Raw genomic sequence first — 140,000 nt, 5'->3', positions numbered from 1 at the left:
ACGTAAACGTATGTTTTCTCATGCCAATGAAGCTCCTTTGAATTGAATTGATATATTTTCAGTTAAATGGAAGTGCAACCTAAATACTGAATAACATACTGCACTTAGCAGTGTGTGCGTGAGGTTTTCAGTAGTGTGCGTGCAACACATTTGTTCAAGAATTATGAGAAAATCTACCTGAATGTCATGTGGCCACTAGCCAGGAACAATGAGATCAAAACAAAGGGGAACGCTTACAGAACACTTTCTTTTTTAAATCTAAATAAGAAGTACAAAACTACTTTTCTTGTGGCTTGAAAACACTTATTGTTTAAATGAATTGTAATATGTCCTAATGTCCTGCTCTCGTTGATAGGCCGCGGCCCGGTCAGAGGTTAGGAAACACCAAGAATGGAATCAAGGATGTTCGACACCACAGGTAATGCTTATGATGTCACTCTGTGTGTCTGTGTTCTCTCAATTGACAGTCGCTGGAAGAAAAGACCCAATGGACGACTACCGGCTCCGCCCCCTCCAAAAGCTGCCTCCGCCACTATCACAGCGCGCCGCTATTGGCTTCATTCACTTCAATGGGAAATACGGCGGATTGTACACACATTTTACACATTAAATATTAATTCCGTTTTGGACCCAGAGCTTCGAAATCTCTTCCAATCCATCAACAAGGCCTGGATCTGCATTGGAAAAAATATTTAGACCTTTACACTTTTAAAACAATACGACATAGGAATATATAAGGTCGCAGCAGAGGAATAAGGAACATGTCCAATGGTTGCTGGACCACAGAAAGCCGTTTCAAACCAATTTAAATATGAATGGACTGTATTGGCCTAAACGACAATAACCCATGACTACAAACACCTTATTTGTTATGTTAAATAGCAACTGATATGTAATGTACGTCTGTGAATGTCTGAATGAACAGGGGTAGCGACGCGAAGTGTTGTATTTCAACTCTGCTTTCGACTGCAGGCTGTGGGTAGGGGCGTCACAAGGGGGGGAAAAGTGGGACTGACTTACCAGGGCCCACGGTGGAAGGGCCTTAATTATTTTAGACTTTATCGATTGAAAAATAGCAGATATACAAGCTCATAGCGTGGCACTGAGTGCCACGCTGCGAGCTTGTAGATTTGCTATTTTTGAAATCCCACGATGAAGAACATTCATGTGGGCCCACAGCGAATCCTTGTACCCAGGGCCCAGAATTTGATGCGACACCCTCTCCCTCTGCGGCTCGGCAGCTAAACTTGTCAGGAATCGCGAACATTTCACGTCAGAGATATCAAATGTTATAGATAAGATTTATAAGCAATCGGCATGATAAGAAACATGTAGCCTACATTTGAAGCAGTTTATTCTGGTTGGTTGTTTGTGGAATGGAGAGTAATAGCCTCTAAACTAATCAGTGAAAAGTGAAAACGGCTCTGTATAGGTCCAGCAGACAGGCGATTTCCTCATTCTGCTGTTGCGTCCTTATATATTCCTTTGTCGTATTGTTTTAAAAGTTTAAAGGTCTATATATTTTTCCAGTGCATATCCAGGCCTTTGTTGACGGATTGGACGAGATTTCGAAGCTCTGGGTCCAAAACGGAATTAATATTTAATGTGTAAAATCCGCTGTATATCCATTCAAGTGAATGGTGCGGCTGTGATTCTCGTCGGAGGTCTCGGCGGAGAGGTGGGGGCGGAGCTCCCGGTAGTCATGAATTTAAGTGCCTTAACTTTGCCAAGTTTTACTGATTCAATTTTTTTATTTTAACTGTCAGCTTTCAACGAATGCCACTCACTTTAATGAATGGAACTGTTAATATGCCATTATCTACCCATTAAGCTATTCATAAGTACGTTTGGGCGCCCGCTGGTCTTCTGGCGCCTTGACCAATAGGCCAGCGGCCGGTGCCCAATAGCTTAATGGGTAGATAATGGCATGAATCAGTAAAACTTGGCAAAGTTAAGGCACTTTTCTTCCAACAATATTAATGTTGTTTCCATTTCAGTTTAAGTCCAGTTTCCTCACCTCATATCTGGATACTTTCCACTTGAGAAGATTTATGTTGTCACTTTATATAAGGAGCAGTTTAAGGCCATACTGTTACAGAGGCCCACAATTTCCCCCATGAGTGAGTGCTTGGCAAAGGCAGCAAGGAAGAAATAAGGGGAAGACATCTATAGCAGGACCTGGATCTAGGTGGACGGCCACCTACCTTGACCACTTAGGATAGAGAGAGACCTGTAGACAGACAGGCGGAGCGAGAGAGAGGGTCGCACAAAGATACACCGCAACAACAATAATAGGCTATTATCTGTCTTACTCTATCTACTATAAGATGAAGCAGGGGTCATCGCCATGGTGGCTTGTGGTGGACATTTTTGTAAGATTCTACTTTTGCCATGAACATGCAAATGAGCGGACGGACAATAATATTATCAGAAACACATAAGAGACTAGAGAACTAGCCCTGATTGACCATTACAGGTGGGTAACTCTGAGAGTGTACAAATGGAACCCATTTGGTTCCAGTTACACTCTCCGAGTTATGGTGGTCCTTGAAAATGAAAAGATAATGTGCCATAGTGTCATATTGTAAATCGGTGTCATATCTTATTCTAAACAGGGGTCAGATGCCATGGGCTCGTACGCGCGCCTCATATGCACACACTAACAATAAAAACAGTGTGCGCGCATGACGTCATGAATTTAGAGGACCCACACTTCTAAAATCAATATCACACCACTGATTCTAAAGAAAACCTGAAGACTGACATTCAGTAATTGGGTCTTATGATCAAAATAAGAACATTATAATGATCTGTAAAATAAAATCTAGAATTTGCCACAGGCACATTTGTCCGTGTCCGGACATATTGATGACCCCGATGAAGGCCGACTGAGCTGGAATGTCATGGTTTTTGTAATAAAGAGAAAATCATTTCATAGAATTGAGTGTCACACTCACACCTCCTATTTGCCTTTTTCTATCTGTGTCGCTAAACCCATTTGTCTCTCCTCTGCAGGTGGTTCGGCAATATGAACTGGGGCAAGCTGCGCGTGGGGCAAGTGGACGCTCCAACTATCCGTCTCATACGCAAGGTCAGTCCAAACGCTATGACTCAGCATCTCAGCCTCAGCCATGTCTATGACAGGGGTTCTCTCAAACTTTAGTTTTTCATGTCAAGGACCACCCGGATGAATATGTCGAAATATTTCACATTCTTTCAAGATCTTTCAAAAATAGCAGATCTACAAGCGGTGTGAGCTTGTAGATCAGCTATTCTTGAATAGCCAAAGTATAGAATACTGTGGTTGAATTAGTTGTGACGCTATATCAACTCATTTAGCTGGGTACCGCGGACCCCACTTTGAGAACCACTGGTCTATGGGCTATAGAATCCAAATACCAATCTTTATTGATAAGTTGTATAGTCAATACCATTGGTTCTCAACCTTTTCAGGCCGCGACCCCCAAAATAATCATATTTTAACTGGAGACCCACCCCACCCTGACGACCACCAAGAGTTGATGCATTACATTTTGTGTAAGACGGTTCTATTGTGAAAATAGCAAATCTACATGCCCACAACGCCTCGCAACACCAATGTTTAATTTGCCATTTTAGAAGTATTAAAAAGTCCTTAAATTGTCACTTTAGAAATGTGTAAATACCCTCTATGTGCACTTAAACTTTATGTTGGTTTGTTTACTGTTGAGTGAGAAAACAATGCTGCACATTAAGTTAATCATCTGGGGACCCCCAAAATAATTTGGGGACCTCCCCTGGGGGTCCTGACCCACAGGTTGAGAACCACTGTTCTATACAAATGTGTAAAATCTTTACATATTTAAATATTATACAATACACAAATCTTACGTATTAGATTTTTGTATAACCGTTAGTCCAAAGGCTTTTGCACACCTGGCCACAGATGCGTTGGTGGAGTATACAGTAAATGTACACTTGAATAAATGTAAATGTACACTTAAATGTACACACTAAAGAAACAGCTTTATCAGTAAACATCAATTCAGCCAAAGACCTTCTTCAGGCAGAAGGTTATACTGTATACGGTACGAGAAAACATCTTGTAATTCAGAACATCACACTGAGAAATAATTCGTCAGTAAGGACCTTGGGGGTTAAAGTTTGCAAAGCAAAAATTCGAAAGGATTCTCTTCTCAAAAGTAATAACTTGCTTTAGTGGTACTGTAGATGGCCTTTTCTTTATCAAGTAATATTGATGTTGTAGATCTGGGGGTTTTGATCGGTAATAGAACCCAACCATGTAGGCAGTGAAAAAAGACAAGCTGTTTTTAAATAAAGCTTGAGTGATTCATTCCATTTTTGGGTCCTGAGGAGGGTCTCTTATGCTGAAAACGTTGGGAACCCCTGCTCCAAAGAAATGGACTCACATTCAGGTGGACAGATAGTTACTCTTGCGCCAGCCCAGGGGCCAATAACCTATTATTTAAACCGAAATCAACAAAAAGGTTCACACTTGATTGTTCTGAATGGGAATCGATACGATTTCATTGATAACCAATGCCATTAATGATTCTGCTTATCCGTCTGATTCTTTATTGATTCTTTATACATTTTCAGAGTGGAAAAAGAGAAGGCCTATAGTACCTACACACATTTAAAATTGTTTTATTATGAATAAAGCCACATTATGTACGTGTCTACTGTTGAAATAAATTACAATGCAAGTTTTCTTTTCCTTTTCAGCAGCGTAGACACATGACATTATTATTTTAACTGTAGCAAACACGTTACGCAGTAACATTCTGAATTCGAGGCTATTGCAGTACCTGGACATGGCAGATGTACTTGTGGATGTGAAGAATTCATTCTGAGAAATCACAGGGCTATTATAGATCATACTGTATATACAGTGAGTAGAGCTGGGATCTATGAAAACTGTTTTCAGAAAACGCACCCCGGGCTTGTATGTACTAGTACGTACTCTTAAGAGTGGATACGGTAATTAGAGCTAGAATCTATGAGGAATGGATTCAGAAAACACAGGGCTTATAATAGTGTATTCACATATTGTATTTTTTGTGGGCTTTTATGCCTTTATGGATAGGACAGTAGACTGACAGGAAATGGGGGGAGAGATGGGGAGCGACGCGCGGCAAAGGTCGGACGGATTGGGAATCGAACCAGTGACGCCGCCCGGCATCCATGCCTGTGTGGCAATGCCTAAGTGGTATGCGCATGGACCAGTCAGCCAGCGGGCCCGATTCACATATTGTATTATGTGAATACAGTAATTAGAGCTGCAATCTATGAAGCTACCTTTGCATGCTTTATCGACTTCCAGAAAGCTCTTGATTAGTGGAATAGGGAGCTCATGGCGTCCAAACTTTTTTTTTCTTTTTCTGCTGCCGTGGATGGAATATTCTAGGAAGCAATAATTGCTGCCGTGGATGGAATATTCTAGGAAGCAATTAAATCCTTATAGAGTACAAAGCTTCAGCTGCCTGTGCGCAGCACAGCAACACAAACACTACAGTATAGGTGGATTCCTACTCCATTTATGGAGTGAAACAAAGCCATGGGTTGTGAGCTTGTAGATCGGCTATTTTCACTATTTCCGACATAAAGTGATTAATTCATAAAAAGATTACGATGACATCAAAGATTACCTACCCTTTCTTGCCAAATAAATACATTTCTGGTTATAAATAAAATCCACAGAGTGATCATCACAGTTTGCAAATAAGTCATAAAGGCTTATTAGGAGCTGCAGAACATATTGAACACTTTTAACCACGTTCCTAATTTCAAAATATTCTTTTTTTTTTCTAAACTTTTCCAAATTTGCCAACATTTTCAAAAATAATGAAAATAGCCAATTGATGAAAGTGTCTGCCCAATTTATTTTTAAGCAGTTTATGTTTGGTGGAAGCTATTACAGAATTCTACAAGAATAAAGCATTTCAAAATCTGGCAATTCATTGCTTTATGGGATTGGATGAATCTGCACCTGTTTTGGCCGTCCATGGAGACATGGGTTGAGAGCCATGATAATTATGCACAAATGCTCCAGACTTTGGACTTGCCTAACCAATATGCCAGAGGGTAGAGTCACGAAAAAAGATTTCAACTGGATAAAAGTCTCCATGGAGTAATGACAGGGTATTTTAAGTGAAACATATGAGGAATGTATTTTTAGGAATAGCCCAGGATTAGAGTTAACTAATTCTTGACTAGAGTACTCAATAGAGTGCATGCCTCTGCCAACAACTTATGCAAAACCATGACTATTTAGGCAAATCTTCCCCTTACTCTAGACTGTGACCATGTCCCCAAAAGTTAATCTCTCTGAGGCAGGCCTAAATTCCCACCACGTTTCTTCGAAATCTTCCCATCTGTTCACGAAATAACACACAGACAGACAGAATTTGTATTGTATTAGGTTAGCGCAGATTGATGTCTCAGACGGCAAAAGGATTAGATCACTTGATCTAATTTTGCACAAGGAATCCAATGCATCAAACCTTGTCTTTCCAAGTCTTTGTCCTGAGATAAGGCAGATTACTGTATGTTAGTTTGAACATGATCTTGTTCAAATATAATTGCCAATTTATAAGCTCACAGCTTGTAGATCTGATATTTTAGTAAACTTTCACAATTTTCTCAGCAAGACCCCTAGGGGGTCCACAGACCCTCAGGTTTCCTTGAGGGGGTTCCAAATGGAGCACTACAGGTCTGCTCTGCAACTCTGAGAGTGTACAAATGGAACCAAACAGATCCATAAGGGTCCATTTGGTTTCATGTGTACACTCCCAGAGGTATGAGCTATAATGTGCACTCTTGCTTGCTTGAAATTAAAAGGTTTGAGAGCCACTGGGTCATGGTTAGAGCGAGGTTGTGTATTTGAGTGCCGTGCAAAGATATTATTTAGTCTCACTGATGCTTCACTCTTCTTTCCCCCCTCCTCCAGGGTCCCTGCTATATCAACTTTGACCGTTTCCCGTATGACCCGCCTAAGGCTGAGGAGGAGTTCTCCGACTGGGACCGCGACTTCTAACTAATGCCAAGACAACTCACAACCCAAGGTTCTGAGGTCAAAAGCAACCTTCATTCGAGCCAAAACGGGGCTTAGACTTCATGATGAAGTAAAACAAACAAACAAAAAAAGGCTCATTATGGATCAAATTTTAATACCAGTTGTTGTATTAAAAAAATACATTTGTCATATGACAAAATAGTGATAATAGCCAATAGATAAAACCTCCCAACGTATCGTGATGAGACACATTGTGAGCTTAGGCCTGCTATTTAAAAAGAAAGGTTGAATGTGGTTAATAGAAATTCTACTTTTGCAGTTCAGCATTAAAAGGCTATGGGTAGTGGACAATCAACAGGCCATGATGATGTGTTGTACTTGCAACTGGATGTACTGTAGGGACAGTTTGTTCCATTTACAATGCACAGGTAAATGTTGTGGAACTCCAAGTATGCATGGAGGAATGTATAATTCTAGTATGTGGATGATTTTAACCACATACTGTACACTCTATTTTTCAATAATGTTTTGTGAAGCTTTGTGAGCTTGTAGATTTGCTATTTCTGAGAAGAATGTGCCTACTGTATAATGACATGACCCATAGTGAGGCCAGGGTTAAAGTTGTAATGAGCTGCCACAACAGCCTCCAGTGTAGCAATCTTTATTTGCTTCCCCTCCATTTTTTTATACTCTTTTTATTGGAGTTTTGGGCATACCACGGTAAAATTTCACAATTATAAGATACAAATATAAGAAAGGCAGCAATGTAGTACAATGAATAATACATACAAGTACAAATATAACAGAATCCCTCCAATTATTTTTGATTATTATTGTTTGTTTGTTTTTTACCATTGCCATGGGAAATTAATTTTTGATCACCACAGAACATCCTGATGAAGAATTCGTCTGTGACTTGAGCTCAATAAATACAAATGTTCTCACCTGCCTATCAGTGTCTCATGAGTAAAACTCTTAATTGCAAACAAGGATTACACAATACTTCACAATTAAAGGAACACAACAGAAAAGTAAAACACTTACTTAAACAAGGAACACAGCAGCAATACAGAACAAGACACAGATCGTGACAGCTATTTTGTGATTTCTACTAAACAATTACAGTATCCATGTAGGTAGTGTACTGTATAAAGGAAAGCATCATCCTCTGATAAATAATGTCGTGGAGGCTGTTATTCTGTGAGGAGCTGACAGATTCAATGCAGTCTAGTTGAGCTTGACCACAGACCAATGCTGGCCTCTGAGGGGTGAAACCGTCTTTCATGGTGCTATAGGTTATCTGGCAGAAGGAAAGAAACAATATCCTTCCTTCCCGTGAAGTGATGTGAATCCATACCCAATGTGCTCACAGTCCAGTATGGGGGGGGGGGGGGGGGATAACATGAAAGCAGTCATAGCTTCCATGAAGGAGGATGAAAGTGTGCTCCCTATCTGAAAAACCGCTGGAGGCCTACGGATTTCAACACAGTGCAGTCTGCTTCAAAAGACCAACCGTGACAGCTAAAGCCCAGGCTACTTTAACCCCTGACTCTGGAGGACACGCATCATTTGCTCGATGACTTTCTGTCCTCAGTATTGAGTCAAAACTTGACCACGAGCCACCAGCAACGGAAGTTTATCTGGATGAATATTTCCACGTGTCACACAAGATTTATATCACTGAAAGTCTAAAGAAAAGCAAACCTATTTTGTACGTCCTGTGACATATTATGGGTACAGCCCTTAGAGCAGTGTTTCTCTAAGTTTTTATTTCAATGGCCCCCAGTTTGGCATATAGTACAAGGCCACGGACCCCAATAACTGTGACTGACAGTGTACAAAAATCTGTATTGAGTAATTGTAACGTTCAGGCGGATTAGTATAACTAAGACCTTAATCTGACAGGTTGGAGACAAGACCTGCATCTAGAACACCAGTTCAATAAAACAGGTGTCTGAGTTAATTAAGCACAAGTGTCTTTGATGAAAATACTGCAGATTCCACTTGGCTGGGTTGGTGGATGTCAGAAGGGGACTGCAAGGTTCTGAATTTCAATTACCATTCCCTTTTCTTTGATGGGGCTATGCTTAATAATGGTTCAGTAGAAAGAACTGTGAAATGTGAAATATATAGGAATATATTATATAGGCTATTTTGTAAATATGTTATTTTGCTATTCTTCACCTATTGTACTTTTGCAGTTATAATGTATATTGATTGCAATACAATCTCCATATCCAACCCCCATTCTACCTGTAGTTTCATGATGGAGTACTGTAGAATGTTCTTTGTAAAGATATGCATGAGTGACTCAAAATGTCTTTGAAAATAAACAGGGCACCCTAAGTACGTGTGATTGGGTGGCTTAGTTGGAAGGGCTCTTGACTCATCACCAATAGGCCGTGAGATCAAATCTCAACACTGGCACCACTGCGTCTAAGCATTTGAAACTGACAATATTGATTTTTTCCCCCCTTTAAATGTCCATTGTCATTGACAATGCATTGGCCGCTTAAAGTTAAATATTCATAAATATTCATCAAAAACGACACATTATTTCAAAGTAAAAATCTCAAGCATGTATGTCCACAGTAAGGTGGAATTTTTGAATTGTGAATCAAGTGGTTCGGTTAAAGTCTATAGGAACAGCGAGGTGCCAAAGTTTTCAGATTTAAGATTTAAAAGTTAAATATCTCCAAAACTATAAAACATTTCAAAGTAAAACGTTCAAGTATGTGTGTCCACAGTTAGGTGAATTATAAAAAAGTATAAATGGAGTTTCTAGGTGAACGTGTTTTTTTTAGGCGCACAAATCTGCCATTGAGCCCCATGTTAATTTTCCGAATTTTGTAAAGACTATATCTCTAAAACCATAAAACATTTCAAATATTCATTTTCAGGCAAACGTTTCCACAGTAAGCTCAACACGATAAAGTGTGAAAGATGTTTTTAGGTGTACGTTTGTAGCTCTAGTAGCTTGCCAAAGTTTGTACTTTTTCCATTGACAATGCATTGGGTGCTTAAAGTTAAATATTTCAAAAACTACATATTATTTCAAAGTAAAAGTATCAAGGCATGCAAGTCCACAGTAAGGTTCAATTTTAATGTGTGATTTTACTTTGAAATGTTTTGTAGTTTTGGAGATATTTAACTTTTAAATTTTAAATCTGAAAACTTTGGCACCTCGCTGTTCCTACATACTTTAACCGAACAACTTGATTCACAATTCAAAAAATCCACCTTACTGTGGACATGTATTCTTGAGATCTTTACTTTGAAATAAAATAATTTGTAGTTTTTGAAATATTTAACTTTAAGCGCCCAATGCATTGTCAATGACAATGGACATTTAAAGGAGGGAAAAATCAATCCATCGGTGTCAAACACTCAGAAGCAATAGTGCCAGTGTTGGGATTTGATCCCACGGTCTATTGATAATGAGTCATAAGCTCTTCCAACTAAGCCACCCAATTATACATACTTTGGGTGCCCAGTTACAGTATTTTTCAAAGACATTTTGAGTCACTCAAGCATATCTTAACATTCCAAAGTACTCCATCATCAAACTACAGGTAGACTGGGGTTTGAATATGGAACTCTCTGCTAAAAGTCAGATCATTAGACCACTTATACCTGTCAGACACTCAGGGCACAGCTCTCTTAGTGTTTTGAAGTGTTTTTTCTCCTTTTCTATTATTCTAGCCTTGAAAAGAAGAAGAAAAGTAAGTAAATGTTAAATAAGAGACATGTGCCAAGAGAGCCTGAGAGGTGGAGTAGTGATCTACTGTAATGATTGGTCTAATGATAGGTTCTTTGCCTCAGAGGTGCCATGTTCAAACCCCAGTCTTCCCATATCTAAATGATGCACTACTTTAGAATTTTCTATGCAAACATATACATGGGTAACTCAAAATGTCTTTATGAATGCATTTGGCACTCATGTATAGAGTTCTGGTAGCTCTGTTGGAAAATATCTTGACTCATCATCCAAATGTCAGAGGATCAAATCCCATCACTGGCACCTCTGCATCTGAGCAATGACACTCATCATGTGATTTCTTAAAAAGTCCATTGTCATTGACAATGCATTGGGCGCTTAAAGTTAAATATTTCAAAAACTGCAAATAGTTTCAAAGTAAAAATCTCAAGCATGCATGTCCACAGTAAGGTGGAATTTTTGAATTGTGAATCAAGTTGCTCAGTTAAAGTACTGTACATACAGCAGGCCTACATAACTCTGTCTTCTGTCCACCAGATGTCGACCGTCGCCCTCCAAAACCTCATGCAAATGAGGTCCAAGTCAGACTTCTAGAGGTCTGACTTGACAAAATCAAGGCGAAACACCTGGAAAAAAGTGAGTCTCATCAAGGCGAAACACCCGGAGAAAAAAGAACAAATGCAAATGAGGTCCAAGTCAGACTTCTAGGTCTGACTTGGACCTCATTTGCATTCGTTCTTTATCCTCCGGGTGTTTCGCCTTGATGGGACTCACTTTTTTCCAGGTGTTTCGCCTTGATTTTGGGAATCACTTTTTTACGATTTTTGGGGATACATAACACATTGTACCAGTTGATGTGGTGCAGTGGAAGGTTACAGGTCTCATAACCAAGAGATTACAAGTTCAAACCATGCTGGCTGCCACAATATTTACTTTCGCCGGCCGTTAACGGCTAAATTTAGCCGTACAAATGACGTTGAAACAATGTCTAGTCTATATCTAGACGTTGAAAAAATTTGCATTTTTAGATCTCTCAGAGACCATTTTTAGCTAGATGTCAGCTGACGGCTAAGGCGTGATTTAAACGTTTTTTATCCCTCAAATTGCTCAGTGGGAATATGCTTCTAAATCACACTTTTAGTCAAAACCTGTATAATGTCTTACCGAATATGGCTTAAAAGATTCAGAATCTTTTCCTTTGCAATCAACACTTCAATTTCAATCCAAATGTTGCACAAAGACGTTGTTAATATGACGTCTTTTCCCAGACATAATTACAGTATGTAGGAACAGCTAGGTTCCAAATTTAAGTTTTTAAAGTTAAATATCTCCAAAACTACAAAACATTTCAAAGTAAAACGTTCAAGCATGTGTGTCCACAGTTAGGTGAATTATAAAAAGTATGAATGGAGTTTCTAGGTGAATGTGTTTTTTTGAGGCGCACAAATCTGCCATTGAGCCCCATGTTAATTTTCTGAATTTTGTAAAGACTATATCTCTAAAACAATGAAACATTTCAAATATTCCTTTTCAGGCAAACATTTCCACAGTAAGCTGAACATGATAAAGTTTGAACGGTGTTTCTAGGTGTAAGTTTGTAGCTCTAGTAGCTTGCCAAAGCGTGTACCTCGCTGTTCCTACATACTTTAACTGAGCAACTTGATTCGCAATTCAAAAATTGACATGCATGCTTGAGATTTTTACTTTGAAATAATTAATAGTTTTTGAAATATTTAACTTTAAGCGCCCAATGCATTGTCAATGACAATGGCCTTTTAAAGGAGAGAAAAATCAAGACATCAATGGCACTGGGATTTGATCCCATGACCTTCTGATGATGAGTAAAGAGCTTTTCCAACAGAGCTACCATAACTCAGAATAGGTGGGTGCCATTCATAAACACATTTGAGTCATCCATGTATATGTTTGCATAGAAAACATACACGGGTGCATTGAAATAATTTGTAGTTTTTGAAATATTTAACTTTCAGCACCCAATGCATTGTCAATGACAATGGCATTTTAAAGGAGAGATAAATCTAGACACCAGTGTCAGATGCTCAGATTTGATCCCATGACCTTTCCAACAGAGCTACCATAACTCCGAATATGTGGGAGCCCAAAGCATTCATAAAGACATTTTGAGTCACCCATGTATATGTTTGCATAGAAAATTATAAAGTAGTGCATCATTGAACTATTGAACATGGCACCTCTAAGCCAAAGAACTACCCATTAGACCTCTCAGGCTCTCTTGGCACATGTCACTTCAAAACACTAGGAGAGCTGTGCCCTGAGTTTCTGACAGGTAGTAAAGTGGTCTCAGGCTGGATTAACCATTGTGCCGGTGGGGCTGTTGCCAGGGGCCCTTGGCTCTCAGGAGCCCTTGGGGGAACTTGGCCTCGTGGTCATTGACAATTTACTATTAAATGTATACGCAAATTAAAAATCAAAAATGTGTGGGCCCCTCCTCTGTTGTCTACAGGTGCTTTCTTGGCCCACAGATGATCATATTGGCTTAAAATCCGAGCTGGGTAGTGTGCGTCGGGAGGGAGGGGGGGTTATGGTGGAGGGTGGGGGGGCCCTAACCATGGAACCATGGAAATACAGTGAGTTGAATGTAATCTGCTCACCCACTGAGCCCTGCTACGAATCTTCTGCTACTTTGCTGCAGCAGTGATGCAAATAGCGCGCGAGTGCGTGCGCGCTTGTGTGTGTGTGTGTGTGGGGGGGGGGGGGGGGGGGGGGGGGGGAGTTGTACTTCTTTGAATAAATTCATAATGCATGTGTGGCTGTGTGTATTGGGAACAAGTGCTAAATTGAAATGCAACTGAGCTGAACAAAAGAATAGTTCATATTTTTCTGCTTATGTTTTTTGCAAGACGTTTTGCATTCAACAGGAAGATGTACCAGTTGATGTGGTGCAGTGGAAGGTTACAGGTCAATCTTCTATATTGATTGACGTGTTGATAGGAAAAATAAGCAGTTATATTATTGGCGATTTCCTTTGAGAATCCCATTATGATGCATACCCTACTTTCAAAGACTGAGCTGTCTTTGAAAATGTGACTCTCCATAGCTTTTAACACTGGTTACACAATCCCCTAGAAGCAAAGCAAAGCAAAGCAAAGCAAATGGTGAAGCTCTTTGTTTTGTTCTCTACATTGACCAAAGCACTATACAGTCCCAACAGCTTGTGTTAAATGCACATTTCTGCTTCAGTCAACTGTTTATGGTGGCATTTGAGAGAAAGCGAGAGAGAGAGAGAGAGAGAGAGAGAGAGAGAGAGAGAGAGAGAGAGAGAGAGAGAGAGAGAGAGATGCAGACTTGTGAACATGACCAGAGTTCATCCTTTGAACTCTGTGTCTGCCGTGCCAGAGGAGAGAACATGCATTTAGTAAAGGCCAGACCGCACCAATGCAACTGTTGGCAACTCTTTGCAACTTTAAAGGCCAGTGTGGACTGCCCTCTTAAAGACTAAACTAGAAAGGTGCAATTCTGGTTGCAAGTGTGGTTGCCGTTTTAGCATTTTCCCATTCAAGTCAATGGGGTTACTTTATAGAGTAACTTCTAGCCAATGAGGAAGCAGCGAAAGTGTCATGTGAAGCTTGACCAATCCCCTGGAGTTTATAGAGTAACATTTAGCCAATGAGGCAGCAGAAAAAACTGTGATGTGACGAATGATGGTTCTTCATTGGCTATATGTTACTCTATAAACTCGGACGATAACAATAGTTGCAGGCAACCACACTAATTATTAGCTGATGAGTACAAGATATTCTGAAAACTTGATACAAAGAGAGTAATAATACTGACTATGCTGGGTTTAAATACTGTAATCTTCAGGGGTATGTATTCCAGCAAGCTGGCTAAAAATATCTTAACTCTGATGTGATCAAATCGGATACAGCATTTCCACAACAGCTGATAAATATGAGGGATCCTGATCAATAAAGCTGGGTTAGTTTAAGGCCAAACCATGTGCATTCACTGTGAACTTCAAGTCATCTTCAATCGAACACAGGAAAAACAATTCATAATGTACATTATGGATTCCATTCCAAGTGCACTTCATTTTTCACAACCATTGAACAAGAAACAATCTTAATAAAATGTCTTCTTTCATTATTCAATAAAAAAGCAATAGCTCAGTTGCAGCTGGAGAAATGGAAATGAAATGGAAACAAATTGCCATTTGAATTCATGTCTACAGTAGGTTTTTCTTGTTATGTCCATTCTATATCAAAATTGACTATGGGAGGGCAGGCCGCCCGGTGAACCACGTCACTGACTCAGACATACCCATAATGTTACCCCGATATGCACATATATAGGCTAGTCACTAAGACTTAGACATAACCATAAACAAACCTGATTTGCCCATATATAGGTAAGTCACCATGACATAACCATAAACAAACCCGGCACACAATATGTATGATGATTACTACACAACATACATGTATGATTCACATCCATGAAAGTCACTGACCATGTTTCATTGCCAACCAACCAGTCATTGGGTCTTAAAATTACAGCAATAAATAGTACAACAGCTTGAATCACACAACAAACACAAGCAGCAGCAGCAGCAGCAGCAGCAACAGCAGCAAAAAAAAAGGTCCTACCTTGAGCAGTCTTCTATTTGACAGGGAATATTATCAGAATAATGTCAAATCTGGGAATAAATTCCTTACCAAGACATTTCTTCACCAATGTGTTTGTAAAGGTTGTCTAGTAACACATCTAACAAAGTTTGAAATTCAAAATCCCAAGGGAATTTTTGACAGCTCTTGAAAGTTGGGGTCCCATTCACATCACCATATTCCTGGCCCCACCCCCGGCTTCCTGTTCATATCCTGAAAGAGGCGGAGGCTGAAAAAAGCTGGCCTGAAAAACATCATTTGGTTTCCTGTTGTCCTTGCATTAAAGTGTCAGTAGTTGGCGTTCTGGGCTCTGAATGTACCTGGGTTGCCATGTCTGCTTATAATAAGCAATTTGTGTCTTTTAAAAAAATAGTATAGTTGCTTATTGAGCTTACTTTCTAATATGTTTTAAACCAGTGGTTCCCAAATCTTTTCATATCAAGGACCCCAGATTAACATATTTGTCCACAGTCGCAGACCCCCATCTGAAAATATGTGGTGCCAGGGACCTCCACAGAGATTTATGTTGTTGAAATGTTTCAAGAATATAAAAAAATATATATGTTTTCCCCTCAATATTCTTTAAATAGCAAATATACAAGCTCACAATGTGTCACAATGTGACACATTATGAGCTTGCTGATCTGCTATTTTCAAATGTAAATGTAAAGTAGTATAGACTATAGTTGCCTCTGTTGGGCTTATTTCTTCGGCAAAATCTGGCAACAGACAATTCCATGTCACTTTCTTACTTGGGAGGAAGTGAAAAGATGTTTTTTGAAGCAGCACACAGAGAAAAACTCTCTAGCGCCCTGAAAAGAAAATGGCAGCCTCCATAGAGAGGGCCATGAATATGGTGAATACTATACAGAACAAAATCTGCTTTAAGTAGCATGTGAGGGGTCAAAATATTTCAGGATTCTGATTTTTGAATCCATTGCAAGCATTGTTTTTCTTCTTTTTTTCACAAAAAAACATTCCTTGGGATAAAAATGGCCCCGCAAAACTATGGTTCATTAGTGATCATCACTTTTCACAATTTTGTGGGGGGGCATTTTTAGCAAAACAAAACAAATGCTTACATTTTTTGGGAGGTCCTTTTTCCCCCTGTAGTATTATGTATAGTATTATATAGCAAGATGCTGGGACCCAAACTTTCAGCAGCTGTCAAAAATTGCTCTAGGGATTTTGTTAGATGTGTTACTTGACACCTTTACAAACACATGAAGACATTTCTTGGTAAGGAATGTATTCCCAGATTGTATTAATATTGTCTGACTATGATTTGTGCTGCAGATAAAACTTTTTCATAGATTTCATAGATAGCTTCATAGACTTGTTTGACAGCACTATCAATAATTGAATGGTATATAATTATGTTTATTCAATTGTATCAACCAAACAAAGAGATACAGTCAAGCTGAAATAAGACAAAATTAATCACAATGTCAGATAGCAGTAACTTTGTTTCAACAGGGATCATTCCTATTTAGCTTGCATTGTATATCCAGTTAACAAAAACACACCATCTTACCTGATAAAAATAACTATAGCTTGTGCTTACCTTTGAATGAAATTGGGAATGAATTATGTTAGTTCTACTCGATCTCTTCTCCACTAGTCCTCCCTAACAGTCTCACTCACGGTTTTAGACCCATATTTGAAGACTCATAATCTGTGTTTAACTCCTTATTATTTATTTATTTGCATGACCACCTGTTGCTGCTTTGGGTCACATAATGATGAGCTTTGATAGGGTAGTATGCAGAAACAGAATTTGATCTTTACAATTAAATATGCATATTATTTGTATTATCCTTTTTGTTGTCACTTGCTTTTTATATGGCTCTTTGACAGCAAGGGGACGTGTCACAGCAGGAGCCCAAGCAGTGCTCTTGGGAACGACGATGTGGCCCTACATGAGTCACCATAACACTGCCTCTCACTACTGGAAGTATGGAGTGGCTCACATGCAACACCAAACACGGTTTAAATCAAATGGAATATCGTTTTAACCCTGTGAACAGGGACGTGCTGGCCATTGGGAAAACCGGGACAACTCCCGAACGTCCGGTTCATTCCCGGCCGGTCCAGGCCAGCCATTAGGAAAAAAAATCTAATAAAATGTCGGCTTTTGTTCCATTTTGGGGGCTGGGCGGCCAACAAAGTAAATCGTCACTGTCGGGCAGAAACCTCGTATCTCCAAGTTTCAAATTTGTACATTTTTTCGCAAAGCAAAGCCCTGTTTCATCATACAAGGCCGTCGCACAAAAGTAGTGAAAACAGCAGATCTACAAGCACACAACGCCTCGCACCATCGGCTGTTTTCGCTAGTTTAAATCATTTTTAAAATGATAACTACAAAACAAACGGTTTTGGACATACAAGGTTTCCACCCGACGACGACGAAATATAACTCATGTAATTGGCCCACTGGCTTGTCACTTTGTCACAAATCTTTGAGTAGCAGCAGCGCTATAGAGAGAGATCTCTCTCTATAGCACGCAATGAGGGCCTCTCCAACTCTTTTTCCCGGGCTGAATCAGGGGCCCAGCATACCCTGCCTGTGAAGCTGCTCTTTGGCAAGGCAACTTGACTTATTTGACCGTATTCCCTGTGGATGTGATGTTATGCAATCAGTTATAATTTAATGTTTCACCTAATTGGTTTAATGACAGAAATTAATAGTGTTAACACAATGGTGCCATCCATGCAATCTAGCAATAGTAAATGTCCACCACGGTTTAATAGCCCATTCAGTGACATGCTCATAATACAGTACATTAACATTTTACAAGTAGTGTACACCTTGGTAACAATTAAAAAGGTCAGACTCAAGTTACTTTCTCATCAAAGAACCCACAGCAAGGAACTACCTTTCTGAATGTACTGACGCAGAATTACAATTCCTGTATTTGTGGGTCTTTTGTTGTTTTTGTCGTCAAATACAGCCATGAGGTGATTAAAAAAATAAGCACTGTGAACAAATGTGGTAAAGAATACAAAGACATGTTTTGTTATATTGCACTTCCTTCACAGTGTTCCAGTCAATGCCTAGAATAGAAAAAAAACAGGCTGTTATTGATGCAAATACATCCATAAATAAATCCATGTACTGTATCTTCTTCATACAATCTTGCACAATACATTTTCTCTGTGCTACAGCTACTGGTGTTGGAAAATGATGTGGCTACGACTTGCAGGGATTTTGGTGGTTAATTTGATTAACTGCAACTGTGTAGCTTGTAGCCTGCCATGATTTTACACCACTGTGGTTTTTAACCTGAACTTTAAAAGAGCTACAAAATCAGCCAATAGGTTTCACACTTTGTGATTGCCTGCACTGCGAGTTTGGCCTTTCTTCCTGCTCCTGCAGAAACCGTGGACGAGTACATCAGACAGATGAAACATGGCTTCTTGACCATCATCACAGTTGGATGCCAATTTTCTTCCCCATAAGTCATCTCCTGAACCCTGCTTGGGCTAGTTCCATCTGTTTCATGCCAGGAAGGTGTAGGAGCATGCAGACTTCATTGGAAATTAATAGCTGAGCTGCCATCACCAGAAATGACTGAGCACTACAGGAGTCAGACATCACAGGAAGAAAGAAAGGCCAAGCTTTCTCAAGAAGTGTGATCTTCTGAGGTGCCAATGTTCAAAGGTTTCTCAATTAGTCAATTTCTGAGACTGCGACAGGCTCTCTCCGGCCCCCGGCCCACTAGTGGTTGTGGCCGTAAGAAACCGCAGCGGGCACTGTCAGTACACTCACCAATGGTCAGAGTAGTAAAGGTCAGAACGCTCTCCTCTCTGTATGAAGTGATATCTGGTGTGCGACAACACCATGACACAGGACAATAATGTCAGATGTGAGGAAAGGTCAACATTTAAATTGCCCCCGTCTGTGCATGAACCAATTGGCTGGTTACCCTTGAGCCTTTGTTTTGTCATTGTTTGATTTAAAACACTGATCACCAACGCAAATAATAATTGGTTGCAGTGCCCTTTAAATCAATTATTTGAAAATTCTAAAAAATGAACCAGGTTATCCCTCACCATTACAGCCTATAGTATACAGAAGATAAGCTGGGACAATTTTATAGAGAAGAGAGGATAAAGAAGAGAGAAGAAAATGTTCTCCCTTTATGGTTTATTATGAGAAATCATAGAATAATCCTTTTTGGCTGAGGCTATTGATAAACACCTCCCACACACACTTTTGCCTCATAGCAGTTAGAATGTGAGAAGATTGGACCAGAGTTTCCTTTCAGTTGTTGCTCCAGTAAATGTCATCATGTCATGGACCATTAGTCTGGCATTAGCCAGACTGATAACGTGGATTCACAGCTCACACGTTACCCTAAAAACAATGTCCCACCCTTTCCCTCATACTGGCATTGGTTCTGCAAGTGGGCCCCATTTCTGATGATTCAAAAATCTGGTGGGATGAGATAGGATTAATGATGAGTTTTACAGTTTTTTGAGGAAAAACTGTGATGGACTCTAGTATCTGAACATTTAGTTACAAGTTGCAAAGTGGTACCACATACAACTGATTTGTAATAAAAATGTATTTATTTAAACTTTAGTTGGTTACTGTAGCGCCACAATCAGGACTATATATTCACGGCCCGCCCACGCATGCGCACTCAGCGAATTTCTCAGCAACTTCCTGGTGCTGACGTCAGCTTTGGAGGGTAAAATAGCATAGAAATTGCTGGACTTAAAGCCAACAAATCATTATTTCGAACGGTAAAGTAAATTTTAATGCTTTGTGCCTTTTACTATCTTGTTTTCTTGATCATGCTAGCCGTATTTTATACATTACTATTCAGAAATTGCATTAAATTTGCGATTTCTGTGTTAACTCCATGGGATATTAGTAGTTTTTCCCCTTCAACCGTGACGTCAGCACCAGGAAGTTGTGTAACGTGAATTCGGTCAATTGGCCCACAATGCATGGGAAGGCAGATTTCCTGATTAGAAGAAGAAAGAAAGAAAGAAAGAAAGAAAGAAAGAAAGAAAGAAAGAAAGAAAGAAAGATGGTATCTACAGTATACTGTAGACAGATATCGAAAGAAATACACAAGGGATTGGTAGGCATGTTCTTCCAGCATGGCCTTTAATTAACAGCTTGCAAAGGGCCCTTCAAGTCAAGTCTTTCACATACACACACACGCACGCACGCACGCACGCACGCACACACACACGCACACACACACACACACACACACACACAGTTCAGCTCACTCTTGATTTGTTAGCCACCTATCGAGCCTAATGCTTAATGTATGCGCAATTGTGTAACAACAGTGTTACATACAGAATAGATCTACAAGCTCACAAGGCAATGCAAGTTTCTAGATCGACTATGCTGCTATAAATCAGGCTTACAGTTGGTGACTGTTTGTGAGTCACATGGTGTCCTCTGCTCTGATATCGCAGCCTGCTGAACTGAACTGTAATCAAGCAACCAATCTCCCCCCAGACTGTCTATATTCCTCCGTCTGTCTGCAGGCTACACAATGTTCACTATTTTATGCATATTTTCAAGCAGCACTATGACCATGTGTTCCATACACCTTTAAATGCTTGTATCTATTGTGCACCTTGAGACAAATGTCTGCATGGTAATTTGTTCCACATGATTAAACTAAAAAAGAAATGTAAATGTATCATCTACTCAGGCTTTTGTGAGCACCCGGGACAGTTTTTAAGTTGCTCTATTCAGTATTTATGTAGATATTCGACATTCATTTTATCAGACACACCCCCTTCCTATACAATTGTAACTTCAAACTCTTTTAACCATGATAGATTGATCGAAAACACACAAACTTGGTTCTGGTGACACATACTGCCCTCCTAATACGTGAGAAGGCTGTGTTTTTTTGATAACTTTTATCATTTATTTATTGTATTAGTAATTAGTAAGTAATTAAAACACATCCTTCTCACGTATTAGGAGGGCAGTATGAGTCAACCGAACCAAGGACGGGTGTTTTCAATAAATCTATCATCGTTAAAATGGAGTTTGAAGCTACAATGGGTCTGTATAGGAAGGGGCATGTCTGATAAACTAATATCAAATATCTAAATACTGAATCGATCAAATGAAACTGTCCGGGCGGGGTGTTCCAAAAAGCCTGATTAGACAATAAAATTACCCAAGTTATTTTTTAAGCCTTTGTAAACCTATAGGTTTGAAATCAACTCTCATTTTTGGCAGGTAAGGTAGGCCTACTGTATACATGTTCATTCAGAGTTAACACAGCATTTGTGAATCTGATGGCTGTCTCGGTAGCCAGATAAGTCGCCCTCTTTCAAAGTCGCCCCCAAACTCGTTTCCCAACGGGTCTGTGGCCTTAAGCTAGATGCAGAATAGACTAAAATCAAATATTTGCTTCTGGGGGTCCCTGGAACAAAACATTTTGTGATGCGGGTCCGTAGCCAAATACATATCATTCTGGGGGTCCTTCACATGACAAAGTTTGAGAAACACTGATGGCAACATAGGTTTTTTTCAGAAAATTGTTATGATTTAGAGACATTTGTAGAATGTGCCTATCAGCGGTTAAGGACCCCCAAAATGTGTTTTTGGCCGTGGACCCCATCTCAACATATTTTGTTCCACGGATGGACCCCTATTGCAAACCTTTTTGTTCCAGGGACCCCCAAAAGCACCGATTTGATTTTAGTCTAATCTGCATCTAGCTTAAGGCCACAGACCCGTTGGGAAACGAGTCTGGGGCGACTTTGAAAGAGGGCGACTTTTCTGGCATTCGCTGTCTCCATGTTGCTGGGGACCGGGGTTGGGAGAGGGGCTGTGCAGTGTTGCACTCTATCCTTGGAATAATTAATGAATCTGTCAGATTGCATTTAGCAAATCCAAAACAGAAAAACTGTCACCCTGCCAGACTCTAGGGATCTGGGGTTTGGTCCTTTGTGTCATATGTAATTACGCATTTTGTGGGGATGTTATTGCGTTGCTGTGTTTTGATGTAAATAACTCACATGGAACCTGTAAGGTTTACACTTTGACTTTGTAGCACTCTGCTACTCTGCTTTTCATGCTGTGCTTGTAAAGCCACGAAGAACATTATGAGCTGTGATTCAGATACAGTAAGTGTCAGGAAGCCCGTTTACTGACTGACTTGCCAGTCTAATCTTGCTTCAGTCTTACCCCTGCCTGTTCCTCTATTCTCCCTGTCTGAGGAAATAAACTTGGCCTACCGCCTGAATTCCTTCCTAATCTTTCCTGGACTTGAGACCTGCTGTCATGCCTTATATACTATACCGTGACAGACATTTTGTATTATTTTGTATTTTATATTTTTGGGGTGTAACAGAAATTGGCTTCCATCCCAAGGTCCAAGATTCTCTTTCCCTGTCTGCGATGGTGACGTGATGTGACCACAAGGAAGCACTGAATCACAAACACCAAGTTCTATGACCGTGTATTCAGTTCAGACATCATGGCTACATAGAGGGAGATAGAAAAAACACAGGATTACAATAAATAAATAAAATGCATATAAAAACATAAATAAATACAACGCACTCATATCTTTTTTCAAACAAAGTCAAAGAACATGCTATTTATAAATGAGAGCCAAGAGCCGTAAAGCTGCACTATGTAACTTTCCTACTTCTACCCCGGATTTGAACCCTGTTTCCTGCGCAAGTCAAATGCTGCTATTTTTACCATTAAGCCCGCCTGCTTGCTCAGGGGATCAATTGAATCTTGACCATCAGGTCACATTTTTTGTCAGATCCTTCCTGAAGTTCCTGTGTCCACTGAAGGCGAGACTTGACATTTGACACGATCTATATGTGTCAATAGAAGAGCAGGGAGAGAAAATACCACCACCCCGATTGTTTAATTTATATTGTATAAACATACTATACCATACAGATTGGTCAAAATGACATTAAAAAGGTCACATAGGCCTAGTGCTGCTTTAAAAAGCTAGTTATTGTTCACGACATAATCACTGAGATCATTGAAATGCCTTTGCATACATTATTCACAATGGTAGATTATGTGCATGCTTACATTCATAATGAGTCTCAATACTGTTATCGACTTGAAAGACATGGGAGATTCATTCATAATGCTTAAGCCGGTGTTTTAATGCAAACCGCACGCTTCATTAAGCTGTCCCCCTGAAAATAGAATGATGACACGAGGGTCATTTGTGGGTGGATATGAAATTAGCATTGGGAGAGCATCCTATTTGTTTGCTAAAGAAACACACATGCATCTCCGTACACACACACACACACACACACACACACACACACACACACACACACACACACACACACACACACACACACACACACACACACACACACACACACACACACAAGCTAGCTAACATCCACGCATGCACACACACATACTAGTCCTCGCACAGGCATTCACAGCCCACATTCATGTCGGCTGCATATTCTGCTTATATATTATAGAGGGCAACACTCATTGACTTCCTTCAGTGTTGACAGGGGAAATCTCAATGGATTTCAATCACACAGCACACCATGAAGAAGTGGTACATATAGTAGAACTAGTTCACATGGGTCTCTGCTCCGAACACGTTTTTCCAGTAGCTGAGTTTCTTTGAAGCATCTGTGCATTCTGGGGTTTATTTATTCTATTATAATGTATAATTTTCTATTTCTTTCTTGTAAAATAGAGCAATGACGTAGCCTATTATTAACTCACAAGGGGGAAAAAAATGTTTTATTTAGAATAAAAAGATCACACCTTCTGGTTTAGATTGTAGACTTAAAAATATGGATGCATAATTTTGGCCTATCTGAGTCTTCATCTTTCATTTCTACTGGAATTGGTTGATGCTTCATTTCACAGGTTTCTCCTAGTGAGTTCTTGTAATCCTGAACCACCGTGGAAGGTTAGCAGCTTAAACATAGCGTAGCTGTTTAAAGTCACTTCACTCATCATCAGGTCAACTCAGTCAAGGAATTTTTTAGAAGGAAGAGACACCAACGTCATTTTCGCTATCTCGCAATTCCAAACAACAGATTCGTCGCACCATGGGAGCCAAACTGCAGCCGGAAGTTCGGTAGAATGCACTGGAGTCAGTGGAGGCCTGTGGAGCAGCTCATGAATAAATACTATTTCTGAACAATTGAGACTTCACCCAGCAAGCACGTCAGGACCTGGACCAATCAGTGACGTCTCGATTGGGGCCAGATCACAGCCCATATGGGGATGATCTTGACATCATTACCAGGTCGTCATATGGGCTTTTTTGTTTGATAGGATTATTGTTATTGTTTGTAATGTTAGTTGAAATATGAGCATATAAGGTTATATTCTGGGAATATATCTAACTAGTTATGATATTTATCTGGCCTAGAATATCACCTGATGTCAACCAACATAAATCCTGTCAAACAAAAAAGTCCATATGACCTCCTGGTAATGACGTCAAGATCATCCCCATATGGGCTGTGATCTGGCCCCAAACGAGACTTCACTGATTGGTCCAGGTCCTGACCGTGCTTGCTGGGTTACTAACATACTCAGCTCAGGAAAATAAAAGAACACATTATTTTTCTGCTGTGTTGATTTTAGATACATGCACTGTGTAATTTTATAGTGGTATCTAAAGAGCACAAAGTTTCTAAACGTACCAAGTATCGCGAGGCTATCCACCGTTTCCTGTCTGGGAACCAAATCTCGCGATACTTCCGAAACAGAAACGATTATTATTTACTGTTATTATTATTTTTTCATTATGTGCACATCGAAAAGCAAGTGATTGTAAAAACACCTGCGATATGTTTTCTTTTATATTCCTGAACAGATTATATGAAAAACGTCTCAGTCGTTTATAAATAGTGTTTGTTCATGAGCTGGTCTACTGTAGCTCAGCTCCATTCACTGTCATGTATTTCATCGCTCTTCCGGTGCGAGTTTTGGCACCCATGGTGAGTGGCATGGCGCATGCCCGGTGGTCATGTGTTTCCCATCCTCCTATACTTGAACTCAGTGAGGTAACTCACTTCACTTCAAGGGAAAGGCATGCTCAACTCAAAGGGCAGTCTTGAGGTTAAAGATTATTGACAATATACACAATGAAAGAAACATCCACACTCTCTGAAGAAGTTTAGTCCTCCGTTTTTGTAAACTGCTGCTGCGGATCATTAAAGACTCCTTCACTCATCACGTCTGTGAAGCCAGATATGCTACTGCAGGTTCCTGAGCTGAAGTTCCAAAGCAAAACCTTTCATTTGGGATTGACAAAGCACAAGGCTAGAAAGGGCCATCTCCTGTTCCAGCTGTTTACTGTTTATAGTTGTGGGCCTCAATAGTGATTGAAACCTTGATTTGGTCTACTTGTTGCCCATGGTCTCACGTTGCCCAATATTGTGTGTAGTCAACAAAGCAATTAAGGGTCACTGATACGTTCCTGCAAAACATACTTACTTACTCCTGGGAAACGTGCCTGAAACAATCTACTGTGGCCAGTCAAAATAAGGCTATCCAGTGACCACTAATTGCCTGCCTGAAGCAGCTGGTTATGTTGGATATTGGGTCTCTTGACCCAATTAAAAATATGCAGCCCAGTCCCCCATGTCCAATGCAGAAAACACATCCAACACCTCTACTCAATGTGGATAATTTTGCCAATAATCACTTGTTGCAGAATGCAACTTCATTGATGTCTTGCCTCATCTGAACATGCCAAAACCAAAATGACAGAGGGTGTTTTTTTAAATGTTATTCAAACTGGTGACCGTGTGTCAGGAATTTGTGCTCGTTTAGAATTTTTAACAATTCTTCTCATGTGCCGGGTTAGAGATCATGAAACCTTAATAGACCGTTTGTCCTGCCTTCTGATTGGTCCCTGAGACTCCCTGACTGGCCAACCAGAAAAAAACATTCACTTTTTGCTATCGGGGGTGGAGTTGTGCAGTGAGAGAATGTTGCTTCAGGCTTTCAACAACGGTCCGCTCTGCGGAGCACGGCGTTCGTGCAGTACGGCCGCGTGAGGTGATAGCAATTTCGCTCATTATAATGAATAAGCTTCAACAAACTAGTTCACATGGACCTTATCAATGTAACTAAGAGTTTTGATTGGGTACATATATTTTAAATGGGCAGAATTACGAAAGCCAGCCTATTATGTGAGGAGAACTATAGGCTGGCTTTCATTTTCCTACCCAAAATGCACTGCGCTTTCTCTTTCTATTTATGTCCTCTATCTGATCCAGAGGATTAAACTAATTAAAACATATATTTTCGGGGGAAAACTACTGTTTTGCTATGTAATTAATGTACTTTTTTCTTCCCTTTTTATTAATATCACGTAGATGTGTTTTTTTGGTACTTTATATAGCTGTAATGAGGCTATGAAAAAAAAAGAATCTGCAATGGTGATTCTGTCCCACTGGGATTAAACAAATTAAAACATATATTTTCGGGAGAAACCCCCTGTTTTGCAATGTAACTACTGTACCTTTGTCTTCCCTTTTTATTAATATCACCTAGATGTTTTTCCTTTGGTACTTTAAATTGCAATAATGAGGCAATGAAAATACCCTCTCCCCCAATTCACTGCCACTATAAAAACAATCTGCCCAGTAATCAGCACTGGCTAAGCCAGTACTGATGATTATGAGTGGCAACCGTTCAACTTCAACCACCCACAACCATATGTCTGAATATAGTGTGATTTTTTATAATTTGTTGAATTTGTTGTATCTATCAAGAAAGGTGTTTATTGAAAGACATTATTTACACTACAGAAAATGTGTTATTTGTTGTGCAATTGTATAGAGGCTCTTATTTTCAATCGATACTGTACTGTAGGAAGTAGCTCACCCAGAATCCTGTGTGTCTTACTTGCTAGTTTTGACAAGAGGAACAATGGCGGATACACAAGCCAATTTATCCATGTTATATTTTGTATATTTACCATGCAAAAGTCACTTTGTTCAGAATTGTCATCATCCATTCTTTGGGTCATTATTTAGAACTTCTACCTCAATGTCAGTCTAATATGACTGATGCGTCCAAAAAAGACTCATGTCCTTCACGATCGTTCCCATCCCAACAGGCATCAAAGTTCAACAAGAATTTGGCTTCTTCCTATCTTCATGTTTCTGTTCCATCTGAAGCATTTTCTGAACATAATCACTTAATAATATCAAATCCAAGACTAGAACAAATGATAGACAACCAAGGCCTTGTTCAGTCTAATACATGCATGGCACACAAATGTTCAATGTGATTTCTCAGTAAGGCACAAGTGGAATATTCCTTAGGTGAAAAGCTGAATGTCCTTTATGACGGAAAATAAATAATTTTCAAACATTCAGATTCAACCGGTGAGGGCAAGGCATGAAAACAATTCTGTGAAAGAAATTGTAAACTAAGCTACATTTAAATAAAAACAAAACGAAAAACACATTCATTGAAAAAATAAAATAGTGGTTAGTTTTGCATTCAAATATAACCACTTCTGGCTGGGTAAAAGGAGTCCATCGTTGATCATACAATGTTTTCAGAGAAGAACCTTGTCATCTGATGCAGATTTCAGGGCCTCTGGTAAAAGCATGGATACATTTCTCCTGCATTTACATTTTGATGTGTGTATGCAGGCATGTACTGTATAGGGAAGTGAAGCTGTGATTCTCCCTCAGCCAGCTCAACAGAGTTGGAGGAGCCACTTCACCTCTTTAGTACAGAACAACAGCTTATTCAAATCCAGTGCACGGTTCTGATTTAACTCAATCAGTAGCACTTTTCTGATGATGATAAGCATACAGTAGGCGTCATTAGACATGTGCCTCATCATGACAGGACGCTGTGAATCTTGTTATGAGTGAAAGCTCTGGCACTTTTGAGAGGATCATCCTAAGAGTCTGTGTGTACTGTATGTGTGTGTTTCAGCGAGGAACACACGCACGCTTGGAGTATAAGGATTGATCATGCGCTCGAGTGTGTCAAGGTTTTCAAATCAAGGAGCGCAGCAGTATGCTTATCCCACTAAATTAATCTTTTCCCTTGTCGCAGATGCTTGCTTAATCAATAAGCAAAAGAGTATGCGTGCGTGCTGTTCATGATGAGTCGTGCTTCATTTATACTCCAACAGCTTTGTGTGGCAAAAATAGCTAATCTAGAAGTGTCGCGATGCAACGCTTTTGTGAGCTTATGGAAACGGCGATTTTCGGCATGGGACACCCCGTCACACGCCAAAATATAAAATCAGCCTTCAGTCTCACAAAATCTCCATTGACCACTGCACCGTGTATCCCTTCATCGTCCCCCAAATCCTCCTCCTCTACTGGAGATCTTCGATGATGGCTATCTCCCTCCGATTGGCAAAGTCCGGGCTGAGGCCGGAGGAGTTCAGGTAGAGGCTGCCGTTCCGGGAGAGAGAGCCGTGGATGGGGCTGACGGAGAGGGCCAGGCTGGGGTACGAGGGGTCCCTCTCCTCCCCGAAGTTGACTGACAGCGTCCTCCTGCCCGGGGTTATGGAGTCCTGGCTCATGGACGCGTTGATGCCGAGCTCGGACGACAGCTTGCGCTTGATGGAGGCGGCGCGCTGGAACTTGTCGTAGATGTCCACGCTGAGCCTCCGCCGCGTCTCCTTGAACTCGGCCGAAACGTTGGCCGACCACTCTGCCGCGTGGATCCGGAACTCCCCCACCTGGAGGAGGAGAGAGTGATGTCTGATGATGCATAGTCAAATCCATAGTGTCAATTGAACGCTAAATGCACACAATTGAACGCTAAATGCACTGAGTGTCAGTGGTGTAAAGCAATGTCAATGTTTTCAGGCCAAGGACCCCTTAGTTGAGAGAGAGATGAAGCAAGGACCCCCACAACCTTTTCATAGATTTCATAGTTTCATTGTTTGGCAGCACGAATCTGCACGATCATCAGTGTATTTTGGATTCATATCAATTTGTGTTTTCAGATATTTAACCACGTGAACCGTCAATACTTAATAAACTTGACCGATTAACCCCAGCGAGGGCCCCTGGACGATATTTTTTTTTTTAATGAATTTGAAAACTGGAAATGGGACATTCTGCATAAAGAGTATTTCTACTTTTTGTATTTCACGTACATTTTGATGCCAATACTTTTATACATTTTGAATTCCGGACTTTTACTTGTAACGGACTATGTATTTATATATCGCAGTATTGATACTTTTACTAAAGTAAAACATCTGAGTACTTTTTCCACCGCTGCTGAGTGTGTCCCTGCGTGTGCACGCGCGCGTGAGTGTGTGAGAGAGAGAGACTCTGCATAATGGATGAACTGTCATAAGTGCATGCTTTCTGGGCTTCTGCCCCCTCCTCCAGCCCACACGACTCTCTCCATCTCTCTGTGTTCCAACTCTCAGTAGAGCTCTCTGTCATGGCTGCCCCCCTAATGAGTCTGAGTCAAAGGGGTTGCACACTGCAGTCTGCCACCGTTATGTCACTGTTAACGGAATAATAATGAGGAATAATTAGGAATATGGGGCTGGTTTATGTGCGAGAGTGTCTTTCCTGCTTATTCCACCACATGCACATGTGTGTCTTTATGTGTGTGAGTATGGTGTGTGTGTGTGTGTGTGTGTGTGTGTGTGTGTGTGTGTGTGTGTGTGTGTGTGTGTAATACTGTATATCTGCCTGTGCATGTTTGCACACACGTGTGCACAGGGTATCTGTTTAGCACTCCACATCCACTCAAGTGCAATTAATGAACGTGACAACTCAGAAACGTGTCATATTACTCACCAGATGCCCCTGTTAACACCCCCCCCCCCCCTCCACCCACACGCCCTCCCCCCAAACATCTCTCAACCAGCGAGGTATTATTTACTCTACATGACATAGCAATGAGAGGCAGGTTCATTCATTTCTTTGATTTAAGGCCTGTGTAAGCTGGTTGGCGGTGTGTGGGGTATCACGCTCCCATCGCCAGGGGGCCGGCTGGTGTAATGACAGCTATAAACATTATGTACCGTGAATACCTGCAGCATGTTTACAGGTGGCATGAAGACATTTTCGCTCTGCTTGCATCTTTCACTGATCAGGAGTTTATGGTATATTAAGTCATTTAAAGGGGAAAAATACGTTTGTAGTAACTTCTAAAGGCTGACAACACGTACTGTGCTGCAGTCATGGCTGAGACACTCGTAGCGTAACCATTTTCGTTCTCCTATACATAATGCAAAGGGTCTGTTGGCCTGCTGTGTTGCTTTCTCATGTGTGCATTGTAGTTCTTAAAGAGGTGCATGAAGGCTATAGAGGGTATGCGTGTGACATCACTGTTGCTGGAAGTTATGTGGGAACGCCTACTGAGTGGCAAAAAAATTATCTCTGCCATTGACAACCCATGCATCCAAACAGAAAAGTCCTATCTGATTGTATTAAACAAAGTTAAACTCAGCAACATTGCAGCTGTACTGAAAGCTTGAATTATCCTCTTTCTATCTGCAAAGTTTTTGTTTCATAAACATCATATACATGTTAAGAACTACTTTCTGTCAAGAAATTCTGTGCAGGTGATTATTTTTCCAAGTGTCAGAGTGTGGAAGCACTCGTTTTCAACAACACAACATCCTGCTGCCTCCTGCATTATGTGCAGTTTAGAACAGGTGGTACGCAGGACCGTTGAGTGATTTGCAACTAGCACTTCCAAACTCCAATGCTCCATGCTGCGCAATGTTTTGCCACTCAGTCTAAATTAGGGGGGCGGGTTTCAGTGGACATGCATACCCTCTATTCTCATACTAAATTGTCATGATTTGTGTCATGTTCTGCCTCCCTGTGTTGTGTTTCTTGTTGTGTTCCCTGCTCTTTCTAGTTGTAGTTAGAATTTTACTTTACCTACTAGTTTTATTTCTATATTACCCTAGATACGGTTCTGTGAAAATCCCAGCAGATCAACAGTTTCAATAATACTCAGACTAGCCTGTTTGGCATCACCAACCATGCCATGTTCAAAGATTACAGCATCTTGGTCAAGAATGATTGCTTTAAATGTGCTTCATAAATAAAGTTTGATTTGATGAGTCTAAATGCACTGATACCCTCAGTTCTCTGTGTTCCCTGCCTTTGTTACTTTGTGTTCGGTTTGTCTCCTAGTTCCTATTGTTATATGTTATATATGTGTGTATAGTCCCTAGTACTCTCAGTGTATTATGTACTATTGTGTATTATTTATTTCATGTTCCCTGTTTTTTGTCCTATTCAAAGCTCTTGCATTTGGACTTTGTCCTGTACACGTGGGTCCTATACACTCTTTCCCAACTCACATTGTGACATAAATAGCCTATAGCTTCATCCTTTTACTGTTATAACAACAACAACATGCCTGAGAAAGGTTGAGTGTGACCAAAACGTTGCTCTGATTAATAAATAATCCTATGTGTACCTGGCAAGTGGCAGTGTGTGGGATAGCTTTTTGTCGATGTTCACTGTTGTATTTGCCAGTAACTATTGAATTTAACGGTAAAGGCCAACGTATGTTTTGTTTTTCAACATACAGTAAAAATCCAAAACCAAAAAAAGCATTTATCCTACTTAAGAGTTTGGTCCATCTTGTCAAAACAGAAGTTAAACCAATTACCAGATCCGTATTGATCAGCATAATTCATCTATGTAATGTACAATTTGAAGTGACAGACTTTCTGTGTCTCCCTTTCAGAATGCAAACAAGGTAATGCACATGGTCAAGGTCAGGGAAAGCATTTGCCTTCGATCTCATGAAGTTATGTTCTCTGTAGAGCTCTCTGTCATGGCTGCCCCCCTAATGAGTCTGAGTCAAAGGGGTTGCACACTGCAGTCTGCCACCGTTATGTCACTGTTAACGGAATAATAATGAGGAATAATTAGGAATATGGGGCTGGTTTATGTGCGAGAGTGTCTTTCCTGCTTATTCCACCACATGCACATGTGTGTCTTTATGTGTGTGTGTGTGTGTGTGTGTGTGTGTGTGTGTGTGTGTGTGTGTGTGTGTGTGTGTGTGTGTGTGTGTGTGTGTGTGTGTTTGTGTAATAATGTATATCTACAGTCAAATCACGCACAGATCAAACTCTAATTTGACTTGACAGTGTGATGGCTTTGAGCTGCATTTCAGCGTACCCTTATACAATGTGCTTTACAGTAAAGTAAAGCACATTTTAGTTTCTTTGAGAATGATCTAGACCTAGCTTGGTTCCAATGGACGATCAAACTCTGGATTTAGTATGAAAAGCAGCACCATAGACAGATGGCCAGGCGCATGAATCATTCCGTTCAAAGGGTGTGTGATTATTAATAATATAATGTAACTGAAAATGAATACAAGCAAACACAAGGAAAAATCAGGATGTTAATTTGGCTTTCACTGTTACTTTTATCACTCTGGATTTTCACGAGTGAGTACAGAGCTGAATCATGCAACCTTGACTACTTGTTTCACCACAGGCAAGATCCGTTTAGTTTAGTACAACATACCTCCTCCTTGGTTTTCTTGGAGATGGCCCGGAACCAGTCTCCGATCATACTGAGAACAGCAGCAAAGTAAGCCAGACCCACCAGGATCCAGAACCACACCACAGGCTTGTAGTAATCCAGATAATCAGGCGTCTCTGAACCACCTGCCCAAACCAACCAGAAGGGATTACACAACTGCATTACACAAACTCTGCCTGCATCGCGCATGATGTACAACAGCTAGCTTATCACTATGCGGCATGCATGCACATTGTGAGTGTAAACAAGAAAACAAGGAGAAAAACAATACATGAGTATGAGAGCGGAATTAAAGTACAAAATTAAAGAGAGGCTGAGTGAGAGACAGAATAGAATACAAATTAGGCTTAGTTATTGGGGTTTTTCACTGCCCAGCAGGCTCTCAGTGTGTTCACGTCAACAAGATCAAATGCAGCTGTGAGTCATGGTGTGTCTAAAACATCAGAAGGAAAGGCAAGCCCCCCTAAAGATGCAAGAACATGGCCTAACCTTTTTCTCCCGCCACAAAATCTCCAAAGCCTATAGTGGTGAGGGTGATGACCACAAAGTAGACGGACTCCAGTGTGCTCCAGCCTTCGATGTGCTTGAAGATGACGGCTGGCAGGGCGACAAAGGTGAGGCACCCAAACAGCAGGAAGAGCATTGTGGAGATGACGCGTATCTTCGTTTGGCTGACCTTCCACTTCTGTCGAGAATAGGAAGAGTGATTCATTGAACAAACAGGCGGCGATGCAAGAGGCGATTGAATGGTGAAGTCGGTGCATTCGGTTGGTTGAATTGGGGGTGGATTGATGATAGGGATTTGACAGAAACTGCACTCATCTGAGATCCCAATACTAATAGAAATGTAAAATGATGTTTGTTACGACTTTGGTAGAACCATGGGTTATCAAGGTTCAAGGTTTCTTATACTGTATTCATGGGTTGCATTTGTAGTCCTACAGCGGCTATGTTGAGGACCAACACAGGTGTTCTGATTGGCGTAGAACATTAGTTCTATGCCAATTAGACAATTGAAAAACCTGTGTTGGTAGGACTACAAATGCAACCCATGAATTGTGTATGGGCACGCTGAGGAAGTCTGTCACAGTTGAAACATTGGTTGCTTCTATTAAATAAATGATTTGCATCATGGCTGAGAGCTGAGCGGCCTCATTCTTGTCAAACATGGGTACATTAGAGCAACATTAATAATAACCAGTAAGACGCCTATGGGCGAAAAGGGACCTCGCCCCAAAAGGGCGAGGTCGCGCAGGACAGAATTCGCACAGGACGGAATTCATCTTCTCCTTATTTGCAAGTGTGATTCGAGTTGCGGTTGGTTTAAGTTGGACAACATATTTTTTACAAATATGGATATGACTGATGTCTGACATCATAGATGTCTTATGTTATAGACCAACAACTTATGTTATAGACCACCTGAGACTTACACAATATGTCCATATATGGGCTTAATATTGATGACATCAGGGGTCTCCATATATGGGCATACAAGGGACAAGGACGGAATGTGATGTCACAATGTGATGTCACAACAATGTGATGTCATAGGTACAGTAGCTATAGACATACAGTATATGGAGATCAGGGATCTCCATATATGGGCATACAAGGGACAAGGACAAGAACAATGTGATGTCACAACAGGTCAGCAGACATTGAGGCTTTACTCACTCACTCACGGACGTACGGACAAGATGTGGCGGTTTTCATAGTTAACTGCGACCTACGGTCGCAATACGGTCGCAATAATACTAAAATAACAATAACAACAATAAATAAATAAAAGTATTATGACAATGAAATGGATATATTTATTTTATTTTTTATTGTATTCCCTATTTTAAACTCTATGCCACAGAAATCGATACTCGATAGGTTACCATTGTTGGTGAAAACAAACAACATACAGCCGGTAGGTGAAATAGGGAAATAGCCTTTCTTCTTTCATTTGTTTTATTTAATAATCAATTCACAATTCTGTGATGAGTCACTTCCTCTGACCTGCAATTATGTCACATGAGGCAGGCAACCAAACCGAAGTGACATCATGTCATTAGTCAAGCAAGGAAAGCATTAAGCCCAACCTTGGGGGGCATAATAATATGGTATGTTTTATGGAAGATTATATAATTTGAATGACACAGTAATACTGTGTGTCAAAATGATTTTCATGCATCCACTGCTGAAAGATAAGACCCCAGTCAAATTGAATGTGATAGGAGGGCTACTGGCAGTTCTGTATGTGCCATGGTGGCGCTTGATACAGCATATTTTATACTCGATCTTGGCCTCTAAATAATTGAATAAGATATAGCATCTATGTCCCATTTGAGGGCTAAAGGTGAACATTTCACACACATCCATTATGTCACACTGGGAGCTCTCACCATATGGGCTCTGCATTAACCCAATTCAACTTAGTGCTCCTTGTTCATTTCATTTCATTTCATTTCATTTATTTTTGTTTCGCACATGTAGTGTACATTACAGTTATATTATACTTATACTCAGAATCTCAATATTTTACAGTACATGTGGGGCAGCGAATCAGCTGGGTTAGGCTGAAAATACTGAATTACCCTCACGGTAGCCTGTAGCCTCGCGTAGCCAGGCTTACTCATCTGCAAAGAGAAAAGCCTGGTCAAGACTATAGGCTGAAACGGCATGAAACGGTGCTACATCCGCCGGGAGAATTTCACCGGATGTTATTGTTTTTTCATATTCCCCGCTGGCGAAAAAAACGGTTCTACTTCTCCCGACCCATCGGTTGCGCGCGTAATAAACAATATCCAAACAAAAACATGGATTCTAACCAAAGAGTTAATTAAGAGTGAGTTAAGAGCAATCTTTATGTAAACGGACTGCAACACATGACGTAACTTCCGTTAACCGCAGCACTTCCGCCATTTCCGCCACTTCCGGTGTCTGTAGGTTCATGCCGTTTTCATCGGCTATTCTGACCAGGGTGCCCTCACGGGAGGAAATAGGTATCTATGATATGAACTTAGCTGCCCTCAACACTGTCTGCAGTGGTTCTCAAAGTGGATTCCAGGGACGTCACTCTGTGGGTTCCTTTAGGGGGGTTTACATTGACCCATACAAGTATTTAACTCTGACAGTGTACAAATGGAACCAAATGAACCGTAACATGTTCATTTGGTTCCATTTGTACAATGTCAGAGTTAAGGGGAGACCTTGAAATTTTTAAGTTTGAGAAACACTAGCCTAAAGCTACCAGACCTACAATCCCTTACAAACTACACTGGCCTTTTCCTGCTGTGCATTCCTCAGGTGACTGGCTTTTTCTGGAGCCCTACACATTTTGCGTTTTAAATAAGCTCAAGCTCAGTGCCTGAAGCCTGAAGGAAGCATGAAAGAGAGGAAAATCTCAGCTCACTGCTTCCCCCTTCCTATACAAACCCATTGTAACTTCAAACTCCATTTGAACCATGATAGATTCATGGAAAACACCCTTCCTTGGTGCTGGTGACTCATACTGCCCTCCTAATATGTGAGCTGGCTGTGTTTTTTCAATAGCTTTTTTAACATTTTTTTAATTATTCTTTAGGAAAATTAAAAACCAACTCACGTATTAGGAGGACAGTATGAGTCCCCAGAACCAAGGACGGGTGTTTTCGATGAATCTATCATGGTTAAAATGGAGTTTGAAGTTATAATGGGTTTATATAGGAAGGGGGCGTGTCTGATCAAATGGATCTCAAATATCTGAACTGAATCAAACAACGTAAACTGTCCCGGGTGCTCCCTAAAGCCTGATTAGAAGATAAAATGACCAAGCTTTTTTTTTTTTTTTATGAATTATCCCTTTAAAACGACGGCGGACCAAACGTTTGGATAAAAGACATAGTCAGTCCAGGCACCACTTCTGAGCCTCACAAAACTGCTGGAGACTAATTATTTCACAGCACTGTTATTACTATCACTAGCGTCCAACAGCTTCCAGTCTTAAGTTGGAGCCACATGTAACCATCAAGCCTCCCTAGGGAACATTGCAAAAAATAATGAATTCAGCTTTAGCCAGATAGATCCTTCAATTAGGCGGTGGAGTCCATTCAATGAATAATAGGGGCGGCACAACTAAGATAGCTCAGGCACTGTACGGAGATAAAAACACAACCTATACGTGTTCATTTTCACATCACGGAGGTGGACAGGAAAGGGCTGTTTCTGACAGACAGGGAGGATATCTTTTATTGACTTGAGTGTTGGGCAGCCGGTTCATTGCTCTGGTTCTCCAAGGCCCTGGACGTTCAGAAAAAGACTAATGACTAAATGTCACAGACAATCCTGCACATTTATAAGGCATATGTCAAGTTTGAGTTGTATGGTGCTTTCTAAGGCGTGTGTGGTGAGTTAGTACTCCCTGTGTGCCTGCCTATGTGTGAGCTGAAGTGTGTTTAATAAGCGCAGCAATACCATCCACACGAGGACCTCAAAAAGAAAAGCTGTCAGGCTCTAATAGTATGAGCTCAAATGGAAGTCATGTACAGTAGAACCAAAACCAAAGTACAGCCTCCCAAAGGCTGAAACAAGTGGTCTATTAAAGTCTGTTGACAAGGCAACTTGATATTCCCTTAATGCCTTTATATCTTCCCTTTATTGCTTGCCTTGCGTGAGTGTCACGCACCAAAAATGGCCGATCTACAGTACAACACGTCACAACAAGTATAAGAGCCAGTCTCCGCTGGGTTTTTGCTACTTTTGCTGAAAACGGCAAGGTTAACTCTGGCACCGTCTTGGAAACTTATATTATCACTGTTGTCGGGTGGAAGCCTTGTATGTCCAAAACCGTTTTTATTCACCATAAAAAAAAAGAAGATTTAAAATAGTGAAAATAGCCGATCTACAAGCACACAACGCCTCGCGGTGCGATCTTCTTATATTTTCACTCGTTTAGTGCGACGGTCTTGTATGATGAAGCAGGGCTTTACTTTTTACGAAAAAACAAATTTGAAAGTTGGAGATGACGTTATGCTGCCTCGGGTTCCAGTTACAACTTTCATGTTTGGATGGTCCAATCTGCTACTGTAATGTAATCTGTAATGTAATCATTTCGTCATTTACTGTAACCATTAGCTGAGCCAATTCTCAGGCAACGTTTTAACTTAAATGTGACTTTGTTATGGCGCCGCTGTGGACACACACAAACACAAAGACACACAGACACACTGTACAAACAAACAAACATGTAGATGTAGACAGACAGACAGACAGACAGACAGACAGTAGGGCTGGGCGAGATGACTTCATTTCAATTGCACGCACGCACACAAGCACGCACACATGTCGCACGCACACACACACACACACACACACACACACACACACACACACACACACACACACACACACACACACACACACACACACACACACACACACACACACACACACACACACACACACACACAAAGGGTCTCACCACGATCATCTTCTCTACTCTGGCAATCCCCTTCCCGAAGATGGTCCCCAGCTGGTCCCCGACGCCGGCCAGTAGGAATCCAAAGAGTGGGATTCCCAGGAGAGCGTAGATGATACAGAAGATCCTTCCACCCTCGGTGTGAGGAGAGATGTTCCCAAAGCCTGACAGAGAGACAATCACCCATTAACCACCTCACTAACAGAAACAACAGTCCAACGTCAGTTTCTCTGCTCACTGCGGCAGTGACAACATATGACTGACTAGTGGTAGAAAGTAACTAAGTACATTTACTCAAGTACTGTCAATAATTTGGGGAGACTCTTTGTGTCTCCTTAGGGCAGTGGTTCTCAACCTTTTCAGGCCGCAACCCCCAAAATAACAACCCCCACCCTGCACAAGCACTTGGAATTGTAGGAGTGGCATTACATTTGATTTGATCTAATCTATTCCATTGTGAAAATAGCCAATGTTCATTTTGAAGTTCATTTTGTATTTTTATTTCATTTAAATAAAACTTTTTGTCAATACTAGTTGTATTTAACTAAAACAACCTTTGCACAGAGCATCAACTACATATACAGTATAAGTAGACTGTAATATCACAGCAGCAGAGCGAGGGCCACAGACAGCCATGCAGCTGTGAACGTCTGCAGTTAGATGAAAAGATGGAAACTAGAGTCACGTACGGTGCAGACAGCGCTGCATTTATTATTCACACCTTTACTCCTGGATCTCATTCAGCCAGAGGCCCACATTGGCAAGACCTGAGACCCGGGGACGGCCGAAAATCTAAATATTAGGGAAATAAACTCAGGATCTCTGACAGAACTATTTGTGAGAGCATCTGTGTTCCATTATTTAACATCTTCATAATGGCACGTCCGCATAATGACCTCCGCCAACTTCCTTTATTACAAGCAGTCATTGTTGAAGGGTCCGGACTGGCAGGGAAATGTCTAATGGCTTCCTGGTCTCACAGACTAGTCAGGTGCCTTAAATGTCACAGCTACTGTTACCAATCAAGCCTCACTAATGACCTTATTAGAACAATGGTCAACTCTGGATGTGGAATTATAGTTCAGAGACCTCCGAGGAACCCTGAGAGCACAGGATAAGAAAGCACCGACTCTCTCTCTCTCTCCAGCGGTGGAAAGTAACTAAGTACATTTACTTAAAGGCCCGCTGACACGCCCTGAAATTATAATAGTATGATACAGTAGGTCACGTGGTCTCTCTGAAAACGGTCTGAAACAGTCTGAAACTCATGTCACAGTGTAATCTGCCACTCGCCCCCCAACAACAGCTGACCAGTACAGTTAGTAGTCTAAGTACAGTCAATTAATTTGATTGGCTTATAACTGTGCATTGACATCATAAAAATATTAACTCATATTTTAAGATTACTTTTTAAAGTGACAGTACCCCTTTAGGTGACAGTACCCCTTTAAGTACTGTACTTCAGTACAATTTTGAGATATTTGTACTTTACTTGAGCATTTCCAATTTCCAATACTTTTACTTCTACTCCACTACATCTCGGATCCAAATGTTGTACTTTGACTCCACTACAATTATTTGAATACTTTAGTTACTAGTTACTTTGCAGATACAAATTATAATATTATAAAACATACATTAACCACTTTAGCCCTATTCTATTCACGTTATTTTGGCTTACTTTCTAATATTTTTGAAACCAGTGGTTCCCAAATCTTTTCATATCAAGGACCCCAGATAACATATTTGTCCACAGTCGCAGACCCCCATCTGAAAATATGTAGTGCCAGGGACCTCCACACAGATTTATGTTGTTAAAATGTTTCAAAAATATTCAAAAAATGTTTTCCCTCAATATCTTTTAAATAGCAAATATACAAGCTCACAATGTGTCGCAATGTGACACATTGTGAGCTTGCTGATCTGCTATTTTCAAATGTGAATGTAAAGTAGTATAGCCTACAGTAGTTGCTTCTGTTGGGCTTATTTCTTTGGCAAAATCTGGCAACAAACTATTCCATGTCACTTCCTTACTTGGGAGGAAGTGAAAATATGTTTATGAAGCAGCACACAAATAAAAATGCTCCAGCGCCCTCTGTAAAAGGAAAATGGCAGCCTCCATAGAATGGCCAGGAATATGGTGAATACCACGGCTATTTTCAATTGCCAATACTTTTGTACTTTTACTCAAGTAGTAGGCTACTTTTTCCACCACTGTCTGATACTTAAATCAATATTTAAATAACCAGCACCCAGCCTAGAAGGTCTGGGATGTGCATGGCTTCTGCCCTTTTCGATTCAACTTCAAGTCATACGTTACAACGCACAGAAAACTGAATTAATTAAACACAGAATCTCATTCATAGCATAACATCACTTGGACATGTATAATTTATGATATATACGAGGTCATGCAGTGAATCACATGTACTGTAGCAATCCATCATGACTATATTCTCTCTATCTCTCCGAGGTTTAAATGTAACTGTTGAAGACAATAAAAGCTTAATGGCTGTCCCTTCTAAGCAATTACGAAATGCTGTGATCAAGGAATGGCTATACGTGCTATTTAAGCACGCCACTTCATTAGCCTCTGCTATACGGACCTGTGCTCTGTTGGTTTTAATTAGATCTTTTTTTCCTGCCTTGGGGCGAAAGCAATATGTCGCTGTCGGGTGGTAACCTTGTATGTTCAAAACCATTCCTTTTTTAATGTTACATAAAAACACTTTGAAGCTGTGAAAATAGCCACCCGTTTCGACCGTTATCATACCATTTCTTGGGCGATTATCACTTCTTATCAGCCGATTGTAATGGGCCAGGAGGGCCATGCTCTGCTGACTGAGTCGGTCAGAGTGTTAGTGTGCATGCACCGACACATTTTGACTTGAATAGTTAGCTCCCCTCAGTGGGAGGCGAACCCGGTCCATAGTGATAGTAGCCACCTTGCTTTACTCAGTGAGCTAGAGCTACCTAGCGACTGGCCAAACCTCCTTTTTTAATGTTATCTTCGACAATGTGTATACTGGGGGACGAAGATTATACTATTCTGTCCATAACGGCACATAACTTGGTAACGGCTCATGCAACGTTCGCTCGGCAGGGGCCTCGCGTGGCTCATCGTTGCCTGAGATGGCACGCCTCCGTCGTGGATCATGTGGCGTGAGCAGTAGCGTCGGGTGGCTGGGAAACACAAGGTTCCAACTCAATTCCCTTTTTTTTCTTTGACCACTAGAAGGTGCAATTACAGCCTACTGAGTCGGCAGATCATGTCGATACTAATGGGCTGATGACAGCCTACTGAGTCGGCAGTCGGCAGAGCATGGCCCTTCTGGCCCATTACAATGGGCTGATAATACGTGATAATCTGCCATTATATGGCATTATACATCCGACACGGGTGCACCAGCAGATCTACAAGCTCACCATGCTTCACAATGCAACGTGTAGTGAGCTTGTTGATCTGCTATTTTCCACCAAATTTGAGTGACACTCCTGTATGATGAAGTAGGGGAGTGGTTTTCAACCAGTGACCCGGGGACCACCAGTGGTCCTTGAGGGGGTTCCAGGTGGTCCCCAGCTAAATGATGGAGAGTTGGTAACCAAATGGACCCATATAGATCATTAACTATTGAGAGCGTAAAATGAAACCAAATGGACCCGTAAGAGCTAAATTATTGTTAAACATCTGCATTACTTAATTTGAAATAAGTCTACACAATTAGAGAACACAGAAGAATTGTTATTTTGATCAACATTTGCCTGTTGTCTCTCCTATCTCTAACATATCAATACAGCAGGGAATTGTGGACACAATCTTCTAAGTTTCGGATCTGAGAGGCTAAATCTCGTCAAATGGTGGTCCTTGACTCAAATGCCGAATAAATAATGGCTCTTGATGTGAAATGGATTGAAAACCACTGAAGTAGGCTGTTCGTTTAAAAAGCTGAAATGCGGTATGGATGGACATACGAGGTTTCTGCACGACAGCGACAACATTTCCTAGGTAATACTAGGAATGAAATCCCCACAGCTCAGTACTGTACTGTACATGAATAACAAACCCTACTATACATCAACAGATTCCTGTACTTTAATGGACAGACTCCATACAGGTCTGTTTCGATCTCCAGTGTATAAGAGACACACAGGCTTCAGAGGAAGCGCGGACTGAAAGAGACTTAATTAAGGTTCCCGAGGGGCAACACAGTACAATCAATTGCTACAGGTACAGATAGCTGGAAGCCACAAACACAATCGATAGCTGTTCCACTTCACTTCCTGGATAAACTGTACTGTATTCATGGCATTGATGCATCGAATTATGCTGTGGGTCTCCACATAGAGTAGCCATATATACGCCACCCCAGACATTGCAATTATGCCAGCATTAATATTTGAACATTCTGGCATCTGGCTCAGCCACTGGTGGAAGTGAATAACACCTAAAACAACCTGAAGAATAGAGAGAGAGACATGGGCACGAATGAGCTCCACCACTGATTTTGCTCATATTAACCCTAGGAAGTATTATGTAGTTTTTTAGTGCATTCAATACATTCCATAGGGCTGGACCACACATGGACAAATCACATCATCAACTTGTGATGGGCGTTGTCCCCATTGAGTAAAATAGTTTCTAAAATACATTTATTTGTTCAGGTGTTTGAATGTTTAAAGCCATATAAGGCTTATCAGCCAGGGATCCTTTAAAAAAAATGATTGTCAAAAGATTTTCAAAACAACTTTAGGATTTCTATAAAAAACAGATGATAAACAAGCTCACATCACATCGCATGCCGTTGTACGCTTGTACATCTGCTATTTTTGAAAATATCCACTTATACTGTAGGCCAATGACATGATCAAACCAGGGTTAAACATAACTACGAACCCTATGGTGCCGATATTCTGGGGGCGAACATTTGGAGAAAATAGCAGATCTGCAATTCACAACGTGTCATGTTGTGACGTAAGCTGGTAGATCAGATGTTTTCTGCAAAGAGATTTGGTGTAGAGGGGAAAAAAGGAGGGGATCACGTAGCCATGGTCAACAAAGTATGCAGGGTTTGATTGACTGATTGAATAATAGAAATTTGCATAGGAAAAGGTACAGTACAGTTAAAGTAAGTGGTTAAAGTTATATTATGTTGCTGAATACAGAAATAAATGCTTTCACACAATGAAGATGAATTCAGTTGAATAGTGAGGTGAACAATAATGAACCCACCGGTTGGTCTCTTTCATCTAATAACTAATAAAGAATAGATGACTGTTTGTCTGTAAGAACATCAGAACCACTAACAGGAGAAGATCCTTCACCAAATAGACAAAATTACAATCTTTTCAAAACACTAGCATCGTGATTACTCATTGTGTGCATTAGCCAGCAGAATTAAAAGAAAAACTACTGAGGGCAACGCTCCCCCCCCCCCTTTTTTTTTTTTGCATAAAACAAAGTAGGCAAAACTCCAGGAGAGTTCATTACAGTATGTCTGCTTCATCATAGTAGCAAGAGTTTAGTCAAACCTCCATGGCTTGATGTATTAGAAAAGTGCCAATATCTCCAGATAACGTCTCTGTAAAAGTACTACCATATGTCACTCCACTTTACAATTAATGATTAACAACTCTGTTAAATGCCTTTGAATAATAATGTTTTAACTAGAACGATGCATTTGGAAATTGCAAATGTATACGGTGATCCCTGATGTCATTATTGGAAAGCCCATACTGTATATGGACATACTGTGTCAGTTTCATGTGGTTTATGATGTCAGATATCTATGATGCCAGCCATCTCCATATTTGGGAAAAGTTTAATTTTTAATTAAAGTCAATGGAAACTAATTCATGAATACATTTATATAAATTAAACTATATAACGTATCTCTTAGCAAAATGGACGCATGCGTGTCCCGATGAAGCCGGTGGATTTGACACATGGCCTAAGTGCGTGCCACCAGAAATGTGGGAGGAGTAGCGTGGCAAAATAAAGTTTACTTACGAGACGATGGAAGATGGAATAAAGTCAAACAAGTATAGTCTGGTTGCCTACAGATGCAACCACACTAATAACATTTCTGTTGACAATTAACCAAAAACAGATGTCTAAAAACACCCCAAAAGGGCAGAATAGACAGTTTATTGCACTTAATAAACAAAGACCTGTGTGCTGCTCTATGGTACTATGACTGCAGCACGCCACACCAGTACCAATACCCCAAGGTATAGCACTCCCTCTCATGTATTACTGATCAAATATCAGTACATACGAAGGAAAGAACCATAAATAACTAATGTAATACCAGGGAACACTGACCTGGTGGCCAACAGCAGCTCAAACAAAGAAAAAGATTTCTAGCTTTCCTACAGAAAACCACCGCAGTACCAGAGCATAATAAGAACACACTGGAACCCATGTACGCAAGGTACAAGAGATATGGACAACTAATTACCCACATTTTATACACAAGCCAACAAAAATCTCACCAACAAGAGCAGAACACTCATTTGCCAACGAGGAAGCAAAAACACAGAGATTGTGAAAATGAGCTTTCACAGGAATCCTGGGGAGCAAAGTCTAATGGCCCGATGAGAAGAAACACTCTGCCTGCTGACAAGGATCAGATGAGCTATCAGAGTAACTGTGGCCGTGTGTGTGCGGGCGTGTGTGTGTGTGAATCCATTCCACTTTTCCTTTGCAACTACACTCTTTCAGCTGGAGCTGGCACAGAGTGAGAGTGGAGATGGAGATGGAGGGGAAAGGGAGAATGGAGTGAATTAATGTAATGCGGCCTGCAGCCTCACATCCTCTACTGAGGCGGATGACAAGCTCTTTATCATTCTGCATCTAAGTGGCCAGACAAGAACGCATGCTAAGAACGAAAGTTATTTGGAAGAAACTCATCCACCAAACAAATTAAATGGCTGACGAGTTTGTCTGGGTGCAAAGAAACCAAAACAGAGCGTAAAATCAGCGACAGTTCAAAGAATTGTTACATAATTGTTGTGTTCATATAGTATGCATATGCACTACTGACTGGGTTATGACTGAGCCGCTAGGGGGGTGTAGAGTGGTGTAGAGGAAAGGAAGTAAGGAGAGAGGCGGGAGGAAGTATGCATGGCTGTTGTATACATATGAGTGAGAAGTAAATAAGGATATGGGTGTGATGATTATTGCCGGGCAATCGTCGTTGCCTGATGTTGAATATTGAAGGCAATGTCTTGCATACTTACATAATAATCTCTCTTTATATGCTGTATATACTATACCAGTGGAGATACCAGTAGACGGGACCCAAACTAGTGAAAATAGCAGATCTACAAGCACAAAACGGGTTGCTTTTCACTACTTCTTAATTATATATTTTTTTTATATTAATGGAATTTGTTTGTTTTTTGTTTTTAGAATGTATAATGTTATAGCTATATTTATTTTTTGCAGGTTCTTGACAGTGTGCAGGCCTCTTCTTTGATTTTATTATCAGAGATACCCTATAAATAGATTTATATATATATATATATATATATATATATACATATATATATATATATATATATATATATATATACCAGTAAGACTCCCTAATCGGGAGATAAGCGACCGTTGGTCGCTTATCTCCACAAATAGGCCAAAAGTTTGTTTTACCAATTATTACACTCTATGTGAACATTTACATCAACAAATCCCAAGTACTATGCAGAACGACCCATTTCAAGTTTTTAATGTACAACAATATTTAGAAAATAGGTCTACAAGCTGACAGTCCTCGTCCCTTATATTCCCATAGGTTATATGGAGATCTCAGTGTTTGTCAGTCCTTGTTCATTTATGCCCATATATGGACATCTCTATATCTACTGTAACAGTCCTTGTCCCTTTATGCCCATATATGGAGATCTCTTAACTGTAAGTCCTTGTCCCTTTTATGCCCATATATGGATATTCCTGATGTCATCAGTATATGAACATATATGGGCTTTCTGATATGCCCATATATGGAGATCTCTTAACTGTAAGCCCTTGTCCCTTTTATGCCCATATATGGATATCCCTGATGTCATCCGTATATGCCCATATATGGGCTTTCTAATATGCCCATATATGGAGATCTCTGTATCTCCATATATGGGTATAAAAGGATACTTCAGGTCTGACATCAGGTTTGTTTATATTGGGTTGCTAGGTTTGACATCACAAACTCTATGGGCCATCTGACCTAGAAATCTATATTTGGGCATAGATGACTCATCGTGACCTCATCACACGTCGACCGCACGTGTGACCGACGGACGGCCGGTGGAGGTTTTCATACTAAACTGCGACCTTACGGTCGCAATAAAATCCCGACCCAGTGTACAATACTGTAAATATACATTGCTAGCATATAGAGAGGATATTACTCTTACCGATGGTGGTGATGACGGTGCCGGCGAAGAAAAAGGAGGAGCTGAGGTCCCATAGACTGGTGCTATTGGATACATTTCCTGTTGGGTTTACACCTGCGCGGACCGCTGAAACCACTTGCTGGAAAGGACAGGGAAAGGATTTAACATTTAAACACAGATATTAACACGCACGCACGCACGCACGCACGCACGCACGCACGCACGCACGCACGCACACACACACACACACACACACACACACACACACACACACACACACACACACACACACACACACACACACACACACACACACACACACGTACACAGTGAGAAAGCATAACAACGCATTGCATACATTTGAAATGGTGAAGTCTTATAATGTCATGTAAAGGTGGCTCTCCGCCAAACAGACTGCTTCAGACTAATACGGACTGGCAGGCGAGTCCAACTTTGGATGATGTCGGATTTTCAGGTGTCCAAAAGTTAAGTTCTAGAAAAAGTGCTCATCGGAGCACAGGATTCCTCCAGGTCAGGTAGGTTATTGTGGGCCAGCAATGTTTGGAATTCAGTCATTATAGAGGTGAGTGATATCTATAGAAGTTGAGGGATTCATGTTGATGAAGTTATTACCAATAAGGATGAACTAGAAGTGTGGTTGCCCTGACGCGAGTCACAAGGAATCCGCTGGGAAATGTATTTGTCTGTCCCTTTCATGCCCATATATGGATATCTCTGTATCTGTCAGTCCGTGTCCCTATTTAATCAGTGCTAACCATTCCATCCATGTCCCTTTTATGCCCTGATGTCATCAATATTATGCCCATATCTTGGAATGCCCATATATGGACATACTGATACCCGATTTGGGTGATGATACCGAATAATAATAGTAATAAAGAATCGGCCTCCTGGTGACGCTATAATAAGCCAATGTGAAAAGGATGGCATTTCTTCCTTGGCCCAGGGGGAATGTGCATGCGAATCGGACGCTGCATTCATGATTAGAGGCATTTTGTTCAAAACGTGCCACACCTGAAAACTTTAGATGTCAATCTTAGGCAATCAGGATGGAATATGAAAAATCTAACTATTGAGATAATGTGCACCGATTCGAAAAAGAGGTTTTCAAAAAATATGACTCCTGGTGGTGCATTATAAGGCTGATGTGAATATGTCATATTATGATACTGTACATCACATGGTCTCTATAAACAGTCTGAAAACAGAGGGCGGGATGTATCACAGATTGAGATTGATTGGCATTTTCTCTGAATTCGCCTCTCGCACTGGCATCAAACAGAGCAGGAAAATAAGAACGTAACCTCAACATAATTTGTCTTTTATTTGTAAATCTGTGTATATAAAATATATATTGCCCTTCTAATACCTTAGTTACCACAACATTGTTCATGTGAACTAGTTTTTTTATGCTTATTCATTGTAATTATAAAAATCACTTTGTTCATTTCGCGCACTGGGTCTCCGATCCGGCGATGTCCCCATGAAACGATTTCCCCCACAAGTCTCCTCTTCTCAGCAAGCCTGCTCTGCCCATGCTGAGAGAGGCTGCTACAGCCGGCCAGGACATCCAGGGCACTAAATCACCATAATGATTCTCATCATTTCAACAAATAAGCATAAACAAACTGCTTCATATTCAACGATATTGATGTAACTAAGAGATTTGAGCATATTTATATGCACAGATTTACAAATGAAATACATTTTCATGTAAACCCATTTCCTGGTTCAGTAGTGCGAGCGAGGCGAGCAGGGAGAGACGAAACGCTTCGCTTCTCTCTGTGGTGGGAGGAGCCGTAGGGACAATACAGTACAGTAGATAAGAGTTACATTATGAATGCAGGGGGGTACTTACATTATGATATAAAATATACCCCCTGGCCAAGAAAAATCCTATTTCCTATATTCGATTTCGGAACAAATCCTATCAGATAAATCCTATAAGAACAATCCAATAGAATTTTTTGACTATGGCCCCAGGCGCTGCATGTCATCATCATCATATCAGCTAATCAGATTGACTGATTACCCACATGCTTTGAATGTCACAATCACTTTAAGGCTACCGAATGTCCTGAGGTGGGTTCATGAATATTAGTGGAAATCACTGAATAATCAATTGTGCCAAATGTCAGCTCTCTTGAGAGAAAAGAAGACAGCAGAGCCAGAACAAATTAACAAAACAAAAGAAAAAGGAAACACCTTTACAAATACTGGGGCTGGAAGGCTGACTAATCAATCTTTTCCGGACTAAAAGAAGAATAAAAGTCACACTTATGCATGGGTAACTGGTATGTAATTACAGCAAAACATGGCAGGTGGTTACACTGTACTGATTAGTCTGGCCTGAGCAAATGGTTGGCAGTGTGTGTGTGTGTGTGTGTGTGTGTGTGTGTGTGTGTGTGTGTGTGTGTGTGTGTGTGTGTGTGTGTAGGGCTGTCACGATATGACATTTTACAGGACGATTAATTGTCACTCAAATAATTGGCGATTAACGATTTAATTGTGTTTTTGTCGTTGATAATTACATTTCTGTTTGGCTTTTAGGCTTTGAAATTGCACATGGCAGATACGACACATAACCTAAACACACAAATACATTACTGACATATTTGACAACTTACTACTTAAAAAATAACATTGATAGTGGAAATAGCCGATCTACAAGCTCACAACGCGTCGCGATGCGACGCGTTGTGAGCTTGTAGATCGGCTATTTCCACTATTTCTGACATTTTTCAACAATTATGACGATTATGACAAAATAATTGCGATAATGTCAAATAATCACGATTAGACGATTATGTAATAATTGTGACAGCCCTATGTGTGTGTGTGTGTGTGTGTGTGTGTGTGTGTGTGTGTGTGTGTGTGTGTGTGTGTGTGTGTGTGTGTGTGTGTGTGTGTGTGTGTGCGTGCGTACGTGCGCGTGTTTGTGTCTCCTGGCGAACAGGCCCAGTGGAGCGTGACTACCTAAATACCAGACAGGCAGCATGGGGCAGCAGCAGGGCAGTGTGTGCACACACTCAGACCTCTACTCTTTATCACAGGAGTGTCTCCTGAGTGAAGCCGTCAGCAGGAGGCAGAACACACACGCACGCACTCACAAACACAAACACACGTGCAAGCACACACACACACACACACACACACACACACACACACACACATACACGTTGTATGCCCATTGTGTCCTAACTAAGGCAGTGGTTTTCTCAACCTTTTCAAACCGCGACTCCCAAAATAATCATATTTTAACTGGGGACTTCCCATCCTGATGAGCACTAAGAGTGGAGGCATTACATTTTGTATAACGCGGTTCTATTGTGAAAATAGCCGATCTATATGCTCACAACGCCTCGCAACTATTTTCACAATTTCTGCCTCTAATATTTGACAATTTGGCCAATGTTTAATTTGTCACTTTAGAGGTACTAAAAAGTCCTTAAATTGTCACTTTAGAAGTGTGCAGATACCCTCTATACACTTAAACCTTATGTTGGTTTGTTTACTGTTGAGTGAGAAAACAATGTTGCACATTAAGTTAATCATCTGGGGAGCCCCCAAAATAATTTGGGGACCCCCCTGGGGGTCCCGACCCACAGGCTGAGAACCACTGTCCTAAGGAAAGGTGCAGGGAATAAAGCTGCCATGGGTATGTACAGACACATACTGTACATACACTCACAATACATCCACAATACACACACACAACCCAGAGGCTTGTTCAGTCAGTGTGTGACCAAACAAAACAAGCATTTCCTCTGAAGGCTCAAACAGTGACCTTACAGTATGCTGCACTCACACTAGCAGCAACAAAGCAACAGACTACAAGCTATTCAGTGGAAGCCAGCGGCTGCAAACCGATGGCATTGGAGTCGCCCACTGGCGAGTGTTGAATTAACCCGTACTTAAGAATACTTATTCTTGTTCCGTCCTAAATCGACGGTTATTTCCTTTTATAACAAAGGATTATTACTGCTTGTTCAGGCCTCCGCCGAAGCAAGCGTGGCATAGCATTAGCCGTTAGCTTGTTAGCTCGTCTGCTATTGTTAACGTTAGCTACACTGCTCACCGCTTGTTCAGGCCCTGCCCGAATCAAGCGTGGCCTAGCATTAGCCGTTAGCTTGTTAGCTCGTCTGCTTCTGGTTAACTCTATCTACAGTGCTTCGCCATGGATCCTCTGGCCTTCCTGCCGAGGCAATGTCCAGGCTGTCCAGGACTCATCGACGGACAGGATCTTCACCTTCTCTGTGTCGGCTGCATGGGCGTTGCACACGCCTTCTCTGCACTGAGTCCTCAGGGGAGAGCAGGACCTTTCTGTGACTGCTGCGTGGCCTACGACCACGATGTACTGATACACCGGTTCTACCTAGCCAGGGCAGGCCTCGGGGCCTGCGCTCCACCAGGTGGGTCCACTGCTCTCAACCCTACAGCCCAGTCTTTCCTTCCCCAGGCGGCCCGCACCGTTGGTCAAGGTGCGGCGCTGCCTTCCGGAGATCCGCTTGGCAATCAGCGCGCCATTCCAAGTCAAGATGGCGCCGTGCTACATGAGACACCGCCTGCCGCGCAACCGACCGCAGCTAGCTCCACTGTCACTGGAGCTGGCGGGTCTGGTGAAGTCGCCGCTAAGAAGGCGACCAAGAAGGCTAACATCCAGAAATCTCCGGTAGCCTTTTCCCCTTCGGGCGCGGTGCCCAAAAAGAAACGCTTGGATGTGACCGTCGGGGACGTCCCCCTCGACGTGAGCATCACCAAAACAGTCCAGACCTTCAGGCGAGAGTCGGACCTGAGCTCCTGTCAGAGCGAGGGTTCTGGTTCTGAATACTCTGGATACACGGCCGAGGAGGAGGAGGACTCCGTCGAGGACGAGGGTTCTCGACTCACGGTCACTGTGAAAGGTAATGCCCCTGCGGCTCCAGCACGTCAACTGGACGCCGCAGGGAGCTCCCAGGCCTCCTCAGGCACCACTGCCCCTCCACCCGCCAGTCAAGCGAGTGAAGCGGGAGCAGAGGACGTCGATTCTGCAGCAGAAATGCTGGATCATCTCACGGTCTACATGAGAGCTCTGGCCAGAGTTGGAGAGGAGTTGCCACCTCCTCTCCCCTCTGAAGAGGCCGAGGATGATGACGAAATGCCCGGGCAGGAGCCTTCGGTTCCCGCCCCGTATGTCCTCTCCAGGCTGCCGCTGGTGAAAGGTTTCACCAAGGCCCTCCATTCCTCATGGAAGACACATAAAGACCCCAGGAAGCTGCCTTTTTCTGTGTTGGATTTGGTGGGCGGTGCGGAGGCAGGCATGTCCACCTGCCCTAACCTGGACCACCTGTTGGCACAATCTTTTCTGAGTTCCGTCAGACCCCAGTACAAAGATGTAGGCACAGCTAAAAACGGGCCGTTTGTTGGCCCCGTCGGCACCAACCCGCCGGGGTTCACTGTCCTGGAGGACAAGCTGCAGTCGGACAGGGCTCGTAACGCCTACCGGTCCGCTGCTCTGGCCGCTAAGGACCTGAATCTGATCCAGCTCTTGCTCGCTTCCACCAAGGACCTGGTCAAAGGTCTGCCCACGGGGGAGCACACAGCTGAACTGAACACTCTATTTGACATCATGCTGAAGGTCAATTGGCATGCGGTTAAGTGGATGGGCAGGTCCATGGACTACAACCTCCAGTCTGAGAGAGCCCGCTGGCTCGACTATGTCGACCTCGAGCCTAAGAGGGACGTGGGCGAGAAGCCTCTAGGTCCTCGCGGGGAGATGTACAAGTCTCTCATAAACATGGAGAACAGTCCCACCACCCTCATGGGTGGGGGCTTGGAGCTGCTGCAGGGTAGAGTTACCTTCTTCAAGGCGGCTAAGGACATCGTCGAGTCCACCACAGTGCCACAGGATGAACCGCAGCAAGCTAGGAGGACGTCCCGCTCCTCCCGCGCCAAGGAAAGGGGCCGCTCTGCTTCTTTTAAGAAGCACTCGTCTTCCTCCAGGGGAGCCTCTGCAGCCAGGGCGCCTGACAGGCCCCGCAGCAAGGCTGTGGTTCCCGAGCGCGCTCAGCCGCGCCGCCCGTCCAAGGATGGCAGGCAGCAGTCTTCATACCGCGGTGGCCGCGGTAGGGGACAGCGCAAATGACACTTTGAAGAGGGGAATTGTGCTGGGGCGGGGGTCCGAGGTGTCTCTCGGTCCCCCTCCCCCCAAACGAGGGCGTTTTTCGGTACCCCGTGTCGGGGAAATGAAAATGTTGATTTTGATGCCTCCTGTGTCGACAATAAACATGTTGAAAGAGCAAAGTCTGTCTCTGTCCAACTCTCTCGCACTAGCACAGACGACCCCATCGTGCATGCCTCCTGTAGTAATGATGAAGTCCTGTCAGGACTCGATAATCAATCACAGGTTTTATCAGAATCCAGTAATGTTAATGTCAAACAATTATGTGGTTCCTCAAGCGCGCGAGTGAGATATCCCTCGCGTCGACAATATGAATCCTTTATGCATGCCTCCCGTAAGAATGATGGAGTCCCGTCAGGACTCTTTAATCAGTCAGAGGTTTTATCAGCAACCAGTAATGTTAACGTCAAACAATTATATGGTTCCTCATGCGCGCGAGTGGATTTTCCCTCGCGTGAGCGATGCTATGAATTTAACCTTGAGTCAGAAATTCTGTCGGCCTACTATGAGCCCGGGTCAAGGGACGAGCATAAAGGCCTTAGAGCAGGTATTAAACGTAAAAGTTCCTCTCCTGTCAGGGGAGAATGCTTTAGTTGTGGGCGAGTCTGTTTATCAGTCGAATCGCTTTGCTCTTCCTGTCGCTCTATCGAGCGAAAACCGAACGCTTCCGGTTTCACCGGATACGGATTCGCTAGCTCCCCGCTTCCGGTCCGGCCGCAAAAGAGCTCCGCTAGTCAAGCGGTACAATCAGAAGGTGTTCCCACCTTGCGGCCTATTGAACCCCCGCGCTCCGCATCCGGGTGTTCCGGATACGGATACGCAGGTTCCCCACTTCCGGTCCCGCCGCAAAATAGCTCCGCTAGTCAAGCGGTACAACCAGAAGGTGTTTCCGCCATGCGGCCTATTGAACCCTTGCGCTCCGCATCCGGTCGTTCCGGATACGGATACGCAGGTTCCCCACTTCCGGTCCGGCCGCCAAAAAGCTCCGCCGTCACGGAAGCACAGTGGTGGGGTTTCTCTCGCTCAAAACACGCTAGCACGCTGTGCGCGCCAGTGGAAGTTATGCAACCCGAGCCATTGGGTATTTCGAACGATAGCCAGGGGTTACAGGTTACAGTTCGCAGATATACCCCCGCTTTCGAGCAGGGTTATTCATACCAGAGCACGTGGTTTAAAAGCAAGTCTTTTGAGAGAAGAGATCAGCTCATTGCTAAGCAAGGGTGCTATAGTGGAGCTGGACAGGACCCAATCCCGCATGGGATTTTGGAGCCGTTATTTCCTGGTGCCCAAAAAGGGGGGGGGGCTACGTCCCATCCTGGACCTAAAGGCACTAAACGTGTACCTGAAGAAGTACGTTTTCAGGATGCTAACAGTACCCACCATGTTACGGTCGGTCAGGCAAGGGGATTTCCACTGTTCAGTGGATCTGAAGGATGCTTATCAGCACGTCCAGATTTATCCCCCACACAGGAAATTCCTTCGGTTCGCCTTCGAGGGTCGCCTGTACGAGTATACAGTACTCCCTTTCGGTCTGTCACTGAGCCCGAGGGTTTTCGTGAAAGTGACCGAAGCAGCCATCGCCCCGCTGAGACAGCAGGGCGTCAGGTTGGCGACGTACATCGACGATTGGATGATTTCAGCGAGCTCCGCCCACGAAGTGGCGCGTCACACACAAGTGGTTTTGGCTCACCTGAAGGCCTTAGGTTTCATAGTCAACCACGGCAAGAGCATGCTGACTCCAGCAAGTCGTCTTACATTCATTGGGGTCCTTCTGGACTCATCCGACATGTCGGCCCGTCTCTCAGAGGAGAGGGTGGACAGGTTTCGGGAATGTCTCGACTCCTTTCAAGTGGGCCAGGAGGTCACTTACAGGAGTTGCATGGTACTGACGGGAATGATGGCTTCCGCAGTACATCTGTTGCATTTGGGCAGGTTTCATATGAGACCTTTTCAAAGATGGATGTTATCCCTCGGGATCCCGCCCTCCTTGAAGTACAAGAAGGTTACGGTTTCCCCTTCCTGCGCGATCGCCCTGTCTCCGTGGCTGGTGGAGGGGTTCCTCACCAGCGGAGTCTCGATTGGCGAGGTGGTTTCCCACAAGTCGATCACGACAGACGCCAGTCTCAGTGGATGGGGAGCCACTTTCGAGGGGCGCACAGCGCAGGGGCTTTGGCCTCTGGAGATGAGGGGTCGTCACATCAACTATTTGGAGTTGATGGCTATACTCCTGGCGCTCAAGCATTTCGAGCCTTGGATTTTGCATTGTCACGTCCTGGTCAGGACAGACAATACGACGGCCATGTTTTATGTCAACAAACAGGGGGGCCTGTCGTCGTTGCCACTGGACCGTCTGGCTCGAGAATTGACGGTTTGGTGCTTGTCGCGCCTCGAGTCGATCAGGGCCTCACACGTCCCAGGTCTCCTCAACAGCGGAGCAGATCTCCTGTCCAGGGGAGGTCCTCGCTACGAGGATTGGTCTCTCCACCCCAGGGTGGTGAGCCAGATTTTTCGCAAGTTTGGTCAGCCAGTGGCGGACCTGTTTGCGTCAGCGGAGAATACGAAGTGTCCGTTGTTCTTCGCGGTGAAGGGCAGTCCTCCCTTGGGGTTGGACGCCTTAGCGCACACGTGGCCGAGAGGTCTACTGTACGCGTTTCCCCCCTTCGACTTAATCCGACCCACTCTGGAGAGAGTCAGGAGGTTCGGTCTGGAGATGCTCCTGGTGGCTCCCTACAAGGGCACGTGGAGATCGGCGATCGCCCCTCTCCTTTGCGAACCGGGTTGGCAGCTGCCTCAGTGCAGGGACCTGTTGAGTCAGGCCAGGGGGGAGATCTTCCACCAAGACCTGCAGGTCCTAGACCTGTGGGTTTGGCACGTGAAAGGTTAAACCTGCTGGCAGCCGGTTTTTCTTCTGAAGTGGTTGATACCATTCAGAGTGCTAAGGCGCCCTCTACGAGGGCGTCTTATGATGGAAGGTGGAATGCCTTTGAGGACTGGTGTGAGTCGCGTGTTCCACCTGTGGTGGCTCATGTGGCGTCAGCCCAGGAAATTCTGGAATTTATGCAGAACCGCTTGAGAAGTGGTCTAGCATTTTCTACCCTTAGGGGGTATTTGGCGGCTATTAATGCCTGTCACCTGGGGGTGGCGGGCAAGGCACCTTCTAAAGTCCCGGAGGTCATCAAGTTCATGCAAGGAGTTGAACGTTTGAGGCCGGTGACTAGGTCTTTGTTCCCAGTTTGGGATCTGCAGGTGGTTCTAGGGGGCCTATGTCGGGCTCCCTTTGAGCCGCTTGTAGGGATGCCTTTGAAACTTTTGAGTTTCAAGACGGCTCTTTTGCTGGCTTTGGCCACGGCTAAAAGAGTTGGTGACCTGCAAGCTCTCTCGGTGTCTGCGGAGTGCATGCAGTTTATGAACAATGATCTCAAGGTGTTGCTCAAGCCTCATCTTAAGTTTGTTCCTAAGAACATGGTGGTTCCTAAGGAGCCTGTTGTTCTTCTGGCTTTTCATCCTCCTCCGTTTGTCTCGGTGGAGGATGAACGGCTGAATTGCGTTTGTCCTGTCAGGGCATTGAAGGCCTACTGTGACAGGACTGCTGGTTCTAGAGCTTCTTCTCAGCTCTTTGTAGAAATGGGCAATGTTCTTGTCAGAAAGCCGGTGTCTAGACCCACTCTTTCGAGGTGGATTGTGGATGCTATTAGGCTGGCTTACTCTAGTGCGGGTGTGGAAGTGCCGGCGGCACTTAAAGCCCATAGCACTAGAGGTGTGGCTACTTCGTGGGCACTGGCAAAGGGAGTCTCCGTTCAGGAGATTTGTGTTTCGGCGAATTGGTCTTCGCCTTCTACCTTTGCAGCCTACTATCACCTGGATATCGAATCCTCTTCGCTAGCGCATTCGGTTCTGGGTGCAGTTGCCTCCTCTACGTCATAGAGGAGTCGGATCTTCCCCTCCCACAGGTGGGCATGTAGCCACCTGGGGTACTTTGGGGGGACCCTGTGTTTTCCTTATATAGTGTGTCTTACTTATAAGGCGGACTTGTCCTTTTCATTTAGTTGAATGAGGCGGACTTCGGTCTGTCAGGGTCTCTCTTTATTTTCTCATGCCTTCACACCCAGGTCCGGTGGGCCTGGGACCTTCTGGGTGATGGGTCACGCCCGTTGGGGCTGTGCTCACCCGTATGAGGGGTGTGTGGGGATATGAGAGTAGGTTGTGGCTTAGAGGGGAGTTTAAGAATCCCAAGTGGGAGGTCATCCTGGAATATTGACAGTAAACGGTAGGTTCCGTACGGAACCATTGTTTACTTAGATATGGAAGGATGACCTCCCACGTAATGCCCCTCTGTTTCACTGAATGTGGCAGAGAGTGGTATTAAGAGGATGTTACTTCCGCCTCCGGGGGTTTATATAGCCTGGAGGCGGGTCACTCCGGTTTGAGTGACAGGCCCTTCCTACCTACGTTAGTACGGGAGCTGAAGTAGTTTCTCTGAATGATCGCCAGGGGGCGTCATTACCCAAGTGGGAGGTCATCCTTCCATATCTAAGTAAACAATGGTTCCGTACGGAACCTACCGTTTTTGTTTCACCATTTTCACTCCCCTTCTCTGTCCTCACAATTCCTGCTCTGTTCAGTAAATGGAGTATCTAGTAAGTCAGTCAGTTGGTTCCCCGTTCTATTTCACTCTATACTTTTATTTTCGCTGTGTGGCTTGAAGAACACTTCAACAGCGACTCGGCTACAATGTAGCTGGTGTGAACCAAACCACTGTAAACGCAGCATTACTCTTCATTGGCAAACCCAGCGGCTTTCTCCCGAGAACAGGGGGAGAACGTGTCTTGCAAGTTGCAACCCTTGCAAATGTAATTCCTCTTTTCTTACTGCACCAGCATGTGTATTGTAGGTCCACACTATAGTCAGCAATTAACTGTTGGGTGGGTGGAAGACTGAGGGGATGATGATCGATAGTCTACTGCAAAATCCTGAGTGATCATTTATCTTTTATAATTTAACGTAACCACTTGAGCCCTATTTCATATTTCGTTGCACAAGGGAAATACATTTTGACATAATAGGAGAACAGGCTTCTGCTACACAGGAGACAGGTATAAATTGAGAAACAATTTTTATTTGTTTGCCCGCTTTAATTTTCTAATTTATTAAAACTAGCTGGACGCAAATATAATTACGTTTTTCTCTTTCAAGCGACTCAAGAGTATTAGCATTGCAACCTCATTTGAGAAAAGAATATGGTTGTAGGTGCTCAGGTGGCACAGAGGTATGGTATGGTATCTGTCCACTACCTGTCAACAGTAATTGACTTTCTGTGACTCAGCAGCGATATTATGGCGGCGTGTGGCTATAGTAACACCCACCCTGCTGGCTTCTGTAACATTAGCCGTGGTCTGGGCAGAATGTCATAACTGTGCTTAGAGCTTACTTTCTTTCTTGTTCTGCATTAGGCAGGATGATGGTATGGGTTGCATACATTTTATTGTATAGGGCAGTGGTTCTCAACCTTTTCAGGCCGTGAACCCAAAATAATCATATTTGAGCTGGGGACCCCCCACCCTGACAAGCAGTTAGAATGTAGGGAATTGAGGCATTAAAAGGTATTAAAAAGGCCCTAAAATTGTCCCTGGGTAGGAATTAACTGGCATAGCCTACATTGGTGGTAAAATAATTGGCTACACAATGTTAGTAAAAAGGAAAATAAAAGAATTCTATCTAATAGTGCACTTGAATAAATGTTTGACAATTTGTAGTGGCCATGGAGGACTCTGGCTCCTATTAATCAGATCTATTATTTTTCTTATGAATCCTCAACATGGTAAGAATATAAAATGAAAAGCACACACCGCTGTCCATGGTCCTGAACCAGCATACGCACACAGACACACAGACACACACGCACGCACGCACGCACACAGACACGCACGCACGCACGCACGCACGCACGCACGCACGCACGCACGCACACACACACACACGCACACACACACACACACACACACACACACACACACGCGCACACACGCACACACACACACACACACACAATTAACAGTAGGACAGGGGAGCATAATTTAGCGTCACACCACCCACACTGCAGGAACGCACGGAGCAACTTGGGGTCGTTACAAAGTCAGGGAGCTGTCTGTTTCGATTCATCAAGCCCAGCAAACGGGGACAGAGTGCTCTCCATTAACCTGTGTGCAACCCTGAGACTGTTGGATGTGATTAGGCTACAAGGGGTAGCGCGCGTGAGAGCCAAAATTGCCGAATAATGGATGGAAAACAGTGGAGTGCAGGCGATAATGTAGTGTCACCCAGCAGACCTGTGACATGAGAGGCTGCTGACTGGAGAGATACGGCTTAATGAGATATGATGAGTATAAACAACAGTAAACTGCATAAACAGTGCATGATGCTAATGGAAGTCATCCACTCAGTGTGACAACACAACACAGCACTAGTCATTAAAAAGCAAACACATGCAAATGCACGCACACACACAGTGGTGTAAAGTAACCAAGTAGTGTAAAGTAATTTCAACCTATGTTCATATAATTGGTCCGCACTTTTATTTTTCTTTATTTTTCCTCAGAGGAGGGCTGTGGGCAGGTCAGAAACCCATCGTCTTGTGACATCATCGATTGCCAATCCAGCTTATAGAAACTGCAGGCTTTCTATTCCTGAAAAGTTGCAATTTTAAAGTGGAAGCCATTGTTCTCGCGATAATAAAAATCTAAATATTTTTTTCAAAAATATTGATTAATTTTCTTTTTTGGAAAATGATGATGTCACAAGACGATGGATTCTGAACTTCCCACAGCTCTCCTAGGAGACTTGGACTGAGTAGAAAAAAATTGTGATATTTTATCATGAACATTAGTGAGGACCTATTATATGAAGACAGGTTGAAAAGTGGTGAACTACTCCTTTAAGTGCAATTTTGAGGTATTGGTACTTTACTTGAGTATTCCAATACTTTTACTTCTACTCCAACACATCTCCAAATATTGTACTTTTATTCCACTACATTTATTTGAAAACTTTAGTTACTAATTACTTTGCAGGTATACATTATAATAATATAAAACATACATTAACTACTTTAGTCCTATTTTATACCTAGACGATGCGACGCGTTGTGAGCTTGTAGATCGTCTATTTTCAAACATTTTGTACTTTTACTTTTAGTACTTTAAGTACATTTTGATGCCAATACTTTTGTAGTTTTACTCAAGTACATTTTGAATTCCGGACATTTACTTGGAACAGAGTATTCCACCAATGCAAACACACACATGCACATACATTTGTATTACAATACTTCTGAGAACAACAACAGCGATGTCATGCTATATTTGCAGAATATAGCCACGCTATAAGCTCACAGTGCGCCATGCTTCAAACGCATTGTGAGCTTGTAGAACAGCTATTCTCGGTGCACGACACTGATGTGCAACTAAGTATAAATTAGGTATAACTCCAACCCTGACCTGACTACATGCTAATAGTTTCTCCCGCTCCCAAAATGTTCCTAAATGAACTTTATGAGATCTCAAACTTTGGATCTATTAATATGCCACTATGCCACGCCTGATGAATACGGCCTCATTAATATGCCAATATATGACATGCCCCTACTCAATATGCCGAAATCTCCACACTGCTGTGAGCCCCCCCAGACACACGTGTGTTGCACGCACCTAAAACACACACACACACACACACACACACACACACACACACACACAAACACACACACACACACACACACACACACACACACGAGCATGAGCGAGCGAGCAAGCTGGCGCTATATTCTTAAACTAGAGGGCTTGGCAGAATCTACTGATGATATGCAGCGATCTGCCAACTACATTCTTTCATGTGCTTTTGTTTACTTCCTACTAGTAGCTTTGCTTCCTGTCATGTGGGTGGATCTGTTGTCCAATCAGTGGCTGAATAGCCAGATACGTTATGCAACGCATGAAGAGGAAGTGATTGGCGTGTCCCTGGCTATCCCTGATGATGTGAAATGATACCTGAGTCATGTGTCAGGTGACGTGACCACACCTGCTTTCACTTGAGGGCGGTGTTAAGGCCAGTTGTGAAGGTAAACATCCATATTATGGCTTTAGAGTAAAGCAGAGAGCTAAAAACCACCAGGATATTCATAGATAAGCTTCAAAAACATTAAAAAGAAAACCTAAAAAACAAGACTTTGTGTGGAGTGGGCCTTTAAATAGCTTTTGACATCCTGAAATAAGCTCATTCAGAAAACGCATGGCTCTGTCTGCTTCTTTGTTTCCCAGCCTAAGCAGGCACACTAATGCAGAATCCTGGACTTCAACTCGATGCGACCGTGAAAAATGATAAAATGGAATAATCTGAAGCCTGTCTCTTGGCCGGGATAAACGATTAGACGCGTGGAGAGACCGAATTCCCACATCTGAGCGTTCCACACCACACACACTCTTTTAATTGCTCCCTTTGAGGCAACGTCCCTTCTCAGTCCTCGGCTCAGTTCGAAGCATTGGCTTTTGATCATTGGGAGTGTGCCAAAGGTGTGCATGTACATACATACAGTACACACACATGTGCATGTGTGCTATAGTGAAAGTGGGTGGGGGCACCAGCACCACCTGTGTTGGGGCTGTGTGTGCATCAATAAATTATCAGGAAAAGACATGATGCACTTTAGGACTCATGGATTTTACATATTGTTGCTGTGGGGCAAAAAGAGAACCTGTATTCCACTGGTTCCAATGTAACAATCTATTTTTCAATCTATTTTTTAAGATTTGTTTGTGGGCTTTCATGCCTTGGGAAATGGGGGGGGGGGGGGGGAAATGGGGAGTGACATGCGGCAAAGGTCATCCAGATCGGGAATCGAACCGGCGATGCCGCAAGGCATCCATGCCTATGTGGCAATGCCTAAGCTGTATGCGCCTGGACCAGTAGGCCAGCAGGCGCCTCTTCTCAATAGACTTAACCACTGTCATTCCTATTTTGGGCATTCATATTCATGAAATTCTTATGATTTATTTTCCCAATGAGTTATTTTCAATACCTTTGTCTGAAACTGTCATAGGATGCAGTATAAAATATATCAAAAACCAGTAAGACTCCCTAATCAGGAGATAAGCGACCGTCAGCATAATTAACTTTACCCAGCAGTGGTATAGTTTAGTCCCAGCCATTCAAGTCTGCTGTTACTGTAAGTTAAAAGTTAACAGGTGTTATAATATGGCCATAGATGGATAATACATTACCAGATCACTTTGGACAAAAAGCATGGACCAATTATTTGATTGTTCAATTGCCACTAACGTTAACACAGACCGAGGAGATGATTGTGGACTTCTGCAGAGGCAGTAGGCTAGTACATTAATATTAAAATGTTGAATATTCCTCAAATATGTGGAATACATTTATATTTGAATATAATTAATATTATTTTTTAAATTTGTGCAAATTTCTAAGACCAATATTCAAATTTAATTTCTGAGGAATGTTAACAGCCCTAAGAGGTAGAGGTCTTACAGGTCTTACGGCAGTGCCTCGGGTGCACATCACTGAGGACCTGGCTTGGAGAATGCACTGTGGCAAAGAAGGCGAGACAACGCCTGCACCACCTCAGGCAGCCCAGGAAGGTCAAGGTCTCAGAGAAGGTCTTGAAATCTTTCTACTCTGCTACAACCTAGAGCATCATGACAGGGGCCATCTCTACTGTATGTATGGCATGGGAATAGCTCTTCCCAGAGTGTGCGAGTGCTGTGGAAGGTGGTGAGATCAGCCGAGCGAAACACAGGGAAGATCGCTCCCATTCCTGCAGGATGCATACGATTATTATGAAGGACAAACACCTTCCCAGTAGCGGACTGTTTGTGAAGATGCAGAATGGAAAGCACTTGACTGGAGGTATCTCACAACTCCAGGTGCAGAAATTATGTTTGCCTGCGGCTATCAGAGCCCTTAATGAGGACAATGTCAAAAAAACAAAAACAAAAACGAAATAAATAAATAAAATAACAACTGCATTCAAACTAAGAACCCTGAGCAGCCGCGAGGAAGGTTACTTGTACAATAAATAGGTAGATAGATACTGTAGGGTAAGTCCATAGCGTTAGAAGGAATTCTTCTAACGCTATGGACCAGAGTTACCCATGGGGGAAGTACTGTTGCCAGAGGCAGCATAGCAGTTAGAGTCAGGTCAGATACAGAGGAAAAAGTAGATACAGCTATGAGCAGAGTTATTCGATATAAATATATAACAGCATACATACTGTACTCTACTATCTATATTTATATAATACCTATGCTCTCCAGATACAGTATGCAGAAACAGAAGGTAAAAACTAAACTATATACTCTACAGTCACAGCATCATTACACTATAAACAATACTGTATACATCCTGTGTTAAGATGTTTAGAGTGTACAAATGTAACCGAATGGACTCATTTGTACACTCTCAGAGTTAACACATTCATTCACGGCCAAGGACGGACAATGCGTCATATGGTCTTTTCAGTGGTTTATCAGTGGACTGCACTCTCCCGCACCCGTGAGTGATCCCAGGAATACAAATCCCAGAATACAACCGGAAATTACGCCATCCCCAAATGTTCCGCTCCGTCTGGCTCAATGTTATGAGATTCAGAAGAATCGATGTATCTCAGATTCTTTTCCCAGATTGTATTTTTGGTCAAAACAAGTATTTTTTATATCCACGAGTTTCCTACGCCCCATAGTGCATTGCGCAAACGTCTGCATCGATCTTCCGCCGCCGATTTACAAGCTCACAACGGGTTGCATCTGCGACGCGATGTGAGCTTGTATGTCTGCTGTTAAACCCGGAAGTTTGGTCCTGATAGTCTCCAGTAAACTCCCGCGGAAACTTGTGGATAGACCATAACTAAAGAACGGATGATCGCGTCTATAATTTCCCTTTTCCGGGTGAAAGAAGAAAAGATCATCAGACCTTACACACAGTCTTTGTTTATATCCTGCTTACATGCCATGGTGCGTTCCGTGTGTCGGCGAAATAAATTAAAAACACTGAAAAAAACGTGGCAGAGGCGGATGAATTAATTAATTAATATCTGGCCGTGAATGTGTTAACACTCACTTAGAGGAGAGAGGGTTGTGATTCCATAATGTATGTTTTAGTAGGGGGTGAATGTAAATGTGATTCCAAAGGAAAGCTCTTACATGACTCCGTTGCAGGCAACGGTATAATTTCAAAGCAAACCATGGCAGCCAGACTAATCCTTTCTCCAAAAACAAGATGAGAGTGCTGAACAGTTGCTGCAAATTAGCTCACATTAGACACTGAAGGTTTGACAGTTCTGGTAAATCTTTACACGGTCTAGTGCCAATGGCTCCATGTAAATGTCACCGCCGGAGCAATAATGTTACTGACTGCACGAGCAGCTGTGCCTTCCTTCCCAACATACAGCTGTTGTCTGTACAGGTGCATGCCTCTTCTATCTCCACTCTTCGTTACTGTTGTTTACATTCAACCCAATTAGTTGACTTGATTGATGACATGAGTTACTGCATGTAGCCGATGCGTCACTTTCCGCCTTTCCGTCTATATTTTGAACATGTCATTCTTGGTGAAAATCTTTCAAATTGTATTTTTAAATTATCATTAAATCCTGGCAGCTCTCACCCCAAGGCTGAGGCCATTTTTAATGTGCCACAGAAATTGCAATCCATCTCTCCTGATATGTTCAAATATTATATTAAGAGATATTAATCATTGATTCTAAAATAAAATAAAATCTTTGATCATTTTTAATCAACATGTCATTTTCCAAGCATGTCGCAACAAACCTAGATCTAGGTTCCATAAGGGGGTTTATTGTCACACTCACCACCTCTGCCTACACCCCCCCCCCCCCCCCCCCCCCTGCTCCATATCATGGATCAGCCTGCCATAAAGGCACCAGTTCAGTTTCCGTCAGATCATAGACTGTTGCTTCAGTCACACTACAATTCATGTTACAGCACTGTCACTTTCCCTGTGCGAACAGCTGACATGAAGATGAAGTCTGAAGAGCAGTGTGCTCCAAACATTACTCACTCAGGTGGTGCAAAAAATAAAGTAATTGAAGGGAGCTAATAGTGTGCAAAATTCAGTTTTTACCGACAGCTGCACAGCCTGACACAAGACTCTGTTTCTGGTTCTCCTGCCTTGCCTTTTCTTTATTATGTCTTCTCAGCGATCATCCTCGCTAACCATTGCCATAAACCTAGACACCTCATTTGCCGCTGCAGTTCAAGGGAGCGATGCAGCATCGCGCCTGCCATATTTTGTAGGGAAAGCCATGCTTGCTAACTAATGTATGGCCCACTATGCCAGCAGAAGCAGGTCTCTCAACAATTAAAATATTCATATTCTCAACCGATTTTCACATGGTTTGGTTTGTTAACAATGTCAGACATGCAATTACTGTAGGCCTAGTATAAAAGAACTGTCATACCAAAACACATCTTTCACATACAGTATAGTATAAGAGTAATGGTTACAAAACAGAATAAGGCTCAGGTAATTCTATAAAACTCAAGTATATTTCTGGCAGTGGAGTTATGGCAAGCTTCCCTGCATAATATGGGAGTGGTGTTGACATGGGGCCACACTGGCCAATGAAGCATTCTACCTATTTATGTCTATGCTCATTACCCCCTCGCCTAGGTCTCCTCCATCCCTGGCTTTCCGCACCACTGGATTCCTCTCAGCTTTGGCTGGCCATACCTGCTTTCTGACCAACTACCTGCCTCTGCCTCTGTGTCCTGCACTTGGATTAAATGTTCCAGCCTTTAAGTCCGAAGGCCTTTGCACACAGGGTCAGATTTTCTGTGTGGAAAATATATGACAACATTGTCTGAATGTGGACAAATTCTGACCCACTGTGCATGAGGTCATAGAGACAGCATGTGTTCATTTATTGTCTGTTTTTCCGTGCAGAAAATCGGAAACTGTTTGCAAAGGCCTTATGGCGGGACCTGCCATGGGTTCCTCCGATCAGAACTTTGTGCTAGCCTCTCGTAGCCAGACTATATCACTGTGTGGATATGAGTCTGGTACTTTACAGATCAAGGACAAGGGCACGTTTATTTTGCACCGGCGGATTCGTCTGATTCCAGGCTAACTTTGTGCATCTGTGTTGAGGAGGGAGAACTCATTTAAAAGACAGGTGAAGGACGGTCTGTCTGAGAACAGCTCTGTTTCCCTCCAGGGGTGTTTCAATTGCACAGACTGGTGTTTGGTGTTTCAGGAGAACTCCTCTGTGACAGTCATGAACTCACAGATGTGTACATCTCCTTTTGTAAAGACTCCATCCATCATTCCAAACACCAAACCATGGATTTACATAAACACTAAATGCTCGGTATGATATGTAAAAGGAAAAATGCTTTTAATGACATTACAGAGAGTGAATTAAGAAGGTTAGGGCTGAACAAAAAGGCTAAACTGAGGTACAAGACTGAAGCAGAGTTCAGCAATAACAACTTAAAGAGAGCCTCGAATGAATTCAATATGAGGATTACAAGATAAGAGCAGCAGAGGCTTTGCTCTGGGTTGTTTTGACATTTGATGATAATGATTTTACTGCACTGATGCATAAGACACGAGAAAATAGCACAGCCTCTCCAGCATTTAAGATTGATGTGAAGAGAGTGTGAAACTTCTTCAGGTGAGAGCTCACGTCCTGATAACATTGTGGCCAGGTAAAGAAAACTTGTGCTGTGCAGACCAGCTCTGCAGCATCTTTATTTAGAACATGTTTATACGATCTCTTAATCAGCAGAAGGTTCCCAAGCTTTGGAGGCATTCCAGTATTGTCCCGGTAGCCAGCCAATACAACCATTACAATAAAGCATTTAACAGACGCACGTATCCAGAGAGACTTACAAAGTGCAAGGTCAGAAGCTGTTAAACACTTTAAAATAGAACTGCAGATGTCGAAAATGCTTAAGTGGCATGAGCACTAGTCAATAAATGACAGGGTTAATGGTGAAGTAAATAGAGTGAAAAGAAAACAATGAATTAGGTAAAGATCAAACCCAGCTGTCCAAACCTTTTCAGCTGAGAGATAAATACATAATGAATTGATAACTTAAGCCCTATTTAAAAAATAGCAGATCTACAAGATCATAACACGTCACAGAAGCGCGAATTGTGAACTGGTACATCGTTATTTTGACTATTTACCTTTTTATGTATTTCCATAAAATTTTTATTTTTATTTGAAAAAGAAATGTCATATAGGGAATACAAAATGGGATATTTACTCACGACTGGTTTATGACCCAAAATGGACAGGCTTTAGTTATTGATTTCTCTTCAGCGTTCAATACCGTCCAGAGAGTATAACCTGTCATTTTAAACTCAATCCTAAACTGATTGCATGGATAATGGACTTTAGGTCAGTGTGTGAGAGTAACTGTGCTCTCTCAATCTGGCACTACTCATCTACACGTTGACCTTAAAGATTGCTGTCTCTCCTCTTACTAAAGTATTTCCAATTTTAAATATTCACTTCTACCGCATTAACACTCTTGATATAAACTGCTCATTGAATTGCATGTTAACACTACGTCTAGAAAGGTTCAGCAAAGAACGTTTCTGAGATTGCCATGGTATATTGATATTTAGCAAACAGACATTTTCCTCTAGGCCTCTCATCCACATGTAAACAGCGTTTTCAGACACTTAAGGTGGTTGCACACTGCTGCGTTTTTCGTTGCGAAATGCGTTTTTCAGGGCAAGGAGAGAGAGATTGATAGAGAGAGCAAGGGACCGAGTTGTGTGCGAAACGGGCGGCAGTGTGCAAACGTGATTGACATAACGTGAGGTTGATTTTTTTATTTGCGTGCTCCGAAATTCACTCCGATATTCGGCCCGAAAAACGCAGCAGTGTGCAACCAGAGATTAACCAGAGATTAAACAGAGATTTTTGAAATATTAGGTTAAGATTTCCAAAGATATCTGTTTCTGTGGAACTGTGTAGCCATATAAAACTGAGCCTTTTCAGAAATCAAAACTCTATCCGCAATGCCTGATGGAAATAGAAGTAATATTCCATATGGATAAACAGTTTTCCCCAACCATAATAAAATACTCCACACAAGAAATGATGAATGATGAATGTCCACACCAGCGTAATTCTGTTTTTCTATTAGATGTATTGAAGTATAGTCAGAGTTCAAATTGTACTGTACAAGTACAGTAGAGCATTTTCACCCATAGTTTCTCTCAGTACAAAGCATAATGATTTCACAAATATATGGAGTTACAGAATACATTAGTCACATTCTGATTGGACAATTAAGCATAACAATGGACATCAGATGTTTTCGTGTTGTTGGCCCCAGTAGCAAGGCCAGATATCATGGCTTGGTGATATCATTTTGTTATCCTGTATCATGGGCATTGTGACCTGCAGCGGACAGATCTCATTGCGAGGATTACTCATTTGTCCTGACACAGTATGGCATTGACGTTTAACACTGAAAATGATATCTATACCGTGTTAATCATAACAACAGGAACATTTTAATCAATTATCTTAACAATGCCCATTATTGTTGCTTTTTGTAATAAGCATGTGCCTGGAAACAACAATAATAATGGCGGATATACTGTATATCAGGTCGTTTATGTTTGGTTGGTACTGTTAGAACAAATCACAAGTTCACAACTTAGCATTGTTGCATCAACTGCAACACTTCACCTGTGAGAAAAGGCGTACTGCTGCACCCATTACTTAGTTCACATCTTTGGCGGCTTAATGTCTGCCAGATATGACACGTTTTGGATTATAGCCCTGTGAAATCCCCCTTCGCTGTAGCTCCGGGCGGCTCCGGGACTCTTGTCACATATCATTGCCATCCACAATTGGGGGGCCAGGTGAACCGAGGGTTGCAGACAGCTTGTGCCAGATTTAACACATGCAAAAGAGCGTTACAGATCTTCTGCAGATTGGAAATGCACTCCTGGGTTCAATGTGTTTCTGCCTTTATGTGTGTATCGAGATTACATTTCTTTAAAGAGATCGAAAATATCTCCATATTACTGTCTGTGCGTGTCGAAAAGTTTGATTTAGAAAAATATCCATGTATGTTTTTTAGCTTCACTGGGGAGATACATAAAGTGTGGTTCCTGTTTGAATAATCGGTAAGGCTTTCTAGGATCTCCTTTTAGTTGACCTTGTACCAGTGATTTGTGCTGTCATGATGAAACTGTACTTTTTTCTATTGCAAACTGCTAATGAATTCTTCAATCAATCAAACCAAGGTTCTATACTATCCTCTAGCTCTAGCATTTCCCTCTACAAGAAGGGCCCTATTTTTGTCCATGAATATATAGCTCCAAAGTTTCAATCTGTCCAATTTGGGGTAGTCGTGCCAAACGTTTGTACATTTATAACAGGCAGTTCCTTAGAAGGACTAATGCTACAGTACTATCTATTGAAATGCCAGGACCATCCACACCATTGGGAGTTTGAGCTATAGCCCCCAGGTTGACGTTTCAGAACTTGCCTCTTCTTCATGCCATAATGCTTAATGGTATATACCGTAGCACTCATTCCTCGCACTACCACCTTGTATACTAACACATTTGCAAACTTGCACATTTGGTAATTGCTATAGGTTCTATTTCCCTGTACTACCTTTGCGATTTATTGTGTTGTCGTGGATGTTGTCTTTTTTATCCTGTTTTTATGTGATTGCTGGCTGCAAAACAATTCTCCCCCAGTGAGAAAATAAAGATACCGTAAGCTAGAACATTGGTTGGTCGTAAATTCACAATAACAAAATCCTGGCGATATGGAGGTTCAGTTAAAAGAACATGCTGTACATTAAAACAATGTGCACTCTCACACTTGAGTTGATTTGCCAGCTCATCTACAAAAGTACAGCTGACAAAAAATCAAGCTCTTCATCGTCTAATGAAGTGCCGTGAGGCTCGAAACGTCTACTCTAGTCCAAGGTCTAAACTTAGGAACCAAAAATAGATTTGAAAACCTTACTTTTCTTCCAAATCAAAACGCAGCATGCATTATTAACAGATATAATTCATGTATAGTATATTCATGCCCCTTCCTTGGTTTGTTTGTTTTACAAATAAGCAAATGGGTTTGTGATTATGTGGGAGTGCAAAATTACACACATAATTAACAGGCCCCTGTTGATTAATTAAACATAAATCGCACCTGTGATACCTCAGTAAAACTATGCCTAACCCTAACCCCTTGAGTGTCTGCCCTGAGACTGGGAGATCGGGGTTCAAACCCCGGTCGGGTCATACCAAAGACTCTAAAAAATGGGACCCAGTGCCTCCCTGCTTGGCACTCAGCATCAAGGGTTGGATTGGGGGTAAGTCCCTGCGACATACTAGCGTCATGACACAAGACTCTGTTTCACGCTACAGAAACAGGAGATAGGCTCCTGCCCTATGAGCCTCATGGCTCGGCCGAGTCATATGGGCCTCATGGCTCGGCAAGGCTTACTTACTTACTTTAACCCTAACCCTAACCCTAACCGTGGTCGGACCAACGGGAGGTTGAACCAATGGGCAGTCCCTGTGGTTGCGACCGTAAGGGAGCAGTTTACTATGAAAACCTCCACCGGCCGTCCGTCCGTCACACGTCACACGTCACACCTTTGCCCTGCTCATATCTCCGCATCAGTATGACATCACACCACATGTGTACACAAACCTTTGTGTACGTTGCTGTGGCAACAGTCTGTTGTTGCTGGTTTGTTAGTGTACGTTAGCAACCACCTTAGCAACCATGGTTTTACCCTAGCAACCAACTGTTTACCCTAGCAACCAACTGTTTACCATAGCAACCATGTTTTTTTACCCTAGCAACCAACTGTTTACCATAGCAACCAGATACGCAGAGCAGGGATCTCCATATATGGGCATAAACAGGTGACATCACACTGATGTCAGATACTCAGAGCAGGGATTTCTCCATAATATATGGGCATAAAAGGGATTCTGTTAGGGATCTCCATATATGGGCATAAAAGGGATTCTGTTAGGGATCTCCATATATGGGCATAAAAGGGATTCTGTTAGGGATCTCCATATATGGGCATAAAAGGGATTCTGTTAGGGATCTCCATATATGGGCATAAAAGGGATTCTGTTAGGGATCTCCATATATGGGCATAAAAGGGATTCTGTTAGCTGTTAGTGATCTCCATATATGGGCATAAAAGGGATGCTGTTAGGGATCTCCATATATGGGCATAAAAGGGATTCTGTTAGGGATCTCCATATATGGGCATGAAAGGGATTCTTAGGGATCTCCATATATGGGCATAAAAGGGATTGTATCCCAGATGATGCCCTGTTAGGAGATCCACACTAACAGAATCCATATATGGTCCTACCGACAGCTGCTATAAGCCAACCCTGGCGATAAGGTCTGAGTCGAAGAAATGCTTCTTTCCTGGCAAGAATTGCCCCTTTATACTGTAGGGCTCGTTTGTGTATTGTATGACATCACGCCACATCATCGGCTGAGGACTGTGTGATGTCATCATATCTCCATATATGGAGACATAAGTTGCTCATGCCCAAATATGGGCTGGTGAGGTCAGACTTAGTGTGATGCGTAGGTTATCTCCATATATGGAGATTCAACTTCAATGAGTAACCATGGCAAACTGTCAACTGCCCGTATGTCTTGATAATTGGTAAAACAAACTTTTGGCCTATTTGTGGAGATAAGCGACCAACGGTCGCTTATCTCCCGATTAGGGAGTCTTACTGGTGATGTCAGTCTCTGCGTACTTTCTATGTAGTTAGTCTTGTGTGACGTTAGTCTCGTACTACGGACATAGGGACACACAAGGCCAGACGTAGGTAAGAGTCCTTAGCACCGCTTATCTCCCTAAATCGGGAGATAAGCGACCGTCAGGTCGCATACACAAACTTTAGAAGGCAATGGTAGCCAATCAGGAGGGAATATTGGAAATGGGACCGATGCATTTTGATAACATGACTGTAGAGATACCGTGTACCGCTTTACGTGATTTTAGGGCAGAATCTGTAGGAGCAGTGTCCAAAAATGTGTCTTGCAAGAATCTGCCTCATGGTGGCGCTAAAAGAGGGCCATGTGAGAAATGGGGGGTGGAAGTAGTGGTTTGGCAGCCAAGGAATGTGTGTGCAAATTTTGGCATGGATTGGGGCAACGGTGGCAGAGATGAGAAGGGCAAAAGTGTGACGTGTGACAGACAGACAGACAGACAGACAGACAGACAGACTGACTGACAGCCGGTGGAGGTTTTGATAATAACTGCGACCTGGCGGTCGCAATTACTAGTAAGACGCCTCAGGGCGACATGCGACCTCACCCTTGGCCATCTGGTCAGTGATGTATGTCGGACCAGTTACCCATATACTGTATGGAGACCCCAGGTACCCATATATGGAGATCCATGTATTGTAAATGGAGATATGCTGTGAGAGCCCAACCATGCTTACTCAGTTATTGTCTCCACCAGCCGAAGGCATGGGGGAGAGTATGTTTTCCCCTTCGTCCGTCCGTCTGTCCGTCCGTCCGTCCGTCCGCGTGTCCGTGTGTCCGTGCGTGCGTCCTCGCAGTTTGTGTGCAGCTAATCTCAGTCGCCGTTGGCCCGGTTGCTGCCAAAGTGAGCACACACATTCCCTGGATGCCAATCTAGAACCTCTGCCCTAAATTTTTCAAATGGGCCTTTTCTAGCGCCACCTAGTGGCCGATGTTCGCAAAACACATTTCTGTGCACTACTCTTACAGATTTTGTCCAAAAATCCTACAAATTGGTAGGCAGTATCTCGACAGTCATGTGATCGACACGGATTTGTCCGATTTTGCATATTCCATCCTGATTGGCTAAGATTGGCTTCCAAAGTTTGTATGATTGAGCCGTTTTGAACAAAATGCCTCAAATCCCAAACGCAAAGTGCAATTATCATGAAATCGCACACACGTTCCCACTAGGTCAAGGAAGAAATGCCACTTATTTTTTTTTAAATCAGCCTCATGGTGGCGCTATAACAGGCCGATTTGTGGTTTTACCTATAACTCTACGGATCAGTTTCAAACTTTGTAAGCGCACTCCCTAGAGGCCAAGGAAAAACCCTTTCCCTGCATTTTTCACATCAGCCTTTATAGCGCCACCAGGAGGCCGACTTATGTAAAACACATTTTTTCCTATTATTCCTTGAGATTTTATCCAAAAATCATGCAAATTGGTACACAGTATCTCTATAGTCATGTGATCAAGTCCGATCCGTCTGATATTTCATATTCCATCCTAATTGGCTAATATTGGCTTCCAAAGCTTGCAGGATTGCTCCGTTTTTGAACAAAATGCCTCAAATCATCAACGCAGCTTGCGATTAGTGTGAAATTTGCCACACATATTCCCACTAGGTCAAGGAACAAATGCTACCTTTTTCACATTGGGCTGTTATAGCGCCACCAGCAGGTAGACTTTAGCAAAACACATTTTTGGAACACAATGCTTCAAATCATGCATGCAGCGTCCGATTGCCATGAAAGGTCTAAGGTGAAGAACATATGCCACCCTTTTTACATTGGCCTATTAGTGGCACCACCAGGACGCCTGGCCTGGTGGAGACCTGTGCTCGGAAGAGCACTGCTTCTAGTTCGTTATGTGAAAGTCCTATGATGTATATGACATCTGACATCATAACATTTTATGCCCATACATGGAGATCCCTGTCTGTAGAACCAGCCACACAGATATGGGCTGTCCTGGCCATCTGTCTTGGCCATATATGGATTCTGTTAGTGTGGTATGTGGCCGATGTGGCCTCCATACATGGGCAAGTCATGTGAAGTCCTGTTAGATATGGGCTTAATATTGATGACATCAGGGAACTCCATATATGGGCATAAAAGTGATTCTGTTAGTGTGACATCACAGTGAAGCCACACAAACATCACAGTGACATCAGAGCATGATGTCAGAGCGACAAACCCATAGAACCACAGTGTCAGGCGTGACAGACAGAGATACACACATACGTACAAGCTGTGACCGTTTACATACTAATCTGCGACCTACGGTCACAACAAGCTTGTAAATTATAAATTATAAATTTCACTTAATTGTGAATTCCAACTTTCCCAATATCTTGCAGATTCTAACAGCCTCAAAATCCAGAAAAGGGGGGTGGGCTACTATCACTCTGTGGGCCCTATTATGATCCAGGTCTTATGCCTTATGCCTTAACTTCTTTACCTTTTTTTCACTATTTTGAAAAACATTTTTAAATACTTCAAATGCTGATCTACATCTGCATGTTGTGAACTTGCAGATCAGCTATTTGAAATGTTTAAAAAACAAAAACAAAAAGGCAAAGAAGTTAAGGCATAAGGCATAAGGCCTGGATCATAATAAGGCCCAAAATATGTATTCTTTACAATACTGTATACTGCTGCTAAGAGTGTGCTGGGGTGGAATCCAATCTGGCTGCAGATTGATCAGTGATATAACCTATTATTATACTCTCCTTTCAGTTGAGGAGGGGAGAACACATTAGAGATGTAATCATTACACGCAATCCATTTGGAAGGCTGCTTTAATCAAACCGTCCAATATGCTACTTGAAATCCCCAAGAGGGGAAGCGTTTCATCATCACAACATTTTCCCTTCAAATCTATAAACCCTCCCAAGCAAGAAAATGAAGTTGATGGATCAGTGTGCTTGAGATTAGACTGTGGGGATCAACAAGTTATGGCCTGATCACCCTTGATGATATGATTAATCTTTGGATATGGTTCAGATTACAGCATCTACATACCAAAGGGCAAAGGCCATAATTGTTGCGACCAAAGGTCCCAGTTTAGTATGTGAAACGGCACATGCTGACTCCGTCTGTCTGGCGTGTACACTTTTTTACGGTCTATGGGTTTGCTGCTCTGACATCATGCTCTGACATCACTGTGATGTCAGGGGAACCACTCTAACAGAATGGGTTTACCGCTCTGACATCACACGCTGACTTCACTGTGATGTCAGGGGAACCACACTAACAGAATCCCTTTTATGCCCATATATGGAGTTCCCTGATGTCATCAATATTAAGCCCATATCTAACAGGACTTCATATGGGAATGCCCATATAAGGAGGCCACATCGGCCACATACCACACTAACAAAATCCATATATGGCCAAGGCAGCCCATATCCGTGTGGTTCTACAGACAGGGATCTCCATGTATGGGCATAAAAGGGATTGTATGTATGATGATGTCAGATGTCATAGACGTCATAGGACTTTCACATAACGAATAACTGAGTAAGCATGTTTGGGCTCTCACAGCATATCTCCATACAGTACACGGATCTCCATATATGGGTACCAGGGGTCTCCATATATGGGTAACTGGTCTAATATACATCACTGGCCAGATGGCCAAGACATGGCTCTTTAGGGCGAGGTCGCTTGTCGCCCTGAGGCGTCTTACTAGTATATATCCACCTGTTTCCGCGGGAGTTTACTGGAGATTATTTGTACCTGTTTGCAACACACTTCCGGTTTAACAGCAGACATACAAGCTCACGTCGCGTCGCAGATGCAGCCCGTTGTGAGCTTGTAAATCACACTCGGCTGCAGCGCCGGAAGCTCGGTACAGCGTCTGCGCAATGCACTATGGGGCGTTGGAAACTTGTGGATACCTAATGTCTGTCTGTCTTTCTGTCTGTCTGTCTATCTATCTATCTATCTGTGTAGATTAGTTTACGATAATGATACGTAGCCTGCGAGGATAGTTAAGGCAGATACACTCGAGAGGTGAACACGCATGTGCAGCTCAGTGTGGGAGTCACTGGGAGATGTACTGTAGGTGACGTGTCAATCAATTGGCGGTCTACTTAAAGCTCATCTGATTCATTGTACTTCCTCCTGTTGTATTTCCAGAGTTGCCACTGATGTTGTATGTGCTTTGTTTGCTCCCACCACCACCACCCCAGCAGCACCAGTAGGCTCTGCTTTCCCTTCTGTTCTGTTCCCCTGCGGGTGTTTGTAATAGATCTCCCTGCTCTTAAATGGTTGTATTCTTATTATGTGCTTAGCCTTAGCAGGGAGTAATGTAGTATAAGCCGAGCCTGAACGCCAAGATCAAATAAAATATTCACACTTGTATTTACATTAATAAAGAATGTTCTCAAGCTATTATTGGTCTCAATCTATTTGTGAGTTATCTGACTGAACTACAGAACATTGCTAATTCTAAAATATATTTTGCAGAGCAAAGCAACTCCGGCCAGGCTCCAGTATATAAGACCAGTATATAACTCATGGTTATTCAGTGTGGTGTTGATGCTTGGACCAACCTTGACCAGATCCTCCAGTTCCGAGGAGTTGACGCAGGCGTGCACGACCAAAAAGTCCAGTTTTTCTGCTAGGATGGCCAGTTTCTGGGAGCTCTCGTGCGGCTGTTCCATTGCTCGGAACACCATGGCCCCGATGATGAGGTAGACCACTACCAGGCAGAAGATGGCCGACACGGTCTTCCACCCCACCGTCATCCTGCTCTCATACTCGTCCTCGGGGAAGTTCAGCACCAGCGGCTTGGCCGAGAAGGAGAGGCGCGGCTTGGAGTTGTGGGCGGCAGACTTTGGATCAAGAAGATCAGGTGCGGCCACTGTAAGGACAGAAACAGTTGGTTTTCAGACAGCTCTGTCATATTTAGGCAAACAACATTGTCTGAGGTTTATAGCGGTCTGGTCTCATAAACATGTTTACCACATACGGTAAGCACTGACAAAAACATAGTACAGATATGTCAGTAAAAGAATATTCTTGAAACATAATAAAAATAATATCTCAAATGCATATACAGCTGTAGTTGTCTACCCGATATAGTGAAGTACCCGCGGCGAAGATGCTTTACAAGGGGGAGGCGAAAACAACTTTATTAGGGAGAAAAAAACACTAAGAAAGATTAAGACTAAAAATCTATAAAAACAGTGGAATGTTGAGAGGGGGGGGGGGGTGGAGTTAGCTGGGGAAAGCCATATTGAATAATTGGGTTTTGAAGGTTTGGAGGGTGGGGGCCGATGATGATGATTTCCGAGTGATTTCAGTTGAGTTTGAGAAGATTATTTTGCTTGTACCAGTATAAACATACTTAACACCATGCAGTCAATGAACTATAATAACTCTTCAATCTGTGGGATTGCTAGCTCCACTGTCCAACAGATTTTTTTCCCCCTAAATACCAGCAGTCGTCTACAGATATTTCAATGATAAATTGATTCATTTGTCCACAGCCACAACAGAATGGCAGATAATGAATGTACCGGTAGCAACAGATCCTTCTCCATGAAGTTGTATTTCATCAAATCAGAGGATAATTAAGATTGGATATTCACAGCTGCTCCAGAGTAGATACAGAATTTAACACCTGTTGAGTTATAATCATCTACTTAATTGATCTATCCATGCATCTCCTATGGGTCTCTGAAACGTTGGGTTTAATAGACTATGCAAGTCATAATTCAGAAAATTAGGAAACGCATTCATAATTTCAGCAAGTACCATATCTCTCTGAACAGACTGTCATTTCTGTATGCTCTATTGTGTCAGGGAGAAGGTACAGTAGTCAATGTTTAGCATACTCCCAGGGTTATTAAATATTCATGATACATACATTATATAGCCCACATTTCCATTTTTCGGAAAGCAATTAGCCTATTCATTCCATTTTCCAATATGTTACACGTGATAATTTGGTGCTAAAAATCGTAATTAAAAATTGCTGTAAAAAATAAGTATAGCTATTGGTTCCCAGTTATTGGTCATTACTGCTTGCCATTTATCTCTAATCCACATATAATAGTTTTTTCAGTTGATTTTTTTTTCCCCCAGTGGAATTTGTGTTAGTGTCCTTGGCACAGTGATCTCATTATTCCCCATGCATTTTAATTGTTGATGAGTTGGACACTACTTCCTATAGCCTAATTATAATACCTCCATGTGGTTTATGTGTGTGTTATATAGGCTATATCCTCCATTATCAATGTTTACTGCTGAATAAGGAAACATTAGGCTATGGTTCAGCAATAACTGAATCATAAGTGGCTTTGCATTAAAAATTAAACATCTTTTACCACAGCCTCCTTTTCTAAGGAGGTTGATAGACGGCGTTACACAACCGCTCCAGGGAGCCTTAATAAACTGGATACATGTAACTGGTGTTTATAAATACACATCTTAAAGATATCATCGGCCATTTTCGATGGTTGACCACGGTTTAGGGGCAGCACTCACATTAATTGACAATTTCCTAAAAAAAAAATAACCAAATTGTATAGGCTAAACAACACAAGTGTTTGATGTCTATGTGTGCACGTGCCTGGTCGTGAGGAGGCTATGTTTGTTTATCAGATTAACCATCTCTCACCCAATAAGAGGGTTAACCACTTTTTTGGGGGGAAAGAACAATAATCAATAACACTCATCATCAATCAACAGCATCTTTAGCTGACTACTGAACAAGCGCAGCGGACAGCTGGCTTGAGTGGGTAGGCTATAGGCTACTGGCTTGGCTATCTGTCACTTACATCTGTCACTCTAGTAAAAGTATCAATACTGCAATGTAAATAATCTGTTACAAGTAAAAGTCCGTGATGAAAAATGTAGGCCTACTTGAATAAAAGTACAAAAGTATTGGCATCAAAATGTAGGCCTACTTAAATTACCAAAAGTACCTACTCATTACCTATGCAGAATGTCCCTTTTGAATAGGCCTACCCATTTCAGGTAGGCCTATTCAAAAATATTTTTGAAAATACCAGATCTACAAGCTCACAGTGCATAGCATCTTGACGCATTGTGAGCTTGTAGATCGGCTATTTTCAAATGGCCAAAATGTATGTAGGGCTGAAGTGGTTACTGTATTTTGTAATAATTATCAAATTATTACAATTGTCTAATAATCTACAAAATAACTAGTAATTCAAGTTTTCAAAGAAATGTAGTGGAATAAAAGTATTTATCCAAGATGTAAGTGGAGTAGGAGTAAAAGTAGACCTATTGAAAATTAGAAATACAGTAATGTAAAAGTAGTAGGCTACCTCAAAATTGTAAGTACAGTACTTGAGTAAATGTTCTTAGTTACTTTCCACCCCTGCATGATGCATCTGTCACTCTAGATACAGTCTGCCTTCCATGCATGTGCGTTTGGATATATTCCAAAACAGAGTGATGAAAGCACTCACTTCTTCTCTACCATATGCACTTTCCTTGCTGTTCCTCATCGGCAGATCTTTCCCAAAAGCCTCCGTCTGCTGCTTCGACTGATGCCTGGCTTTACTGTAGCGCTCCGACGCTCCCATCAGTCGACTTTACTCTCTTCCACATGGCATTAAACAGAGAGCCGCGCTTTCCCCTTCCCTCAAAAAAGAAAAAGAAACAAACAAAACTAAAAAAGTATTTTCAGTCCTTCCCAGTTGATCAAATCCAGCTGAAATATCCTCAGAAGTCAGGATGGACACCGTGTTCCTTGCACAAGAGCGCGCGGAGATGCGGGGCGTAAAGCGCATAGAAGTAGAGCCAGTCAGAGAGCCACTGAATGCGTCCAGTCCTTCCCAGACGCTGACTGTACACACTACCCAGACATAAAGGAAGAACAACAATGGGCTTCTCTCCGGATGGAGCGTGTACTGTAGCCAGGTGGTTGCCTCGTTCAACACTGGTTACGCAGGGAGGCAGGGGGGCGTGCGTGCGAGACAGACAGACAGACAGACAGAGAGAGAGAGAGAGAGAGAGAGAGAGAGAGAGAGAGAGAGAGAGAGAGAGAGAGAGGGGGGGGAGAGAGAGAGGGGGGGGGGCATCTATACAGTAGGCTATTATTATCTATCTTTGGTCTGAGACTAAGGCATAGGCTACTGTATGTAGACCTACATGACAACCAGTCATGTCTATACTCCCCCCCTGTATTTTGTATTGTATTTTTATTACATTTGTGCTTATTTCGTTTTTACATAATAGGCAAATTGATTTTCATATCAAGGGCCACCACATTTACTGTAGCCTATATTTATTTGGTTGGGAATACCCATCCAAAAATAATCTGTGCCATTGCAGGGAACCACCATAAGAAAATTAAACCAAAATGTTGTCCGGAGTTTGAAAAGAAACGTTTCAAAAATAAATAGGCGTCTACAAGCTCACAACAAGGTTGTAGATGGGCTATTTTTGAACAGCCAAAGTGCACTGTTCATCATTTTGCCATGGGGACCCCCTGCAACCCCCTCAAAGAGACCTGGGGGTCCCTCCCTGGACCACACTTTGAGAAGCACTGCTTTTAGTAGCCTAGTAAACTGACTCCTCCTGCCTTCTGATTGGAACTGCTTTAGAGGAAAGCCCACAATTAGTTGCAGGGGAGGGGAGGCTTACACAACCTGTCACACACACAATAGCACCTGCTGACCATTTACCAGCACAGTCTTTTATAGTGCTGCTCAGAACAGCAGTACAGGCTGCACTTAATTTGTCTCATTGTTGTCTCTGCCAGGCCATGAGGTCGATATTTGCAAAACACATTTTTAGTAGCCTACTCCATACAGATTTTGTCCAAAACTCACACTTGGTAGTTGTTGGTACACAGTATCTCTATGTGGCGGAGAGTCGCAGCCCCAGCCTGAAGCCTCAAAAGTCTAGTATCTGCTCTCGTTCCATAGGGATATCCCTTTGGAGTAATGATTAAGATATTGGACTTTCAATGTAACGGAGGTGATCCAAACCTCCCCACCCGGCTTCAAACCCGGGTCTCCCGCATGAAAATCCAATATCTTAACCATTACTCCAAAGGGATATCCTTATGGAACGAGAGCAGATACTAGACTTTTGAGGCTTCAGGCTGGGGCTGCAACTCTCTAGCCTGATAAATCAGTCCGCACATCACCACCCCCTGTTGGTGGGTGGTGTGTAGTGTGGACTGAACCCAGAGATATTTTATTTTATTTCAAGCTCGCCCGAGGAGCGGGCGAATTGAATGGGCCAATCAGGGCTGTAGACTTGAGGCACGTGGTAGGCTGGTCCGGTCCCAGCCCCCCCCCCCCCCAGCCCCCTCCCTTCGGAGCTGTTCTGCCCACGTGAGAGTCCCTAGTGGACTCTGATTGGTGCTCTTCTGCCCACGTGAGCCGCTAGTGGACTCTGATTGGTCCGTGAAAACTGTCATGGCGGAGTCAGACTCGAGTCGAATTATTTTAATAAACTATACAATAGTGCCTTTTCATTACGTTTTAATACCATTTTGCACTAACGTAAACATGCAGTCATATAATATGTTATGAGAAATAACGTATTTTTGCAATGTCACGCCACGTCGCCGTCCGGGGCTCTAAGCGTGTGTGTGTGTGTGTGTGTGTGTGTATGTGTGTGTGTGTGTCTGTGTGTGTGTGTGTGTGTGTGTGTGTGTGTGTGTGTGTGTGTGACGTCAATAGGCTTTAGCCCACCCACGCTGAAGTAGAATCTCCGTCCGCAGGATCAGACTCTCTTCCCAAAACGAAATGTGTGATAGAGTCTGACGCTTGCAGTCAGGCTAGCAACTCTCTCCGCCACACTCACCCCCCTTTGACCTCCTCCTACGGGGAAGCCGGGTCCGGATCACAGCACCAATGTAACAGAGGTGATCCGAACCTCCCCACCCGGGTTCGAAGCCGGGTGGGGAGGTTCGGATCACCTCCGTTACATCTATACCTATTCGTCATCAACATGGATCTGCCCTATTTTCCATATCCATCCTGATTGGCTAAGATTGGCTTCCAAGGATTGCAGGATTGGTCAGTTTTGAGCAAAATGCCTCAAATCATGAACACAGCGTGCAATTTTGGTGAAATTTGCACACACATTGACATTCCCACTAGGCCGAGGAAGAAATGCCACTTCAACATTTTAAAATCAGCCTCATGGTGGCGCTATAACAGGCAGGTTCATGCTTTTACCTATGACTCCACCGATCAGTGTAAAACTTTGTATTCGCACTTTCTAAGGCATTTTTCACATCTGCCTTTAGCGCCACCAGAGGCCGACTTATGTAAAACACATGTTTTTCTGTCATTTACTCGAAATGCACTCCTCTTGGGTTATCGCGCCTCCTAGCGTGCGATACAGAGCTACACATATGCTCCCGAATGACACAGTCGGAGGGTATGCCAGTCAAACGCCCCGCCCCACCCGTGGGCATAAGGCGCGAGACTGGCATGTGTACTTCCTCTTCCGTTCCTCTGCACGCATGAGATACGGACGTCTACACATGTTACTCTACGACAATTAATTAATTCTTCAAGTTACTCAGTATAAGACCAGTTCGAATTCAACTTTAGCCTTAGCGGTGAGTAGGACCATCACCCACGGGTTTCGTTCAACTTGGTCTGTTCTTCTCTGTTTTGTTCTTCGCTGTTTGCTGCTAACGATAACAAGCGGCTAGCCTAGGTTAGCTTAGCTTACCTTCGTCATGTCTAGCGAGGGTCTGTTTTCACCACCCCTCCCTCGACGCTGCGGGGATCCGGAGTGCAGCCGCTTTATCGCCGCTGAGGACCCGCATTCCATCTGCCTGGGCTGTCTGGAGCTACAACACGCTTGGCAAGGTTTCTACTTCCCAAACAGCTGCGTGTTCTGCGCGACGATGGACGCGGCCGTTCTTCACCAGCGTCTGCTGGTGGTCATGAACATGGACGCTGCAAGGCCCAAACAAAGCCACGTCGCTCGGGGAGCTCAGATGGAACACGGCGCTCAGATCCCCGCCACGCCAGGACAAAGAAGCGGGCCTGTTTCCAGCACCGCAGCAAGGTTTGTCCAGGCGGCTCCTAGTGTTTGCGAACCTATCCGCAGTAGCTTCTCTCCGATGTACACTATTTCTACCACAGCGCACAGTGGTGGAACCGGCATGTTCGGCTCTACCCCGCGCTTCTCCTTCACGCCCGGTCCTGGTTTGACCAGCACCGGGCCTCTCCAGGCCTCCGCCGCCCTGCAGGCTAGCCTCCAGGGACCACTCCAGGCGGGGCCATTGTCTCCGGTCGCCGCCGAGGCGGCCACCAGTGGGACTCCTCACCCCACCAACCCGTTCCTGATGACTCCAGCGGTCACCGCCCCCCCCTCTTTCCCCCCTCTCTTAACGTCCCAACAGAACGTGCCACGTAAAGTGCCTCGTGGCTCGGACGAGTTTGGCACCTCCGAGGAGGAGGAAGATGCCATGGAAGGAGAAGAGGAGGAAGATGAAGAGGAGGAGGAGGAGGACGGTTTGGTTCAAGAGGAGACAAGTGAGGACATTGTGATGCTAAGCCCCCGTCATGGCGGCACCCCTCGCACCTCACCCCAAGCCCCCCCCATCGCCCCTGCCAAGAAGGCAGCGGTGGATAAGGAGAAGGTGGGCGCCACAGCAGAATCCACCCCACAAGAACTGGACCTGCTGGCAGTGGTTGAGCTGGCGGTGGCCAAGATGGGCCTCACTATGCCAGTGGAGCCTCGCCCTGCGAGCTCAACGGAGATCAAGTTTGCGGGCAAGAGAGAGGTACAGACACCAGTCCCTCGCTCTCAGAAGCTACCCGCTACCCCGGGGCTCAAAGAAGCTCTCCATTCCACATGGAAAGAACACAGAGAGCCCGGGAAGATGGCTCTGTCAACCTCACTGGCGGATGAGGACAAGTTTGGCGTGGGCGGCCTTCCCCCTGTGGATGTCGCCACTAATCAGTTCTTCTGTGCCCAGTTTAAACCCACGGAATGCCCCTTCACTCAGGAGCCTGTGCCCAAGTTCAAGAACAAGGACGAGAACAAGGTCTCCAACATGGTAAAAAATGTTTATAAAGCTGCAGGGCTCTCTGTGAAAAGTTTAAACGTGGTGGGGCTGATGAATGGAGCCATGGCAGAGATGCTGCTCCAAAACAAGGACCGCCTCCCTCCTGAAGCCTATGCTGAATGGGATGCCATGCTACAGCTGGCAATAGTGAGCAACGTCCATGCCATCCAATGGGCTGGCAGAGGGATGGACGTCGCTGTCAGCATGGAGAGGTTCAGGTGGCTGCAGAAAGTCCCCTTCCAAGGCGACGAACCAAAGGCCAGCGAGAGGCGAGAGGAGCTGAGGGGCCTGGACACAGCCCCCAACAGTCTCTTCGAGGGAGCGTTACCCTTCCTCCGTGTCATCACCGACACCAATAAAGCCCAAAAAGAAGTGGTGGATGCTGTTTTGGGTAAACCTGATAAAGGGAAAGAACAGTCAGGTTACTCAGGACGCTCTTCCCGTAATAGGGAGAGATATCAGGGACCCCCCCGACAGGGCGGGAAACCCCATCGTTCTCCTAGAGCTCCGTCTTCCTCCTCGGGCACGAGCAGAAACAGAAGTCAGAGCAACCAGGGCTCCCAGCACCAGGAGATGCGCCCACCAGCTCGCCCTTCATACAGTGCAGCAGTGAGGGGGCGTGGGAGAGGGTCGAGAAAATGACACTTTGAGAAAGAGGGCCTTCTCACCCTCGGCGCACGGAGACAGGGTCATGGACGGCTCTCCAGCGCGCAAGCACAGTGCACTTTTGATCCTGCCACCCAGGGTGGAGGAATCCAATGTAAATGTGAATTTTGTTACTGTGCCAAATGTTTTCTCCCCAGTAAAGAATGTGTCTGCGAAACAAGGTCTCTTCTTTCACAATGCACACACAATGGAGAATCCCCAGTGGGGACATCCATATATAAAATATGCATGCCCAGTACCACAATCACAAACACAAACAGCCTTCAAGGAAACCCCCTTAAGGGGCATTTCCAATATAAAAGGTTTAATTGTTCCACAGCCTCAATCCTCCCTTCCGACACGAGAGGGCGCCAAAGCGCCAGTCAAGGTAAGAAGGTGGCAGAGAGGTCTTTCTTGTTTAGCTGTCCCAGCCAGAGCTGCGACAGCAGTATTAAACAGGGTTTTAGACAGGACGTGTTTACAAGAATGCGTTCCTTTTTACACTCCTCCTCTGCCTCCTGTCCCACCGTGCAACAAAGTGTTGTCGCCGGTGATAAAGGCATTAAACGTAAGGCCCTCGCGTCACAGCAAGACGGTGTCACGCTCAGTAGTAAGTCACGTGACTCAGTCTCGAGTCCCTTTGACTTCCGCGTTACCGGTGACGTCAGAGTCGTGTCCGGGGATGCACATACCGTGCATTCCTATCAATCACATTCCGTTAGGTCTGACGTCAGCTCCCATTCAGAATCCTTTGTCAAGGCATTTAACTCAATGGAAAGCATGCAAGCCGTGTCCCTGGGTGCTTCGCACCGTGAGGCAGGGATACAGGCTACAATTCTCAACCCAGCCTCCCTTGTCAGACAGAGTGATATTCACGCATGCAAAGGGGCAGGCCGCTTTGATTCTGAGGGAGGAGATTCACTCTTTATTGGGGAAAGGAGCGATCAGGGAAATTTCCACAGATCAGCTCGGTCTGGGGTTTTATTCTCATTATTTCGTTGTGCCAAAGAAAGGGGGGGGGCTGAGGCCCATTCTGGACCTAAAAGCCCTCAACAATTTTCTGGTAAAGTACAGTTTCAAAATGTTGACGAACGTAGCGCTATTGCGCTCGATCAGAATCAACGATTATTGGACGTCCCTCGATTTGAAGGACGCGTACCAGCATGTGGGAATTTACCCCCCACACAGAAAATTCCTGAGGTTCGGTTTCGAGGGGAAAGTGTACGAATACACTGTTCTCCCGTTCGGCCTCTCTCTGTCTCCCCGCGTGTTTGTCAAAGTGACACAAGCGGCTATAGCTCCCCTGCGGCAGCAGGGAATCCGACTTGCGACGTACCTGGACGATTGGTTAATAAGCGCAAGTTCAAGAGAGGAGGTGACACGTCTCACCAATGTGGTGATGTCGCAGTTAACCTCTCTGGGGTTCAACATAAACTTCAAAAAGAGTATGTTAACACCAGCTCAGCAGACCACCTTTTTGGGGATCTCGCTGGACTCAATAAATATGACGGCTCGACTCTCACAGGAGCGATTAGTCAAGATCGTGGCCTGCGCGAAATCTTTTCGCGTGGGCAGAGTGGTCACGTACAAGCGCTGCATGATTATGTCAGGGCTGATGGCCTCAACTATCCATCTACTCAGGCTGGGCAGGCTGTATATGAGGCCTTTTCAAAAGTGGATGTTGGCACTCAAAATCCACTCGACACAAGGTCGCCGCAAGGTCAAGGTGTCCCCAGGGTGTGTGTACACACTGAGACCGTGGGTGGACGTGACTCTTCTGTCCCAGGGGGTCAGTATGGGCGTGGTGGTGTCACGGAAAGTGATCACAACGGACGCCAGCCTCAGTGGCTGGGGCGCAACGCACGAGGGCCGTTCGGTGAGGGGAGTTTGGGACTCCGCTCTACAGAAGCGGCACATCAATTTCCTGGAATTAAAGGCAGTGTTTCTGGCGTTGAAACATTTTTTGCCTTTTGTGGAAGGGTGTCACGTGTTGATCAGGACGGACAACACGACGACCATGTGCTATATCAACAAGCAGGGGGGCCTCTCCTCCCCGGCTCTCAATCAGCTGGCGCGGGATCTGACGCTGTGGTGGGAACCACGTTTGGCGTCGATCAAGGCGTCGCACATTCCGGGGCTTCTGAACAGCGGAGCAGATCTGCTGTCCAGGGGGGAGCCCCTTTATGCAAATTGGTCCCTCCACCCGGGAGTGGTGAGACAGATTTGGAGCAGGTTCGGTCAGCCTCAAGTCGACTTGTTCGCGTCAGCAGAGAACGCGAAGTGTACACTTTTCTTCTCTGCGACGGGGCCAGCCCCACTGGGGCTGGATGCTCTGGCTCACGACTGGCCGAGGGAACTGCTGTACGCGTTTCCTCCGTTGGAACTGATCCCCCAGACTTTGGAGAGGGTCAGGCGGTTCGGCCTCAAACTATTGTTGGTGGCTCCGGGGTGGGGCGTGTGGAGGTCGGAGATATCTCCCCTCCTTTACGGCAACCCGTGGCCTCTGCCGCCAATCAGAGATCTGCTACGGCAGGCAGGGCAGGAGATCTTCCATCCCGACCCGGCGAAGCTAGACCTTCAGGTTTGGCCCGTGAAGGGGAGTCTTTGAGCGCTTTGGGTCTGACACCAGGGGCGGTTCAGACTATTCAAAGTGCTAGGGCTTCGTCCACGCGGTCGGCTTATGATAAGAGGTGGAGGATCTTTGAAGACTGGTGTGCGGAGCGTACGTCACCGGTGGTGGCGTTTGAGGCTCCGGTCCAGCTTGTTGTGAATTTCCTTCAGGAAAAGTTAGAAAGTGGTCTTGCCTTTTCTACCATTAAAGGTTACTTGGCGGCGCTGTCAGCGTGCCATGTGGGCTTTGAGGGTAAGACGGTGGGTAGGCACCGTCTGGTGGCTCGGTTTTTAGCGGGTGTGCACCAGCTTAAACCGGTTACTAGGTCCCTTTTCCCATCGTGGGATTTGGGTGTGGTGTTGGACGGGCTGTGCCGTCCACCGTTTGAGCCTCTGGAGGCGGCGAGCTTAAAGCTTTTGAGTTTTAAGACTAGTCTTTTGTTGGCTTTGTCTACAGCCAAAAGAGTCAGTGATCTACATGCGTTATCGGTGGACCCGGTGTGCATGAGATTCTGTGAGGATGGCAAGAAGGTTCTGCTAAAACCCCATTTGGCGTTTGTCCCAAAGAACCGTGTGATTATACATGAGCCAACCGAGTTGGTGGCTTTTCATCCTCCTCCGTTTTCTTCGGAGGAGGATAGGCGTCTACATTGTCTTTGTCCGGTAAGATCCTTGAGGATTTACTGTGAGAAGACGAGGGCTATTAGAGCGTCAAACCAACTGTTTGTCACTTTTAAAAGTGGTCCTAGACGGAAAGCGGTGGCTAAAGCTTCACTTTCAAGGTGGATTGTGCAGGCCATAAAGATGGCCTACACTTGTGCTAAAGTCCCGGTTCCTGAGGGCCTAAGGGCTCATGACACTAGGGGAATGTCGACCTCCTGGGCTCTAGCCAGGGGTGTCTCGATCCAAGAGATCTGTTCGGCGGCTAACTGGTCGACTCCGTCGACTTTTGTGGTTTTTTACCATTTGGACGTGGCTCCATCTTCATTGGCGCATTCGGTCCTGGGTGTTGCCGCCTCCTCTAGTTAAAGACTTTTTCCCCCTTTTTTATAGCTGAGACCAAGTCCCTTTGCTCTCGGTAAAAGGGGGAGACCCTGTTTCCTTATAAAACGGCTGCTAGTGGGCCTATTAGTGAATAGGCGGGCTCCAGCCTGTCAGGGTTTTATGAGGCGGACCTGGTCGGCCTATTAGTTCATGAGGCGGATTTCGGTCTGTCAGGGTCTTTCTACTTCTTCCGCTCTCGAGTCCGGTGGGCTCGGGGCTCCGTGGGGGAGGGGCCACGCCGGGGGTGTGGTCTCCTGTCAGGCGGAGCGGGCGGATTTTGAGGGTGTGCGCTTCCGGGGGTTTATGTGACCCAAGAGGAGTGCATTTCGAGTAAATGACAGAAAACGAAAGGTTTCGTACGAAACCATGGTTTTCTTAGTTTAGGAGAAATGCACTCCTCAAACGCCCCTTCGCGCGCATGTTGCGTGCAGAGGAACGGTGTTGTTAAGAGGAAGTACACATGCCAGTCTCGCGCCTTATGCCCACGGGTGGGGCGGGGCGTTTGACTGGCATACCCTCCGACTGTGTCATTCGGGAGCATATGTGTAGCTCTGTATCGCACGCTAGGAGGCGCGATAACCCAAGAGGAGTGCATTTCTCCTAAACTAAGAAAACCATGGTTTCGTACGAAACCTTTCGTTTGATATTATTCCAGTTCAGATTGTATCCAAAAATCATGTAAATCGGTACACAGTATCTAGTCAAGTGATCAAGGCCAATATTTCATATTCCATCCTAATTGGCTAACATTGGCTTGGTTTGCAGGATTGGTCCATTCTGTTTCCGTGAAATTTTGCATGCACATTCCCACTATAGGTTGAGGAACAAATGTCACCCTTTGTTTCACATTCTCCTGTCGACTTTTGCAAAACACGTTTTTGGAACAAAATGCCTCAAATCATAAATGCAGCATCCGATTGGAATTGAAGGCAGAAGAAGACATGGAACCCTTTTCACATTGACCAGCAGGAGGCCACAATAACATACCTGACCTGACAATGCTATATGCTCGGAAGAGCACTCACTGACTTCCCCAACCAACCGGGGACATTGTGATCACAAGTCAACCCCACCTCTCTCATTTCATGCATACTGTATTCATTCGTTCATTTATTTGGATATTCTGTCCCATGTGGGGCAATTTGAATTGCAACAGTATAACAAAACCTATATGCACATCCTAAAAATAGTAGATGTCATACAATTATAGAAATGAGCTACAACCACTAAGAGTAGATGATTTCCTGCATGGAGGTCACAACGCGTTGTGAGCTTGTAGATCTCATTGGTGGAATCATGTGCAAATCATTTTTAAATTTTCATTTCAACAACAAAATCTATAAGAAACGAAGACATATCGGTATTATAGCCTACTCGCGACCCATAAAAAAATGGGTCCGTGGGCCAAAAGATGGGTCCATTCCCAGCAATTGGGAAGCACTGCCTACAGGCAGCTAGAAACCTCAACAGCGAACGGAATGGATGATTGCAGATATCTGTGTGATTTGGCCCTTCTAGGAAAAGTGCACCTCCTCCTTGGTGGTGGAGGAGGTGCAGCCCTTCTGCCGGCCGGCGATGCTCATCAGGAGTACAAGCATGCTTCACACAGTAATGTACTGATTACACATGCACCAAAGGCCAGCAGCAGTGAAGGGCACAATGATTTAATTCACCACGAGACTGATGACAAGACTGACTGTGTGTTTACGTCCCCGCATGTGACTTATGATCAGCCTTTAGATATAGATATGCGGCCACGGTCTTGCATTAAGAAAGAGTAAAAAGGTTGGTCAGACATTTTCCATAATTTGATTGCTGGTTTGTGTGTGTGTGTGTGTGTGTGTGTGTGTGTGTGTGTGTGTGTGTGTGTGTGTGTGTGTGTGTGTGTGTGTGTGTGTGTGTGGGTGTGTGGGTGTGGGTGTGGGTGTGTGTCTCCACTCCCCAGAATATTGATTGTATTTATGGGGGCTGCTATTCCTAATTGAATTGAGAGAATGGCAGCTGTGCCATTCATCTGCCTGCAGAGAGAGTGAACCATGCATCCCACAGTGCCATTCACCTGCAGTGGAAGACCTACTTTGAACCCGCTAGTCTAAAGGGACTTTTCTGCTGTTGTTTCCCTCTGCTCCGAATCTCTTCACAAGAAATAGCAGATCTACAAGCTCACAACACTTTGTGAGCTTGTACCAGTGGTTCTTAAATAATCATATGTGTACTGGGGACCCCCAAAAAGAATCATATTTGAACTGGGGACCCTCCACCCTGATCATCACTTCACTGTCATCACCCCTGGGGGTCCCCACCACTGCTCTATATGGGTGGTGGGGTTCAAGTAGTCTTGCGTAGCCAGACAACTATTCCACAATATCTGAATTATATCTGGAGTCTGGAACTACACCCCACGAAAGAGGAGAAAGGAAGCTGTCATCTGTTATTCATTTCTGTTCAAAATATATAAAAAGATCTTTCAAGTCTATTTTCAATTTTTTATTTTTGCTAAGCAACAAGCTATTTTATATTATGCTTGCAATTGCAAAGACATGTAAATTTGTGGGGGGAGCCGGAACATCTGCTTTGCTCCAACGCTCCAGCACTTCCATTGCACAGATTGTAAGAAGCATTCGAAAATGGTGTGAGTCAACAGTCTGGCTCCAGAGACTATAGGGCTCAAGTAAAGTAAAAGTAGCAACAGCACAATGTACCGGTAGGAACATTCTGTTCAAGTAAAAGTTCTGCATTTGTTTAATTAGTACAAAGTAAATTGGCACCAAAATATACCGGTGTATACAGTACCAAACCAAACCAAAGTAATCATCATGCCGAATACCTCATTTCACAATTATTGGATTGTAATTAGTGATGCATTAATGTATTCATCACTTTGATGTTGCAGCTTGGAAAGTTGGGGCTTATTTTAATTACTGTGTATGTGCTGCTGGGTAGCTTTAACCTATAATAATACATGATCATTTATCGGTTGCCTATATGTGGTGTTCTGTAATACTTGAGCAATTTGTCTCTGGGATGTAGACAGTGGAGTAAAAGTATAAAGTATCTAAAAATAGAAATACTGGTACTCAAGTAAAGTAAAAGTACCTCAAAATTGTGCTTTAAAGCATTACTTGGGTAAATGTTCTTTCCACTAATGATTCACTCACTAATGTGTCACTCTAATGTGTCACAGACCCTTGTTTATACGTATAAGCACACATCATGTACGCCCGCACGCACAAACACGCATGCAAGAATGCACGCACACACCCAGACACATGCACGCACACACACACACACACACACACACACACACACACACACACACACTCCGTAGGTAACTGGAGCATTTTGGTGTTGCAGGGCATTGTGCCATGAGAGGTTTAAAGCCCCCATTATCCTTAGTTGCACGCCGGTGTTGTCAAACACCTAAAACATCAGATTTACAAGCTCACAAGTGACAAGCTTGTAGATCCGACAAGACAGGTAAGTATAACTCAGGGCTTTTAGTCTCAAAGCTTGCACATTTCTGTCCCTCTGGTGTAAGATAAAAGATAACAGCAACGATCCGTCAAACGCTACTATTGCTGACTCTTTGTTTTTAGCTGACTTTGCTGGTCTATCTATAGGATTATCACCTAAAATAATACAGATGGAGGCTTTGGTAATCAGTGCTTCTGCTGAAGTGGTGCCACGTTCAGATACAGTGCACCAGCAGTTAAATGACCCCACAGAGATTCACTGCATCTTTTACAAGGCACTGTTGTAGATGGCGTTGAGACATTATTTACTACTTTCATCAATTAAATACCAGATTTAGTGCTCAAATGAAGTAGCTAAATTCAGTAGTCGTTCGCGTTTTAGCTGGAAACCCTGACTCAAAACCTTTTTTTTTCTTTCTTTTTTTTTTTGCAAACAAGAATCTTTTGAAATAATACTTTGTTGGAATGTTGTTGCGATATTTGGATCCTGATCCATTTTTTGGGGAAACACTGCAAGAGACAATGCCATCGACCCTCCTCTCGGGACTTGTTGTTTATATCATATTATAGCAATAAGTCAATGAGCAAACAAGCCTAATCTGTTACAATTTTTGATGCACAAATCATGCAGTATAGAGTGCCCACACTTAAATAACTGCCTGGTACAGTACAACATAAATCATAACCCCAGAGTGATTGCAGCAGTGTACATTCAATGCTTCACACTGTGATTCTGCCTCTCTCTCTCTCTCTCTCTCTCTCTCTCTCTCTCTCTTTTTGTCACTCTGACACTCTCACCCGTTCCATTTTAAGCACTTTACTGTATAAAGCAATGCCGTGAATGAGCTTTTCCACATACAAAATGAAGCATTTTTAATTATATAATGTTAAGTGTCATGTTTAAGGGAATTTATGTTTTCATCTTTCTGAATTGGTTTTCAAGCTGTCGTAGCATGAACATAACAGGACCAGAAGGTCAGGAGGGCACTTGCCTGGAATGCCTTGCATGGGATGAGGAGTGTGGAAATCAGACATGGGAGAAGACCTCAAGAAGCGGCTGCTCGTAGCTACAGTGGAGTCAGTACTGCTGTCTGGGGCTGAGACATGGAGCCTCACAGCCAACAGGAAAGGGCCCTGGATGGAGTAAAGAATGATAGGAATGGCACTATATAGGTGTCACTGGGACGGAATACATCAGAAATATGGTCCTCTGTGGGGACCTACGATAAGTCAGACAAATTCAGACAGAGAAGGATGAGGCTGGCAGGGCACTGCATCAGGCACCCAGAACCAGAGGCAAGCAAACTGACACTATGGGAGTATGGGAGCCAACAGGGTAAAGCCAGGAAAGGCGAGAAGCACAGCGACAGCTCAGCTAACACTGGAGAGCTCAAGACCCTGATGTTACGATAGGAGCGTGTGGAGGGCAACAATTGTAGGACACTGTCTTATGGGGTCCATTCTTATAATTTGTCTGGAATTTAAACAGGGGTGTTGTGCTATATTACCGATGCGGATTATACAGTAGATGTGTCTGCTGTTTGACTGATGTTGTTTTGTTTTGTTTTGTTTTGTTTTGTTTTGTTCTGTTTATCTGTCTGTGTTTATCAGATTTTTCTTCTATTTATATATTTGTTTTAGATAGCCTGTATTCTCTGTATGTTTTGAGTGTTTTGGGTGATAATTCACTCTGTTTATTGTACATTTTATAATTGATGGATTGCACTGGAGGAAGCAATTACTAGTCTGCAAAGTACCAATTTAGATTTTAAATCCAACAAACAATGTTTAAAAAAATTAAATAAAAAAATAAAAAGGACTCTTCAATTTCATTCTTCTGCTTTATTTCAGATAAGTCAGTGTAGAGAGACAGGAAAACTTTATTTACTGTTTATAGCGTTACAGAGCTATTCCTCTCATCAAGATTATGACCGTGAGCTATTCCTTTCATCTAGCATCATGACCTTGAGAGGAAAAGCAGTTTCAAAGCCTTTCTCCATCCAAGAAATATAGCCTAACTCATACAGTACTGTACTGTATATGTCATGAAAAGGCCTATCTATAAAACGGATGCCTTTCTCTAGATAATTGCCTGCCACCTCTTCATACATGAGAGCCTCCATACAAGGGGGGCTGACTCAAAGCAATTGTTATGTTTTGATGGCACACAGGAGAGAGAGAGAGAGAGAGAGAGAGGGAGAGAGAGAGAGGGAGGGAGGGAGGGAGAGAAGACACTGATTTCAGCTGAATTTGGGGGCATACAGTACTTGCTAGCAATTCAAATTACCAAAATGTATCTGAAAATAAATAAGGGAGTTTGGGCTTTATTTATAGGTTACAGTAGAGATAGACAAGAAACATGGAGACGGAGATATGCAGCAATTATCGTCAGGGATGGGAGTCGAACCGCGATGAGCTGTCAGTCTACAAATCAGCCTAGGACCACTAGCCTGGACCACAGAGGTAAATAAATCATGTGAAAAGGATTTCCTTTTGTGCTGGCGACTTCTTCTTTTCCTCATGCATTTATTGAGCTGTGCACCATAAAGACTTTATTTAATTTGAAGTGTTGCGGGCTTTCTGCATTGTTGCAGTCTCTGTCTCTATTACTAGCCTGGACCACGTACTGGCCAGATGCCCAGGCCAGTGACATGGAGGTTGTGTGCATAGGCCTAACAGTTATCTCTCAGAAAATATATCACTTTGGGTGTATCTGTAACATTCTGTGAAGCAGCCTCACTATAAGCCTGAGGCCAAATGTACACGTTGTTGTATGACCTAACAGCGTTGCTTGCTGAAAGGAACTGAAGTGTCAAATGTTGATGCCCTATCACCCTATCACCATTGTACGACAAAGGGTAAATTATCGCTCTGCACTGGTCTTTAGAGAGAATGAAAGAAGAGCCTTGGAAGAGTCTCAGAACACTTGAGCTCCTCCATTCCTGTGCATGTCTTTTCCTTCTGACGCTCCTGTGTCTTTTCCTTCTCATTAACAGTCTGCCTGTGAGGTTAAGCCTGAACCTGTGCTCCTGCATCGGCCGTCCTAATTTGATGACAGTTTCTCTCTAGAGGGAATACACACCTGTGGTGGGCCATGTGGCTGCTTGTAATGTTACACTAATCTTATTATTGATAATGCCGTTGTCTGTTGCCTTAATGGACGCTATTACCATAGTAATTTCTCCTCATGACACTGTAGGCCTACATACAGTACCACACATTAATGTGCACTAGGCTGTTTTAGATAGCATTATCTGTCATGAGGTGACTAATTTGTCAAAAGGGGTCACTGAAGTAATTTCCTTGTTCTGTTTGACCTCAACGAGAACAAATCAATTCTATCTACTACTAGTTAGCTGGTCTACATGGGACAATGCCAGTTGGGAATGAATGCTCACTCGATTATGCAACGTTGTACCCATTGTCAGAGTACCCGTTGTTAGCCTAGAGAACTGACTCCTCCTGCCTTCTGATTCCTGAAAGGAGAGTCTGGTTTACAAGGCTAACCCGTTATACCTATTTGTCTTTGTCCCTACTGTATGGAGTTGGAGATCTCTGTTCTGTCAGTCCGTGTCCATTTCTGCCCATATATGGAGATCCGTGATGCAGGCATTGACACTAAGGCTTGCCCACCTGCCCCCGGCAGGTAAATAAAACTTTCGAGAAGGTGTTTGCTTTCAGGTTGCCCGACCGGGCAAGTGCTAATTTGAGAGGGGACGCAACCATCTACCTAACACTGTCTAAACTCCTGAACGTGGCCAGCCAATGTCTTCTGGTCTGTGGGATGTAACAAGTGTGAAACCATAGACAAATTCAATCATAGCTATATACAGGTATTTGGATTTGGAGGCATTGAGGTAGCCTATGACATTTTTTATTGCACAGCCCCAGAAAGTAAAGAAATAAGTGTTAAATTGAGCTGTAATTAAAATCTTATGCCTCTCATTTTACAATGGACAATTTACTTTTCGGGCAAGTGAGCATGACCCTCAGGCAAGTAGAACATGACTTGTACTTGCCCGACGGGCAAGTGCCTCTGAGACCTTAGTGTCAACCCCTGCGTGATGTCATCGTTATGCCTACATACAGTACACATCGGTTGAATCACTTGTTCTGGACAACCACATCCGACTGACTTCATGCCGAGAACGGCAATCCCTCGAATCCTTGGTGATCGGTCGGGCTGTTCTCGATGAAGGACAGCTACGCACACTCACATGCACACAGAGAAATGTGTGAATCTAAAGAAGGACTAGACCGGTGCCCACTGGGGATCACAAGTTCAAGCCTTGCTGAATGTCACTCTGAAAATCCTTTTATTTAATCCAAGGTAATCATAAAAGGATTTCTTTCTTGTAGGCCTAGTACTCATCAATAATTAAATGTGTGTGTGTGTGTGTGTGTGTGTGTGTGTGTGTGTGTGTGTGTGTGTGTGTGTGTGTGTGTGTGTGTGTGTGTGTGTGTTCACATAAATTATATTCAGATATAAAGTAGCCTCAGGCATTTTCTCTTAAAAAATTTCAAAAGACAAACATCACTGCAGGGCACTTTGGTGAATCAATCAACATCAATTCGGATGAGTACAACACTCACACAACAAAGGCTGTCTTGTTCTTCCGGAGGGATACAGTATTTGAGTTAAAAGAAACAAAAACTTTAGTTTAGTTTCATAAATAACCATACATCTAACTATGAAAGTGAACATTCCAGGCATTCAAATATTTAGATCTTTGGTTAGATTCAGAATTTTCTTTTAAGCCTATTGATTCTGTCAGGAATAAAGTAAATAATAGTCTCAGATTCATGTATTCAAATGAGAAAACACATTGTTCAGAAGCTCCTACTTCCTATCATTGATTATGGTGACATCATATAATATCAGAACACCACTGAGACACAACTTCATTTAAGTTAAAAGCACCTTCAAACTGGAACAATTCACCTAACGTACTGTTTTCAAAAGTTCTTTGCTTGATTCACCTAAATGTACTTGTTCTTTTTTGTATTCTTGGTTTATATATTGATTGTATTTTGATTTTGATAGTTTTTATTTTTATTATTGCGGGCTCGCTGAAAGCGCGCACACGTATGTTTATCTTCATTATTTATCTATCAGTCAAGTTCTCCTCAAAATGACGTAAGACACTGCCTTTGTACCGACAGTACAAAGGCAGGGCCCTTAGCCAATGACGTGCGGCCAAAGGGTAGATCTTTGTGCCCATATTATGGTGTGACATGCGAGCCCACACTGTTTCGTAGGAACAGTATTTCTAGTTATTATTATTATGCATAAGAGATGTAGAATGGTCTTGGAGGGTGTGAGAGCCCTCATATGTTTTGTGATGTTACTGTTGATTGTTGTGTGATTGTTTCTTGTCAGTGTTAGTGTGTGATGTGACGAGATGATGCATCTCAAGGGGTTTATCCTCCAATCAAATAAATTGAAATAAATAAAACTCCTCTGAGCGCGGCAGATCTCTGCCAGGCCTGGTTGCATACCCAGAGTCAGTCATGGGGTGCAATTTGTACGACAACGGTGCAACAGCTCATGTTTGTAATGCCCCCTCTGGGCAGAAATGAAAGCTGATTATGGAGGTGTATAACGCTTTATAACCCCCCTCAAAATGCGATTACAATTTGGGTAAAATTGGATGTTGAGTTGATGATATACAGTATGCTCTTTATTTAAGAAATAGGCCCACATCTGTTTGTATGTACAGTATGTCCCACCCCATCCCACATTGGCCAAGCTTCGCGGGACAAGTAGGTCGGGTGTGACTTATTATCGGTATTAGCCGGTAACACACGGGAGTCTGTCCACGTTACAATGTGCTAGACCCCTGGGAGATGGATTGCTGAGGTGGAGCGCCACACCATTAGCTGCCAGGACTTGGCATATGAGTTGGCGGTACCCAGGATCGAACCCATGACCTTGTGGTCCAAAGGCTGGAGCTCTACCGACTGAGCTACCCGGATTGATTGTTTGATTGATTGAAGAATTTATTAGAAGTTTGCAATAGAAAAAAGTACAGTTTCATGACAGTACAAATCACTGGTACAAGGTCAACTAAAAGGAGATCCTAGAAAGCCGAGGCTTATTTCCACACACTTTAAGTATCTCATATAACATTGAAAGACAGACGGATAGGACATACTTTATCTAGGATAATATCAGTTTCAAAAGCATAACATCAAAGGCAGAAAAAAAAGGAATAAAAGGGGGGGGGAGCATGGGGGCTTAGTCTATTTACAAGTCACAGGTAGTAGCTGTCTGAAGGTGACTTTTCATACCAATTTTGAAGGAGGCTAGGGATTTGCTCTCCTTTAAGGCTTGTGGAAGGGCGTTCCACATGTTGATGGTATAGCAGGAGAACGAGTTAGCGCCTTGTTTAGTGTTAAATCTACGTTGATGATGATTAGTGGAGCTGCCTCTGGTGTTGTGATCGTGAACATCCTTGACCTTTAAGAAGTAGTTTGCCAGGTACATGGGTATCTTGGAGGTGTAGTGAATCTTGTACACCAGGCCCATTGCAAGATGCTGTACTCTGTCAGCTACTTTGAGCCACCCCACGCTTTCGTGGTGATGATCGGTAAGGTGGGTCTGAGATGGAAGACCAAGCACAACCCTAATTAGTTTGTTCTGGGCTGTTTGGAGCTTTAACTTTAAGGCAGCTGGGGCGTCGCGATACCAGACAAGGACTCCGTAATCAATGAGGGGCCCAATAAGAGCACCTCCTAGTGTCTTTCGAGATTTAATATTGATCAGCGGGGCAACCCTTTGCAAGAAACGAATTCGTTGGTTGACTTTTTTGATTACCTTGGTAGTCATTTTTTCACTGGATAGGTCAGCCTCCAGGATGCAACCCAGGTAACCTCGCCCACCAGGCTTTCTCAGAGAAAAAGCCTGGTGTTCGTTCACAACAGGCCGTTTGGTTTCCGCCTAGAGCGCGGAAACCACTAGAAGAAGCGGCGTCGCTTTGATTTGGTTCCCACCGTTTGTTTCCCCAATACCTATTAAAATGTTCGAGTGGCCTAGTGTAGTCTTGCCAGTCGCTAAAAGTTGGACTAAAAGATGCATATACCAAACGAATTTTTCAAAAGCAAAACTACTCCGCATCAAGGAGTTTATTAGGTAGGCCCTAAAAGTATGTCCTTGAGTGCAGGGGAATATTTTGGGTTAAAACTGAATCCGGTTTGATCTTTCCGGCAAATTGTAGTCCTTTGAGTACTACAACGTGACGTTTTGGGGTTTCCGCTCCAGACCGGTTACAAACCCGAAAAGTGAAGTGATCCCAGACTACAACCCAGGTAGCAGATGTGTTTTTTTCTTTCAATCACAGTGTCACCTAATAGCACAATAGCACCACTCACTTCACACTGGGTGTGACTTTTGGTTGGGGTTCTTCCATGGCATTGTGCCAGCAGAGTTTCACTTATTGGTCCAGCTGTGCCCGAGATTAGCTGTACACTGATCTCTCAAACTGTCAGCAGCGCTGCCCTAAACATGTAGTGTTGTTGTTAGTAGGAATAAACACAGAAGCTTCTGTTTCTACACAAAAAAGTGTTTTTTCCCACAGGAAAACATTCCGTTCCAGCCTGGCGGAGACATCGGGAGGATAGTTTCGTAAGGAATAACAAGGAAGGCATAGCCTACCTCATCCCCCAAAAACGCTAGTCTAACACTGTAGTGTAATTCATTTAGCTGCAGTCGTTTTTCTAAAGTGGTTCCTCTTTTCAGAAGGACCATTATTCTATGTGGGGGTGGGGGGGTGGAGGAAGATAACAGATAGGGTCATATGCAGTTATCACCCATCTGGAACCAATAGCTATTCTCCCTGATGTACGTTCCATTACTTCTCTTCATTACAGCCTGTGTTTTACACACCACAGATTGTTTAATGTTGGCTCTGGGTGTTTGAGTCACCTGCTCTGAAAGAGAAAAAAAGAATAATCCTGGCTTCATAATGGATGAGGGTCTTTCAGCTGCTGTTCAACCAAGTCCCATACAAATCAATTGTCATGATGAACAACTATAAATGCTTAATATACTCTCAAACAATGTGTGTTTTCATGGGGAAAGCAGCCGCAAATCCAGAGAAATATATATATAAATACACACATGCATGTAGCCATGTACATCCATATATATATAATTACACACATGCATGTAGCCATCCACACACACACACACACACACACACACACACACACACACACACACACACACACACACACACACACACACACACACACACACACACACACACACACACACACACACACACACACACACACACACACACACACACACACACACACACACACACACACACACACACACACACACACACACACACACACATTTACTAGACAGTAGACACCCACATTTGTACACTCTCAGAGTTGAATAGAAAAGGCACTAAGGATAATTTACAGAGTAGATTTGTGTCCCAGAGATTTAAAAAACAACAACATAAAAGGTGGGTCCTTGGCCTAATTAATATCCACTGGGGGTCCGGTGTTTACATTAAAAAGTCACTGAGGCCCCTTTTCCACCCAAATAACTTTGGTTCTAGGTTCCGTTCTAGATTCTTGGAACCGTGGTGCTTTCATGGAACCTGCAGACATTTTTTTGGTTCCAGTTCCGAACCAACTTGAGTTCTTAGCCAATTCATTTTCTGTGGAAACACTCTAAACTGGTTCAATATTAGGCGGGGGGAAAAAAACGGAACCGGTTCAACCCCTGTTGAAAAGGGGGCCTCTGTGTGAATTCTGTAAAAGCACATACCGGTAGTTCAATTGGGTTCCAGGGAGTGGTTTGCGAGCAAGTCATTGCCCCTGTCTGGCAGTTACTGCCAGTCTGGTTGTTACTGGACTTTGCTTGAAGGGAACGGAAGGCTGCTCTCAGCTCAACTGATGTCCCGGGTGGTCTTGATGGGAACTCGGGCCCCTCTGGTGGTCCGTGAGCGCTTTTCCTCTCTACGCCAGTGGTTCTCAAACTTCTTTAATTTCAAGGACCCCCAGTTTGCATTAGGCCACGGCTGTCTTGACATGTTTCTTCTTGCTCTCCCCTCTCTCCTTAGGGTCCAATTTGGTTCCATTTGTACATTGTCTGATACCGACCCGTAAGTGTCCGTTTGGTTCCTAACTCTCAATAATTCAGCTGGGGACTTCTAGCGGTCCACAGACCCCGCTTTGAGAGCCGCTGCTCTACGCGACACAGCCCTCAACCAGCGTTTTCAGTGACCTTCCCTGTCAGAGAAAGGTCATGTTCCGTGTAATTCCATTTGTTATGTCTAAAAAAATCTGTCAGGGGTAATAAAGTTTCACTATTACTAACCACAAAGAAATGCGGAATCACAAGCGGCACCAAGCGAGAGATGTTAATGAAGACTAATGGGAAATGCTGACTGTGATCCCCTTAGGAGCATGCGCTCGCACTATCTCTCTCACACACACACACACATACACACACACACACACGCGCGCATGCACACACACACACACGCACACAAGTTGCATGCACTGCATTTTATGCTGCTACGCACACATGAACAGTTTATTCTGCACCAAGCTGGTGAAGGAAGATAAGCATTAGGCCATGTCTTGGATGCAGGATGAGGCTCGTGTTCAAGCCAAGCCTGTATGCATCAATGCCACTGTAATTCTAAACATGGCAAAACTGTCTATGGCTGAGAGAGTAACGTCATACTCACAGGGCATTGATATTATGCATAATAATATATTTGACTTGAATAATGAGTCTTTATCACAAACCAACACAAAAGGGATGAATAGCATAGTTGAGCTTATTGTTAACAGTCTCTTTTTCGCAAATGTATCCATGATTGGTATTGTGATGCAACAGCTTACACAGGCCTGGCTTGTGAGGTTCCTTGTGAGGTTCAAAACTAGAACTCTGGAAGATTCATGTCTCTTTTCCACTACGATAACTAAGTGAGCCGTGCCATGACGCGTACAATATTTCACATGTTCTGGAAGTGTTTCCATTCGTTACGGCTTGGATCACAATATGGCTCTCAGAACCCTGCTCAGGAGGTAGCTAGTATACTAAAATGAGTTCTGGGGACGCAGAACTCTGGGGGGGAAAAAAATAAACAAAAACAGCAGCTTTACAAGCTCACACGTCACAACGCGACCTGTTGAGAGCTTCTAGATCGTCTATTTTCGCTTGTTGGGTTTTAATGACGTACTTTCCCCCCTTCAGGGATGGTTCTGGTTATAAATGAAGCAAAAAAAAAACAAACATCACAGAACGTCACAGGCTATGGAAGGTTCTGGGTTACACTTCATAGTCAAAAGGATCCATTAGACTTTCATAATTCACAGAGCAGTGAGTTAAGTATCAAGATACTGCGAATCCCACTCCCAATTACTATATTGGCATCGTATTCAGAGACAGACAAATTATCAACTATATGCTAAAAGCCTACTTCTCAACCTCACAAAGTGGCTTGAGGAAGTCCCAGGCTAACCAATGTGGCTATTATGTATAAATATGATATGGCACAATGTCACCACTCATTGGCCAAACATGTTATTTATCTATAATCACCTGCTATTTTTGATTACGATCAACTGTTGTTTAAATGTCAATATTTATATATACATTTACAGAATACTGTATATCCGAATATAACATTTATATTTACTAGGCATACTCGAGGACGGCGCAAGTCTGGAACGAAGTATATTGGGAATGCATGACCTGTTGTCTGAGTACTCGCTGTATCCGTTGTTGTGTGGTACTGTACCTGTTACAACAGCAGGCTACTAATAAAGCTGGATATTATAATGAATGGGTTATTTATAAATGGGCCCAGCCTACTCAGGAAAGCCCTATAACTGTTTACCTGTTGTTGAACTTAATGTCAGAGTACCTACCTGTTGTACTCGTTGTCAGAGTACCCAGCGCTGTACCCACTACCATATGACCATCCACCAAATACAGAGATACGGGGATCCCTGATGTTGTCAAGACCTGAAATCATGATGATGACGTACAGTATAAGGGCATACATGGGAGACACATACCTGCAGACAGACAGACAGACAGACAGACAGACAGACAGACAGACAGACAGACAGACAGACAGACAGACAGACAGATATAGACATTTAAGGAGACACCCAATCCGACATCATGGTAATCATCACAATGATAGTAACAACAAACAAAACAAATAAAATGCATGAATCATTAAAGCAATCGGAAGATGCCTTCAACAGGCGTAATTCTTGAAAAGGAATTAGCTTACATGTTATATTTGAATCACAGTGTTTGTTAATGTTTGTATTTCATACAGCCTGAAACGGTAATTTTGTCAAATAGTACACACCAATGCAAGACATCAAATATAAGCTTAACAATTATAGAAAGAAAAACAACTACCATAGACAAAAAGGAACAAAAGACACAAAGAAATGGCACATGAGCACTCTGGTCATTGATCCCACGTGGGATCGATGACCAGAGAGCAAAAGTTGCACCATAGCAGCCAGAAATCCAGATCATATGGGAGCTTGTGTATTCTGTCCGTCATAACCGATTTGTTGCAACTTAGCAATGTAGAGCATCTCGTTGAGACTCTCTTGAAACATGCCTTATAAGCATCTGTTTTTGGTGGGAGGGAAGGGCCCTTGTCTCATCAGAGCAACCAAATATTGCCAAGCAGCAATCTGGCTGAATATCACTTTCCAAATGTCTGGAAACCAATTTAATATTTATTCCCAGAAAGTGGTTATTAACGGACACTGCTAGAAGAATAAATGTGACAGAGAAACCTCATCTCAACGCAATCTATCACACATAGGGGAGACTGGTGGGTAAGTGAGCCAGGGTTCTCTGACAGAACATATGGCCTTGTTTACTTTAAATTGGAATACTTGTGTAAGGACATTGTTGGATTGATTTTCTATCACTGCTATTCTTTATTCGGATCCCCATTAGCTTCCACGTTCACTAGTCTTCCACACAAAACAACACAAAATAAAAAACAACATACAATATACAGTACAAACAACAACTGGCACTCGACAGTCTAGACCACTTTTCCACTGGGCTTTTCAGCACGGAAAGGCGTGGTACGGCATGGTAAAGAACAGGTTCTGCTGGTGTGTCCACCTCAGCCCGGTCCGGTTGTAACCGTGCTGAATCGCGCTCATGGGCCTGGTTTATGATACCAGGCACGGCCTGATTGTTTTTTAGATTGATATTCATATGCATTTGTTATATTGTTGTTGATGTTCTGATATGTTTATTATAGTGATGTATTATCTGCTTATTGTAAGTCGCTTTGGATTAAAAGTGTCTGCTAAATGCCTAAACTGTAAACTGTATGAGGAACTGGGCTGATGGGAGGGTTCAAACGCGTCGGTAATCACTCATTGGTTAAATTACACACGGGTTTACCAGCGCCTGAGCATCGTTGTCGAGTCTCTCCGTGGGAAGGAACCCTTCACAACCTTTCGTCTTCCCACTGCAGCCATAAGTTAGACTATTAAAATATAGAAACAGACATTAAACAGCATGGACAAAAACATCATTTCAGTCGTATCATCCCTTTCATCTCTTTTTTATTTGTTTGAGTGTTTTTTTTAATTGTAACGATTACTCACTGTTGACAGTTGAACACAGGAGGCAGATGGTTAGTGCTACATGTTCTCATGTCTCTTCCAGTTTTGTTCTCCCTCTTGCTCTTCTTCCGTCCTCTTTATTCATTATGAATCCTTTTTACTTTTTAATGTGTCTGTAACTAAATGAGCTATATAGGGCAACTCAACAGTGCGCAAGAGATTCCTGATGTCTTAATGTAAAAGTACTATACTATATAAAGGTATATGTTGTTGTCTGTGTTCTTTTAATGAATGTTAACGTTTTTATTTCAGTTCCTTTACTTTTAAATAAATTCATTCTGTGTTTTTCCGCAAGTGACTCAGCATTTTTCCCAGAGAAGTGTTTGTGTTGCAGGTTGTGCCGGTTGTTATGGCAGCAGTACAACATCCTGTCACCAAGGAAATAGAGGGATGCGTGTCTGCTAGGCAGGATAACAGGGCTGTCTCGCTCTTTCCCGCTTCACACACATGCACGTCGCACGCACTCACACACACGCACGCACGCACGCACGCACGCACGCACGCACGCAAGCAAGCACTCACATGCACTCGCACGCACGCACGCACGCACGCACGCACGCACGCACGCACGCACGCACGCACACACACTAAAACCTTCAGTTTTTAACAATACAAAATGAGTCCCCACTTTTCTTGTGGGGACTCGCAATGTTATCACAACATAAATGTGTCAAATTTGACTATGCCAGTAGTACACTGGCACAAGACAAGTACACACAGACACACATAGCTGCACACAGTTTGGAGGTGAATTGTGATTTGGAAGTGTTTTTGGTTAGTAGCACCGTCGTTCTTCAGACCACTGCTTCACCAATAACTGTCGGGGCCAGTGACAGATCAGGACATTTACTGGAGGTCTGAATCCAGTGGAACACACAGGGTATTTAAAGAGAGAGTTCACCAAAATAGCCTGTTTTCTTCCCTATGAAGACACAAAGAGTCTCCTCAAATTATTGGCTTAGGAATGTGACAAAAAGAAATAGGAAAGTCTCCATGGGGAAAAAGTCATTTTGGGGTGAACTATCCCTTTAATGAACTCCAGTGTGCATCCTACAAAACTGGTTCTCAAACCTTTCCACGTCAAGGACCCCCAAATTGAAATGGATTTGGCCACAGACCCCCATCTGAAAAGATTTTGTGCCAGGGACCCCCATACAAAATGTGGGTTGTTAAAATGTTTAAAAGAACATTTTTGAACATAAAGGTCTTTTACTAACAAAGTAACAAAGTATTTCTACATTGTGGTATTGCTACTTTTACCTACAGTAAGTAAAAAAAAAACACCATCTGCAGCTCCCTGTTGTGGTTCACCCCATTTGCATTCTTTGATGTTTTTCTTTTGATGTGTTTCTTAACAGGGTATGCAGAACCTTTTACACATTGATATCAAGTAAATCAGCATTTTGATAAGCTAATTTCAGCCTCACACTTTGTAGCTTAGTCATGTGCTTGTGTGCAAAAACTTATGCCTCCTGTACATCAAGGGGTGTGCACATAACCATAACCCATATCTCTGCACAGTGAACAGCATAAAGTATATAACTTATATAATTATTTTTCATTACACTATAAAATGTAGTTCTCGTCATATTTACTGTTCTCTCTATGATTGTTTTCATATTGCATCTTTTTTTTTTTTATACATAATTTGGTAATACTTTATATGAAGCCCACATTTATAATGCATTATGAGGGCATTCATAATGCTTCATAACTACACTCATAAACACACGTAATGTTTTATGATGCACTATATCAACAGTCATACAACATCATAATGACACTTATAATGAATTATAATGACTTCCAAGTGTTCTATGGATGCTTGCAACCCATCATTCACACACTGCCAATTGTCTAATGTAATCCTGGGCGCTACACCCCCTCTGCCAACCTGGGGAGAGCAACGGACTGACCTCATGCTTCCTTCTATGCATGAGGAGTCCAAGCCGTTTCTTTTCACCTGACAGGGGGGAGTTTCCCCGACTGGATGTAGCGCGTGGAAGGAACACGTTATTCCAACCAGTTCCTTTCCCCTCCATCAGGCGCCCGATGTTTTTGTGAGGGTACATTTTTACCCTAGGAGACACGGGGAGAACATGCAAACTCCACACAGAAAGGCCCTTTTGCCAACCCCACCCATGGTATGTATGGACACTGATGGCGCGGAGGAGAGAACACACCCCAAGTGCCCACACTGTCCCCGGTGGGAATCGAATCAAGGACCTTCTAGCTGTGAGGCGACAGCGTTACCGACTGCTCCACCGTGCCCCTTTCATATTGCATCTTAATGTATTCTTTCATGATGTGTTCTTCTACTCTTCCGTTTAAGGTTTAATCTGCAACACGATTTTACACAATATGTAGTTGCTTAAAGGGATATTCCACTTTCAAAAACACTTTTTGTCATTGTATGGTCTAATCAGGCTTGTATGAACACCCTGAACAGTTTTCAATTAGCTTGATTCAGTATTTAGATATTTGATGTAAAAGTTACCAGGCCCGACACGCCCATGCCTCTCCCCACACACACTCATTGTAACTTCAAACTCCATTTTAACCATGATAGATTATTTAAAAACACCCATTATTTTTTCTGGTGACTCATACTACCCTCCTAATACGTGAGCAGGCCGTGTTTTTTCCATAACGTTTTTCATGTCTTTTTTATATATTTTTATTGTATTTAATTTTTTCCATTTTCACAAAGAATTATTCAAAATACATGAAAAACGTTATGGAAAAAACACGGCCTGCTCACGTATTAGGAGGGTAGTTTGAGTCACCAGAAAAAATAATGGGTGTTTTTAATGAATCTATCATGGTTAAAATGGAGTTTGAAGTTACAATGAGTGTGTGTGGGGAGAGGGCCTGGGCCTGGAGGGCCAGATAACTTTTACATCAAATATCTAAATACTGAATGAAGAAAACTAAAAACTGAGGGTGTTCATACAAGCCTGATTAGACCATACAATGACAAAAAGTTTTTTGAAAGTGTAATATCCCTTTAATCTCTCTCTCTCAGCTAGGGGGTCTTTAGCCTCGTAAACCTTCTCCTCCTGTGGCTACATTCTATTTGCTCACCAGATCGATTCAGAATTGCAGGAGCCTGGTTTACGAGGCTTGGGGGTCCTTGTCTTGGGCTGAAAAACCTTGAAAACCCCTGCTCTATGTCCTCCCAGGGGGCTCCTCAATGGCGGGTGAATCAGTTGGATACGCGTTGGATACTACAGCAGTGACAACACACACGTGTGTGGGGGGAGGAAGTCATTGGCATAACGGCTATATTGGGGAGAAAAAGGTGTAAAAGGGCACCAACAAAAAGGACTGTATTAGGTGGGTAAAGTAGGACAGTAGCATTCACCACAGGGAATCTGTAAGAATTCTCGGGGAGACAGGATGGCAACGGACTTTACTGATGATTAGCAAAGCACGGTGACGCACAACTCAAATAATCTGCAGGTAGTGAACTGATTACTTAAACTAAGGAAAATACATTCTAAGCTCTGTTTCTTGTGTTTTTCTTTTTTCTCTCCTTTCTCTGAACTCAAAACGAGGACTCAAGAGCACTGATAAGCGCACTTATGCAGAATGTCAATCAAATTTGTTCACTCAAACGAGGGCATTTTGTACAACTACCGAGAATGGGCAGTCAGGTGGGGCATGCAAACACACTAGTCGAAGGCAAGTGTGGATCAGAAAGAACACACAAACATTTTATCACGCAGGCAGGATTACAGTCATACAACTTATATTTACATCATATTGCATGTAAAAACAATCTTTAAAATGTCTGTTAGTCAGGCAGTCAATATGGGCCTTGTACTACAGTAAATAGGCTGACGGGCCAACATATTTTAGCATTAACATACATTAACATGCATCCGTAGTTCTTGCAACCTAGCAAGAACTAGGGGCCCCCGGCCGGTTGTCGAGCCCCTGGGCACTGGCCCCATTGGCCCGGTCCATGATCCGTCCATGCTCCTTGCTGTATCAGCTTCTCCACCATGCGACCTTGTGACTCTACACTGTAGTGTAAATAAATTAGACATGTCTCTGCGATGCGCTGCGAGGATGTGGACCGCCGTACAGCCAAGGATCAGGAGGATATACTGGGAAGTGTAGCGGTGTTGATTTCGTCGCCTAGAACTATGACGAAAAATGCTCGTCGACTAACTTTTTTCGACGGTTAACGAAAACTAAATAAAAACTAAATAAAAACTAAGCTATGATGACTAAGTTTGGTTGCACTCGGGTAATAGCACACCTATTTTCAGCACGTAATCAAGTGTAAAATCGGGCAATACGACACCATCATGCCCACCAAATTACCTTTTCGTCGACAAAATTAACTGTAGGTTTGGTCGACTAAAATCTTATGATATTTAGTTCACTAAAACTAGACTACAACTGAAACATTTCACAACAAATCACAATTTGCTGTAAAAATCAACACTGAAGTGTAGACTAGAGAGGATACCCACGCCCAGCCTTTTATGATCAGTGCACCTTAAGCATGTACTTTCTGTATGATAATAAGCCATTAACACTCAAGCCCCTTTATATTTTGCTGTACAACAAATAGTGAAAATTGCCAGATCTGCTATTTTCTCATTTTTTGCAAACGTTAGCAATGTTTTTTTTTTACATTATCTCCTATGCCAGGTTGAAAGTGGAACAGAAAGTGGAACAGAGGAACAGTGACAAAGAAGACAGTAGGCAGGCAGCATTGTCAGTTAAAATGAATCACACTTAATCCTGCCAAAGACAAGTCCTTAATCATTTTTCTCCAGGATAACACAAATGTTATTTTTATAGTGTGTCAACACTAACCACAAGTGATGAAACGGTGCTGCTTGTGAAAACAAGGCAAGTGATTCTTGTACCTTGAACAAAGCTAGGGGTTCAACCACGTCTCAAGCCAATTTCAGGCTTACCCTACCCGGTGTATCTCAGGAGTCATCAAAGCTCGAAGGAAGGAAGGAAGGCATTGGAGCATCTCGGACAGTTAAAGCCTTTTTTAATAGCAGGGTGCGAGTAAAAAATAGCGTGACAGACAGCGTTTCTTCGTCAGGTTCATGACCTGACGAAGATGTATAGACATTGAAACATTGTCACTCTTTTTACTTGCACCCTGCTATTAAAAAGGCTGAGATGCTCCAGTGCCTTAATTCCTCCTGAATGATTCTTGTTACTTTTCTCTGCAATCCTGTACAAAAAAAAGAAAAAGAAAATGCACCTAACCCCTAGGCCTAATTGCTCCCCGCTCTTCTGAGGGAACTGAAGTTCCTCCTTGGGATAAGCAAGGTGTGTAAAAAATTATAATAATAAAATACAAATAAAAAGTAGGTCCAAAGTGCTCATGTAAACACCTCAGAATGGAATAGAATATTCCATTCCACTCCATTCCGAATTAATTTTGATTCTGTTTTTTAGGGGTAGTACTGTATATGCCGTTTGAATCGGAATATACTTTTATTCAGCTTCCATGTAAACAGTTGCGTATGAATCTCTGTTTGGAATGAGTTCATTCTGAATGAATAAATATTTTCCATGTAACCGCAACCATTGTCTCTCCAGTCAAGAGCCAAGACTGGAAGAACTCTCCGTAGACTCAGCACAACATGCCCACCTAAATGCTTGATATACTTCATTGTGTGCGGTGTTGGGCTCCAAAAATAGCAGAGGGTAACAGCGAATGAAAACGGGACGGCGTAGCATCTATTAACCTCTTGAGCCCCATTGCCCCCGCCGGCGGGGGCAAAAGGTGTTGACCTCTGAACAGCTGTCAATAAATCAATAGACCAAATCAAACTACAATTTCTTTGTTGATTATTGTTACAGTGCACCTACAGCATAGTAATCAGCTGCCATTGTACTTTTCATCCATACATTACTCCTATTACAGTATTATTACTACTTATTGTTACTCGTTTTTATCATTTTTCACCCTATACTTTAACATTACTAATATTACAGCACTACTCTCACTAAAACATCTGTAGAGTTTACATAGTTTGCAATATATTCATACAATTTTGCCTATCAATTGGTGACACCTTGGTGAACAATTTTTCTATTCAATATTTATGTTTTAAATGAGGTCTTGAGGCTCATTCACTATTCAGAAGGCAACATTTCCATAGGCGGAGGTCTTTTTCAATCATCTTTTCCTTGGTAAATGATCACAGCAGGACAATTTGGTCAGAGAAATGTGATGTTTTACACTGCATTTGTGAATTTTCAGGGGTTAGCTGACATTTGGTGAGTCAATAGTAGCCACAATCATGGTAGTTTTGTGTCCACAACTGTTCCAATTTGGGCGTAGATTTTAGGCGGATTTTCCCCCTGGACCCCCGTGTCCATCTTATGCCCATATATGGAGATCTCTGTTTAGTACCCATTAGCATAGTACTTGGAGTCCAGTCTATGTCAGTACTATGATGTTGGGCATAAAATGGATATTCGGGATCCGTAAGCCCCTCCCAATTGCACATTCAAGGGGTCATCTGAAGCTCACACCCCAAATCTGGGACCATTAATTGGTCCCAGGTTTGATCTATCGCTCCACCGGTCCCGCATCTCGCGGAACAGTCCCGAAAGAGCAGTGAGCAGCCATCTGGCACTCTGGGAGCAATTAGGGGTTAAGAGTCTTGCTCAGGTACACATCGACAAATCCTGGCCTGGCCGGGAATTGTACCTGGGAATTCTGGCTCCCCAGGCAGGCTCACTAACCACTCAGCTACAGGGTTGTCTGCAGTGGATAGGCTACAGTATACAGTTAATGTTAACAAGCAACGTGGCCACTAGCCAGACACCGGCTAGTGTCAGTGACTGATCATTCTCTCGAGACAGAGTCTGTAGCTAGTAGTCCCTCTTCAAAGGAAGAGGGACAGACCGAGTGGGCGTTCCCCTTTCTTTGACGATGGCTTGCCAGATTGGTTACTGATTGACTGGCAGAGTGGTGGAGGAACAACGCACAGTGAGTGTTGCCAGGTCAAGTTGCTTGTAAATAATGGTGGTTGCAGTTGTGAGCTTGTAGATCGCATCGGCTATTTTCAAATAGCCGATGTATATAGGATTAAAGTGCTCATGTGTCCTATATTCACTTATTTTGGGCTTTTGTTCATAGACCTGGTTGCTTTTCCTCTCGCAAAATTTGGCAACACATCCGACTATTTAGATAATGGTTATAGTGAGAACTTACAGAGGCTATTTACTTAAGCTTGTATGGCCTAATTGTATTTATTTTTGTGTGTAAAACATTTTTTATGAGCTTTATAAATAAAGCACTTTGAAACTGAAGATGGTCAATGCCAATGATAATAATAATGGACAACCACTGATCCAACTGACTTCCCAATTGGTACTGCACTCCCGTGATACACATTTGCAAATTTGAAGTGAATCGGCCATATTATGGTTCTCGAGATATGAAGGGGGACAGACACAACTCTGAACGTAGTAGGGAAGTGCATTAGTTGGAAATGCATGCCTCACCCAGTCATGTCATACCTGTTGTACTTATCAGAGTACTCACAGTACTGCACCTGTCTGTCTGTGTTGTATGGCCAAGGAGATCACTATATCTGTCAGTCCTTGTCCCTTTTATGCCCATATATGGAGATATCTGTATCTGTCAGTCCTTGTACCTTTTATGCCCATATATGGAGATCTATGTATCTGTCAGTCCTATCCCTTTTATGCCCATATATGGAGATCTATGTATCTGTCAGACCTTGTCCCTTTTATGCCCATATATGGAGATATCTGTATCTGTCAGTCCTTGTACCTTTTATGCCCATATATGGAGATCTATGTATCTGTCAGTCCTTGTCCCTTTTATGCCCATATATGGAGATCTATGTATCTGTCAGTCCTTGCCACTTTTATGCCCATATATGGAGATCTATGCATCTGTCAGTCCTTGTCCCTTTTATGCCCATATATGGAGATCCCTGATGTCATCAGTATATGCCCATACATGGGCATGCTGATAGGCCCATATATGGGCCTATTGGTTTAAGGGGCCCTCCCTTAAACCAATTGTAATATAGGATGCCCATATCATATGGAGATCACTATAATTGTCTGTCTGCCTGTGTCCTGTTTATGCCCATATATGGAGATATCTGATGTCATCAATATTACATCATGCACAACCGGTACTCCATGTATGCCCATATATGGGCATATTGGTCGGATAGGTGGTTCTGGACAAACGCACATCCGACCAACTTCACACCGGGCATCGCTCTCCCTCAGGTCTTCAAAGACATGCACATTGAGTTTGAAGTCAATCAGTCAGTTGGTTCTCGAAATACGCGAACCAACATCAGAGATCTCCATATATGGGCATAAACAAGACACAGGCATACAGACCTGAATCTCCATATGGGCATCCTATATTACAGTTGGTTTAAGGGAGGGCTTTGTGCACTGCAGGGGCCTGAGAAAATCGGCATTGTTAGGCATGCATGGCAACGCTTTGTGTTGTACTGTACAGTATGTGATGTCAGAGTGATGTCAGACAAATCTACCTGTATAAATAGGGCAGGTAGGGTGAAGACATTTTATTATTATTGATGACCAAGAGAGAATAAATAGAAATAGAGACAAAGCCAAGGCCAAAGTGAGAGCCAAGAAGAATATACATTTAGGATCATTTTACACTAAGCCATGTCTCCACGGTATGCCTTGGGCATTCTCTATGCCTTGTGCATTATTTGTGGATCCCTTCTCCCGCTGCCTTGTAGCGCATTCAACAGTCGCGACAGCATTCCACGAAAGACTGTCACCTACCACAACGAGTTGAAGATGTTCAGAGAGGATGGAATTTCGAACTACACAACCATGCTCATGAGAGAGGATTTGGGTCTGCTGCTTCTTGGGGCCAGAGATGCGATCTATGCCCTGAATATCGACGACATCACTGACAAGAGGGCTGCAGAATATTGGCCAGTTACCGAGGATCAGCAGAGGAAGTGTGCGGAGATCTGGGGACGAGATCGCGAGGTGGAATGCCGCAACTACATTCGGACCCTGCACACACTGGATGGCAATAAAATGTATGTGTGCGGGACAAATGCTTTCAGTCCCAAATGCGATACCTTGACGTATTCTGATGGAAAGTTGAGTCTGGAGAAAGAGCTGGAGGTCGGTAAAGGGAAGTGTCCCTACAGTCCTTTCTATAGTTCCGCCTCCCTTATGGTTGGAAATGACCTGTATTCTGCTACAGCATCCAACTTCTTGGGCACTCAACACCATTTCAGCAGGTTCAGCACGCCTGCTTTGAAGACTGAGGACGCGTACTCTTGGCTTAACGATCCCAAATTCATCTCCATGGACCAAAGTGACGGTGAAGGCGATGATGATAAGGTCTACTTGTTCTTCAGAGAGGATGCTGTTGAATATGGCTTGGACAACAATCCTGTGGTGTCAAGAGTGGCTCGTGTCTGCAAGGGGGATATGGGAGGAGACAGGATCTTGATGAATAAATGGACTTCGTTCCTGAAGGCTCCCCTCGACTGCTCCGTAGAGGCCGGCAGCCTGCCCTCCCTTGTCCAGGATGTGTTCCTGCTTAAACGCCCCAACTGGAAAGAGAGCGTCTTCTATGCTGTCTTTACACCTCAGCCGAGCTCGTCACAAATGTCCGCAGTATGTGCATACAGCGTGTCTGACGTCGAGAAGGTGTTCAATGAAGGGGCTTTTAAGAAGCGTGTCACAGTGGAAACAATTTGGCAAAAGTGGGTGAGGCTCATACCCACTCCGTCATTCGAGAACAGACCAGGAACTTGCACCCAGGAATCATTGGACCCTACGAATGTGAACCTCCAGATGTTCATCCGGGAAAAGCCCTTCATTGATGAGACTGTTAGGCCACTCACAGGGGGCCCGCTGGTGGTGAAAAAGGGGCCCTTGATGACTCGGATTGTAGTGGATACTGTGTTGGCACTAGATGGAAAGAGATACCAAGTTATGTTCATCGGCACCGAAAACGGCTACGTTCAGAAGGCTGTGAACTACGCTGGGGAGATGTTCATTATTGAAGAGATTCAGCTGTATGAGGACCCTAATCCTGTCAGGACTCTGCGCCTCTCTTCCAGCAAGGGACAGCTATATGCAGGATCAGATGTTGGTGCTGTTCAGATCCCAGTCAGTGAATGTGGTCGCTATGAGTCCTGTGTGGACTGTGTCCTGGCCAGAGACCCTTACTGTGCCTGGGACTCCGCCTCTGACCTCTGCCGCCAAGTCTCTAGCTTGTCTTCCTCTGACACTGCCTTTCAGAGTCTAAAGGAGGGGGACATTTCACAATGTCCTCGTCCAGACGAGCCAGCCGTAGTAGCTGAAGACGTCACCCTGGTTCCAGGGAACAACATTCTCCTGCCTTGCCAGCCAGACTCCAACTTGGCGCAGGTCCACTGGCGTTTGTCGGACCGAACGCTTCACTCTGACAACAAGTACCACATCTACGATGGACACCTCGTCATTCTGCACACCTCAGAATCAGATGCTGGCTTGTACACCTGTGACTCCGTAGAGGAGGTCAATGAGAGACTCTACAACAGGACCATGGCAGTGTATCGACTACAGCCCCACATTGGGGGGCCGTATTGCAGTACTAATATTTGGTTAATATTTTCAGTGATGCTGCTGGTGCAGGTGCTGTCTTTCTTGACCATTTTCATTTTAATCCATTTACGCCCGAGGCCGATTCCAAGGTCGCCTTCTGAGGCCTGACCCAAGTTTTCTGATTTTTTTTTAATAGTATTCAAAAATTACAAAAACAAACATGTTGCTACATACTGTACATGTACTGTACTACACAAAAATGTATTCCCCGCCTGAGAGGTAAAAGCACAAAAATGTGTTGCCTTCCATAATGTGGAAAATATTTTTGGAAGCTCTTGAATACCACTATAGGCCATCCACTGTTCAACTACTGAAGGGCCTCATGTTGTGAGCTTGTGGAATTGTTTTTGGTGTGTGACACTTTGTTGTACCTCGCAGCATAAATAAGGTATTATACAGTATGCTGAGGTCAGGATCAGTTTTAGGGGTTGTGAGTAAAGAATTGTAAAATTGTAAAAAAAAAAAAAAGAATAAAGAATAAAGAATTGCTTAAATAAAAATGTCTCTCCCCGTTTCTCTTTCCTGTCCATCTACATTTAACCATCAATAGGCAAAATAAATAAATATATTAAGACAAATAAAATAAAATAAAAAATAAAGATATACAGTACAAGGAAACACATGTGGATAAAAGAGAATACAAACGATAATGCCTTGATATAAAAGTAGATTTGTGATTTAAAAGATGACAGATTGTTCATACTGTATGAAGGACTATATATTACTACTATATTCCTTTCTCCAAAGATTTGTACAACCGTACACTGTTGACTTGGGGCCAATCATTCTGATTGATGTATGGCGGTGCCTCTCCTCTAATTTGCAAATGTGTTGTTTGTAATTTCTCATTTGGATCGCAGCTTGGATCAACCACTTTATGAACGCTCACTTCAAACACTCATTGTTTCACACATCTGTCAGACGAATGGCGTAGGGCTGTTAGATTTCACTGCTGCCTGCCATTTAGGTCAACAGCTGAAACGCACGCACGCACGCACGCACGCACGCACGCACGCACGCACACACACACACACACTTGCTTACTGTGCTTACAGGGATGTGTTTATAGTTCATGGTGTTCTGACTACGTAGTGTAGCAATTAACTTGTACAATCCAGGTTTCATCTGGGTGTATTATCTGCTGGTAATGCAGATACAATAGCGGTAATGTACCTGCATCAACCAGTTCATCAAATCAATGAACACATTATTATCTTTGCGCCACTGTTACCACAGAGACATGGTTTGGTTTGTTCTTGACTTGATTCTCATTGCTGTGGCCGCTATTGTATGACACCATTGTCCTCCAGGGATCAATGAAGGTTTATCTTACTTTATCTTTGCTTTACATTGTTTATCTTGGAACCAGTGCTGAAGGGTTGCCATTATTTATCCTTGAGCCAGTTTCCAGGAACTGTTTTTAATCCCTGCTATTACCACAGCATTATAGGGAGGTCTGGGTGAAAGTCATGTGCTTTACAGAGTAATTTGAATTCAGCAACAAGGAAGTAAAAAAAGAAAATAAGTTAACACCTGTCTCCTCCCTAATGAAACACCTATTCAGGACACAGAGCAAAAAGTTATAAATCAAAGGACATTTTTCACACAGTAAAAACTAAAGAGGTGAAAGAAATATTGAATACACAATAATTTAGGAAAGGCTGCAGTTGTGACCTCATGTGCACTTTCCTCATATTGTCACTGTTGGGCAGAAACAACGTATCTCCAAGTTTCCAATGTGTACGTTTTTTCGTAAAGTAAAGCCCTGCTTCATCATACAAGACTGTTTCGCAAGACTAGTGAAAATAGCAGATTTACAAGCACACGTTGTGTGCTTGTAGTTCAGCTATTTTCACTATTTTAAATAGATAAAAAATGATAAACACAAAACGAACGGTTTTGGACATACAAAGTTTCCACCCGAAAACGATGATATTTGAATGTGATAGCAACTCACACCCAACACACCCCACACCTCTATTAACCTGCAGCCCATTCATGTGCAAATGATGACCTGCAGTTCATATTCAGCCTCACGGAATCCAAACATTGATACAAGAGATAAAACAGGAATCAAAAGTGCATTAAAGCAGCGGAGACTTCAGGAAGTCGGGGTCCCCATTAATGCTCACCAACAATTAGTTGTGGTTGTAGAGTGCGTCATGCAGCATTGATGGTAATGTGATTAATACAAAATCTGTATTCAAAACAGTACAGTGCTCACGTACTGTATAAGCACTGTTGGAAGAAGTACTCTGATTATTTTACATAAGTGAAAGTAGCAATATCACAATATAAAAATCCTAAGTCCTGTATTTAGAATGTTACTTGAGTAAAATTTAAAAGTATTGTCATCAAAGCTATATTACCGAAGTAAACATTTTGTCAAACCTTTTCCAAAATTGCAGATCTATGAGCTCACAACGCGTCACATCACAACACATTGTGAGCTTGTAGAACATCTATTTTCAAATAGCCAAAGTATACAACGGGGCTTATGGGGTTAATGTACAGTATGTTTTGTTATAATAATAATCTAAATCCACAAATTAACTTTATACTAAAGCTGTCAAATAATTGTGGTGCACTAAAAAGTGCAATCCTCTGTGATGTAGTGGAATAAAATTGTAGCAAAGTAGAAGTACTTGAAATTGTACTTAAGTACAGTACTTAAGTAAATGCACTTAGTTTCTTTCCGCCACTGTGCATGAGGGTGTTCATACATTTTTAATTAAGATGAATTATGAAAGCAGATGTTGGAGAACAAAAAGAAAACAAAAGTTTTTTCCAGTTGAGTTTCACTTAGGCTGTCTCCCCAACCCTTGCTTAACTTTTTAATCTAGCACTTTTGTCTCTCTTTTTTATTTGTAGAGGACTAATACAAAGCAAGTCTTTTTATTTGCACAGTAAGAAGGTAACAGGTGTGTAGGAGAAGAGACAACTCCCGCACACTGTTTTCAAATGCAATTAAAAAAGGTTTTAATGGGAATAACAACTCGGTCTGTTAGTCTCAGTTTGACATTAAAATCATCAACTGGGTATAAAGTGATTCTACCAGCGCGCCTCAGCCTAATACGGCTGGTCCGGTGCGTCACAGGAGCACGGACAACAGAGGAGATTGACACTTGAACTACTACATATTTTGATTGTCAGGACATTGTTATAACGATCATTAAACTCACCTATCTCCCCGACTCCCTCCCCAGTCAAAGTACAGAATTTTAATGAATGTGGAAATATGTGCAGAATTTGCTGCAAATTAGGTGACTTAATTGAATTGACCACGTTTAAAACAATATTTGTGTGCCAGTGATCACTCTCCCCTGTGCCAATGTTATTGCGACCGTAGGTAGCAGTTTACTGTCAGAACCGGCACAGCTTGTCCGTATGTATGTACTGTATACGTGTAACGCCTGACACTGTGGTTTCCCTGACACATCACTGTGACATCACAGGTGACATCACAGGTGATGTCAGATACTCAGAGCAGAGATCTCCATATATGGGCATAAACAGGTGACATCACAGTGTTAAGGATCTCCATATATGGGGATAAAAGGGATTGTATCCCAGATGATGCCCTGTTAGAGAGATCCCTGTGATGCCAGATGGAATAAATCCCTTTTATGCCCATATATGGAGATATGGAGATCCCTGTGATGCCAGGGGAACAATTCCCTTTTATGGCCATATATGGAGATCCCTAATGATGTCATCGATATACATCACTGGCCAGTTGGCCAAGACATGGCGTAACCTCGGCCTTTAGGGCGAGGGGGCTTGTCGCCCTGAGGTGTATTACTGGTAATATATGTTATATATAATGGGAGATAATGGAAAAACAATGATTGTCCCCAAAAAATATTAAAGCTACTCCTTTGTATTATCATGTTTCAAAGAACTTACAGTATATGGATGGACCATACAAACAAACTGGTACCAAAGATATTTCACCACCTTATGTGTCACAGACTTCTGGTCTGGCCCATGGACTATTTCTACTGGTTATACAGAATGAAAACCTGCCCTCCAGCAATTTGATTCATTTCCGTGTTCATTTCATGTAAGCGGATGTAGAAAGATGGCGGATTGAAAAATATAGGCTTCATTGACGGTCTGTAGAAACCAATAGCGTAACGCTGTCCATATTGTTTTTACAGTCTATGAACTGTGAGCTGTCCATGGTGCTGAGCAGTACAGCGGACAGGTGAGCTCTGTCCGTGGTTCTGAACAACATTAAAGGAGTAGTTCACCCCAAAAATACTTTTTTTTCTATCGATTACTCATGCCATGGAGACTTGAATTAAATAATATTTTTTGTTTTTTGTCGCATTCCTAAAACAACAGTAAATTTACCCCCCATTGATTCCAGATGGGGACCCAAATGCATTTGGACTCAAGAATGATTGAACTCAAGTCTCCATGGCGTGAGTAATAAAAAGTCGGGGGACAATGATTTACGATTCTGGCCCCCTGCATGTTTACGACTTCTAACGGCGCTGAGTCGGCTCAAGCGGACTTCGCACTGTTTTTACTGGATGCCAACGAGGTGTTCAGGTGCAATTGTCCACAAACTCCACCACCTCCCCATTTATAGTGCTTGGCACCGAGGGAACTCGCTTGGTCGTGCGGAAGTCCACCACCATCTCCTTGGTCTTGGTTGAGCCGGAGGTGGTTAGCCTCGCTCCACTGCACAAAGTCCCTCACGACACCATCAGCTGTGTTGTCGCCATGCAGAGATCTGACTGACCACCACTGTGTCATCTGAGAACTTCTGTAAATGACAGGTCTTGGAGTTGAAGCGGAAATCAGATGTGTAGAGAGTGAACAGGAAGGGTGAGAGGCGAGCACAGTGCCCTGGGGGGCCCCCCAGGGCACTGTGCGGGTGCCCAGTGGGGGGCACCCATACTGCTCACCAGCACATCAGACTGACAGCCCTGCAGCCTCACATACTGCGTGCGGGTGCCCGAAAGGTAGTCTATGTCAGGGACGTGCAGAGAATGTTGGAGCAGGGCCTTTTGGTGAAAATATTGAAAATATTCAGCTATTTTCACTGCTTCATACCGCACTGAATTCAAGACTGGAGTTGTGGTGTATGATTTCTACACACAAGTACACAGAGAGGCTGCATTCAAGTACAGGAGAGTTTGGACAAGGCAAAGGGCAGGGGCTAAAGACCCCTTTGATGTCTATGTGTGCACGTGCCTGGTCTATGTAATCCATGCCACCAAGCCATTGTCCACCCCCATAGCGTCCACCCACACAGACGTGTGAATTTTCCAGGAACACATCATTTTTACAGCTAGGAGATAAATTTACATCATGTTACAACAACTAAAAATACTTTGATGTTTACTTACGCAAACTCGCTGTCGGGGTCTAACAAGGCAACATCCCATTCACTGCCATTCTAGGAGAGCGTCCATTTGCAGCTATAGAGCTTCTATAGGGAAATAGAAAGAGGCAGGGAAGAGACATTGATGGATTAACGAGGTGCACCTGTTTCTAATTATGGTTTTCCTTTACATCACTGTAGTTGACAACTGAGGGAAACCAGACGACTATAGCACAAGATACTACTACATCAGCACACTATCATCTCAGTACAGTACAGTAGACTATGGATCACTACACGAGTAACCTACGCCTTGTTTATGTTATCCATCATCACATCCTGAAAGGGCAAACAATGCTGATTTACTGAACTGTTCTAGTACAGTATGTGTGTGTGTGTGTGTGTGTGTGTGTGTGTGTGTGTGTGTGTGTGTGTGTGTGTGTGTGTGTGTGTGTGTGTGTGTGTGTGTGTGTTTATAATGTATGTATTTATTAATATTCATTCATAATGACGTGCCCAAAAGAGAGATGTCAGGGTTAAACTACTTAAGTCAGGATTCCAGCAGTAATTCGTGTCTTTATCTCTCACACAGCTAAAGTGCATTTCACAGTTCGTCTTTATTCTGTGTGCACAGTGTGGAAAACAGTGAATCGAGATGATCTTGCCATTTGCAGCAAGAGTGCACATTATAAAAAGTGGTCGGATGAGGTTGCCAGTGATCAGTGGCCTGGTTCATTCAAATCTGAATGTATAACACTCCATTACGTTTTCTGAATTCTACTGCGTGCAATTATGTACTATATATGTGAGCACCCACCAAACCATGATTCCTATTATCCAGGGGTCATCATCAACATGTCCGTACACGTGGACAAATGTGTCTGTGGCAAAGACTTGGCTTTTTCTTTTTTACACACGATTACAATGTTTTTATTTTGATCATAAGACCCAATTTACCGAATGTCAGTATTCAGAATATGTATGACACTTAAATACTAGTCCACTTACTAGTGGCCCTCAAATGTTTTATTTGCAAGGACCAACCATAACACTGAGTGTGTATACAAATGGAACCAAATGGACCGATAAGGGTCCATTTGGTTCCATTTGTACACACTCAGTGTTACAGACCTGTGGTGGTCATTCAGGGCTAGCTCTTTGTGTTTCTGGTAATATTATTGTCCACTCATTTTGTATGTCCATGGCAAAAAAAAAAAGAATAAGTATTTTGACAAAAATGTGCACCACAAGCCAGCATGTCGATGACCCTTGCTCTTATCTGCAAAATCTACAGTACTTTACTATCCATCAAGTAGCGAAAATACAAACATGGCCAATTGGCCATTCAATAATCAATAGTCAAAGTATTCACATACTGTATATCCTTTCAATGAAGGACACCAGCATAGGTACTTGTACATTATCTAGTATCTATGGACAGCCTTTTTATTTTCTCCACTTGACCTCTCCGCCACCGTATTGTCTCAAGAAAATATGGAAATGTGTTTTGCTCCTGTGGTCCATAATTATAATTCCTTCACTGCTGACAGAAAGAAATGCAGAAAGAGAGAGAGAGAGAGAGAGAGAGAGAGAGAGAGAGAGAGAGAGAGAGAGAGAGAGGGTGGGGGGGGGGGGGAGTGGAAGGTAGACTGAGGTGTCTAAGAGCAGTATTAAGTGATGTACTGCTCACGATTTCTGTCAGAAGCTGAACTAAGATGTGAGGGCAGAGCGCACAAAGGGTTTTAGCTGAGCCTTAGTCCTAGCTCTCATGCAACAGAACTCTAACATGAAACCCACGTAAATGATCTCCATCTGAACTCAGCCTTGATGAGGACATTTAAGGTGAGCCAACTGCCAAAGACAGGCCTGTAGGGAACAGATGCATCATCATCAGGTCTGGAAGAAGGAGGCCGAACAGTCGATGGAAGCTAGGGTTACCCAGCAAGCACAGTCAGGACCTGGACCAATCAGTGACGTCTCGACTGGGGCCAGATCAAGTCAAACCATGACTCGTCGGATCTGGCCTAGAATATCACCTGATTTCAACCAACATAAATCCTGCCCACGAAAACCGACGTCCTGAATTAATCAGAGAGGGTCCGATCGAGGCCAGATAAATATCATAACTAGTCAAATATGTCCCAGAATATAACCTTATATGATCATATTTCAACTAACATTACAAACAATAACAATAATCCTATAGTCCATATGACGTCCTGGTAATGACATCAAGATCATCCCCATATGGGCTGTGATCTGGCCTAGTTCTGAACGTCACCGGAGTCACCGGAGGACGTTATCATAATGCCATCATGACGTCATTTAGCTTGCAGGGTAGTCTTTGCTATTCCCATCCAGTCTGTTTCTTCACCTTGATAGCAGACACACAGGCTGTCACTCATCACCTCAGACATTTAGTGTTGTGGATTAGCGCTGGTGTGATTTGGGTGTTACAATGTATAACGCACGTATAAAACTGCACCAATAAAATGGCTTACTGTAGAGAAAACAAGCCCATGACTTGGGAGTATTCGGTCCCATCCTAATTTACAGTACACTTTAAGACAGAATAAGACATAATAAAGCCATAATAAGAACTAATGTGTTGGTAATTAGAACTAATATGTTTTATTAGACAGAAACACTGTAAATTAGGATGGGACCATGTATTCAATGCCTTCCAGTCGACTGCTTCTTTCCTTTTACTCCGAACATTCTGGTGTAACTTACAAACTTCTCTTGTAAGCAAAGATGAAAGCACACCAGGGAAAGTTTCTGTCAGCTAAATCAACACAGTTTCTCTGTGAGACTGAGGCAAAAACACTTCTCTCAGTCTCAGCAGAGGGCTGTGTCTTCTCCTTTGCCCAAAACTCATCACTACTGTCAAACATACTATAAGTACATTTGACTTAGCCTCAGGGTTGTTCAAATATTTGATATGGAGGATATCTACAAGCAATGATTCAATGAAGTAAATACATAGAGACGTAAGTTTTCCTTTTTGCAACCTCGAGCATTCATTGGGGGGTTGTCAAAAGAGACATTTTCATTCACCGGCGGTTTGTTTACAGCTCTAACTGATGAGACTGTCTCATCAACTGTCTGAGTCAATATTGCTCGGAAAAGGAGGCCTGCCCCTTAATTGCTAATCTATCCCCCCTAGACACTATAGGCAACTGACTCCATTAGCTGGGCCAGGATGTGATCGGAGATGGAGTTTTAAAGGCCAACACTTGTATACACCTTTATTTGTGTACACAACTGTTAACTGTTCGCACGCACGCATGCATGCACGCACGCACGCACGCACGCGCAGGACTGGCGTAACAACATTGACTCCCTCTGTAAAAAGGGGTTGGGCAGACTGCTCTTCCTCCGAAAGATTCAATCTTTTAATATCTGTCCAAAACTTTTACTTTTGTAGAAATTGGCATCTTTCGATGTATCATTGCCAGAGTGTGTGTGTGTGTGTGTGTGTGTGTGTGTGTGTGTGTGTGTGTGTGTGTGTGTGTGTGTGTGTGTGTGTTGTGTTGTATCCCCAGTTTGGTATTTGATTTAATTAAGATCTCCGTGACCCCAATCTACTCTGCAAAATCCTCAGTGTTAATTAAACTCTGACAGGTTACTGTACATACAGTACACAGTAGTATACTGTACAACCAGTGTTGTATATTATGTTTCTTCTATGTCGCTGCATGACAACCAAACAAGGCATGTTTATTTAAATGATTATTTATTTAAAGTTATACCATGTAACTTTCTTTATAAAACTAATCTTAAAATTGTCCTAACTGTTAAATCGCTAAAGTTTTAGAACACCCACTCCGTTATTTTCAGCTTCTGAAGCCTTCTCTTTATATGTTTTCTATGAGCCGTGAGGGGGGGAGAATTTCGTGGCAAAATTGCGTCATCATACACTACCGGCCAATCACAGCGAGGGTTATACACTGCCGGCCAATCACAGCGCATCTTGAAGTGGGGTCGCTATCACAATACGGCGGCCATATTTGTAGGCGCCCGTGTAGCTTGCCTCAACATAACAACAGCATTTACTCGGTGAAGAAGTCCGTTTCTCCGGAATGCCTGAACGCACAGGAACCAGGGACCCCTCTAAAGATAGATCTCGGCGAGGTGGAGGCAGACGCGGGGGTGGTCCGCGGCGAAAAACGGCCGAAAGACGCGGACGCGACCGCGGTTTGCTATAGAGCTACTGACCTCTAGGTGAGCAACTTACACAGTATAGCTTTAAATGATTATTTATTTCTAAATTATCCCAGATTCAAATTGCAGTGTAGTTATTCTCAAATCACAAATTATGTGAGTATATTACTGCATAATCTGGCCAAGAACACTGACGGGGAAAATTGAGGCTGAGTAATGCAGGACAACAGACCGTCTGGGGCACCTCCAGTCAGCCGTGGTCAATCCTCTCACACAGCTGCCAATGTGATGCTTCTCTTCAGCCTAAGCACTCTAATGGTATCTGCTTTTCGTTGCTCAAACATTGTCAAAAGTGCAATTTCCATGCATCGCTGAACATGTACGAAGCTAAATTATGTTCAAGAACCCGATGAAGATCCCAGTGATCTACATGAATTACTTTGTCAACAATAGATTTTTCAGTTGCTAAAATGTTGACAAAAGTGTAATTACCGGCATCGCTGAACATGAAATTGTTTGGTTATAATTTCAATCCAAATCCATAGAAAATATTATATTATTAATGAATACATATTTTTCGATTCAAATAATCATTTTGACTGGTTCGATATTTGTGTTCCTCACTCTACTACTCTACTTACTGTAGAAACAATTAAACAACAGAGTTTAAGAGTTATTCTATGTGCTTTGTTAAACCAAACATTGTTAAATCACAGAGCAGACAAACTCAAGGACAGGGGGGCTGGAAAAATACATTATTTAAAGTTAAAGAGGAAGAGAGGGCAAGAAACTTCTGCTTCCCTCCTTTTCTCAGTGGATCGATCTACAATCAGAGTTGTGTCAGTGGTACAAGCATTGACATTAACGGTCCAGAAAAAAGAAAGAAAGAAAAAATACTTTGAAGGTTGCTATTTTCTAAGCCAAGGCCTTATTTATTTCCTCTGTTGGAGACGGAACAGAATTTTGGCAGAATTGACAAAGGTTTTCTTTTCACACAAAAAAAAAAAAGAAAGGGGCAAACTACTGAAATGTAGCATGTTAATGTTTAGGTTTAGGTTAAGTTTAGGACTAGGAGTTGGGTTTAGGGTTAGGTTTACAGATAGGTACAGTATATGCACTTCGAATCTAGGATTGATATGGTCCACATCTAGGCAGGTGCACACGCAACATTTTTGGGATGAAAAAGTATGGTTTTAATGCTTTCGAACGCTTTCTCTGGCAACCTGCATGGGATTTTCAGTTCAATGAAAATTATGAAACATTTGATGCTTATTTGGAAAGGCCAATAGTTTGAAGAAGAAAATGGACTGTGTTAATTAAAAGGCCATTCCGTAGCCATGTTTCTAAATGTAATGGGAAGGAAAAGCCAGGTCTTATTTGCCAGCAAGAAATGATGAGATACTAGGAGAGCTGAATCATCAGCGACAAAGGAACAGGTTACAAATGATCCCAGGCCGACTTCATGGCATTAACATAATGGTTCCTTGTGAAAATACCTTTTCAGGTGACTGAGAAAGTCAGTGCTGGACGTGATCAGACTGTCTCAGCCAGAACAGACCAGTAGAGAGGAATACAGTATTATAGTTGGGTCGCAGTGCATAACCCCCTCATTACAAAGTCAAATTCACATTTGAGAGTTCTGTGTGCAAAAACCATCGGCAGGAAAGTGAAATAATTAGATGAGTCATCCATTGCCATATTCTCCACAAATGGGCAAGGGCGAGTGTGCCCAAGAGAACGGTCCAGGCTAAAATGCATGAGCCCTAAGTGATCCCACTTAGGTCATCGCAAAAAAGGAAAAGGAAAAAAAAACACCAACAGCTGAGAATTGATGAGAAATATCTGTCGAACTCAGAGGGCATTTAAGATTTGGACAAGTGGGTGAATAAATCGGGAAGTGGGAATCACAAAATAATTAAAAATCATAAGATACCCAATCCCAGTTAAGATCACCAGCCAAAACTATTTAGCAATATTTTAACAGCAAAGACAGCAACACATAGTTTAAAACACATGAACACGATTCTTCTTTTTTTTTTTGTTTTTTTTTAATAGTTTTTCTAAACCTGATGACATGGCTCAGTTATGAATGAATATCAGGCCTTCCTCTGCAATGGAAAGGCCGGTGACGTGAGCTTAATGTACATGCATACAGCAAACCAGACACCATCATCACTAGCACACAAAGCCATCATGTTAGCACATTGTTGGTGACCCCCAGGTTGATATGGATTATTAGGCCCACGGACCCCCATTTGATAACATTTGTATTCTGAGGTACACCAGTCTACAGTGTAAAATCCTCAGTGTTAATTCAACTCAGTTACAGTTCCATTTGGAACCCTGATGGTCCCTGGACCCCAGGTTAAGAATAGAATCTGTAAAATAAGTGATCCTTAAAATACATCTATTTGTTTTTAGCTATGCTCTAGTTCAAACACAGGATTGCCATTTGAAAAGAACAGCCTGACAGTAAAAACACTCCATCTTTCTCATTATTCTGATTTTGTCAGCCATACAAAGTAGAAAAACGAATGTGTTTTGGATCAGTAACTAGCTAGCAAGAAAGACCATATGACAGGCAGCACATCATGGCAGAGGCTTGAAGCGAAGCACACTGCCAAAACAGGAGGATGCATGATTTCAGTGCCATGACGCGTGAAATGTTTATGAGGCTCAGAGTGGAATGGGTGTTGTTGGGCGATGTGGGAGACTATAGAGCTACAGTAAGGACATGACATTCTAATTGATTTACAAAAACTGTGTGGAGCATGAAGAAGAGCATCCAAAACAGAATATGGGCTAACATATTATCTCTACGGAGTAATCATTTAAAACTCCTTCCTCATATTCATACATACTGTATCGTCACTGTCGGGCGGAAACCTTGTACAGTCCAAAACGGTTACTTTTCAGAACATGTTAAAAAATAACCTGTGTTCCATGTCATTTGGTCACAAGCTCTTCTTGTTAATACTTTTCATTGGTTCAATGGGCCCGATTCATCAATCTGGTCGTAAATGTAGTGTAAATAAAGTGACAAATCTGGCTTATATTTCTGTCCTACCTTCAAAATCCTTTCAAAAACCCCTGACAAAAAACATTGCTGAATTGGACCCCTAACTTGGGAATTGTCTTAAATGCCGGTAAGATAAAAATATGGGTGTAATTTGGCCGTAAAATGCTTGATGAATCGGGCCCAACATGTATAAAACTAGATACTAAATAGACACACTTTCACTTTCAAAGTGTTCCAGATATAGCAAAAATTGCAGATCTACAAGCTCACAACGCATCACGATGCAACACGTTGTGAGCTACAGTAAGTACTGTAGATTGTGGATTCAGGCAATTTTAGCTACTTTACCCTACTGCGTGACGAGTGTCACTGACATTCGTCAAAGTACGACAAAGTAGGGCGTTTATTCATGAAACAACATGAAAAGTTGGAATGTAGGTACGTTTCTGCCCGACAGTGACGATATGCAACACAGGCGTGTGCATGCACACACTTGCACGCACATGCACAAACCACAAATACACACATACTGTACTGTCTGTATGTTGCGAAGACAAATGCACACAGGGGAACAAAGTTCAGCCCATTACTCCGCAACAAAAAGCTGAGGTTGGCAATAAACAAAAACCCAAGGTCAGCATTAAAAGAGGCCACCGCCATCTCGTGTCGTGTCACAACATCCTCTTGCATGCTATTGTAATGACGGAAGGGAATAGGAAGGAAACTGCACTGTTCAGAAACAGAGTAAGAGTAAATTAATACTGAATGTAGCTGAGTTAGCGAAGCCTTCTGTGCCTCTGCCGTTTGAGAGAGAGCACGCAGGGGTGTCGCACCAAATTCTGGGCCCTGGGTACAAGGATTCACTGCGGGCCCCCCATGAATGTTCTTCATAGGGGGAGGGGGTTTAACCCATTTTGACTGGGAACGCATTATTACACATTATGGTGTGCTTTAACTACTGAAAAATAGTAGATATTTTTAAATATTTTTAAAAAACCTATGTTTTTATGTCAGTGGTGCTCAAACTTTTTCATGTGAAGGACCCCCAAAATGTAGGCTATACAAAGATTTGCACACCTTTACACGACTTTTCAAAAATATTTTACCTATTTTTCAATAGCTAAAGTATAAAATAATTAAGGCCCCTCCACCTTGGGCCCTAGAAACTCAGTCCCACTTTTCCCACCCTTGTGACACCCGAGAGCACGGCTCGGTAATGGCTTCATCGGCTACGCAGCTGTCTGTGATTGTGGCAAAGCGGCTGAGATCTGGATGACAGATGAGAAAATACTGAGTGTTAATTGAGCTCAGTGTCACACAGTTAATGGTGGTAAAGTGGTTTCAGGAAATACTACGGAATTTAGAAATTTCTTTTGAACCGGCACACCACTTTTGTGGGCATAGCATCAGCTTAATGATGCCCTTACTGAAAATTGTCTGTGTGTACAGTATCTTATATTTACAATTGTCCCACTTCCAAGCCCATTCACGCCCACTTTGCATTGACTTCAACTCAACTTCAACTCAACGGTAGGGAGAAGAACGTACTGGGTAGGGAGAAGAGCGTAAGGAATACCGCCCACAACCCTATGCCGTCCGCTCATTCGCTAGAGAGCAAGAGAGAGAGAGAGAGAGAGAGAGAGTCTCAGGTTACAAGAGGGAAGGGGGGGGGGTCAGCTGCACAGGGGGAGAGAGAGTCAGCTGCACAGGGGGAGAGAGAGAGAGAGAGAGAGAGAGAGAGAGAGAGAGAGAGTCTCAGGTTACAAGAGGGAAGGGGGGGGGGGTCAGCTGCACAGGGGGAGAGAGAGAGAGAGAGAGAGGGGTCAGCTGCACAGGGGGCACACACACACACACACACACAAACAGTTTGAGAGAGCATCTATATATGATCACGTGGCACACGGAGTTTACTGTCAATATTCCAGGATGACCTCCCACTTGGGTAATGACGCCCCCTGGCGATCATTCAGAGAAACTACTTCAGCTCCCGTACTAACGTAGGTAGGAAGGGCCTGTCACTCAAACCGGAGTGACCCGCCTCCAGGCTATATAAGCCCCCGGAGGCGGAAGTAACATCCTCTTTTCACTCTCTGCGATATCACATTCAGATAAGTTGAAACTCAGCCTTTGTATTATTATTCTTCGCGCATTAGCCTAAAGCGGTGGCATTGGAGTCGCCCACCGGCGAGTGTTGAATTAACCCGTACTTAAGAATACTTATTCTTGTCCCGTCCTAAAACGACGGTTATTTCCTTCTATAACAAAGGATTATTACTGCTTGTTCAGGCCTCTGCCCGAACCAAGCGTGGCATAGCATTAGCCGTTAGCTTGTTAGCTCGTCTGCTCTTTGTTAACGTTAGCTACACTGCTTACCGCTTGTTCAGGCCCTGCCCGAATCAAGCGTGGCCTAGCTTTAGCCGTTAGCTTGTTAGCTCGTCAGCTTCCTTTGTTAACGTTAGCTACACTGCTTCGCTATGAACCCTCTTGCTTTCTGCCGAGGGAATGTATGTTTGTTCTGCTGTTAGCTTGTTAAGGCCTCTGCCTGAACCAAGCGTGGCCTAGCATTAGCCGTTAGCTCGTTGCTCGACAGCTTCCTTGTTAACGTTAGCTACGTGTTTCGCTATGGTCCCTCTTGCCTTTCTGCCGAGGGAATGTATGTTTCTGCCTGAACCAAGTTTGGCCTAGCATTAGCCGTTAGCTCGTTGCTCGACAGCTTCCTTGTTAACGTTAACTACACTGCTTCGCTATGGTACATCGGTTCCACCTGGCTAGGGCAGGCCTCGGAGCCTGCGCTCCACCAGGAGGGCTTAACGCTCTGGATCCTACAGCCCAGGCTGTCCGCCCCAGGCGGCCCGCACCGATAGTCAAGGTGCGGCGCTGCCGTCCGGGGCACCGCTTGTTCAGCAGCGCGCCTTGGTCAAGATGGCGCCAAGCGACGTGAGACACCGCCTGCCGTGCAGCCAACCGCAGCTAGCTCCACTGTCACTGGAGCTGGCGGGTCTGGCGGAGTTACCGCGAGGAAGGTGACTAAGAAGTCTAACAATATCCCTCCGGTGACCATTTCTCCTACGGGCGCGGTGCCTAAAGAGTAGCTTTGTGATGTGACCGTCGGGGACGTCCCCTTCGACGTGAACTTTAGCAAAGCAGTCCGATCCTTCAGGCGCGAATCGGACCTGAGCTCCAGTCAGAGCTAGGGTTCGTACTCAGGATACTCTGAGGACGAGAAGGAGGAGGACATGGCGGAGGAGGATGGCTCTCGCCCTGTCTTTACAGTGAAAGGTAAGGCCCCTGCGGCGCCAGCACTTCAACTGCCCCTCCACCCGCCAGTCAGGCGGGTGGAGCGGGTGGAGCGATGGCAGAGGACGTTGGTTTTCTGCAACGGAGATGTTGGATTCACTAAAGCGCTACAATCCTCATGGAAGTTACACAAGCACAATCTTTTCTGGGTTCTGTCAGACCCCAGTATAGAGTGGTGGGCACGACGTTTATTTTCTGTACCCCGCGTCGGGGAAATGAAAATGAGAATGTCGATGTATATGCCTCCTGTGTCCCAGATAGATCTGTTGAAAGAACAAAGTCTGTTTCTGTCCAACTCTATTGCACCAGCACAGATGACTCCATCTTGCATGACTCCTGTAAAAGTGTTGAAGTCCTGTCAGGACTTTTTAATCAATCACGGGTTTTATCAGCAACCAGTATTGTTAATGTCAAACATTTATATGGTTCCTCTTACACGCGAGGGGAATATCCCTCGCGTGAACAATGCAATGAATTTAACGATGAGTCACTAATTCTGTCGGCCTACTATGAGCCCTCGTCACGGGACAAGCATGAAGGCCATAGCGCAGGTATTAAACGTAAAAGTTCCTCCCCTGTCAGGGGAGAATGCTTTAGTTGCGGACATTGTAGAGGGGGATTGTGTTGGGGCAGGGGTCCGTGGTGTCACCCGGTTCCCCTCCCCCCAAACGAGGACGTTTATTTTCCCCGCGTCGGGGAAATAAAAATGAGAATGTCAATGAATATGCCTCTTGTGTCCCAGATAAATCTGTTGAAAGAACAAAGTCTGTTTCTGTCCAACTCTATTGCGCAGACGACTCCATCTTGCATGCCTCCTGTAAAATTGATGTAGTCCTGTCAGGACTCCTTTGTCAATCACAGGTTTTGTCAGCAACCAGTAATGTTATGTCAAACATTTAGATGGTTCCCCTTACACGCGAGGAGAATATCCCTCGCGTGGTTAATGCAATGAATTAACAATGAGTCACAAAATTCTGCCGGCCTACTAATGAGCCCTCGTCAAGGGACAAACATAAAGGCCTTCCCCGCGTCGGGGAAATGAAAATGAGAATGTCAATGTATATGCCGCTTGTGTCCCAGATAAATCTGTTGAAAGAACAAGTCTGTTTCTGTCCAACTCTATTGCACAGACGACTCCATCTTGCATGCCTCCTGTAAAATTGATGTAGTCCTGTCAGGACTCTGTAGTCAATCACAGGTTTTATCAGCAACCAGTAATGTTATGTCAAACATTTAGATGGTTCCCCTTACACGCGAGGAGAATATCCATCGCGTGGTCAATGCAATGAATTAACAATGAGTCACAAAATTCTGCCGGCCTACTAATGAGCCCTCGTCAAGGGACAAACATAAAGGCCTTAGGACAGGGGCTAAGATAAATGCATGCCTCCTGTAGTAATGATGAAGTCCTGTCAGGACTCGTTAATCAATCACAGGTTTTATCAGCAACCAGTAATGTTAATGTCAAACAATTATGTGGTTCCTCATGCGCGCGAGTGGAATATCCCTCGCGTCGACAATATGACTCCTTTATGCATGCCTCCTGTAAGAATGATGGAGTCCCGTCAGGACTCCTTAATCAATCACAGGTTTTATCAGCAACCAGTAATGTTAACGTCAAACAATTATGTGGTTCCTCATGCGCGCGAGTGGGCTTTCCCTCGCGTGAGCGATGCTATGAATTTAACTTTGAGTCAGAAATTCTGTCGGCCTACTATGAGCCCGAGTCAAGGGACAAGCATAAAGGCCTTAGAGCAGGTATTAAACGTAAAAGTTCCTCTCCTGTCAGGGGAGAATGCTTTAGTTGTGGGCGAGTCTGTTTATCAGTCGAATCGCTTTGTTCTTCCTGTCTCTCTATCGAGCGAAGTGCGAACGCTTCCGGTGACACCGGATACGGATTCGCTCGCTCCCCGCTTCCGGTCCCGCCGCAAAATAGCTCCGCTAGTCAAGCGGTACAACCAGAAGGTGTTTCCGCCATGCAGCCTATTGAACCCTTGCGCTCCGCATCCGGTCGTTCCGGATACGGATACGCAGGTCTCCCGCTTCCGGTCCAGTCGCCAAATAGCTCCGCCGTCGCGGAAGCACAGTGGTGGGGTTTCTCTCTCTCAAAACACGCTAGCACGCTGCGCGCGCCAGTGGAAGTTATGCAACCCGAGCCTTTGGGTATTTCGAACGATAACCAGGGGTTACAGGTTACAGTTCGCAGACATACCCCCGCTTTCGAGCAGGGTTATTTATACCAGGGCGCGTGGTTTAAAAGCAAATCTTTTGAGAGAAGAGATCAGCTCCTTGCTAGGCAAGGGTGCTATAGTGGAGCTGGACAGGACCCAATCCCGCATGGGATTTTGGAGCCGTTATTTCCTGGTGCACAAAAAGGGGGGGGGCTACGTCCCATCCTGGACCTAAAGGCACTAAACGTGTACCTGAAGAAATACGTTTTCAGGATGCTAACTGTACCCACCATGTTACGGTCGGTCAGGCAAGGGGATTTCCACTGTTCAGTGGATCTGAAGGATGCTTATCAGCACGTTCAGGTTTATCCCCCACACAGGAATTTCCTACGGTTCGCCTTCGGGGGTCACCTGTACGAGTATACAGTACTCCCTTTCGGTCTGTCACTGAGCCCGAGGGTTTTCGTGAAAGTGACCGAAGCAGCCATCGCCCCGCTGAGACAGCAGGGCGTCAGGTTGGCGACGTACATCGACGTTTGGATGATTTCAGCGAGCTCCGCCCACGAAGTGGCGCGTCACACACAAGTGGTTTTGGCTCACCTGAAGGCCTTAGGTTTCATAGTCAACCACGGCAAGAGCATGCTGACTCCAGCACGTCGTCTTACATTCATTGGGGTCCTTCTGGACTCGTCCGACATGTCGGCCCGTCTCTCAGAGGAGAGGGTGGACAGGTTTCGGGAATGTCTCGACTCCTTTCAAGTGGGCCAGGTGGTCACTTACAGGAGTTGCATGGTACTGACGGGAATGATGGCTTCCGCAGTACATCTGTTGCGTTTGGGCAGGTTTCATATGAGACCTTTTCAACGATGGATGTTATCCCTCGGGATCCCGCCCTCCTTGAAGTACAAGAAGGTTACGGTTTCCCCTTCCTGCGCGATCGCCCTGTCTCCTTGGCTGGTGGAGGGGTTCCTCACCAGCGGAGTCTCGATTGGCGAGGTGGTTTCCCACAAGTCGATCACGACAGACGCCAGTCTCAGTGGGTGGGGAGCCACTTTCGAGGGGCGCACAGCGCAGGGGCTTTGGCCTCTGGAGATGAGGGGTCGTCACATCAACTATTTGGAGTTGATGGCTATACTCCGGGCGCTCAAGCTTTTCGAGCCTTGGATTTTGCATTGTCACGTTCTGGTCAGGACCGACAATACGACGGCCATGTTTTATGTCAACAAACAAGGAGGCCTGTCGTCGTTGCCACTGGATCGTCTGGCTCGAGAACTGACGGTTTGGTGCGTGTCGCGCCTCAAGTCAATCAGGGCCTTACACGTCCCGGGTCTCCTCAACAGCGGAGCAGATCTCCTGTCCAGGGGAGGTCCTCGCTACGAGGATTGGTCTCTCCACCCCAGGGTGGCGAGACAGATTTTTCGCAAGTTCGGTCAGCCAGTGGCGGACCTGTTTGCGTCAGCGGAGAATACGAAGTGTCCGTTGTTCTTCGCGGTGAAGGGCAGTCCTCCCTTGGGGTTGGACGCCTTAGCGCACACGTGGCCGAGAGGTCTACTGTACGCGTTTCCCCCCTTCGACATGATCCGTCCCACTCTGGAGAGAGTCAGGAGGTTCGGTCTGGAGATGCTCCTGGTGGCTCCCTACAAGGGCACGTGGAGATCGGCGATCGCCCCTCTCCTTTGCGAACCAGGCTGGCAGCTGCCTCAGTGCAGGGCTTGGTTGAGCCAGGCCAGGGGGGGGATCTTCCACCAAGACCCGCAGGTCCTAGACCTGTGGGTTTGGCACGTGAAAGGTTAAACCTGCTGGCAGCCGGTTTTCTTCTGAAGTGGTTGCTACCATTCAGAGTGCTAAGGCGCCCTCTACGAGGGCGTCTTATGATGGAAGGTGGAATGCCTTTGAGGACTGGTGTGAGTCGCGTGTTCCACCTGTGGTGGCTCATGTGGCGTCAGCCCAGGAAATTCTGGAATTTATGCAGAACCGCTTGAAAAGTGGTCTGGCATTTTCTACCCTTAGGGGGTATTTGGCGGCTATTTATGCCTGTCACCTGGGGGTGGCGGGCAAGGCACCTTCTAAAGTCCCGGAGGTCATCAAGTTCATGCAAGGAGTTGAACGTTTGAGGCCGGTGACTAGGTCTTTGTTCCCAGTTTGGGATCTGCAGGTGGTTCTAGGGGGCCTATGTCGGGCTCCCTTTGAGCCGCTTGTAGGGATGCCTTTGAAACTTTTGAGTTTCAAGACGGCTCTTTTGCTGGCTTTGGCCACGGCTAAAAGAGTTGGTGACCTGCAAGCTCTCTCGGTGTCTGCGGAGTGCATGCAGTTTATGAACAATGATCTCAAGGTGTTGTTCAAGCCTCATCTTAAGTTTGTTCCTAAGAACATGGTGGTTCCTAAGGAGCCTGTTGTTCTTCTGGCTTTTCATCCTCCTCCGTTTGTCTCGGTGGAGGATGAACGGCTGAATTGCCTTTGTCCTGTCAGGGCATTGAAGGCCTACTGTGACAGGACTGCTGGTTCTAGAGCTTCTTCTCAGCTCTTCGTGGAAATGGGCAATGTTCTTGTCAGAAAGCCGGTGTCTAGACCCACTCTTTCGAGGTGGATTGTGGATGCTATTAGGCTGGCTTACTCTAGTGCGGGTGTGGAAGTGCCGGCGGCACTTAAAGCCCATAGCACTAGAGGTGTGGCTACTTCGTGGGCACTGGCAAAGGGAGTCTCCGTTCAGGAGATTTGTGTTTCGGCGAATTGGTCTTCGCCTTCTACCTTTGCAGCCTACTATCACCTGGATATCGAATCCTCTTTGCTAGCGCATTCGGTTCTGGGTGCAGTTGCCTCCTCTACGTCATAGAGGAGTCGGATCTTCCCCTCCCACAGGTGGGCATGTAGCCACCTGGGGTATTTTGGGGGGGACCCTGTGTTTTCCTTATATAGTGTGTCTTACTTATAAGGCGGACTTGTCCTTTTCATTTAGTTGAATGAGGCGGACTTCGGTCTGTCAGGGTCTCTCCTTATTTTCTCATGCCTTCACACCCAGGTCCGGTGGGCCTGGGACCTTCTGGGTGATGGGTCACGCCCGTTTGGGCTGTGCTCACCCGTATGAGGGGTGTGTGGGGGTATGAGAGTAGGTTGTGGCTTAGAGGGGAGTTTAAGAATCCCAAGTGGGAGGTCATCCTGGAATATTGACAGTAAACGGTAGGTTCCGTACGGAACCATTGTTTACTTAGATATGGAAGGATGACCTCCCACGTAATGCCCCTCTGTTTCAATGAATGTGGCAGAGAGTGGTATTAAGAGGATGTTACTTCCGCCTCCGGGGGCTTATATAGCCTGGAGGCGGGTCACTCCGGTTTGAGTGACAGGCCCTTCCTACCTACGTTAGTACGGGAGCTGAAGTAGTTTCTCTGAATGATCGCCAGGGGGCGTCATTACCCAAGTGGGAGGTCATCCTTCCATATCTAAGTAAACAATGGTTCCGTACGGAACCTACCGTTCCTAACCGGAAGTGCGTCCGGCGGTCAAATATGTCCGACCGGAAACGTGCGCTGCGGCACAATAGTTCCGCCACAATAGAACTTTTTTTTTTTCTTTTTTTTTCCTTTTTTTTTTTTTTTTTTTTTTTTTAACTAGATGTCAGCGGCCCCTCTAGTAGGCCTACAATGCAGCAAAACAGCCATTTGACTGCAATTGGCCAATTGTCTTGTCTCTCTGCCTGTTGCTATAATTATCCGTTTCTGTCTGTCTGGTCATCCTCCACTGCCTTGTGTTCTCTCTCTCATTCTCTCTCTCACTCTCTCTCAGAGTCATAAGCCCCTGATACAAGTAGCAATTTTCTCATCAATACCAGTAAGACTCCCTAATCGGGAGATAAGCGACCGTTGGTCGCTTATCTCCACAAATAGGCCAAAAGTTTGTTTTACCAATTATTACACTCTATGTGAACATTTACATCAACAAATCCCAAGTACTATGCAGAACGACCCATTTCAAGTTTTTAATGTACAACAATATTTAGAAAATAGGTCTACAAGCTGACAGTCCTCGTCCCTTATATTCCCATAGGTTATATGGAGATCTCAGTGTTTGTCAGTCCTTGTTCATTTATGCCCATATATGGACATCTCTATATCTACTGTAACAGTCCTTGTCCCTTTATGCCCATATATGGAGATCTCTTAACTGTAAGTCCTTGTCCCTTTTATGCCCATATATGGATATTCCTGATGTCATCAGTATATGAACATATATGGGCTTTCTAATATGCCCATATATGGAGATCTCTGTATCTCCATATATGGGTATAAAAGGATACTTCAGGTCTGACATCAGGTTTGTTTATATTGGGTTGCTAGGTTTGACATCACAAACTCTATGGGCCATCTGACCTAGAAATCTATATTTGGGCATAGATGACTCATCGTGACCTCATCACACGTCGACCGCACGTGTGACGTGCGGTCGACCGCACGTGTGACCGACGGACGGCCGGTGGAGGTTTTCATACTAAACTGCGACCTTACGGTCGCAATCAACCAGCAATGACCAGAGGCGTCAATTGTGTATATGGCCATTGGCAGTGTCATTGGATTAATCTTTTTGTGCCTTCACGCATGCAAGACACCAGTCATGCATGCATTTATTATAGGAAGTACATTTTATTTTTTTCCCCTTTAGCCAAGGTATGGCAACTGCCATACCTAGCCATACCCAATTAACGCCTCTTGTCGTTGCTGGTTGATATTGATGAAAAGATTGCTATGTGTATCAGGGGCTTTTCTTTCTCTCTCTCTCTCTCTCTCTCTCTCTCTCTCTCTCTCTCTCTCTCTCTCTCTCTCTCTCTCTCTCTCTCTCTCTCTCTCTCTCTCTCTCTCTCTCTCTCTCTCTCTCTCTCTCTCTCTCTCTCTCTCTCTCTCCCTCTCTCTCTCTCTCTCTCTCTCTCTCTCTCTCTCTCTCTCTCTCTCTCTCTCTCTCTCTATTGCCTGTCTGCTTCTCTCCTTTTCTGAACATTGTATAGAGAGAATAGTTTTTATAACTGGGAAGAGTGATGCAAAGCTTTTAAACCCAAAATAGCCGAACTACAAGCCGCGTTGCAGCTCTACATGTTGAGAGCTTGTAGATCTGCTCCTCTCCAAAGCCACGTGATGCTAGGCCCCCTCTGTTCCATTCATTCTACACTCACACAGTCAACGCCGGAAGTGTTGTTATTGCATGGTCTCTTCTGGACTATGGGATCGAAACCATGACTATATGCTGTGCGGGAGGCATGATAGCGAAGGGCAACTCCTTTCTCCCACCCTGCCAGCGTGTGATTGGCTGAAACGCTCCAGCGCAGTACACTACAGTCTCTTTGAGACGCATATTTACTATTCTGTCCGTAACGGCACATAACTCGGTAACGGTGCCGAGTCGGCTCATGCGACCTTCGCACCGCTCGGCCCGGCGACTCGCCCGCTACCGCTCACTCGGTGGAGCCTCGCGGGGCTCAAGGTCGCCTGAGACGGCACGCCTCCATCATGGATAATAATTATACTTTATCGCCACAAAGAAAAAGTTGTCCGCAGTGGCGGGAAAAAAGTGGCACAAGATGCAAACCCGGGGTGCATGGATTGGAAGCGCCTGAGGCCGGTGCTGGGAGGGGGGCATTCAGTCTGTATTAGTAGGGGAGGAAAAGCCTTGCGTAGCGGTTGTCATTCAAAGCGACGCCAGCCAATCACAGTGCGTCTTTTCCGCGACTAGGGAGAAAGCAGTTGCACTTCGCTATCATGCGTGTGGGAGATGGAGTCTAAGAAAAAGCCTTCAGACTTCAAAGAGATGTTTTAGAGCCGACAAAACTTTGATCTGCACGCTTAACTCATATCCTAAAATCATGTAAACATAAAGTGCCTGCATGCATGTGTTGAACGGGTTGAGAGTGAAAGTGTCCCATTTTATTAAACTGCAGAGATACTGAAGTGCATTATCATTCTGAATAACCGTGATCAAAGCTACTGAAGCAACAAATTAAATAATGAGTCAGTCTTCACTTATACAATCGTGCTGTTTGTTGTGCATGGTGTGTGCTAGAATGCCTGTCAAACATCACTATATATGAGAAATACAGCAGCATCTAATAAATACAACATGAGCAGGCAGGAATGTGAGGAATTAGAATTGGGGCTGTCAGTCGGACAGTCCAGCCTGCCAGCCTGCTTGATACCGCCAGAGTCGAATGTGCAGGTGGAGGATTTGTTTTGCTTTACGTAAGGCAGGCATTGACACTAAGGCTTGCCCACCTGCCCCCGGCAGGTAAATAAAACCTTTGGGCAGGTGGAGTTTGCTTTCAGGTTTCCCGACCGGGCAAGTGCTAGTTTGAGAGGGGACGCAACCGTCTATAAACACAACACAAGATTTCTGTCTGAACACCTGAACATGGCCAGAGCGCCCTTGTCTTCTGTCTGTGGAATAGAGCACGATTTACTGTACCTATAATGTGCTGTTTTCACTTGAAAACATAAAATAGGTGTGAACCCATAGTCATATTCAATAATGGCTACAAGGTATTTGGATAAAAAATTAGGTATGACAGTTTTTATCGCACAACCCAAGAAAGTAAAACAAAACGAGTTACATTGAACGGTAATTCAAATTTTACCTATCCTTTTATAATGGATAATTTACTTTTCGGGCAAGTGGGCATGACCTTTGGGCAAGTAGAATATGACCTGTACTTCCCCAACTGGCAAGTGCCTCTGGGACCTTAGTGTCAACCCCTGCGTAAGGTTTGAATAAAGTATTATCTGAGTGTTGTTACTGTATGTTGAAGGTATGGATATGTAAAAGAATTTGACTGTCTCAATTGGCAGTTATTGATTGGATTTAAAATATTAATTTGATGGGAGGAGGTATGCTGATTAGTTACAGACTAATCTATCTGCATTTATCGTGTCAAAATAGATAATATTAATGTTAACTTTATACTGCTGGATTCAATCAACATATTGGCCAAAACCACTTAACTCAATTTTTGAGGTTTTTGATTTTTTGGCATAAATCATTTTGAACCCCATTTACATCTGAGTGTTGGTTAAAATAATATTGAACCAATGAAAAGTAGTAAAAAGCCCTTCGGTCAAAACCTCCTACTCCTCTTGAGCTCATTTTCCCGAAAATGAACATTTTGGAGTTAGGAGGTTTCGGCCCGACAGATGAAATATGCTCCATATACAATGTTGCTGCTAAAAGGCTATTAG

At 43.5% G+C, this 140,000-nt stretch overlaps 3 protein-coding genes across 3 annotated transcripts in view; 2 read left to right on the top strand and 1 right to left on the bottom strand.

Annotated features, from left to right (window-relative positions):
* prkg3 (protein kinase cGMP-dependent 3) overlaps window positions 1-7,646 on the top strand; it is a 24,278-nt gene extending 16,632 nt beyond the window's left edge. The window contains exons 20-22 of the mRNA XM_080744561.1: window positions 356-418; window positions 3,016-3,091; window positions 6,950-7,646. Of these exons, the coding sequence (XP_080600687.1) occupies window positions 356-418; window positions 3,016-3,091; window positions 6,950-7,036 (226 nt within the window). The 3' untranslated portion in view covers window positions 7,037-7,646. The remainder of the gene's footprint in view (window positions 1-355; window positions 419-3,015; window positions 3,092-6,949) is intronic.
* Window positions 7,647-28,695: 21,049 nt separating this feature from the next.
* LOC308301095 (potassium channel subfamily K member 2-like) lies at window positions 28,696-79,276 on the bottom strand (the record flags this gene model as incomplete). Its single annotated transcript, XM_080744993.1, has 7 exons — window positions 28,696-29,064; window positions 32,855-32,997; window positions 33,362-33,557; window positions 38,322-38,482; window positions 46,731-46,848; window positions 76,271-76,581; window positions 79,171-79,276. 7 exons carry the CDS (start codon window positions 79,274-79,276, stop codon window positions 28,696-28,698), a joined length of 1,404 nt encoding a protein of 467 aa, XP_080601119.1.
* A 13,492-nt stretch (window positions 79,277-92,768) lies between these two features.
* LOC308301094 (semaphorin-4E-like) lies at window positions 92,769-119,552 on the top strand (the record flags this gene model as incomplete). Its single annotated transcript, XM_080744992.1, has 3 exons — window positions 92,769-92,917; window positions 112,928-114,789; window positions 119,401-119,552. The coding sequence occupies 3 exons, from the start codon at window positions 92,769-92,771 to the stop codon at window positions 119,550-119,552; spliced, it is 2,163 nt and encodes a 720-aa protein (XP_080601118.1).
* Between the last annotated feature and the right edge of the window lie 20,448 nt (window positions 119,553-140,000).

The sequence above is a fragment of the Nannobrachium achirus genome (genome assembly GCF_963921795.1).
Source record: "Nannobrachium achirus genome assembly, chromosome: 16".
Taxonomy (NCBI): domain Eukaryota; kingdom Metazoa; phylum Chordata; class Actinopteri; order Myctophiformes; family Myctophidae; genus Nannobrachium; species Nannobrachium achirus.
This window is presented reverse-complemented; position numbering and strand designations above follow the sequence as displayed.